The sequence below is a fragment of the Passer montanus genome, unplaced genomic scaffold (genome assembly GCF_014805655.1).
Source record: "Passer montanus isolate IOZ18808 unplaced genomic scaffold, ASM1480565v1 scaffold160, whole genome shotgun sequence".
NCBI lineage: Eukaryota > Metazoa > Chordata > Aves > Passeriformes > Passeridae > Passer > Passer montanus.
In genome coordinates this window covers 1-102564 of record NW_024363161.1, presented here as the reverse complement: position 1 = coordinate 102564, position 102564 = coordinate 1, and the positions used below count along the sequence as shown (strand labels likewise).

Here is a 102564-nt window from a genome sequence, read left to right as displayed (position 1 = left end):
GCCCGCGGCACCGCCCCGCCACCGCCCGGGCCCGCCGGCCGCGGCCGCGCACGGGAGTTCCGGGCACTGCGCGTTCCGGGGCGGCGGGAGAGGGGCCGGGGCTGAGGGGCGGCATCGGGGTGTCTGAGGCGGGGAGAGGCGGCACGGGGCAGCGTGGGGCTGTGAGCCCTGTGGGGCTGTGAGCCCTGTGTGGAACGAGGCTGTGAGCCCTGTGTGGGGCTGTGAGCTCTGTGCAGTGTGGGGCTGTGAGCCCTGTGGGTGCTCTGGGGCTGTGAGCCCAGTGTGGTGTGGGGTTGTACAGCTCTGTGTGCTCTATGGGGCTGTGAGCCCCGTGTAGGCTGAGGCTGTGAGCTCCGTGGGGCTGTGAGCCCTGTCTGGGATGTGGGGCTGTGAGCTGTGTGAGATGTGGGGCTGTGAGCCCTGTGTGGGGTGAAGCTGTGTGCTCTGTGCAGTGTGAGGCTGTGAGCTCCGTGGGGCTGTGAGCCCTGTGTGAGGTGGGGTTGGGTTGTGAGCCCTGTGAGCTCTGTGGGGCTGTGAGCCTGTGTGGGGTGTGAGGCTGTGAGCTCCATGAAGCTGTGAGCTCAATGGGGCTGTGAGCCTGTGTGGGGCTGTGATTCTGTGGGTCTGTGAGCCATGTGGGTGCTCTGGGACTGTGAGCCCTGTATGAGGTGGGGTTGGGTTGTGAACCCTGTGAGCTCCGTGGGGCTGTGAGCCCTGTGTGGGGCTGTGAGCTCCATGGGGCTGTGAGCCCTGTGTGAGATTGGGGTTGGGTTGTGAGCCTGGTGAGTTCTGAGGGGCTGTGAGCCTGTGTGGGGCTGTGAGCTCTGTGGGATGTGGGGCTGTGAGCTCTGTGGGGCTGTGAGCCCTGTGTGGTGTGGGGTTGAGTTGTGAGCCCGGTGAGTTCTGTGGGGCTGTGAGCTGAATGCTGTGGGGCTGAGATCAGGACCCCGGTGTGATCTGGGGGTCAGCCTGTGTCTCACATGATGTGGGGCTCAGTCCCTGTGTGACGTGGCCATCCCTGGCAGTCAGACCCTCCATGTGGGGTGGGCTGGGGCTGTTCCCCCCCTCTGGTTTGGGGCTGGGGATCAGGCCCTGCCGTGCCATCTGGTGTGAGGCTGCAGCTTCTGTTTCCCATGGAATGGAGTCCCTTTGGGAGCCAAGGCTGGGGGAAAATCACGCAGACACTGTGACATTTGTGAGGGAGCCACAGCTCTGTCTCTGGAACAGGGGTGAAAGTGAAAACAAGGCAGAAGAATGAGTCATGGAGGTCTAGAAGTGACAGGAGCTGCAGGAGTAATTTCCGTCCTGTCTCCTGCTGTAGGGCAGGAGCCAGCTTAGACCTGGTATCAAACCTGTTCTTTAAAGGTCCTGGAATAAAGAGGAGTAAAAGGGAAAGTAGAAATTAAACAAGTGTGGGAAGAGCCTGTGGGATTTCCTCACTGGGCTGCTCTTCCCTTCCTTGAGCCATGTTTGACAGAGCAGCTCTCAAGGACAGTCTGAATTTGTGTTTTTATGCCATGCAGCAGAACCAGTAAAATGGCTAAAACTGCAGGCATCAGCCACAAGTTCCCAAACCAAGGATTATTTCCCTGACTCAGTATTCCCCCTCCCCTTTAATGGAGACACTTCATTTGTTCCCACAGCCTAAAACTTCCAACTGAGCTGTTATTTCTTTCTGTGCTGAGAAATTTTATCCCAGGCAGGGCTGGACCCTTCACTGTTGCTCTCTTCACACCAACCGTGGTTTTTTCCTTAAAACTAAACCCCATCATTATCAAATATTGTCATCTGATACTTTTCCATCTAATTCAGTTTCCTGCTTGGAGGTGGTAGCCCCATGTCCCTCAGTCTGTGGGGATCCCTCTGCAGCCCCACACGTGAACTTTGGGGTCTGGCAGCTTTGTTTGTGGAGGTGACATCATGGCGTTTTCCCCATGGCAACAGGAGGATGCTGAACGCGAGGAGACTTTCAGTGGGAACAGAGCATGCAGCCAAAGGCAAGTCTGAAACGTTAATTAGTTAATTAGGGTAAAAATAAAGATGAATGTGGGAAATCCCAGAGGCTGACAGGCTCATGTTTCCAGTTTAATGTTTTCTTGCAGACACACCTCCCATGAACACATTTAATTTGGGTTAGTCCCATTTTAGAGAGGGGAAAACAGGTACTGAGAAGAAGACAACTGGCTTCTTATCAGGCAGCATTGGCTGGGGGCAGATCCTTCCAACACCTCCTTGCTGCTCCTTGACCTTGGCTGCAATCATTCCTTGGTATTTTCAGGGCTGTCAGTGAGCTGTGACTGTGGTGGGTGTTTCTCTGTTCTGTCCATGAGGAAGGACTTTTCTCCTCAGCCTCTCATCTCCTCTCAGGGCAGGGATGGGTTCCTGGAGGTGTGGGTTTCCTGTGGGTTCCATGCAGGGTTCTTGATTTTGCTGGAGACTCTGCTGCCATATAATTGCATATTTATTCATTTAAACATGAGATAAATATTCAAACTAGTTTAAAGAAATGCTTGTTTATTTAAACCAGCAGACTGTGGCTGTGCTGGAATGAGAGAGCTCACAATGGTGGAGGTTGGATGGTGGAATGAATGTCATTGAAATTACCTCTGGTCCTTACACCCCAAACAGATCAGAGTGTTCCTTGCCCACACACAAACCTGCTGCAAGGAGGAGGAAGAGGGAGAGGAAAACGAGGAAAAGCAGGAGGAGAAGGAGGAGGCAGTCCCTGTCCAGCCCTGTGTCATCACTTTTTATCCATCACAATCTCCCAACAGGGTGATTATTTCTTTCTTCAGAGCATTCCAGGCTGAGGAAAATGGCATTTACATACAGAGCACACATGGAGATCATGGGAAGTGCTCGTTGCTGTCCATCCACCAGGAGATTTGGGTTGTATTGCTTCTTTTCTGGTTTTTGGTTGTTTTTTTTTTCTGTTTTGAGCCCATCTGAGTCTCCCAGCACAAGAGCACCACACTTGCACATTTGAGTGAGCTGGGTAATGAGCCTGGAAAGCCTGTCCTGTGCTTGGCCAGTCCCAGAATCCACCCAGGCATGAACCAGGACTGGAAATATTCCTCTGTGGTGGTTAGAGGTGCTGCTGTTACCTGGCCCCAGGTGGGTAAAGCCACAAGCTTTGAGATGGCGCTTAGGTGACCTCAAATGCTACTTCTAGCTTGTCCCGTCCTCAGTTTTGCCTCACTTATACACATCCCACTCCCCAGTGCTGCTCCCTGGGAGGGGCTGGCCCTCATCGATGGTGGGGTGTCCTGGAGAAGATGAGGAGGAACAAACACCAGCTGCAGGCCCCTGTGAGCTGTTCTGGGAGCACTTTTGATCACTGTGGTGATGCAGCTTCAGCATCAGCACAAAATATTAATTCCCCCCCAAAACAACTGTGTCTTCCTGAGGTCTCACACTTGCCTCATCCATCATGTCAGATGCTGCTTTATCTTCTAAACAAATACCCTGCTGCTACCACATTTGTTGGTTTGAATCCCAGGATTTCTCCTGGCATATCTTATTTTCTTCCCAGAAGCCACAAGCTGTGGTAAACAAACATTTACAGGCACCAGGAACACGGGACCTGGGTTTTTCCATGGCTGACTTATTTGTCTGGCAAGAACCATAAATTCTCGAGGTTCAGGGCTGGAGTCAGCCCTGGGAGCTGGGCTTAGGAAAAAAATTCTTGAACAGGCATTTGTTTGTGGAGTTTTTTGCCATTTCCTCTGAAATACATTGTTCTTGTGGAGCAAGATGGGTCACTAGGGGTGCCACATGTCTGGTCATCCCAATCCTGCAGCATGGATGTGTCCTTGGAGGCCAGGGGGACAAAGAGGAGCTTCACCCTTGGTATGCTCTGACCCAGGCTCAGTGTCCAGCTCTGCTTTGGGACAATGCCCAAGTCTGTGTCCCCCCAGCTGCCTCAGTTTCCCCTTTCTACAAGTTGTTGTTCCTGGGTTTAAGTGTAAGTTGCTCAGGGCAGGGACTGTATCCCACCAGGGTCATCCCCCAGTGACAGCACTGCTCCTGTGGGGAGGGTCCCTCCAGTCCCCATGGGTGGGGGCTGTGGTTGAGGGGCTCGAGTGTTCCTGGAGGGGAGAGGGTGCAGGAGCTGAGATGGGAATGGGGGCAACAGCAAGGCTGGAAGAGAGATCCAGCCTAGGGCTGCAGAGGAGGCCAGTGAGCGCTGCTGCATCCTGATTTTAGGGGCTTTAGGGTGCTTTCCTTCCTTTGAAAGAGAAAGGGGATGACAAAGGTGAATGCGGTGGGTTCTTCCCCTCCCGGCAGCTGCTGCGGAAAATCCCGGGGAGACAAATGGTGAGGATGGGTAAGGGGAGTTTGCAGCCTCTTTTTTTCCACCAGCCTGTCCAGCTCGGGGGCATCTCCTCCGCCCGGATGGGCTTCGCCCCTCACCCGTTCCTCCCCTGCAGCCCCCGGGCTCAGGAGGGGAGCGAGGGGAGGGGGAACCGCCAGGGTGTTCGAGGGGATTGTCATGGTTACCTCCTGACAAAACAAATGGCTCCACTGGGTGATGATGATGGTGATGGTCACCCAGACAGCTCCGGACACTTTGAGTCAGGGATGGGGGGCGAGAGACCCACCCTGGGGATCCAGCAGCCCCCCATCCCAGGGGTGCCAGACACCCTCCCGGCTCCGGGCAGAGCCTCCCCGCCGGGGCACATGTTGCTGCAGCCGGTTCGGTAAGACCCTTCCTCGCCCCCCCGGGACCCCCGGACTCCCCGGCGTCCCCCAGCCCCGCTGCCCGGTGGGGAGGGTCCGGGGGTGAAGCCACCGGTTGCTGAGGTGGCTGGTGGTGCAGCGCTCCCCCACCCCAAGCCCCGGCGCTTGCTCCTCTCCCTCTCTCCCTCCCTTTCCCTCTCTCATCTCCCTCTCCCTGTCTTCCAGAGACAGCGCTCCGCCGCCGTGCCTGTCGCGTTCAGGATTCCTCCTGCCCCTCCTGCCCTCCCCAGCCCAGCCGCAGAGGGGCTGGAAGAGTGGGTGAAGTTCCTCCAACCCCCCCATCCCCTTCTTCCTTCTCCTCCTCCTCTCTCCCAGGAAAGGTAAGAAAAGCAGTGGCTACTCTCCAGTTGCTCCTGCACCTTTTTAGCTCCGCAGGGGTGGGTGTGAGGGGTGTGTGTGTGTGTCACTTCCCAAGGCTGTGCACGATCCCAGCACAAAGCCGCTCACTGAAGAGATCCCTGTCATAATATTTGTGCAGGCACAAGCCCACACTTTGCAAGCTGCTGCTTCCCAGCCTTGCTTTTTCCCAGCTGGATGGTGAGTCCCGGAACATCCAATGCCTTCCCAAAAATTGTACAGACATTAGTAGTGACTGTGTCCATCTCCATGCAGGCAGAGGACAGGGATGGACGGGGGGATGATGCTGGGGGTGATGGGCTGTTGCTGTCCTCGGCAGCCAAGTGGGATAACCCATCTGTGGACACACTGTTTGGGGAAGGAGGAGTGACCTTGGCAGGGTGAGGGGGGCTGATCCCCCTGGTAAGGGTCAAAACACTGAGACCTGGCTGGAATCCACCACACTGGCTGGGGCTGGGTGGGACAGGGGTGGAAGGAGAAGGGCAGTGCTGCTTCTGGGGGCCCTGTGTGTCTCCTTGGCTCTGGATGCACCCCAAGCAGGAAGCAGGCTGCCTGGTAGGTTTAGCCCACCTGAGGGGTGTCTGGGCCAACACCCCCTCTCTGGCTCAGCCCAGGGATCTTCCCCCCATCTGTGAGCCCAGCAAGGTGGGGGTTAACTAACCCCTGTGTCAGAAATATGTGATTAACAGCTCTAGGAAGGGGCTTGGGACAGGAATCCAGGTCTGTGACACCCAACTCTGAGGCCAGACTGGTGGTCTAAGACACTTGCCAGGGCTGTGACTGACAGTTCCCAAAGTCTGTCTCTGCCAGGGCTGTCAGTCATGTCCCAGCCTGGCACTCTGTCACCTTGGGAAGGGGGACCTGGCTGCTTCCACTGGGCTCTGGCAGGAGAAGTTGCTTCCCAGCCTTTCCCCAATTCCCATATCTGAGGCCTCAGGGTGTCCTTGGGGCCAGCAATCCTTGTCACTGCTGTGGCAGTGGGGGGCCCATGTTATCACCCTCTGGGGACCTGCAGGGGCTGTTTTCCTGGTTTTCCAGGAATGGGATATTCTGCTTGCAGTTTGGGGTAGGAGGAGGCTGGAGATGGGTGAACAGTTCCTGCAGCTTTTGCTGAGAGTATCTCACAGGTCTGCCATGGTGCATCCATGGCTCTTCCAGATAGGACCATGCTATGGGTGCTCTTTCAAACCCCATTTCCTCCTCTTCCTAGAGATATTTTGGGGGTTGATCCCAGTATCCTTGCCAGGTTTGAGCCTTGTGCTTTAAGAGAAAGCAGCTGGAGGGCTCCTACATGTCTCAGTCATGACCTGCAGTGATGTGGGTTGGGTTGGTGAAGTTAGGGGTCCCTCAGCAGCTCCCTGAGCCTTGCTGCCCCTGAAAACCAGGGAGAATTCCCAAGGGTGGCTCTACTCGAGAGCCCTGAAAGTTTGGGAAGTGCAAGGCTTCTCCAGTCTTGGATTTGCTAACAGGGGGAGTTTGTTACCCGTGGAGATTGCCCAGGAATGCTGATGGGAGGCTGTGGTGCAACAGGCATCCTTGGCCAGCTCTGTCCACCTGCACATCTCCACAGGGCGCTCCGGCTGTCGTCATCCCGGAGAGCCACTGGATGTCAGTGTTGATTGAGACAGACGACGTGGAAGGAATATTTTACCCAGCTGCAGAAAACCAGGCGTCCTCAGAGCAGTGGGGATGTGCCCCAGGTCTAGCTCGGACCAGGAGATCTCCAGGGCTTGTGCCTGTCAGGGGTTACAGCAGGGCGGGGCAGTGATTCAGCTGCTCAAAAATGCGTCTGGTGCAAGGTGTGACACCAGGGCTCGGCTTGACACGGCAGCCTTCCTGTCCTGCGGGGCAGAAGCAGCCGAGCTGCCCCTGATGTCTGCCCTTCAGGCAGCAGGGCTGGGTGGAGCTATGTCGGGTTTTATCCCAGCTGCTGCTTTGACTCTCCCTATCCTGTTGTCGGCTGTGGATGCCACAGATCCTGTGGTGTGGTACAGCTGGGACCCCAACCCACTCCTGGGAGTCGGGTCCTGCCAGGAGCCAGGCTGTGTGTTCACAGTTTTGCTCTATTTTCCTTTTCAGTGCATGAAAATACACCTCGGAGGAGCTTTACTCTGCCCCTGTCTTTACTCCATGTGCTCAAACAGATTTTTTGAGGGCACATCAGCGCTTAGTGACCCAGATGGACACCCAGGAAGCTCCAGGCAGTGCTTCAGGCACCACCCCCGTTTTTCAGGCACAGAAACACCTTTTCCCATCCCATAAATCCAGCCCCAGCCTCTCGGGAGTTAGGCTGTGAGGGGCAGGAGCCTGTGCTCGGGCTCGCAGCCCTGCGCTCCCCGCGCGTCACGGGGACGTTGCAGCAGCATCAGCGCCTTCCCCGTCCGTCGGGCCGAGGCATGATCACACGTCCGTGTCTCCCTGCCCTCCGTGGCCAGGAACAGCAGTGGATTGTCATGGAAAGGATGCTTACAAAGGAAGGGGGGAAAAAAAGATCGATCCAGTGTCAGACTGGTGTGCCATGTCCAGAGTGCAGCTGGCCAAGGGACAGTGTCTGTCCCCGGCCCTGAGGTGTTCCCTAGTTGGTGGGATTACAGGTGTATTTTGGGGGCTGAAGGTATTAACCCTCAGTGGTTTCCCTTTTTCCTGGAATGCCAGATGCAGTGTGAGGTCGGGAGGCACCTGGCCAGGTCTGTGGGGTGGCCCCACGCCTGCTGTGTGTGGGAGGCAGGACAGTTTGGTGGCAGTGAGGGGACACCCTGAGGGCTGGGTGTGTCTAGGGGTACCCTGTGCAGTGTTAAGCTGTTGGTAATTTTTTTGGGATACAGGGTCCTGCCAGGTGCCATCCTGAGAGTCCAGGCCCCATGGCCTGAACAGGGACTGAGCACACATCCCAGAGCAGCAAAGGCAGGATGGGGAGCAGGCAGGGGGCCGGTGCTGAGCTCCTGGGTGGCACAGGGGACAGATTCCAGCCTTCCCACTGCTCTCCCTCACTCCAGCCTTTCTGCTGCTCTCCCTTTCCCTGCTGCAGTCACTTGATGGCGTTGGTGACACAAGCTGTGTGGAGCAGCCCCATGGCTCTGCTGGCAGCATCCCCTGTCAAAGGGTTTTTGCGGGGAGGAGCCCTCTGAGCCCTCCCTGTCCTTGTGGGGCCGATTTTTTGGCTGGCACAGCAGTGGGAGCTGGTGCCAGGCTCCTCTGAACCACCTCGGAGTTGCAGGAGAGGTGCAGCTTTCCTGGATGAATTGAACAGGACATGGCACAGGGATCTGCATCTCACCAAGGGTCCCTTAGTGCTTGTACTGGCCCAGGTGATGCAGAAATCCCTGCTGGCAAGTGGTTCCCATGGGAGCTATGTCCCCAGTCTTCCATGGGTGCAGGAGATGTGAGGGGCTTGGATCTCACCCATGCCTCTGTACTAAGTCCCCAGTTCCAAGCTGAAATCACGCTCCTGGAGCCCAAATTCACCCCTCTGGCAATCCCATAATGAATTCCTGTTGTGCCAAGCTGTTAGAGAGCTTCTTCCCATTATTATTTCTTCCCTAAGGTAAAATCATTCCCCCTCCTTCCTCCCCCACCTGACATTTAATCACTTCCCGATGCCTTGATGGCTTCTGCACATATTGAAGTGAGGGGACCTTCCCTATCTCTCCCTGTGCAGGTGAACTCTTGCCAGCTCCGGACTTCCCAGGCCCTGTTGGCACAGATTGGAGCATCCAGGTGTGGGATGCCTCCCCTGGCTCAGGCAGGACTCCATCCATCTCCTGACTGTGGGGACTGCATCCCCATGGATGCATCCCCAACCTCCCTGGGCAGCTCCTGGCGTGAGCAACCTTTGTGCTAGAAGGAGGGGTGGATTAAATCAGGAATTTAAGGTTTTTGGCCGGGATTCAGGGGCATGCCTTGGGTTTACTGCCCTCCATCATCATTTTTGCTGCTGTTTCCTGTGCTCAGTTTCCCTGACTGCTCTTACCCATCCTGGACAGCCTTTCTTGCTCTCCCTGGCTCTCTCTTTGTCCTTTCTCAATGCTGTTTTCCTGCCTGAGCACTCATCGAGCTGGTGGCCTTGATGTCTTCTGTGGCATTTGCATATAAAGGTGGGTTTTAATAACGAAGGAATGAGAAACTGATGTATTTCAGTGCTGCTGGCTTCTCCTGGGCCTCGTAAATCACTGCATAAAGCATTGCAGAGCCAGCCAGGGAGAACTGCTGCCTAGCAACTTCTCCTGGTTCCCTGGGGGAGCAGGATGGGGCCCTAAAATCCACCTGAAAAGTCTCCTTTAAAGCCCTGAGGCCTGGAGGAGAGGAGCTGTAATGGAGGAAAACCTGCTTAGGGAAAATAGTTGGGATGTAATTGGCATAAGGAGTCACTTTGCATCTGAATGTGTCGGCTGAGCACAGGGAGGGATGAGTCAGCCTGTGCAGGAAGGATCTGGAGATGCAGGACAGCAGAGCAGTGGCACTTCCCTGTAATCAGCAAGGATGAGGATGGGCAAGGGCATGGGAGGGCAGGAGCATGTGTGGCTCTGCCTGCCTACTCTTCCTTCCTCAAGAGAAAGGAAAACTCTCATGATCATAGTCTTATCCTGGAGAAAGTTGTTGGTTTGGAGGATAATGAGGAGAAAGGGGGACAGAAAAAGATGTTAACCTGTTCTGCTCAGGCTCCAGCAGTGTGGGAGGTGGGGGCTATGACCTCCAGGGCTGCCTGTCCCCAGCCAGGGAGATTTCATCTGAGCTTCCTCCCTAGTGCCAATGGGGATTTGGGGCAAGGGTTTGCCTTGTGTCTTCCCATCTTGTCTTGCTCCATCCCCATCACTGCAGTCATCAAACCCAGGTCTCATCCTGTCCCAGGTCACTCACCTTTCTGTCCTCAGGGCTTCAGAGTGAGGTGGCAGAGCCATGCAAGCATTTTGGGCATTCAGGGCTCCACATCCATTCTCACCTTTCCCTCTCCAGCTCCCCACCGTCACGCAGAGACCCCCAGGAAGATGCCAGGGCTGATTAACTGGGCCACCCTCTCCCGGCTGCCCCTCATTGCGTCCGAGGTGACCTCCTGTGTCAGCGGCTATGCCTTTGGGATGACAGCCCTGCTCACCTACCACAACCCCGATCCCCAGGCTCTGGAAGGCAAGTTTTAAGGAGTGAAGCTTGGCATGGGAACTTTAAAGTCAGGATATGGCAGTGCTGGGTTTCTGTGCATGCCTTCAACCTTTAGATGCTTGTGGGAAACAGAACCAAATGTATCGTGTCCAAGTCTACAACTTTTTAGGTGTGAAAAATCCCACAAGTGGGATTTTTTTCCCACTTGGGAAGTGCCAAGAAGGACCTGGCTGGTGGGTCCAGGGAAGAGGTGGGTGTTGCTGACACTCTTCCTGGCTGGCAGGTCTCTTTGTGTACCCCTTGGACGAGGGCACAACTGTCGTGGGCTTCGAGGCAGCCGTGTCACGGCGCACTGTGACAGTGCAGATCAAAGACAAAGCCAAGATGGATGACACCTACTTCAACAGCTGCAGCCTCCCCCCTGGAAGAGCTGGTGATGGTGAGGGGGTTGAGGGTGTTTTAGGGAGAAAAGGAGGGGAAGGGGAGTGGGGAGGTGACAAGGGTGGCTGGCTGGTGTATGCTGCGGCACCCTCCTTTTAGGAGGCTGAGGGGTTGTGGTGCTTATGCCAGAAGAGTCAGTCTTATCCATCTTGGAAAGCACTGCTGCTTCTGGGCAGCCAAAGGAGTGATGCAGAAGCTGGGGCTCTTTAGAGGAGGCTGATGTGTGCAGTGGTGGCAGCTTTGGGTGTTTGATCCAGGGCTGGAGGTTGTGGGAGGCCTGGAAAGGAGCATTTTTCATGGTTGCAATACTTGGCATGGTCCAATCTCTGTGCAGGAAGGCTTATCATGGATGAGGACCTGGAGAGGATTGTTTTTGTGGCCAACCTGGGCATGATTCCTCCCCTGGAAAGTGTCTCCATCTTCATCAGCACCTCCTCTGAGCTGCAGACACTCCCCAGCGGGGTGGTGAGAGTCCTTCTGCCAGCTGTGTGTGTCCCCAGGGTCTCCCAGGCCAGCCTGGAGAATGCCAGCAGCTTTTCCAGCCACCAGCTCCAAACGTATGGAAAACCACAGGGTGGGCTCTGTCTGGGATTGATCTTGGGGAATGCAGGGCTGAATGAACAGGAGCTGCAGGAGGCTGCAGAGTGGCTGCAGGCTTTACCTCTGGCAGACCTGCAGTTCCTGGGGGGATGGAACATGTTGACAAGGTTTATTTGGATTTATCTCACTGGCAGGGACAAGCACCCCTGTGGATTGGGGAGCCCGGAGCAAGGGAGCAGGTTCTGCCTGACTCAGCTGCTGGACAGTGAGGCCACCAACCCCTTTGAGTATGAGTTCAGCTTCCAGCTGGAGATCCGGGGGCCGTGTTTGCTGGCAGGTAGGAGCACTGGGGCTGTCCTGCTGCACAAGGCTGATTTATCACCTCCCCAAGGCAATGTCCACACTCCTCCTCCTCAGTGTAAATCTGTGTTGGCAACTTAACTGTGCTGGGGTGGATTTACCAGTACAAGGTTGATGCTAATGTGGGTTCCTGTCCTCTACTGCCTTGTCATCCCTTCTCCCTGGTGTTCCCCCATCCTCAATCCCCACTGGCACCTTGATTTCCCTGGCAGGAGTTGAGAGCCCCACACACGAGATCCGAGCAGACGCCGACCCCTCAGCTCGCTCTGCCAAGAGCATCGTGATCACGCTGGCCAACAAACACACCTTCGACAGACCCGTGGAGATCCTGATCCACCCAAGTGGTAGGTGGGCTCTGCTTCCCCTCTGCTGCTCTTGCCCCTTCCTGGGATCTTCATCTGCAGCTCTGGAGACAGCTGGATTAGTGCTGGTTTAGCAAATATTGTCAAGGTTAGGCTTCCCAGGAGGTAATCCTTGTCCCTCTCAGGGTTTTCTGAGCTCTCCAAGCTCACAGGTACTGCTGTTTTCCCAGCCAAGGGTGCCTGCATCTCTGCCAGTCCCAAAGTGTAACCACAGCTGTTCTTCACGCAATTCTCTGCATTTACAGAGCCCCACGTGCCCCACATCTTAATGGAAGAGGGTGACATGACCCCTGCAGAGTATGAACGACACCTGAAGGGGAAGAACGATTTCATTAAAGGCACTAAGAAAGACCCCAGTGCCAAGAAAAAGGTGAGAAACACAAGCTGCAGGTGTTAGCTGAGGCTTTCCATGGACTAGAGCTGAGCTAGATGATTCCATGTTTCCAGCATCAGATATTACACTGTCCCAATGAGACCTGCAGCATCCTCCCTCAGAGAGGGCCTTGTGTGGAGGAAGAGGGGAAAATTCAGCAGTACTGCTGATAAACTGAGAGGGGAAGGAGCCCTGAGATGGTTATTGTGTGTATAATTAGTGCTAGTCTAGCATAGCATAATTAGAGAGGTGCATTGTGATAGCATTAAGGGTATTATAATTATTGCAATGACATAGAATAAAATATTCTTTTAATTGCTCGGTAAATGTTTACTGTTTCTGGGTAGCTGTCAGAGAGAAAGAAGCGATCTTCCTGGGAATAATGAGCTGAACTGAAGACAAGGTAGGAGAGACTTCTCTTTGTTCTGCTGAGCAGCAAAGAGAAAAATATCTGTGCTGGGATTTGTGCCTCGTCTGCCAGCAGTTCTGAAGGAATGAGTGACAGCCCAACTCTTTGGTGTGTCTGGGATCAGCAGAGAGGAGCAGACAGCTCAGAGCCCTCTGGATTTCCAGGGTGGGCGTCTTCCCCTAAGGGACAGGTTGTGCTCGTGTGGCCACAGCTGGGGCTGACAGTGTCAGCTCCTGTTTTACACAGCCAGGGCTCTCCTGTGTGCCCAGGGATGCTCATTTCCCCCTGAACTCCTTCTCCACGTGTCTGATCCTGCGTCCTTCTTGGCAGACATCCCAGACCTGCTGCAGGGGTGCCTCCCTGTGCTGCTAAGATTCCTCCTTTCACCAGAGACTTGTCAACCCTCCTCTCCTCCCTTCCCTTTGCCCCCCACTCTCTCTGGCAGGGCTGGGACTCCGCGGGCGTCTCCTCTAATTGTGTTCAGCGTGTGGCAGGTGGAACGAGATGGAACTCCCACGCTACGCCTCGGATGCCTCCCTAATTATTTCTGCACATTTAGCATGTCAAATTATCTAAGGGGGGATCATTCTGGAGACATTTTCCTGCAGGAAAGCCACCTGTGCCCCAGGAGGACTGGGAAACAACTGCAGGGAGCAGAGAAAATGCCTGGAATAATTGGGGTAGATGATGGGCTGGAATTGCTGCTGCTCAGAACAGGGCACTGGCCACTTCTTGGCTTAAATTAAATTAGCCCAGAAATTTCAGCAGTAAATAATAAGTAATTCTCCTCCCTGCATTTATTATGCAAAAGGCTTGGATGCTGTCAGCTGCAGGTTGGTGGGGATGGATGCACACTAGAATCAACTTTACTCAACAAAATCTGATTAGTTTACTGTAATTGGATAATGGGTGAAGGGGAACAGAAGGGAGGTGAGGAGGTGTTTTCTTTTCTGGCTGACCTGTAGCAGCTCCTCTGAAGCTGTTTACTGAAGATGTGCCTCTAAAATTCCCTCCAGTCAGTGAGAAACCCCCAAAAATGGGCTCATCCTGATCACACAGGAAATTTATGTCATGAGCATGCCAGGGAGTTCTGTGGATAGGTCCAGGGCCACAATTCAATATTTGTACAGAGGCAGCAAGGAACACTCTAGTCTGGAATGCAATAAACTGGAAAAGTTAAAGAAAATAATGTCATATGGCTGGAAGGAAATGGAAATGGAAAAAGGCCTTTGATTTCTCAGCAGCTGATTAGTTTATACCCCATAGCATAGAAGGCAAAGGCAGGAGGATGAGTGGGAGCTTGGCTTATTCCTTGAGTGGGACCTGTCTTTTCACTGGGTCAGAGAAGCTGCACTCTTCAGGCAGAGGAGCTGAAAGCAGAGCTTGTGTGTGTGTGTTGAGCCACAGGGAGTTAGTGAGTTTTAGAAAACAAAGGTTGGTCCTCAGCTCATAGACTGAGGAATGTGACTCATGGCTGGAGAAAACAAGCCCTGTTATCTGGGGTCTGTTTCACTCCCTGTGAAACCAACAGAGAAAAGCAGCCAGAAAGAGGAGAAAAGAGGCAAACAAAGCCCCTGAGGATCGAGCTGCTGTTGAGGAGCTGCTTCCACACTCAGACCCAGGGATGAAAGGCTGTGGTTGGGCTGATGTGGGGTCCTGAAGCTCCTTCCAAAGCAGCTGAGGCCTTGAACCTGTTATTGCTTGATACACGCATAACAGCACATTATACACCCATCACAAGAGGTTTTTGGCAGTTTTATTTTATCCCATTTGTAATGAATACTTGAAATAGAAGGAGAGAAAATGCGGAGAGCCATTGGAGCTGTGTGCAGTGCAGAGATCATGCAGGTTCCTATCGAGCCACGGCCGGAGCAAACGGTTCAGCTTTCCAAAGCCTTTCAATCCCTACAAAGAAAAGTGATAAAAGAAATGGGCAGAAAAAGCAGCAAACCAGAGGTGGCAGGAATGAATTGGAGTGCTGAATGCAGCAGATCAAGGGCTGCATCTCACACTTCATTAGTGAGTGACCATGGAGAAAACCTCTGGTGTGCCTCGGTGGGATGCTATGCTGTGCTAATGAACCAGGTTTTCAGGAAGGATCTAATGAAATGTTTGGAGAATCAGATTTGCAAGGTGCTGGGTAGGGCCAGGTCTTTCGATTTCTTCTCCAGGCTTTTATCTGAGTGTGCAGTTGCTCCCTATAATCCCAGAATGGTTTGGTGGAGAGGACCTTAAAGCTTATCTTGTTCCACCCCTCGCGTGGGCAGGGACACCTTTTGCTATCCCAGCTTGCTCCAAGCCCTGTCCAGCCTGGCCTTGGACACTTGCAGGGATGGTGAATACTGTGGGTGTGGACAGAACAGACCACCCGGATATTGGCCCACCCTGGTGTTGTCATCTCTGAACAAGCAGATTCTGACCCACAAAAGGCCATGCACTTGCATTTTGACCCCTGCTCTGATTCCCCTCAAATTAAAATGGGATGGAGAAATCAATCTCTCAAAATCGGCCTCTGGAGCTGTCTCCTGCTTTCTTTCAGACGGAAATCATCAGGAAGAGGCTGAACAAGGACATCCCCCACCACCCTGTCATCATGCTCAACTTCTGCCCTGACTTGAGGACGGTGCAGCCAGGCCTCCGGAAAGCCCAGGGAGAGTTCATCTTCCTGGTGGACCGCAGTAGGAGCATGAGTGGTGTGAACATCAGCCGTGCCAAGGTACCTGCCTGTCAGCAGGGACGAATGAGAGAGAGCAGTGGGGGTGCTGAGACCATAAGTGTTCATTATCAGGGCATGGGGGGTAATTATGGGCTGTATTTTGGTCATCTCAGCCATGGCGCTTGTTTGGTACCTTGCAACAAGGTACCTCTCCCCTGTTCTCTTCTGCTTCTTCCTATCAGCACATACAATGCAAAATTTTTTTCTTTCCCTCTCTTGCTGGCATGCTTTGTGCACCCCTTTTCCAGTTCTCCCTGTCTCCAGGAGGGCTTTGGGTGATGGCTGCCTAGGAGGAAGCCTCCAGGGAGCTCCAAGGGGAGCGAGGTGCTGACCGTGCATTAGGAGAGGTTTTGCTGATGGGCATCTCTGTGAACCCACAGAAATGATTTAAATATGAGACATCCCTTTTACAAACACAAATGAACACCAGCAGCCTGGTGGATAGTTATGGGAGTTGTGTCGAGAGCTCTGAATAAAAAATAGCACTGTCAGGATATTTTGTGGGTCTGAGGTTCCCCTGTCAGATGTGGCTCTTAGCCAGAGCCAGCCTTGGTGCCCTTGGTCTGTTGAACCTCGTGAGGTTCCCACAGACCCGCTCCTGAACTTGTCCATCTCCTATCACATCTCTTTTCCCATCTGTCTCCAGTTTCCATGGGAACTGCTGAGGAAGGACAGACACCTTCAGCAACAAGGACTGGGATGCTGGGGAGCCTGCAGATGGCTGCGACACATCGCCTGGGATAGGGAGGCTGTTCCCAAGGGGAGCAGGATATCTCTGGGCTTGTACCCCTTTCCCCAGCATCTTTAGAGTCTGAGAATCCACTCTTTTCCCAGAGTGGATTTTTGCATTTCAACTCCCAGCATGGCTGGGTTTGGGCACCACCGTCTCTGCAGCCTCTGTGGAGGCTGGATTGTCTCTTGGGGATGGGGACCTGCAGGGTCAGAGCCCTTCTCTGATTGGTCCTGAGATGGGAACCCCATCTCAGGGGGGCTGTAGAAACAAGAAAAATGCTGTTCCCCTTCAGGAAAAAATATTTTGAGGGAGATCTTGGAGGAGATACCTCAAGGGAGAAACCCACTGTTCCTATTTTGAGTGTCCTGTCCTTGTTTGTCACTCACAGACACCAGGGACCTCACAGCAGGAGCTGTTCTGAGAGGGTTTGGGTGGGTTTTGGTTGGTGGAACCTTCTGCATCATCCTCAACTGGCTGGATGCATGGCATGACAGGTCTTGGAGCTGTGCAGCCTCAGGATGCACTCAGGGATGGGCTGGAAGGGCCCGTGTGGAGCAGGAGGGCCCATGTCCAAAGCAGCTGGAGTGGAAAATTCAGGGATTTAAATTTCCTGCATCCAGTCCCTTTCCTACCCTGATGCAGCCAGGGAGAAGAGCCAGGTTGTGATGGTGCTCGCTGGCAAAACTGCACTAATAACTGGGAATTGACTTTTCTAGAAGCAAACATCCCTCCTTATTGAGTTGCCATATAGCTATGGAGTGCAACAGGATCAAGATCAATATTTACCATAAGAAGCAATAAATCTTTCTGCTTGCTGAAATAGCAAGCAGGCATCGGTTGCCCATTTTGGGAAGTGCTTTAAGAGAAATATTTGGAAATTTGTATTTTTTCCCTTGTAATGAGTTCCAAGATGGGATGTCAGCACTGAGATCTGGAAGAGCCAGCATCCCGGGAGCCATCTGGGAGCAGTGTATAAATATATCCTCGTAGGTTTGAGATAACAGCTTGGATTCAAGTACTCCAGAGCCTGTTAAAGGGCAGCCCTGTTCTTGTACATTATTCCACTGATTTTCAGTGCTCCAGCTCTGTGTTTTTGCTGAGTCTTACAGGCTTTGGGAGCCTGTAAGGAGGAGCTTTTGGGATCCCTGCTGGACCCGGGCAGGGAGTTTGTTGTGTCCCTCTGTGGTCACTTGGTCTTTGCCACTGGTAGGACAACTCAAGGAGGCTGTACTTGCTCGTTTGACCTTGGCAGCTCCTCCAGGGGCTGGCTAGAGGGTTTCTGCTGCCCTCGGCAGACTGGCAGGAGTCTGCCTTGATCAGCATTTAAATAGAACTGAGCTGCTCCTGAACACTTTGCTTTACATTTTGCTTTAAATAAACACTTTGCTTTAAATGGGCCTCCTCTCCTGCCACATAATTGCTCCTACAAGTTCAAGAGCTCCTTAAGCAGCTCTTGCCCAGTTGCTGTGATCACAAGCTCTGTCCTGGACTTGTCCACAATATCACTGTGACAATTCAAGTTGCTCTTGCCTTATGTAAAGCCCAGGAATAGGCACGTTAGATAACCACCTCTGGTAAAGAAAATAGCTTAAATCCGTTGTCTCCCAGTTATTTTAATTGAAGCCAGCTATGAATACAAGAGAATTGGGGATGGGGGAGGCTTTTCCTTTTGTGTAACTTTAAGCTGTTTGTTTATTTTCTGCAAGTTTAGGCATTGAGATGCATTGCGTGTCGCACTTCTCAATTTCACACTCTGCTTCTCACCCACCAGCTCTGTGCTGCAGCACTGTGTTGCCAGCACAAATTGAATCCCTTAAAAACAAACAGAAAAAATTGTTCAGTTCTTTGTTGTCTTTTTTTTCCAAAGACTCCCCATTTTCCTCACTGCTTCAGGTCCCAAATATCATCAAGGGACTTTGAAAAGAGCAGGGTCATATGGAGGCGTGGAAAGAAGCAGTTGGTGTGTTGTCAGGTGAAAGTGGGAATAAGATGGGATGGCTCTGGGCAGAGCTTTTACTGGTGAAGTTGGGGCAGCCAGGGAGGATCCAAGTGTCCTGATGTCTGTTTGCATTCCACCCCTCAGGATGCCCTGCTGGTCATTCTCAAGAGCCTGATGCCAGCATGTCTCTTCAATGTCATTGGGTTTGGATCCACCTTCAAGACCCTCTTTCCTGTCAGCCAGGCCTATTGTGAGGTGGGTGAACCCACAGGTCACAGATTCACAGACTGGTTTGTGTGGGCAGGGATCTTACATGCCATGGGCAAGGACACCTTCCACTGTCCCTGGGTGCTCCCAGCCCCACCAGCCTGGCCTTGGACACTTCCAGGGATCCAGGGGCAGCCACAACTCTGGGTAACCTGTGCCAGGGCCTCAGCACCCTTACAGTAAATACCAAAGCTAACCCTGCCCTTTTTCAGCTTAAAGCTATTCCCACTCGTCCTGTCACCTCAGGCCCTTGTCCAAAGTCCTTCTCCAGCTCTCTTGGAGCCCCTTTAGGCACTGGACGGGGCTTTAAGGTCTCTTCAAAACCTTCCCTTCACCAGGATGAGCAGCCTCAACTCCCTCAGCCTCTCCTATGGCTCTCCTTGGTGCTCAGAGGGTGCTGGTGCTGATGATTCCACTGTTCCTTTGGGCAGGAGAGCCTGCTCATTGCCTGCCAGAGCATCAGGAGGATCCGGGCTGATATGGGCAGCATCAACCTCCTGTCCCCCCTGAAGTGGCTCGTCCGCCAGCCCACCCACAGGGGCCACCCCCGGCTGCTCTTTCTGCTGACAGCCGGGGCCGTCAGCAACACCGGGAAGGTTCTGGAGCTGCTGCGGGACCACTCCTGCTCCACCAGGTACAGACTCACCCCCGCAGGGCCAGAAACCTGGCACAGGCTGGCGTGTGGCTCCCCTCGAGCACAGCTCCATCTCACAGGCGTCCCCACTTCAGAGACAGAGGCAGGAGAGATTGCTGCTATGAGCCATGGGAGAACCTCAAAGGCTTTGGAACGAATCCCAGAAGTTCAGATGCTTTTTAAACAATCAAAAGCAGGATAATTGAGCTGACAACTTCACAGCTCTCGGCTGATGCTTCCTGCTAGGAGAGATTGACACGCCAACAATCTTCCTTGCTTTTTTTGAATTTTTTTTTAAAGCACATCTGGGGCTGGCCCCAGCTGCTTCCAGGCTGGGGCTGTGCAGAATTGAATATGCTGAAAGGCAGCAATGTAAAAAGCAGCTAATTTGTGCACAAGCTCCCAGCCTGGCTCCAGAGCCCTGATCACAGGCTGTTCTGGTTTCTCCTCTGCCTCTTTAAGGGGCACAAAACATGGGGAAAATGTAAGAAATCCTGATTCCTCTTCCATCTCTCAGAGTTTGGAGTTATCAGGGGAGCTGCTCTGTGGGTTTGTAACTGCACAGAGTCTGATTGTTTCCCAGTGTAGAGGGCATCCCACCCTCCCAGCCCTCGCTCTTGCAGAGCTGGAGGGGAGGGTTAGGAGCAATCAGAGCTGGAGCGTGGTCTCGGGTGACCATGGAAGGGAAAGTCCTGGGCATGGCCCATCTTAAAAGAAGATCAGAACCTTATTTAGGAGGGGTGTGAGGCTGGCCTAGGATTTGCAGGCAGCTGAGGATTAAAACCCTCCAAGAGAAAAGCCCCCTGTGCAGATGCAGTTTGCTGCTGAAGGTGCTTTCTTTCTCAGCAATCCACTGCACTGCCCAAATGCCACATCCCACCCATTTTCATCCTCCTGGCTTCCTGGCACATCCTTCCCCATGTAGCACTGCCTTCCCTGCCTGGGCTCCAGCTCAACTTCCAGCCTTCAGCCCAAACCAAATCCGGATTCACAGACCTGGGAGTGGGTGGGGGAGCAGCCTCACCTGCCTTGATCATCCTTCCCTGAGAAAATGTTTATTTTCATTGCAAGCAGAGATAATTACTGGATATTTGGTGCTATTGACCACAGCCAGCAGGGAAAAGAGCTGAACTGAGAGCAAAGCAGCTTGTTTGTGTTTGCAGCAGAGGGGAAGGCTTGAGGTCCTGCTGGGAAGCCCTGAGTGTCACTGCTGAAGGCTGGTCTTTGGGGAAGGGTTTTGGGGTCTGCTGAGAGGAGGGGGCTGACAGTTTATTGAACCCCAGAATGGTTTGGATTGGAAGGGACCTTAAAGCCCATTTCATTCCACCCCCCTGCCACAGGCAGGGACCCCTTCCATAGCCCAGAGTGCTCCAAACCCCCTCCAGCCTGGCCTTGGACACTTCCAGGGATCCAGGGGCAGCCACAGCTTCCCTGGGCACCCTGTGCCAGGGCCACCCTCACAGGGAAGAATTTCTTCCCAATATCCAGTCTAACCCAGCCCTTTTTCAGCTTAAAGCTATTCTCCCTTGTCCTGTCACTCCATGACCATGTCCAGAGTCCTTCTCCAGCTCTCTTGGAGCCCCTTTAGGCACAGGGAGGTTCTCACCCTTCCTGCCACATACCTAAAAGAGGAGCTGTTTTATTCTGTTGGAAATAGCAGTGGGATAAAGCCAGAGGGAATTCTGCCTGAGGGAGTGTGTGAGCTACATGGGGCTGGTGGGTGGCTTTTCCTTTGGACCCTGATTTTCCCTGTCCCTTTGCAGGTGCTACAGCTTTGGTGTGGGGCCAAACGCCTGCAGGAGGCTGGTCCGGGGTCTGGCTGCTGTGTCCAGGGGCGTCTCCGAGTTCCTGGAGGAGGATGAGAGGCTGCAGCCCAAGGTACAGCCCCCACTCCCCCGTGGGGCTGTAAGGGTGCTCTGGTTCAGCGAGGGGGAGGCCACGGCTCCCGGGGGGTTCATTCCCCATCCTGGCCCTGCCTTCCAAACCCCTCTGGCAGCAGGTGGGTGAGCGGAGGGGATGAAAGAGCATCTCCGTGTCCAGCCACCCTCAGAGGGAGCAGAGGGTGTGTTTGCCTCTGCCTGGGCTGCGGGGCTGCAATGCTGCAGCTCTGCCTTCAAAGGCAGCTCTGCCTCAGCTTCGGCGAGGGCAGTGGGACCAGCATCAAAGCAGCCAATTAGTTTTGAAGTCGGGCTCAGCCCTGGCGTTGCTCAGGCGAGAAGGACTCGGGGCTGGAGCGAGAGGAATGCGTTGTGATGGCTTTGCTTATTAAGCTGACTTTAAAGCCTCTCCATTCCCTCTCTCCCCATGAAGAGTAACACTGTGTGCTTCTCCCAGCATGGCTGGGTTTGGGCACCACCGTCTCTGCAGCCTCTGTGGAGGCTGGATTGTCTCTTGGGGATGGGGACCTGCAGGGTCAGAGCCCTTCTCTGATTGGTCCTGAGATGGGAACCCCATCTCAGGGGGGCTGTAGAAACAAGAAAAATGCTGTTCCCCTTCAGGAAAAAATATTTTGAGGGAGATCTTGGAGGAGATACCTCAAGGGAGAAACCCACTGTTCCTATTTTGAGTGTCCTGTCCTTGTTTGTCACTCACAGACACCAGGGACCTCACAGCAGGAGCTGTTCTGAGAGGGTTTGGGTGGGTTTTGGTTGGTGGAACCTTCTGCATCATCCTCAACTGGCTGGATGCATGGCATGACAGGTCTTGGAGCTGTGCAGCCTCAGGATGCACTCAGGGATGGGCTGGAAGGGCCCGTGTGGAGCAGGAGGGCCCATGTCCAAAGCAGCTGGAGTGGAAAATTCAGGGATTTAAATTTCCTGCATCCAGTCCCTTTCCTACCCTGATGCAGCCAGGGAGAAGAGCCAGGTTGTGATGGTGCTCGCTGGCAAAACTGCACTAATAACTGGGAATTGACTTTTCTAGAAGCAAACATCCCTCCTTATTGAGTTGCCATATAGCTATGGAGTGCAACAGGATCAAGATCAATATTTACCATAAGAAGCAATAAATCTTTCTGCTTGCTGAAATAGCAAGCAGGCATCGGTTGCCCATTTTGGGAAGTGCTTTAAGAGAAATATTTGGAAATTTGTATTTTTTCCCTTGTAATGAGTTCCAAGATGGGATGTCAGCACTGAGATCTGGAAGAGCCAGCATCCCGGGAGCCATCTGGGAGCAGTGTATAAATATATCCTCGTAGGTTTGAGATAACAGCTTGCATTCAAGTACTCCAGAGCCTGTTAAAGGGCAGCCCTGTTCTTGTACATTATTCCACTGATTTTCAGTGCTCCAGCTCTGTGTTTTTGCTGAGTCTTACAGGCTTTGGGAGCCTGTAAGGAGGAGCTTTTGGGATCCCTGCTGGACCCGGGCAGGGAGTTTGTTGTGTCCCTCTGTGGTCACTTGGTCTTTGCCACTGGTAGGACAACTCAAGGAGGCTGTACTTGCTCGTTTGACCTTGGCAGCTCCTCCAGGGGCTGGCTAGAGGGTTTCTGCTGCCCTCGGCAGACTGGCAGGAGTCTGCCTTGATCAGCATTTAAATAGAACTGAGCTGCTCCTGAACACTTTGCTTTACATTTTGCTTTAAATAAACACTTTGCTTTAAATGGGCCTCCTCTCCTGCCACATAATTGCTCCTACAAGTTCAAGAGCTCCTTAAGCAGCTCTTGCCCAGTTGCTGTGATCACAAGCTCTGTCCTGGACTTGTCCACAATATCACTGTGACAATTCAAGTTGCTCTTGCCTTATGTAAAGCCCAGGAATAGGCACGTTAGATAACCACCTCTGGTAAAGAAAATAGCTTAAATCCGTTGTCTCCCAGTTATTTTAATTGAAGCCAGCTATGAATACAAGAGAATTGGGGATGGGGGAGGCTTTTCCTTTTGTGTAACTTTAAGCTGTTTGTTTATTTTCTGCAAGTTTAGGCATTGAGATGCATTGCGTGTCGCACTTCTCAATTTCACACTCTGCTTCTCACCCACCAGCTCTGTGCTGCAGCACTGTGTTGCCAGCACAAATTGAATCCCTTAAAAACAAACAGAAAAAATTGTTCAGTTCTTTGTTGTCTTTTTTTTCCAAAGACTCCCCATTTTCCTCACTGCTTCAGGTCCCAAATATCATCAAGGGACTTTGAAAAGAGCAGGGTCATATGGAGGCATGGAAAGAAGCAGTTGGTGTGTTGTCAGGTGAAAGTGGGAATAAGATGGGATGGCTCTGGGCAGAGCTTTTACTGGTGAAGTTGGGGCAGCCAGGGAGGATCCAAGTGTCCTGATGTCTGTTTGCATTCCACCCCTCAGGATGCCCTGCTGGTCATTCTCAAGAGCCTGATGCCAGCATGTCTCTTCAATGTCATTGGGTTTGGATCCACCTTCAAGACCCTCTTTCCTGTCAGCCAGGCCTATTGTGAGGTGGGTGAACCCACAGGTCACAGATTCACAGACTGGTTTGTGTGGGCAGGGATCTTACATGCCATGGGCAAGGACACCTTCCACTGTCCCTGGGTGCTCCCAGCCCCACCAGCCTGGCCTTGGACACTTCCAGGGATCCAGGGGCAGCCACAACTCTGGGTAACCTGTGCCAGGGCCTCAGCACCCTTACAGTAAATAATTTCCTTATAATACCAAATCTAACCCTGCCCTTTTTCAGCTTAAAGCTATTCCCACTCGTCCTGTCACCTCAGGCCCTTGTCCAAAGTCCTTCTCCAGCTCTCTTGGAGCCCCTTTAGGCACTGGACGGGGCTTTAAGGTCTCTTCAAAACCTTCCCTTCACCAGGATGAGCAGCCTCAACTCCCTCAGCCTCTCCTATGGCTCTCCTTGGTGCTCAGAGGGTGCTGGTGCTGATGATTCCACTGTTCCTTTGGGCAGGAGAGCCTGCTCATTGCCTGCCAGAGCATCAGGAGGATCCGGGCTGATATGGGCAGCATCAACCTCCTGTCCCCCCTGAAGTGGCTCGTCCGCCAGCCCACCCACAGGGGCCACCCCCGGCTGCTCTTTCTGCTGACAGCCGGGGCCGTCAGCAACACCGGGAAGGTTCTGGAGCTGCTGCGGGACCACTCCTGCTCCACCAGGTACAGACTCACCCCCGCAGGGCCAGAAACCTGGCACAGGCTGGCGTGTGGCTCCCCTCGAGCACAGCTCCATCTCACAGGCGTCCCCACTTCAGAGACAGAGGCAGGAGAGATTGCTGCTATGAGCCATGGGAGAACCTCAAAGGCTTTGGAACGAATCCCAGAAGTTCAGATGCTTTTTAAACAATCAAAAGCAGGATAATTGAGCTGACAACTTCACAGCTCTCGGCTGATGCTTCCTGCTAGGAGAGATTGACACGCCAACAATCTTCCTTGCTTTTTTTGAATTTTTTTTTAAAGCACATCTGGGGCTGGCCCCAGCTGCTTCCAGGCTGGGGCTGTGCAGAATTGAATATGCTGAAAGGCAGCAATGTAAAAAGCAGCTAATTTGTGCACAAGCTCCCAGCCTGGCTCCAGAGCCCTGATCACAGGCTGTTCTGGTTTCTCCTCTGCCTCTTTAAGGGGCACAAAACATGGGGAAAATGTAAGAAATCCTGATTCCTCTTCCATCTCTCAGAGTTTGGAGTTATCAGGGGAGCTGCTCTGTGGGTTTGTAACTGCACAGAGTCTGATTGTTTCCCAGTGTAGAGGGCATCCCACCCTCCCAGCCCTCGCTCTTGCAGAGCTGGAGGGGAGGGTTAGGAGCAATCAGAGCTGGAGCGTGGTCTCGGGTGACCGTGGAAGGGAGAGTCCTGGGCATGGCCCATCTTAAAAGAAGATCAGAACCTTATTTAGGAGGGGTGTGAGGCTGGCCTAGGATTTGCAGGCAGCTGAGGATTAAAACCCTCCAAGAGAAAAGCCCCCTGTGCAGATGCAGTTTGCTGCTGAAGGTGCTTTCTTTCTCAGCAATCCACTGCACTGCCCAAATGCCACATCCCACCCATTTTCATCCTCCTGGCTTCCTGGCACATCCTTCCCCATGTAGCACTGCCTTCCCTGCCTGGGCTCCAGCTCAACTTCCAGCCTTCAGCCCAAACCAAATCCGGATTCACAGACCTGGGAGTGGGTGGGGGAGCAGCCTCACCTGCCTTGATCATCCTTCCCTGAGAAAATGTTTATTTTCATTGCAAGCAGAGATAATTACTGGATATTTGGTGCTATTGACCACAGCCAGCAGGGAAAAGAGCTGAACTGAGAGCAAAGCAGCTTGTTTGTGTTTGCAGCAGAGGGGAAGGCTTGAGGTCCTGCTGGGAAGCCCTGAGTGTCACTGCTGAAGGCTGGTCTTTGGGGAAGGGTTTTGGGGTCTGCTGAGAGGAGGGGGCTGACAGTTTATTGAACCCCAGAATGGTTTGGATTGGAAGGGACCTTAAAGCCCATTTCATTCCACCCCCCTGCCACAGGCAGGGACCCCTTCCATAGCCCAGAGTGCTCCAAACCCCCTCCAGCCTGGCCTTGGACACTTCCAGGGATCCAGGGGCAGCCACAGCTTCCCTGGGCACCCTGTGCCAGGGCCACCCTCACAGGGAAGAATTTCTTCCCAATATCCAGTCTAACCCAGCCCTTTTTCAGCTTAAAGCTATTCTCCCTTGTCCTGTCACTCCATGACCATGTCCAGAGTCCTTCTCCAGCTCTCTTGGAGCCCCTTTAGGCACAGGGAGGTTCTCACCCTTCCTGCCACATACCTAAAAGAGGAGCTGTTTTATTCTGTTGGAAATAGCAGTGGGATAAAGCCAGAGGGAATTCTGCCTGAGGGAGTGTGTGAGCTACATGGGGCTGGTGGGTGGCTTTTCCTTTGGACCCTGATTTTCCCTGTCCCTTTGCAGGTGCTACAGCTTTGGTGTGGGGCCAAACGCCTGCAGGAGGCTGGTCCGGGGTCTGGCTGCCGTGTCCAGGGGCGTCTCCGAGTTCCTGGAGGAGGATGAGAGGCTGCAGCCCAAGGTACAGCCCCCACTCCCCCGTGGGGCTGTAAGGGTGCTCTGGTTCAGCGAGGGGGAGGCCACGGCTCCCGGGGGGTTCATTCCCCATCCTGGCCCTGCCTTCCAAACCCCTCTGGCAGCAGGTGGGTGAGCGGAGGGGATGAAAGAGCATCTCCGTGTCCAGCCACCCTCAGAGGGAGCAGAGGGTGTGTTTGCCTCTGCCTGGGCTGCGGGGCTGCAATGCTGCAGCTCTGCCTTCAAAGGCAGCTCTGCCTCAGCTTCGGCGAGGGCAGTGGGACCAGCATCAAAGCAGCCAATTAGTTTTGAAGTCGGGCTCAGCCCTGGCGTTGCTCAGGCGAGAAGGACTCGGGGCTGGAGCGAGAGGAATGCGTTGTGATGGCTTTGCTTATTAAGCTGACTTTAAAGCCTCTCCATTCCCTCTCTCCCCATGAAGAGTAACACTGTGTGCTTGAAATCTGGCATAGAGATGGCTCTGTCCCCTGGTGAATGCAGAGCCCAGCCTGTCACCTGCTGCTTGAATGAACCCAGGGAGAATTGGGTCTTTAGCTCCTGAACATCTCCAAAAAGCCAGCTCCTACCTTCTTGATCTCTCAAGGAAGAGTTCAGCAGCTCCACCCTCTGCAGGAGCCTGGAGCACACAAAAACCTCTCTAAGACAGAATAGCATCAACATTTCTGATGTAAATTAAAAGCAAAGACAGTGAAGAGAGAGGTGTTTAATAAGAGCTATTAATAAGAGCTTTGCAGGCTGTGCAGCTCGGTGCCTTCAGCAGTCTGAGGCGTCAATTAATGGTCTTATAAAACACAGCCTGGTGTGTCTTCCCAAGCCTGTGAAAAAGCAGGGAACAATAGGGAATATTTGCGCTGTTCTGTCTCTGAATCTGGTGTTCAGTTCCCTGGGTGTGCAGGGAAGCTTGTGTAGATGGCTCCATGGGAGATTTGTCCATGAGGTATTCACGAATATTGGTCTTCTCCACGCGTGTAACTGACAGATCTCTGGCAGCAGCTTGTGCCAGCAATGAGCTGGTCCAAAAATATCAGTGTGTGAGTGCTGGGCTCGGGACAAGGGCTGGGGCTGGGGCTCAGACCACTGAAGGCTGACAGCATTTCCTGGGTGCTAGAGGGGAGCAGGGAATGCTGCCTCGCATCAGAGAAAAATCCCTCAGGCCAATAGCTCCCTCCTTGCTCTGGGCTGGCAGCGTGTGTGAGATCAGCCCTGTGCTCCATCGCTATCTGCTCAGGGTAAAAAATCATGGAATCATGGAGTCATTTAGGTTGGAAAAGACCAACCATTAACCCAGCTCTGTCAGGTATAACTGTGCCAAGGAGATGGGGGTGCTGTGATGGACATCAGAGTAGACTAAGAGGAAGCAGACTGTCAGGAGAGGGTAGGAATCAGCTGATGGGATTGTTTGAGGGAATGTTCCCCTTCCCTGCAGCACATGGCATGTGTACCATGGCTCCCACTGCGTCCAGCTGGTGTTGAACCTCTCCCCCTGCCCTTTGCAGATGGTCAGGTCACTGAAGAAGGCGATGGCGCCGGTCCTGAGTGATGTGTCCGTGGAGTGGGTCTTTCCTGAGAGCACCGAGGTCTTGGTGTCCCCTGTCAGCAGCAGCTGCCTGTTCCCTGGTGACCGCCTGGTCAGCTACGGTGTCATCTGCGACACCTCCCCGTACCTCTCCAACCCCAGATCTGTGAGTCTGCGGGGCTGTCCCAGCAGCGGGGGCTGTTGGGGTGTACTCAAGAGTCTTGGCTCTGTGCATGGTCAGGGAGTGTCTCCTGCTTCCCAGCTGTGTCCTTAAGGGAGGTGATGGTGGGGCTTTGGGGGGCAGTAGTGGCTAAGGATGCTGGTGCAGCCTGTCTCAGCTGGGAGCCCGTGGACAGACATGGTGGTGGGATTGTTCCCTCTCTGTGCTTCCCCCCAGGACAAGAGGCGGCAGTACAGCACGATGCATTCCCAGGAGTCGGGCAGCTCTGTTTTCTTTCACTCCCAGGAGGAGGGAGCAAGCTTGGAGAGCTGGAACCACTCCAGAGACTCGGAGGGGTCCTGCCCCGCCGAGTGCTCCCCTGAGCACCTGGGCGTGGGCAGAGATCCCGGGGCAGAGTCGGACACGGACACGGGTCAGATTTTCCTCTGTACATGGTGGGGGGTGATGCCCCTGTCTCTCTAATCAAGCTCCTGTCGCTGCTCCCCCCATTTTTTTTGCCTGATTTACACATGTCTTCAGCTGCAAAGAGCTGGAGGAGTTTGCAGGAGAGATGACAGATCTCCTGAGGCTTGAGCAAGTCTGTTTGGTTTGGATGTTTCATCCAAACCTGTCAGGAAATCAAGGGAAGCCCTGGTGAGCTGGGTTCCCTGGAGATTTTCAAAGCAGCTTTAGTTTTGGCCACATAATTATTTACAAGCTTCCCAAGCGGTGTGAGGAGGAGTGGAGTGAGCAAATAGATAGCTCTGCTAGACCATCCCCGTACCTGCAAAGCAGCTTCCCAGTCAGGAGAGGGGGACAATGGATCCAAAGCCTTCTCCCCAGGGTGTCACTCCTCCCCACCACGGCCTGGCTGGGTGTTTGTTTCAGCAGCATGTGGCATAAAGCAGCTGGTTGCACCCTGGAGCTGGGGAAACCTCTGTTACTCATGGGATGTTCTTCCCTTTTATTCCAAGAGGATCTGTACTGTGCATCCCCTCAAACTTGTCAAAAGCAATGAGAAATCATGTCTTTCCAAGGCAAATTTGAGACTTGTTCTGACAGGAGCGTGTCTGCACTAATTAAATTTCATTAGTAAACCTTTTGTCTTCTCCAGGGAGGTTTGGGGAAATGCAGTCAGGCTTTTTTTGGCTGAAAACTCCTCAGACAAAACCTTCCCAACCTGCTCTCTTGACATCCCCAGGAATTTTCTGTTTCTGTTTCCTTCTGTGGTTTCGTTGCTTTGCTTAAAACTTTGCAGGGCTGAGTGTGGCCCCCTGAGCTTTGGCAGGACCTTGGCGAGGGCTCCCTGCCTCCACTGTGAGCCAGGGGGTGGTGCTGGCTGATCCCACTGTGGAGGGAGCTGATCCTCTCTCCCACCTCAGGAAAGGACGTGCAGGCTCTGTCCAGGCGGCGGGCGTACAGCACCACCCAAATCTCCGAGCACGAGCCTCGCAGGAAGGTGCCCACAGCCAGCGACCCTGGCACAGCCCTGGTGAAAAACCCCCTGAGGAAAACCCACCTGCAGGACCTGCAGCAGCTCAGCCCCGAGCCCTGCCAGGTGGATTTCCAGGTAGGTGATCCCCCAAGAGGCTTTGCCTTCAGGTGGGACCAGCAAGGAGAAGGAGGAAAATATCAGGTGGATAAGAGCCTGAAGGAAAGGGCCTGACTCACACTGGCCCTAAAATATTGTTACAGGTATAGATAGTAGATACAGCTCTGCAGCACATCCCAAACACTGGGGAAATGAGCCAAGCATGGAGCAGAGTGCCATCCTGATATCCCAGAGCAGTCCCTCCCCATGGGAACATGCTTTTCCCCTGCTCCCCTTCCCCTTAGCAGCCTGTGCTTCGCCTTGCTGCTGCTCTGGTCCTTCTTACCTCCCTACAATTTAGGATTCAAACCTGCCCATGGCTATGGCACTTCTGTGCCTGGCAGGGAAAAGGAATTCATGCCAAAGCGGATTCCCAGCTGGATCCATTGCCTTGCACAGCACTGGGATGAGATGTGAACCTGTGTGATGATACATCTGCTGAACAGGGTTTTGTCCCCTATCTGCAGCAGGTGGAATCTGGGCAGATTTTTCAGCTATCTTTGGGAAGGATAGGGATAGTTTTCTCTCATCCTTGGCATTGCTGGGATGCTCTGCTCTGCAATCAGCATCTGCAGGGCTGGGAGGACCAGCAGCACTTGTGTTCCCATGGAAACACCGAGTGGGATGTCGTGGACTTTCATTTCCCCTCGGCTGTGGGTTAGAGATCACTGGGTGAGGGCTGGGAGGGGAGATAGGGGGCAAAGGGGAAAGCAGGGCCAGGGCTCCAGAGGGAGGGATGAGACCTACTGCCCTCAGTAGTGAGGGTGGTGAACAGCATCAGTGACCAAGAACAAGCAGGTTTTAGGGGTACTGGCAACATTCCCTGTATTGGGAAGGGCCCCAGAGCATCTCCTGCCTTTGGTGTGCAAGCAGGGGTGGAACTGACTCCCTTCTGGGGGGCAGTAAATGGTTAACAGCATGCAGCCTGCTCTTAATTAAATGCAGCCTGGTTTTGCTATCCCTCCTGCTGCCAGGGCTCCCAGCAGCTCTCCCAGCTCCCAGTCCTGCTGCCAGGGCTTGACATTTTCAGGGGTGTGAAGCCGAGCCCTCAGCTCATCTCCACGCTTGCCATGCTGGGAAGGAAAGGTCAGCACCAGCCACGGGCAGCTTAAACCCCCAGCTCCATTCCCAGCTGGCTTCCTCTGGCTGGGAGGAGAGCCCGGGCAGGAGAAGGAGCAGGTTTGGAACAGAAAGGGTCTGGCAGGATGTGTCAATATTAGCTTGGTAAATCATGCCTGGAGCCACCTGGCTCCCAGTTTTGCTGGTGGTGTCATAGAACAACAAAATTTAGGTGGTGGTGGTGGAGGTCATATATGTCTGTCACTCAGAGGAAGTATCCTTCCATCCACCACTTTCTACCACCTCTGTTTCTTGCTGGTGATACCCTAGGAATATAGAGTCTGTCTGTTTTAGATGGATCTTCCCACAGCCCTGGGGAAAGGGATGAAACCCAGACCTTGCAGAGGGGAGCATCTCTGTGGAATGTGGCACCAGAGGTGCTGGAGTGGGGGATTCATGTCTCCTGAAAGTGGAGAAACAGTCTTAAAAAAAAAAAAGAAAAAAAAAGATAAAAAGATAAAAATTCCTTTCTCCCATCCCCTGCACCTCTCTCCTTTCGTTACTAAGCAACTGGTCCTTGATCTTTCTGTCTCTCTTCTTTTCTTTGGTTCCCAAGTGAAGTCATTAAAATGTCTGGAGGGATGAAACTCATATTTCACCTTCTGTATGTCTGGGGAAGGAGCCTGTGGGGCCAGGTCCCTTGGGGACACCCCAAGATCTGGTGGAGAGCTTTGTCTGGGCACAGATCTCAGCCAGGGATGGGCAGAGGGAGGGACCTGTATGATTGCATCCCTCCTAGGGGTCGGGCAGGGAGCAGATGGGATCAGAGGGGACAGAGCAGGTCTGTGCAGGGAGCAGACAGGAACAGAGGGCACAGAGCAGGTCTGTGCCATTGGCTGCAGCCGGCTCCAGCCCGAACATCTGCTCTGTTCGCAGCCCCTCCCGGCCATCCCGCATGCCTCTGCCGCCAGGATCCGTGGCACAGGCGCCCGGCGCCCTGCCCTGCTCCAGCACAGCTGTGTGTCCTTCTGCCAGGACACCGCCCCCCCGGCGCTGCCGGACGGGCTGCAGGAAGCCCCGGCAAGGGGCTCGGAAGCACTTGGGGCCATCAGGAGCCTGCACTCCTCATCGGACAGCCGGAGCCCCGGGGATCTGGGTGAGTGGGAGAGGGGAGGCATGGCCAGCCTCACCTGTCCGTGCCAGCTCTGGTGGCATTGCATCACGCCCCGTGCCACCGTGTGAAAATTGGGAAGGATTAATTACGGTTTTGTGGTGCCAGTGGGGAATTCAGCTCCCAGGAGGTGATTAATGATCCTCCTCTCCCCTCTCTGCAGAGTCTGCCCAGCATCCATCCCTCACTTTTGAGACAGAGACCTCCTCTGACTGGGAGCCCCAGGACCTGGATGTGGGCGCTGCCTGTGGCTCCCCACGCTCCCCCAGGACCCTCTGCAAGGCAGTGGTGAAGGGCCTGAGGAACAACGAGCCTGTGCAGTGGGAAGTCACGTTTGATATCCACCCTCTGTTCCGTGAGCGGGAGAGCCAGGAGGATGGTGACACTGACCTGTGGAGTGAGACCTTCCACCACCTGGCAGCCAAGTCACTCATCCAGGACTTGGAGCAGCTCGCCGACAGGGAGTGTGAAATCGAGCATGGTAATGCACAGCTGGCTGCAGGCAGACCCTGCCCGGCCTCAGGAGGGCTTTCCAGCAGTCTCAGCAGCCTCTGGAGTGAAAACAAAAGCTGCTGGTGGTGAAATATTAGGGAATGTCTCACACATCTCCCAAATAACAGCCCCCTTCAGCTGCCTTGTGCTCTTCTGCTTCTCCAGCCTTGCTGCACATGATCATTCCTGAGCTCATGCTCCTTCCCACTCCTCAGAAGCAGGGTTGGACTTGATGGTCCTTGAGGGTCCCTTCTAACTCAGTATGTTCCAAGATTCTGTGATCCCTCTGCTTCATGCATGAGGTGATTTTTAAGGAGTTAGTTACTTGGAGCTGGGAAGTGGCAGCAGCCACACATCACTGCCCTAGGCCACACATGTCCATGGGCCATGTCAACCCTGTCCTCCATGAAGCACATCTGGGCTTGTAAAATAAGAGCAGCAGTAGCAGTAGGCAGAGTTTAGAGAGATAAAGCGATACAGCCCCTGCTGGGCATGGATCCCCAGCATGGAGGTGGGTCTGGGAGCTGGGTGTGAGGGGTGGGGAGCCCCTGGGGCCGTGACTCTGAGCCCGCTGTCCCTCCCGCGGCAGGGTCGGGGCGGCGGTTCCAGCTCAGCGCTGTCCACACCAGCAAGGCCTGCAACATCATCAGCAAGTACACGGCCTTCGTGCCCGTGGACCTGAGCACCAGCTCCTACCTGCCCACCCTGGTGCAGTACACCCACACAGGTATGTGGGGCTGGCACAGGGGTGGAACCTTGTCTGGGCAGGGAAGGGGTCACTGGGGAACTTCTCTCAGGGCAAACCCTATGAACCTGCAGTGCAGTTTGGCACCAGATTCATACCCAAGGCCGTGGCCAAGCTCTTGGTGGCACAAACCTTTTCTGGTGGCCAGGGAAAAGGTCTTCTCTGAGGTCTGGATACTCAGAGATGACCAGAGAATCACATGATGTTTTGGGTTGCAAGAGACCTTAATGCTCATCCTATTCCACCCCCTGCCACCATCTCCACTATCCCAGGCTACTCCAAGCTCTGTCCATCCTGGCCTTGGACACTTCCATGGAGGGACCAGCCACAGCTTCTCTGGGCAACCTGTGCCAGGGCCTCACCACCCTCATATCAAAGAATTTCTTTCCAATAGCCCATCAAAGCCTATTCTCTTCCAGTTTGAAGGCATTACTCCTTGTCCTGTCACTCCAGTTCCTGACCAAGCTCATTCTGTGGTTTCATTGCCACTGTGTGTGTGCCAGTCCCTCTCTAACACTGGCCATTCTCTTCTCTCGTGCCAAGGGGCAACATCCAAGCAAGGCAACCAGAGGAAACAGAAGAGTTCAGGAAGCAGAAGGCATCGTGGCTGTTCCCCTGGACGTCCTCAGTCAGCATGTGGCCAGAATGGAGACTACAGATTTAACAGCAGGAGTAAGATTGCCTGGGCTTTTATCTCCTTCCTGGTGTTAGAGATCTCAGTGGCTTGGGACTCCTTCTCTGGTCTTTCTAAATTCTGCCTTCCCCTTTGCATACGGTGCTCATCAGACACGTGTCAGGCTGGGGCTCATCTCCTTGAATGGTGAGGAAGCTTTCCCCCAAAGCCCTGAAATGGCAGGTGGTGCTGCTGACAGCGCTCGGGAGTTAATTGGCAGCCATACCGTGGGTAACACGAAGGATGAAACGAGTGTAATTGGAGGCAGGGGGGGATGTGAGACACTCACTTGTCACCAAATCCTCCACTAATGAAGACGAGTTGGATTGGACCTTGTCTGGCACTGTCAGAGCCAGAGCTGAATTAACAGAGCCCCAAAGAGGCTCATTAACCCCATCGTGCCGTGGGAGGGAAGGTGCTGGTTTTGGCTGGGTGCTGTTGCTGATGTAGTTCCTCGGTTGCAGATGCTGAGGAGAGCAGCCCCTCGCCCTCCAGCACCCCGTCCTCGTCTGCCTGGGAGCGCTGCCGTGTCCCTGAAGGTAGGGAAAGAGCTGCTGCCACTTGGTGCAGCTCCATTCAGTCCGTGGTCTGGGCTTCTGCTGAGTTTTGGGGAATTTTATAAAAATTTATGACCTAAAACTAGGCTTGTGAGCACAGGGCCTGACTCATTCTGAGGTGCAAAGGATGGAACCTGATGTGGTTTTTGGTATAAATCTCCCTCAGGTTCATTTTTAAGAGGTATTGGAATTTTTATTATACATATAGGAAAATTGAGGCAAGGGGAGAAAGAAGAGTTTTGCCAAAGATTCAGCAGCCAAACAAGCCCATTTCCCAGGACCTTGACTCTGCTCTCTTTTGCTCCCCTGTAGCACCTTGTAACCCCAGCACTGTGTTTCTCCCCAGGGTCTCTCCACAGCCTGTCTGCTTCCTCTGCACAAGCCCAAAAATCCATTGAGAGGCTCTTTGCTGCCAGGTATGAGCCAGCTCAACCTTCTTCTGACCTCAGCAGGTGCCTTTCCCCTGTGTGGGTCTGATGTGAACACAAGCCAGGGGGAGAGGAGGGACCCCCAAGGATAGCAGCTGGAGCTGGGGCGAAGAGTGGTGCCAGTGTCTGGGGAGCAGAGATGATTTTGGAGGGGAGGGTGGGTGTCAGGATGAGCACAGAGGTCACAGACACCTTTTCATTGTTTCACAGGCTGACCCTCAATAAAACCATGCTGCTGGTTCGAGCTGCCAAAGGCTTCATGAGTAAATCTCCAAGCAGAGGGAGCAAAGCCAGCTCTGAGGGTGACAGTGAGAGCATGGACTACCTTCCCCTGGTGAGCAGCTCCTCCCTGGGTCTTGTTGGGGTTGTGTGGTCACTGCAGGGGAGCAGAGGAGGATCCCCCCAAATCTTCCTCCCGCTGTCTCTGACAACCACATCCAGTGACCTGCTCAGAGATGGACAGCTGTTTCATCCATGCTTGCCTTTTTCCTGAGGTACCCAAAAGTGGTTGGTGCCAGAGCTTCCCTTTGTGCCCGCCATCCCTTGCAGGTGTCCCTGCAGCTGGCCTGCGGTGCCTTCCTTCTGAACTCAGCCTTCTGCGACGCCGTCAACATCCCCATGGAGAAGCTGAAGCGGACGTCGCCCTTCGCCTGCCACCGCCTGTCCCTCAGCCCCTCGGGCTCGTACAGCACCCAGAGGAGCAGTCCCTCCTCGGAGCACCGGCTCCTGAGCCGCGCCCAGCCGCTGCCGGGCCCCAGCGGGCCGGGGCAGGGCCGGGCCGGGGCAGCGGTGCCGGAGGACACGGGCCGCCTGCGGCTCCTGTCGGGCAGCGCGGCCGAGAGCGCCTGCAGGGCCCTGCAGGCCGAGAGGGAGCCGCGGGCCCCGGCCATCACCATCCGCAGCTTCTCCTCCCCCGCCGGCAGCGGCCGGGGCTGGGACACCGCCGGCTCCGAGCTGCAGGCTGTGCTCTCGGCCGCGGAGCTGCAGCAGCAGACGGAGCCCGAGGGGATGCTGTGGGCCACGGCCGTGGCCCTGGCCTGGCTGGAGCACAGCTCGGCCTCCTACTTCATCGAGTGGGAGCTGGTGGCTGCCAAAGCCAGCCTGTGGCTGAGCGGGCAGGACTTCCCGGAGGGATCCAGCCTGGCCGCGGTGAGGGCTGCAGCCCAGCAGCTCTTTGTGCTGCTCCGTCACTGGGACGAGAACCTGGAGTTCAACCTGCTGTGCTACAACCCAGGCAGTGTGTAAGAGGAGGAGGAGGGAGGCTTGGGCAGATCAGTGAGGACACAGGCAGGGATCTATCCTTAAGGAAATGCCTCCAAGGAGCTCAACTCCTCTGCTGCAGGGATGTGTGTGTTTATTAGAGCAAACCCTGCAAACAGAGCAGCCTGGGCAAAGTCCTGCACTCAGCAGTCAGGATTTTGCCCTGGAAGGGAACCTACCACTGCCTGCTGTAGATGCTTTTTATTTTCAACTAGATCAGCACTTCCAGCTACAGCAGTTCCCTCTGATTCTGGTTTCTTCTGGTCCAAGCCCAGTTTCCAGGGCAGATCTTGTGGCCTGCTCCACTTTCCCTGTCCTTGCTTAGATGCCTTTTCCCAGCTCTGAATCACTGCCAAACCCCCACTTCAGCCCCGAATCCCTGCTTTCCTGGTGCTCCTACCTGGCTCCTGCCATCTCAGATGACTTTCAGAGAAGGCAAAGGTCTGACAACATGCTCATCTCATGGATAAAAGGGAATCTGGGCTGGGAATGAGCATGTGAAGAGCAGCCCCACTGTCACAGCTAGGATTGAGCCCAGCCACCCACAAACAAGCCAGGCTGGGACCAAACCCCATCACATCCACACAGTGCTGGGCTCCTCCAGGCTCTCTGCAATCCCGGCAGGAGTTTGTGAGATCCCTTGCAGCCAATGTGTGCCTTTGGAGCTCCACAGGCAGAGCCAGGGTGCCCGGGACTGAGGGATCAAGTGCCTACGGAGGGAGTTGTGTGCCACTGTCTCCAGAGTGGCTGCAATGCCCGTGGAGCCCATCTGGAACCCACTGCCTTTTGCTCCCTCCCTTGGCATGTAGCAGCCTTGCCTGTCCCAGCAGGCTTCTGTCTCGCGTCTGTGTGTCTGGGGGTGACACAGGAGGGAAAGCAGTGCTGGGGACCATGAGCATCCCTCTGGTCTCTGCTCTGGTGTCACCTCTCCAAGGTCCTCAGGACCATGAGCACCTGGCCGCGGTGAAGGCTGCAGCCCAGCAGCTCTTTGTGCTGCTCCGTCACTGGGACGAGAACCTGGAGTTCAACCTGCTGTGCTACAACCCAGGCAGTGTGTAAGAGGAGGAGGAGGGAGGCTTGGGCAGATCAGTGAGGACACAGGCAGGGATCTATCCTTAAGGAAATGCCTCCAAGGAGCTCAACTCCTCTGCTGCAGGGATGTGTGTGTTTATTAGAGCAAACCCTGCAAACAGAGCAGCCTGGGCAAAGTCCTGCACTCAGCAGTCAGGATTTTGCCCTGGAAGGGAACCTACCACTGCCTGCTGTAGATGCTTTTTATTTTCAACTAGATCAGCACTTCCAGCTACAGCAGTTCCCTCTGATTCTGGTTTCTTCTGGTCCAAGCCCAGTTTCCAGGGCAGATCTTGTGGCCTGCTCCACTTTCCCTGTCCTTGCTTAGATGCCTTTTCCCAGCTCTGAATCACTGCCAAACCCCCACTTCAGCCCCGAATCCCTGCTTTCCTGGTGCTCCTACCTGGCTCCTGCCATCTCAGATGACTTTCAGAGAAGGCAAAGGTCTGACAACATGCTCATCTCATGGATAAAAGGGAATCTGGGCTGGGAATGAGCATGTGAAGAGCAGCCCCACTGTCACAGCTAGGATTGAGCCCAGCCACCCACAAACAAGCCAGGCTGGGACCAAACCCCATCACATCCACACAGTGCTGGGCTCCTCCAGGCTCTCTGCAATCCCGGCAGGAGTTTGTGAGATCCCTTGCAGCCAATGTGTGCCTTTGGAGCTCCACAGGCAGAGCCAGGGTGCCCGGGACTGAGGGATCAAGTGCCTACGGAGGGAGTTGTGTGCCACTGTCTCCAGAGTGGCTGCAATGCCCGTGGAGCCCATCTGGAACCCACTGCCTTTTGCTCCCTCCCTTGGCATGTAGCAGCCTTGCCTGTCCCAGCAGGCTTCTGTCTCGCGTCTGTGTGTCTGGGGGTGACACAGGAGGGAAAGCAGTGCTGGGGACCATGAGCATCCCTCTGGTCTCTGCTCTGGCGTCACCTCTCCAAGGTCCTCAGGACCATGAGCACCCCTCTGGTCTCTGCTCTGGTGTCACCTCTCCAAGGTCCCCAGGACCATGAGCACCCCTCTGGTCTCTGCTCTCAGTGTGGCCTCTCTGGGATCCCCAGGATTATCCTTCTGGTCTCTGCTCTCAGTGTGGCCTCTCCAAGGTCCCCAGGACCATGAGCATCCCTCTGGTCTCTGCTCTGGTTTCACCTCTCTCAGGTCTCCAGGAGCTTCCCTCTGGTCTCTGCTCTCAGTGTCAGCTCTCTGGGCTCCCCAGAACCTCGAGCACCCCTCCAGTGTCTGCTTTGATGTCACCTCTCTGAGGTCCCCGTGTGGCAATGCTCAGTGGTGCTGCAGGTGTGCTGGCGGGTGCCTGGGCACAGTCGTGTTCTCTGTTGTTGCAGAAGTGTTGTTGTCCCAGTAAATCACAGCCTGCTCTACTTGCCAGTGTGAGTCCTTTGTTTTGGGGCTCTGGGTTCTTGGTGGGTTTCTCTGGGGCCACCCCAGTGGGTTGGAGCACTGTGTGGCTGTTCAGTAAAATACCCCCCAAAGAACCCCGTGATGATTTAGTGTGTGAGTTTAGGTCTGGGTTTCAGAGGGGATAAGGAGCTTCCTCCAGTTTTGGGGAGCTGTGTTTTGCAAACCCTGGATTGCGCAGCATTTGGTAAACTGATGCATCCAGGATTTTAAAACCCAGGGGAAATTAAGTTTGATTTTTCTCTGAGGCAGAGATGGAGCTGAGAAATTTGCTGTCTTTCTCTGCATAGTTTAACCTGTCACCTTGGTCAGTGCAAGGAAGCAGAAATCCTGCCTTCATCCCACACCATCTTTAATTAGTGTTGTGATTACAGGAATTGATAAAGCAGCCATTGTGTTTTCCAGTTCAAAGCAGGACATAGGAGCTCTGCCATCCCTTATTTTCCCCTTGGCAAGCACGGACCCCCTCGGATGTCCTCCTGCTTTTGGTGACCTCTGTATCTATACATATATCACAAAAAACAGGCACTTCTAGCCCAGTTTCCTCCCTCTGGACTCCATCTCCAGGGATGGAGCAGATCTCCCAAGAAGGGGGTTGGTGTCTCCAGCCCCAGCACCTCCAGAGGCCCCCCCAGAGCACCCTCTTGGCATCCAAGGGGATTTTCACCCCAGTATTTTCCTTAAAGAAGGGCTCTCCGGTGCTGTTGCCGGGGTGACCGTATGTGCCTTATTAAGAGAAATTAGTTTGAACACAGTTGTCAGCTGTGGCTTAATAAATAACCCCTTGATGCTGTGTAAATAAATATTTGCATGCAGCATCTGCACGGGGAGGGAGAGACGTCCCATCCCGGGCAGCCTGGTGCCGAGGGGCGTTTTGGGGAGAGACCTGGCCAGGCTGGGGTTATGGCGAGACCCCGCAGGGACCCCTGCGTGCCCCCTGCCCTCACCCCGCGGTGGGGAGGTTTCGCTGCCGAGCCCCGCGGCTCCTCCTCCGCAGGGGCTCATTAGCCGCGAACCGGAGGAGCCTCTTCGTGCTTTGGAAGGGTTATGAAATCTGAGGGAGAGGGGGAGGACGGGAGAGCTTAAAAAAGAGCCGTCGTGTCCCCCCCCGCCCCGCAAGGCAGCCGTCGCCTGCCGGAGGAAAAGGGCTGGCAGCCGCTCCGGCACAGATTGCGCCTCTGCCCCGGCCCCCGCCAGCCCGCGCCGGCGGGCGGTGCCGCGGGCTGCAGGACTGCGCTGCAAAGCGACATTTTACACAGAACTGGCCATGTTTGGTGTGCGTGTGTTCCAGTGCTGTGAGGGGAGCGGGGGGCAGAGGCCAGGCTGCCATCCAGGGGCTGCACCAGGTGCCTTCAGCTCCCGATCTCTCCAAATTGCTGCGGTGCTGGGGAGGGGTGTGAGCCCACCAAACCAGCCCTCACCCCCAAAAACCTGAACGGGGAGCAGCGTGGGGCTGTCTTGTGCTAACTACAAAATGGTTTTGCTTCGGGCATGTCTTTGGCTTTGATTCTCCCCATCCCAGGACCCCGGGCATGCCGGCGGGGGATGCAGCCAGTTGGTGCCGTGGGCTCCATCGCTCCTGAAATAGAGCCCAGGGGCAGCTTTTGGGTGTCGGAGGCATCTGAGTGAAGTCATGTGGATGTTATGCAAGACTTGATGATAGGTTGTAAACAGCTATTAAAGTGATTGACAGGCCCAGGACGAAGTTTTGAGGGGGGGAAGAAAGGGGAAAGATGAGTAATAATGATTAAAATAATTATCAAATCGAGACGTTCCTTGAATTAGGGGAAAGTTTTGCGAGGAGGGAGGAAGAAGAAGAAATCACATTTGAGCACTTCCCTGAGCTGGGGGTTGGGAGGATGGGACATATACTGAGCACATAAAGTTTGGAAAGGAAGGTTTTGCATCTTTAAAACCAGCTAAAAAAGCACTTTCAGCAGAAATTTGGTGCATTTGGGTTCAGTGAGTGCCACTGGGTGCTGGCACCCCCAAAACCCAAGGGCTGAGCAACCCAAGGAGAGCAGCCCTGAGTTAATTAGGAGAAACAAGCAGATTATGGGGAAGACAGCTTCTATTTATATATAAATACTCCAGTAATCAGCAGTGAAGGGCAAGGGAAATCCAATAGAAATATGTGACTGTTTAAGAAGCTTTCTGAGCAAAACGTTACACAATCAGTTGCATTTGCCTGGGTCTTGCTCCTAGTCCCAAGAAATTAAGGGAAAAAAAGAGTGACCCTGAGCAGAAGGAAGGAGAAGGGATTTGCAGAAGCTTCTGCCCATCAGATAAGGGGGAATCTCGGGAGCCTAAATGCAGATGTCAAGGGTGCCAGCAGCTCGCTTCGACCCCAAGCCCCCCAGCTTTGCCCCCAGAACCAGCGAGCTCCACACCTCACAGTGCCGGGGGTTAACGGGGAAGCACAGCCATGCACAGGTGAATTTCACTCGATCAAAAGAAGCCTGGAGCTTCGCTGTGTTCGCAGGGTGGTGCTGTCAGTGGGTGCTGACACGGAGCAGAAATAGCTGCGGCCGCCCCACGATTTCACACATCGCCCTGGCTGCCTCCGCAGCCCAGCACAACAGGGACTGGGGGGGGCTTCGGGGGTGCCACGCGTGTCCTCTGCTGAGAATCACTTTAACAATGGTTTCCAGAGGCAATCAGAGGTTGGATGCTCGCCTTGGGGCTTGGAGCTCTCTAAGATCTGGGGTTTGTGTCCTTTTGTGCTGTTTCACCTCCCAGGGCAGCTGCAGCGAGATTTTGGGATTTGTTATCCTGAAGGCAGTAAAAGGTCTGAGGCTGAGTTTGGGGGTGTCTCAGAGGAGGGATGGGTGCATGGTTGGGGTATCTGACCCTGCCAGTGAGCTGGCTGTCCCAGAGTTGTGCCTTTGGGCTGGCTGCTGTCCCCATAGAGTCATTCCCTATACAAAGAAGGAGGAGGGAAATTTTTCCCCTTGCCTGCAGGGAAGCGGCACCCAAGGGTCACTGGTGAGTGTTTGCTTCAGCTCTGGGTGTGCCTGTGGCTTTGCAGTGTGGGTTTGGAGGGTTGTATTTAAATCAGGAGAATCAGCCCCTCTTGTGCAATGACCTTTTCTGGGTTTCTCTTTCTGTGCCACCTGTGAAGTTACCTTTGCCATGGGAAGTTTGTGCTGGGCTGGGATGCACATGAGTCCTGCAGGTGCTTGTGCCCTCCATGTGCAGCCTCTTGGGGAGGTCCCTTTTAATTGTTAAAATAATTAAATCTCCTCAAGACACAGATATGGTATTGCTCATACTTTAAAAGCCAAGCTAGAGGTCTGGGGGCTTCTCTGCTCATTAAATTAGAGGATTTCTTAGCTTTTTGTTGTGGTTTTTAATCCTTTCTTTGCACTAGGCAGGAAAACAAGGGTTGTGGGTTGTGGGTGGGAAGGAATTGGGGCCAAAACATCAGCCCCACTGCAGCCGGCACAGCACCAAGGAAGCCTGTAAAGGGTGTAAATCCCTTGGGAATGGTGACTTGGTTGGCATTGTAGGTTCTTAAAACCCTCTCTGGCCACACACTCATTGACAGCTGTGCAACTGAGCCAGATCCAAAGCACTATGGTGGGCAGAAACAACGTGTTTTAGGGTATGAACAACGCCTTTTAGGGCATGAACAACGTGTTTTAGGGCAGGAACAAAGTGTTTTAGGGCATGAACATGTTTTAGGGTGAGCTGCCCTGTGCTACCAGGGGTTGGCCAAAGTCACCCTGGCAGCTGATGGGTGCTGGTTTGAAGGCAGTGCTCATCCTCCCCAGAGCAGGACTGGGAGCTGAGGGGTGATGCTGACCCATGGGTGTCCTGCTCCACAGAGGCTCCCTGGGAGCCCAAGCACTACAAGGTGCTTCCCCAGCACCTGCTTCATTAAAAGGCTTAAAAAATTATTTTCCCCTGGAACTAACCCCATTTCCAGGCCTGGAAGTGGCAGCAGGCGAGTATTGGATGCCAAAGGGCTGGTGTGCAGGCTGCTCGCTGGCTTTGGGGGATCTGGCAGCCTTTATACTGCTGTTAAGGGTTGAATTCCTACCGGTTTTGGTTTATCCACGAGGATGGTGAAGGGATGGGGCCAGTCCTGCTGCAGGGGGCTGTGTCACCTCTTTTAGGATGCAGGATGCCCTGCTCCACGGGGCTCGCTGTGGGATACGGGCTCTGGCCACGGATCCCATCCCAAGGCGTGCCTTCGGGCCCTGGTTCCTGCTCACTCCTCTCTCCTTGAGGCTGCACAGGCTGCTGCCGCTTATGCAAGAGCCCGAGCCTTGTGTAACCGCGGGGTGGGGGCGAGGGGCCCGCGGGCACCGCCCGGAGCAGCGGTCCGGGCTGTCCCTCCGCATCCTGCCCCAGGTGTGCGTTTGCCCCGCTCCAGGACGGGAGGATGGGTGCTCTGGGGTCTCGTGGCTGTTTGCTCCTGGCTAGAGCCGGGGAAGGGCGTAGCAGAGCCCAGCTGGAATGAAACCGGGAATGCTGATGCATCTGGAAGGGGATGAGAGGATCCGTGCCGAGCAGGGGTGTGGGGTGGGGGCAGCTCCCCAGTGTCCCTGGAAGGGCTGTCCTGGAGGGTTTGTGTTGGGCCACAGCTCAGCTTCAGCCTCCCCTCGCTCCCGAGGTGCTGAGTTGCAAAGTGATTTTCTGTACCAAACCCTATTTTTTGCTGCTCATGGGGTCCCCCCGAGCTCCCTCCTCATTGCTGCTTCCCAGCACCTGCTGCCGATCTGGGGCTGAACCTGTTGCTATGGAAACTGGTTATGGATGCTGAGGATGCTGCCAGGGTCTCATCCTGATCCTGCCTTTGCCTTTCCTTACCCTGCAGCACAGGGAAGGTGCTCTAACCTGGGATGGGATCAACCAGGAGGTCAACCAGGGTCTCATCCTGATCCTGCCTTTGCCTTTCCTTACCCTGCAGCACAGGGAAGGTGCTCTAACCTGGGATGGGATCAACCCGGAGAACCCCGGGAGGTCAAACACCATGGGGGGTTAAACCAGCTGTAAATAACACAGGGGTGTTCCACCCCCGTGCATTTGTCCAGATCCAGTGGGAATAACCCAAGAGCAGCTTTCCTCAGGCACCTCCCCCAGACCCAGCCATCCCTTGTGGTTTCCCACCCCTCTGGGGATGCTGTAGGACGCTGTGGCTCAGAAAGGGCTGGCACTGGACTGCACCCAGGTGGGAGCTGGGGCTCATCCCAGCTCCACCAGCACCCTCTGCCCTCCCATGTGGTGTCCCAGAGCAAGGCTTCAGCCCACCCTGGGCAGGCTCTGCTCTCTGTTGGCTTCCCTTGTCTGTGACTGATGGGAATTGGTGCTTCATGTTTAAAACTATGATAAGCTGAGAAAATACTAATTAATTAGAGCTAGTTGGAAAATCCCCAATGCTTCCTTGACGTGGCATCAGCAAGAACCTCCTGTGTGTGTGTGTTTCCCCCTCCAAAAATACATATTTAAAAAAACACTTTAAATACTTCAATGGTCCCCAGGCCTGCCTTTTGTGGGATACTGTTGTGTCCAGCCCTTGTGGAACCGCCAGGAATCAGGAGGGCTTGAAGGGGCTGCTGCGGGCTGAGCCCCACCACGTGTCTCTTAGTCACAGAGTATTTATTTATATTTGAGCAGGTTTGGAGCAAAACTGGGAAACAGGAGTTGTGGGGGGGACACAAACAGGCTGCACCGGCTGCCCGGGCTGAGTCAGAGCTGGATCAGCCCCATCTCCACACCCGTGACTCACGCCGGGTATTTCGGAGTCTTGTGTCACATGGCCTGTTTGGGGATTTATTTCTGTGGTTTGGTTATTTTCCTTTATTTTCTTTTATTCCCCCCACCGTGAGAAGGGGCTGATGCTTTGAGTTGCGTGCTCACAAAACTCCAGGGACTCTGAGATGTTCCCACTTTGCTCCTCTTTGCCCACGGGAAAGGGGCGAAGGAAAGGGCTTGTGCAGGTGTCACATTCATCTCTGCAAAAATTATATATATACACCATTGTATGTATTATATAATACCATATATATTACATAATATTATATAGTATTATATAATGGAATACTATATATATTAATAATTGAGGTGTTGCAGCATGGAGGGGAGCCCAAATTCCTCTGGTTTCCTTCATATTCCTTCACGTTCATGGTGTTGCATTACCAACACGAATTTAACAGGGCAATTGCAATCACAGGCACATCCTGCCAAAACTCAGGGGAGGAATTGTCTTGGAAAAATCTGTGGCAGGGAATCTTCCAAAGCCGGTGAGACTGGGAACAGAGGCAGCCCTGAGAAGGCAGTGGCCATTCTCACCTGCTCACCGAGGGTCTGAAAATACCCAAATGTGAGACAGCACAGACATCCCAAGCTCCCAAAAAATACAATCCCCTCCCAAACACCGACTGTTTATCTGGGAAGCCTTTGGCCAGGTTGCAGAGCCTGGTGCTGTTCTCAGGTTTGGGTTTTATCTGAGCATCTGCTGCTGCATTTGGCTGCAGCTGGAAATTCTGTCGTTTTTTGGGTGAGGTGTCTCCCACTTGTTATTGTCATGCAACAGTTTGACACCTGGAGCGGTGTGTAAATGAAGACGTCTGATGTTTCCCTCCTAAGTGGGAACGGCTGTTTAGAATATCCTAGAAAATTTTGACTCCAGGCAAAATGAAAATGAGGAGCCTGGGGAGGCAGGCAGCTCCACTCCCAGGCTCCCCGAGGCAGCAGCAGCAGGGATCTAGGGATTTTCTTGCAGAATATTCCCAAGGTAAGGAATGCCACATCATGGGAGTGTCTTCTTGACCCCTCATAAAATTCCTGGTGAGCCCAGGAAGGATGCTGCGTGTGTGGCAGCATTTCCCTGTCCTCTGGAGATGTTTAGCATGGGATAGGACACACAAAATTCCCACCAGCGCTCATCACAAGTCTGGGCAGCTGAGTGGCCTGGCCAGATTTGGGAAAAGTGCCCCTGTTCCCCGTGGGGTCCCGGCGTGGGAGACACCAGCAGAGCTCCGGGACAGCTCTTCCCTGCCCTGCCCGTCCCCAGCTTGGCTGCTCTGGGCATTTGCCCGTTTTAGACTTTTGGGTGCCAATGCGTGTCCAAATGTCCTGCCTGAGTAAATCAGCCGGGAGCACAGAGCCTCAGTGGCCTCTAGTGGCTGTGGGACAAAGATCCCAGGAAAGGGGGCCCGCAGCCCCCCAGGCCCCCCAGACAGGCAGCACTGGGGGTCCATCCCACCAGGAGCCACACTTCCCATGGGGAGACACAAAGGCAAAGCCCCCCAAAAGCTCCAAGGCCATGACTGATGGGGGAGCACCCAGCAGGATGGCGCTGCAACCCAAATCCCTCTTGGGGATCCCATTCCCTGGCAGGGATGGAGGGAGAGATTTCGGGCAGCCACTGGGTTTTTCTCATTCTTGTGTTACACAGCAAGAAAAAACCCCAAGTCTTTATAGAAGGTAAAATTTCTTTCACATCTTTTTCCATTTTTCATTTTTCTAAACTGTATTTTCCGTCTGATGCCACAGTACAAAACATGAACCCCAGCAGTGAAAACAGCTGAGCAAACAGATCAAGAAGGGTTTGATACCGTTAAAATGATCGGTTTTGTGTCTTCTCCACCAAAGGTCACTAAAGCTGCTTCCTTCTGAGTAATTGTGATTTTTCAACAAGGGAAGAAGGAAGAATTGACCCATTTCATTCCCCAAACCCGCGGCACTTGGGGCAGGATGGAGCATCCCCTTCTGCAGCCCATGCTGTCCCTCCTCTCTCCCCCCCCATGATAAATAAATTACTTTAGGAGTGCTGGCCTAGTTTAACATGCCCTAGTTTTGATGGAGGAGGGGAAGGAAAAAAAAAAAGAGAGAGAATATTTATTTTGGGCAGTTGCTTCATGGGCGTCCTTTTGGGAAGAGCTTTGGGGGACTCACCCACTCCCCCTGCTCTGCTTTGCCCCGGCTGCAACACACTGCCCTCAATTTTGTTTTTTTGGTTTGTTTTTTTTTTTTTTTTTTTGTTTTTTTTTTTTTTTTTTTGTTTTTTTTTTTTTTTTTTTGTTTTTTTTTTTTTTTTTTTGTTTTTTTTTTTTTTTTTTTGTTTTTTTTTTTTTTTTTTTGTTTTTTTTTTTTTTTTTTTGTTTTTTTTTTTTTTTTTTTGTTTTTTTTTTTTTTTTTTTGTTTTTTTTTTTTTTTTTCTGAGTTACTGCCTAGGTGATGTGGGAAATGAGTGGTGGGGACACTGATCCAGCCCCAAAATTGTCATCCACTGCTCTGAGCCCCCCAGGACTGGTGTCATTCCAGGAGGCTTCCCGGGGCTGATGCCTCAAAGCCTGGGGAGCAGCTTTAGAGGTGAATGGAGACACACCTGGTTCTGGGTGTAAGCGGTCAGGGCTGGCTTTGCTGCAGAAGCAACTGTGTTAGCACCTTCCCCCAACACAAAAATCCCTGGGAAAATGGGATTAAACTGTGTTTGGGCATGGGAGTGGGATTTCACAAGTGCTCTGGGTGTCGCTGGGACCTTTGCACCTCGCTCGCCCCTCCTGCACCCTGCTCTTCCGAAGGTGCCAAGTTTCCTCCAGTAAGTAAACCTGCAAATGGCTCTTTTCTATACATTTTATTTTTTCCTCCTTTTTTTTCCCACCCCTGCCAAAACAAGCAGCCCATATGGGCAGGGTTGGGTGGGGATTTTTGCAGTTTCCATGGGGATTTGGCTCTGGAGCTGCTGGGTGCTGGCTTCTGGGGTTTGGTTCAGTTTTTTTTTTTTTTTTTTCCCTCTGATCCCTGTAACCGGAGCGTGGTGATGGCACCAGGCTCCCTTCCCGGCTCCGGCATCTCCCAGCCAAGGTCACCGGGGAGACCGTAGGCAGCCGCCGCCTGCGTTGGGCCATCTGTTAAATAATGTATGCAATAAACTCCTGCCCCGGGGCCAGCTTAATCCTTAAATCCTCCTTCAGAACACCATCTCCCGGCCGTGCGGGATGCCCGGCTCGGTCTCTTGGGCGCATCTTTCCCCGCCATCCCTGGTGAATCGCTCTCTCCTCGCCCCTCCATCCCGCATCCTCCCGTACGCGATCTCGCCGGGCTCTCCTGCTCCATTATTTATGTGCCGTGCATGAAAGATGCATATAAAAGAGCGGTTCATAATTTAGCAGAATCTCCTCTTCTTTCAGCCTCCCTTCCCCCTCTGGCTTCAGGCTTTCTCTGGATCATCACCGGCCTTTCCCGGGCATCCAGGTGTGTCTGGGGGGATCCCGGGCTGTGCCTGCGCCCCATCCTTGGAGCACCCATAGACGGGTCTGGGCTTCAGCGTGGTTTATGTGCTCAGAGGTCTTTTGATGTACGGAATAAAGTAGGAAATTTGGTTTGGCAGACCCATAGATCAGGTTTTTACAAAAAAAGGGGGATTTTTGGTGAACTCAATTAGCCCAGTGCTGCATCCAGCCCCTGGTTTTGTGTCCAGCAAGCTCCCAAGCGCTGCATCCTTGGCACACGTGGGATGCTCTGCTCTCCCAGAGCCCTGGGCTCACCCACAGATGCTGACTAGGGCAAAAACCCATTAGTCTGGGGAAAAAACCCCTCCCTTCTGGGGGCCATGTCGTGGTTTAGAGGTGCAGCAGGTCCCCCAGCACAGAAAATCCAAACTGTGCTGCTGTGTCCAACCCACACAGCCACGACCTCGGAGCTGAACTCGCTGGGGAAAAATTGAAATAATTGGGGATTTTTCAAGGGAGCAATTTAACAAAAGTCCTCATCATATCCTGGATGTGGGAGAGTGTGTGGGGGTTAAAAATGGAGCAATAAATAGCAAAGGTGGCAGGGACAGGAGCATTGTGCAGCCTTCACACCCCAGCTCCCTGTGCCAGCCCAAATTAATCCATCTCCCCCTAGGTCATCCTGTACAAATCCCAGCTCAGCAACATCCTGCTTTTATTGCAATGTATGGTTTTCTTTGCAATAAAATCCCACCCCTGGACCTGTTTCCCACCCGTGATTATATTCTTGTTCCTCGGGCACAAAGGTTGCCTCGCGCCCTCGGTGGCGTGGGCAGAAGGGACAATGGCCTTTTTTAACACCAGGATTTGGGGTTTGGGGGGAAAGGAGGCAATACTGGAAGGAAAATGCCCATTTCCCACAGCTCTTCCCACCAGTGAAGGGGAAGCCACCTTTTATTCCCATCTCCAACAGCCACTCTCAGAACCCAACGTTGAATTTTTCCATTAAATCTGTGCCCCTGAAGTGTTTTCCCATCAAACAAAAAAATCCCACAAATAAATATTAATTGCAAGTAGTTATTCACGAACCGGGGTCTGTGCTAGACAGTGGGGAGGTTTTCCTTAGTTATTTTGGGATTATTTGGGGGGACAGGGACAGATGCTCCTTGGCCCTGGCAGCCCACGGGAAAACACGGCAGATCCGCATTTATAATTTTTTTTCCATTTTGTTTCATTTTCCTTTTTATTCGGACATTGCAGAAATAGCCCTGTGTAGTGGATAAAAGTGCAACATACACAATATTTAAGAAAAGGAGGAAAGAAAAACCTGCCTTGAGGTCTGTCAGTCAATCGCAAACAGAAACAAGAACCAAGCCCGGGCACCAGAGGCGCTTTTTGTCCCCCCCACCCCTTTTTTTTTCCCTTTTGTTTTTTATGCACGTCATGCAAAATAGTTAAAAAGAAAGATTAGAAAAGAGAAGTCAGAGAAAACCCCACGAGAGATCGACCGAGCCCTGGAAAGAGCAGAAAGCTCCGAGTGCTGCTCATCTCGGGGAGGGAATCGCTGCCCTCCAGCATCTCCAAGTGTTTGGCACTCTTGTGATTACATTAAATAATTTCTTTTATATATATGTTTAATACAGTCTATTAAAGAGAGGAAACTGCCACAATATAAGGAAAAAAAAAGAAAAAACCAACCAAGATCACCCACACTACAGACTGCATGGTAGTTAGAAAAGCTGAGCGACCCCCCCGCCCCCCCATACATATAAAATCTGTCCCTTTGCTCACAGCAACCAAGAAGTACAAGCTTTAAAAAATAAACCAGCAATTCTTCCTTCAGGCCTTTCCTTTATAAAAGTTTTGGTTTTCCCCCCTCGAGAACCTTAAAACGTGACTAAAATTAAATATATATATATATATCTATTTTATATAATTTCCCAACATCCAAAGACATCAACATAAAAAAAAAAAAAAGAAATTCATACAGAAGGGGATAGCGTGGTACATCCAAGTGCACGGATTCATTTTTGCAAGATTAAATCATGTAAACAAGGTGCCCGCTGGGAACAACCCTGGCCGGAGGGAGACTCCAGGGGCTGTTCCCCCCGCTCCCCCATCTCCCGCCGCCCCCTTTCCTCTTACCCCCCGATCTAGCGCGGCACAAGGTTCATCAGCCCGAGAAAAGCGATCCCGAGGAATTCACAGCCGCGGCGTGACTCCTCCGTCCATCCCTCGGGGTGGGGGGCTTGAAGCAGGTGACTATTTTCCCGATTACACAGACATATTTTAATTTATTATCGTGTTTGAATTCACGGCTGGGCTGGGGCTCGCTCGCCGCCCGCCCCCCCGCGCTCTCCGGAGGGCAGCACGGGCGGGCGGCGCTGCGGGCGCTCGGCGGTCGCTGCGGGGCTGGGGGTTATTCTCTGCCGATCACCTGTGCCATTGTAAACCGACCCCTCCCCGGGCCTCAGCCCAGCGTCCCCAGGGAGCCTTTAAACACCGGGAGGGGCCTTTTCCGAGAGGTTTTGCAGCACATCGTCGATTCTATCATCTTCAATAACCACTAGAAAGCAGAAAGAAACAGAAGCGCGATGAATTTCCTGCCGCCGTGCTCCCCCAGCCCAAGGTCACCCTGGGGGGGCTGGAGGGGTCCCACATCCCTGGTGCGGCTGCTGGCAAAGCTCCGCGGCCCCGACCCGCCGCAGGGTACCCGGCACCGTGCCCCGTCCCCAGGGAGCGTCCCCAGGATCGCACGCCTCGGCACTGGCGCCCTGTCTCTGGGGGCCCTTGGCAAAGGACATGTCCCTAGGGAAGGTCCCCCCACCTTTGTGCCCTGCGGATGGTCCCCTGCCCCCGAGGAAGGTCCCTGACGCCCTATACCCGATGAAGTGCCCAGGGCACAACGTCCCGTCCCCAGGGAAGGTCCCGGCTGCCCAACACCCCGGTGACAGTCCTTGGGACGTGATGCCTGACATCCTGCAGGGAGTCTGCTGCATCGTGCCCCATCCCCGGGGACGCTCACGGTGCCCTGCATGCCCGAAAGGTGCTCGATGTCCCATCCCTGGGGAGGATCCACGGAACACGATGCCCAGCACCGCTCAGGGAGCCCGGTGCACCATACCCTGTCCCTGGGGACGGTCCCCAGCGCCCTGCATCCCTGGAAAACGCGATTCTCGGGATCGCGCTCGCTCGGGACGCGATGCCCGACACCCTCAGGGAGCCCGGTCATCACGCCCCGTCCCCCAGGACGGTCCCCGGTGTCCCGCACCCCCGGGGAAGGTCCCCGGCACACGATGCCCAAGGTCCCGCGGGACACCCGCTGCATCCCGCCGCATCCCTGGGGCCGTGTCCCGCATCCCTGGGGCCGTGTCCCGCATCCCCGGGGCCGTGTCCCGCATCCCGGGCAGCTCCCGCCGCGCCCCGCTCCCCCGGCACCCACCTCTCTTGCTGCGGCCGATCTGCCCCAGCTTGGGCGGCCGCTTGCCCTGCCCGCCGGCCAGCAGCCCGTCGCCGCCGCGGAGGCGAACGGGGAAGGGCAGCTGCCCCACGGCCGCGTCCCCCGCCAGCTGCCCCTCGCCGTAGGGCGGCCCCTTGTGGGCCCCCAGGACCTGTCCCTGCATGAGCCTTTCCTGGGGCACTGCAGGAGGACTTCTCAGGCACTGAGAGCTTTCCATGGGGTTTTCTGTGCAGAGTCACCACAACAGCGTGGGTCATTTGGGTTACTGCCTGGCAAAGCGAGCGATGGGAAGGTTGGGGATAACATTTTGGGAGAGCCCACAGCTATGTTGGGGTGTTCAGGCATCTGTGGTGCATCTCCACAAGTGCAGTGGAGCAGGAGGACAGTAGCAACAGCAGCAAAGGACCTGTTTGTGCAAGGCTGAGTTACAGGATTTCTCTGGAATCGGGAGCCTGGCTCGTTTTGGGGCTGAGCAGAATGGAAGGACAGGGTGCCTGGTGGTGCCAGGGCTGGGGTGGAGCAGCCCCCTATCCCGGGGCTGCTCCCATCTCCAAAGCCCTCGTTTGTGAAATCCTCACCCCCAGAGCTGCACAAGCCCCTCTCCCCGGCACTCCCGCCCGCCCCCGAGCTGTCAGCTCCTTACATAAGGTTGCGGCTACGCCCGAGATATCACAGGCAAAGCTTGGAAACAGGAGGCGAGGGGTAATGGGGAAGCACAGTCCCCCAAGGTGTATTTTTAGGCTTTGCCTGATGCTCCATTCCCGGGCAAAGCACCGAGGCTCGAGGCCATGTCCTGCACTGGTCAGAGGGGGACTGACCTCCCTGCTGTCCCCAGTGAGGGGATGAGGCTTTCTGGGGTGGTTGTTCCCCTGGAGAGGAGGGACACCTCTTCCAGCAGATGGGATTCTGCCGTTTCATTCTGCCTTCTGGGTTTTGGGGCTGCAGTGTGGCTTTTTGAGCTGCGTTCCGGCTGTTCCCGCTGGGATTCTGTTCCGCGGGCTGCCTCGCCCTGCAGGCAGCCACCGCCATCTACAGCTGGTGGGACACAGCCCTTTCCCGGCACTGGAGTAACCGGGGACCTGCTCCTCCTCAAAATCCAGCCGTGGATTTGTGCCTCACAGCCAGAATGGCTTTCGGACACTGCCCAGCTGCAGTCATTTCACTGTAAATTCAGGGGGTTTTAAATGCCAGTCGATGGGAAGGTTTCTTTTTGAATGTGCCTGGGGGATGCGGATGGCTCTGCCTGGAGCAGGGCTGCCCAGGGGCTGCCTCAGTCCTGGGCTCTCAACTGCTCCTACCTGAGGCTCCCTCATTCCCTAGGAATTGTCCTCCCTAGCAAATGTTAACTGCAGCAGCACTTTGGGTCCATTAACCCTGCTGGGTGCATATGGGATTTATGGCAAAATAGGAGTGTCAGGGAAGGGAATTTTCCTTTTTTGTGTCAGTTTGGGGGGTTTGGCACCACCTGTGTCATGGGGGGACAGCAGTGAGTGTCATGTCCAGTGCAGGGGGGACAGGTTTGCCCCCTCAGCCAACCTCCATCATAGCTCGGGATGATCCAGGCTCACTGTGTCCACCTCAGGGAGGACAAACCTCACCACTCCCCTGGAATAATCTGACACAGACACTTTTCATCCTATTTTATTACTTCACACCTCGATTGCTATCCCAAGCCAAGCCAAGCCAAGCCAAGCACAGCCATCAGCCACATCCCCATCCTCACACCCTGGTGTGACAAAGCCATTTTGGGGGATCACAGAATGACCTGTGTTCACACCCCCTGGCACAAGCTCTCCGACAGCCCCTCCTGCTCCATGAGGCCTTGCAGCCCTCTGGCCACCTCCCAGGCATTCTGCAGCCTCCCAGAACCCTTAATACATTTAATTTTTGTTTTCCCCATGTTTTTATCAGATGGGTAAGGGGCTGCAGGCTCTGTAACCATGACACAAACCCTGCGAGTTCGAACCTTAACAGAAGAGCTTCAAGCTCCATCTTCCCCTGAGCACCTCACCCTTTGCAAAGAATAATCTGTCTCACAAACACCTCCGGAGCACAGCGTGAGCCCTGATCAGCTGCAGAGTCACCTTTTCAGACTCTGCTCTGCCCCACAGTGAAGCACCCGCTCCCTCAAGCTCCCTCCCCTTCCCCAAAACCCACCACCCAAGCAGCGAGGCGACAAAACCCCTTCGCCAGTGGCAGCTTTAAATCCAAAGTCTCCCCCCCAAGAACCACAAAAAATTAACTGTTGTACAAGGGAACCACCCTGCTGATGCCCTGCCTGCAAATCGGGCACTTTTTGGGGCTGGGAAGAGCCTGGTAGCACTCGTGGCAGGAGCAGACGTGGCCACACTCGAGGAAAACGCAGGACTTGGTGCTGCTCAAGCAGACCACGCAGGCGTTTTTGAGAGCCTCCCCGCCCTCGGCGCTGGTCAGGCGCTCCTGGGCCTGCCGGAACTCCTCCTGCATCTGCCGCAGGTGCTGCCTCTCCCGGTGCTGCCGGTACTGCTTCCGCAGGAGGAAGAACAGCACGGCGCACGTGGCACAGCCGAAAACCACCGTCAGGATTTTCCAGAACCGCACGCTGGACTCTTGTTTCTGCAGCAAGGACTCGAAATCCAGCGAGCTCAGGTAGTAGGGCATGCCCTGCTTCGGGGGCTGCAGCTTGATGGTGGCGTTGTCCAGGACCAGCTCTCCCACCCCGGTCAGGGCCGTGCCCACCTTCAGCATCTGCTCCGTCTCCTGGATGCCCTTGGGACGCTCCCCGCTGATGTAGTGGCCGATGACGTCGGTGAAGGACTGCACAGAGGGGTGGAATTTCTCATACACCGTCTCCAGGCTGAGCTCAGCAGCGTCCAGAGGCTTCATCACCCGCACGGTGACGCCGGCACCGTCCTCGGCAGGGACCAGGTCAAAGGGGGTGGTGTTGGTTCTCTGGTGGATGATCTTCTCGTAGTCGTTCCTGGGGGGGGAGAAGAACAAGGCACTTGGTCACTCTGGCCACGCCTGAGGCCATTTCAAGGTGTGAGACCCGCCATGGGCACCACAGGGAAGTGATCTGACTGCCCCTGATGGGAAGCACAGCCTGGGATGGCCTGCTGGCTTTGGGAATGACAGATGGGACACGCCCTGAGTGGAGCTCCCTGGAGAACACCTTTCCCTGATGGCACTGTCCAGGGGTGCACGAGGCCACTCCACCCTCAGCTCAGTGCTCCCCCATCCCCACCTACTTCCTCCTCACCTGCCTGTGGCATTCCCAGCTGTCACAAACCATGCCATGAGGAGAGGCACCACGTGTCACACATCCCAGTTTCCCAAGTGTTACCAATTGCTTATCAAACAGCACCACTGGGCTCTGTTTCAGCAGTTCTGGGACCCTCCTCGGGTGACCTGGGTGTGGGGATCACCCAAATCCAATTAATTTCTGTTCTGCAAGTGGGGTTTTTTTTGGAAAGGCCATTCTCTGGTGGGGTAACAAGGTGGGGCTGATCAGTGTTCAGCCTGTATCAGGTTACTCGATGTGCTCTTCTCCTCCAGCCCCTCTGTGAAACCCTAAAATCAGCCAAACCCCCCCGTTATGGCAGCTGTCACTGTGGGGGCTGCTTTGGGACCCAGCTGAGGCACTTGGTCGCTCTGGCCATGCCTGAGGCCATTTCAAGGTGTCAGACCCCCCAGGGGCACCACAGGGGTTTGGGGGTAGCAGGCACATACCAGAGGTGGGTGGTTCTGTTCCACACCATCTTGTGCTCCTGCAGGGTCAGCCTCTGCACCACCCCCTTGCAGTTCTCCACAAACTGGCTGCTCAGCGTGTCCTTCACCGAGCGCACCACACCTGCAACGGGAACCCAGGGCCAGCTGAGGCCTCAGCAACAACCCTGTGGACAGACAGAAAAACTTTGTAGATAAGGAACAATAAACTCAACTGAAGACCAAAAGCAACAGTTCAGCTCCTTCTTTGAGAGCACGGCCTGCCCAGAACCACCTTTTCCCGTGCTGGGGCAGAGACCACTGGCAGCCGACCCTGACACCTGGCCAGGGGCTGGCACTGACAGCACCCGGGGAATGGCTTCAGTGCGCTGCTGGGAACAAATCCTTTCCTCCCTGGGAGGGTGGAGCCCTGGCACAGGTGCCCAGAGCAGCTGTGGCTGCCCCTGGATCCCTGGCAGTGCCCAAGCCAGGCTGGACAGGGCTGGAGCAGCCTGGGACAGTGGGAGCTGTCCCTGCCATGGCAGGGGGGCACTGGATGGGCTTTAAGGTCTCTTTCAACCAAAACCATTCTAGAATTCTAAAATGGGGGCAAAAGGGCTACGAGCCTGTGTTTTCTGCTGTCAGGAGTCTGTGGCTGCTTGGTGGGGGGGAAATGACCTGATGGGCACAGGAGGAGGAGCTGGGGATGAAATCTCCAGGTGAGGAGCAGCTGTGGGGCAGGATGTGCCCCCCAGCCCCATTTCAGGCATCACTTTGGGGCCTGTTTGAAAGAAATGAGGGATTTGTCTTTACAAACAAACTGTGGGTCTGCTGGTAGATAAAATACATACTGAGAGATAAAAGAAACAACGGCAAGAGCCATAAATTCCACAGGAATTCCACTGACTGACACAAGGAAAAGGAAAGGGGGGTGAGGTTGTACATTAGAAGGGGTTCTTAGGTATCAGGTGTTTCAGGAAGTCTGCACCTCTCAAGCGCCTCAGCCAACAGGGAAAGAGAGAGGGAAATGCGGCCAGGAAGTGAGAATAAAAAGGAGGTTGCGTCTTCTAGTAATTTGAGAGACCCCACGGGAAATGCCCATGACCTCTCCCTTGATTCAAATAAAGTTATAGGACTCCTCTGTCTCCTTTTTGGACATAAAACTCTGGTGTTTGGACACGACCCTACCTTCTATGACCGCATAGGGCACGCAGCGTCCGGGCGCCTCCAGCAGCACGGCCCGCAGGTCCCCGTCCAGCCGGACCTTCCTGGCGCCCTGCGGGAGCAAACACAGGCCGCGGCTCAGCCGGCGCGACCAGGCCGCGGCTCGGGGGCCGGGCACATGCACTCCCCCGGCGCACCCCTGACACCCACCTCGAGCCCGCGGGCCACGCGAGCCTTCTGCCGGTAGATGGAGTAGAGCAGGGCGGTGATGGCGGAGCTGGCGGCCAAGAGCACGGCCTGTGCGGCCGAGGGCCGCCCGCCACCCTCCATGGCCGCCAGGCCCGCCGTTACCACGGCAACCGCCCGGCGCCCGGCGATGACGTCACGAGCGGCGCTCTGGCCGCCGCCATGGAGGCGCGGGGTCCGCCAGGGCCGGGCGGGGCGGGGGCTCCGGACAGCCCCGCTGGGGTGCGGGGGTAACGCACACTCTGTGCGGGCCAGATCCCGGCCCCACGGAGCTTTAGGGGCATAAACCCCGTCTTTGGGAGTTTGGGGGGGCGGGACAGCTGGCAGCCGCCCCACCCCTTTACCCCCGCCTCCACCCTGGGGTCTTGGCCGGGACATCAAACCCCAGCCTCACCAGCATCTGAGGGGGATTATCCCAATCCAAGCCATCCTTTAGGATCCTGGCAGCTGGCCCCAAATTCTAATGCCTCTGGGTGTGTGGGGGAGCATCCCCGTACCTGCCCACCACCCAAATCTCACCTGCTGCTAAGTTCGGGGGGCAGTGGTCAGACCAAAGCCTGTTCCCCCGTGCCTGGGAGGGGATATCTCTCCAAATCCCTGCAGCATCTCGGGGAAGGGCTCACACCCCCTCGCCGGGCTGTGGGGCAGCAGCACCCCGAGGCCCCTCTGGGGGGCTCAGGCTCAGGACGCAGCCCCCAGCCCCACTGTGCAGAGTCCTGCCCCACAAAGGGCCATGCAGGGTGGCAGGTCCCTGCTGGGGGGCATAAACCTCCTCCACCCCCCATCTCCTTACCATCACTTATTCTGGGAAAGCAGCAAAAGGGGAAGAAAAAAATAGCAGTTTTTCATAAATTATTGATCTTCAGGCCCTTGGTGTTAATTTGAATTGGGGTTGGGGGGTTGGTGCAGGCAAGTTCTGCTCCCCAGTGGGGTCCAAGGGGCCAAACCCCCATCACTGCTCCCCCGACGTGGGCGGCACAGCCGCCCCCCAGCTCTATATTTAAAAAATCAAGTTGCCATGGCTACGCAGAGCAGCTCTCCCCCGCCCTCGGTGCCGCAGCAAAGCACCGTGGGCCCCGCAGGCACCCCTCCTTGGCCTGCCTTTTGAGGGACAAAAGCAATACAAACCCCTCAAACTGCCTCAGAGCCGAGCTTAACTCTGTCATCCACCAAGGCCCGGGCGAGACACAGGCGCCGTCACACCGCAGAAAACACACATTCATTTTATTATTATGGCCGCTGAGGAGGAGGCACGAGAGCAGGTTCATGTGCAGGGCCGGGGGCTTCCCTGGGGTGCAAACCCACCCCCGCCACGGGTCTTCCTGCAAACGGAGCCGCTGTCTTGTCCAGACCGATCCCGAGCAGGGTCCAGCGCCGGCTCGGGGCGCAGGGAGGGCACCCCGTGCCCGCGGCCGCTCAGCACGCGGCGGCGCGGGGCCCGCGCAGGCTGCACCCCCTCATGTCGCTGGCCAGCCGCAGCACGGCCGCCCGCCCGGGGTCCCCCAAGGGCGTCGCGGCGCCGAAGGCCTCCTCCTCCTCCTCCTCCAGGATGGAGCTGAGGCGGGGGGCGCAGCGGGCCCGCTCGGCCGGCGGGCGGTAGGGACACTTGGCGTTGAGCAGCCGGCGCAGCGGCACCAGGGGCACGATGGCGTCGCCCAGGAGCTGCTGCTGCACGTGGCGGAAATCGCTCTGTCTCTTGAGGCGCTTGAACTCGTTGAAGGCGGAGGCCGAGGTCTGGTAGAGCAGCAGGGCCATGGCGCGCGCCTTGTCGGCCTTGGAGACCAGCACGGCGTGGCAGCGCAGCACCACGGCCTTGTTCTTCACCTGGTGCCGGTACACCCAGGCGAACACCTTGGGGTGCCGGCGGTCGGCGGCGCAGTAGGTGATGCGGTGCAGCAGGTACGCGTGGCCCGGCCGGCGGGCCCCCTTCTCGCAGGGCGTCATGCGGATGCCGTGCGGGCCCAGCGTCAGCGTCATCTTGGCCCCGCCGGCGCCCGCCTCGCTCTTGGCCCAGATCTTGCCCACCGCCTCCTCGGTGCAGCCCTCGCCCTTGGCGTGCAGGGTGACGGCGTTGCCCAGGTACCTCACCGTGTACGTCGGGTCCTCCTTGTTCAGCTCCACTTTCTGGCGCTTCCCGCGGAAGACGCTGCCCAGGCGCTCCAGCGGGCACTCGGGCAGCAGGTCCGGGCAGGAGCGGAGGAAGCCGGCCAGCAGCGCCGCGTAGCTCAGCCCCGGCCCCAGGCTCTTGCCTTTGCACTTACGTTCATTTTCCACCAGCACGAACTTGCTCCGGCGCCAGGGCAGCATCTCGGCTCCGCTCCGCTAACGCCGGCCTCGCTGGCAAGCAGCGGGACCACCCCCCAGCCCGAAGCCGCTTCGGGGGGTGTCCCCGCACCCCCGCGCAGGGGGTGTCGTCCCCTCGCCCGGCAGCGGGACGCGGCCCCGGGGCCGATCCGGCTGCCCACGGAGGATGCGGAGCCGAGGAGCCGCCGCGTTCCGGGTGCCGCCTGCGCCTGATGCTGCGGGAGCGGCGGCGGCTGCGGGGACGCGGCTCTCCGTGGGCTGCTCCACCTCCCCGAGCACGCGGAGAGCCGCCGGTGAGCGGCCCCCGCCGGCGAACGGCCCCCGCCGGTGCCCCGCGGGGACAGCGAGCCGGGGGAATCGAGCCCCCCGTGCCCCTGCAGCAGCCAGACCCCCTGCGCCGAAACCCACCGGCGGCTGGGGAGATTCCCTCATTTCCCACCCGGCTGGAGGGGTGATTTTGGGAGGATCAGATGATGGCTTCTGGCACCGGAGCGACAAAAAGGTGGGGGGGTTTTCCCCCCCAAATCAGTACGTTGCACAAGGGTGTGTGCCAGGATTTGCAGATCCTGCAGGTTTGCTGGCATTTTTTCCGCCAAACCTCCCATTTGCTCCTGTTATTTCCAAGCCAGTCAGACCTCCTTGCTGCTTCTTTCCTTTTGGGCTGAGCTGGCTTTTAACCTGTTGCTTTTATCTCTGGCCAAGGCCCTAGGACAGCTTCCCTCCAGGAGAAATGGAATGTTATGTCCCCATGGTGCAGCTCGGGGGGAATTTTTGGGGAGCACTGCAAGGTTTCAGCCCTGCAGTGGAGTCTGAGGCTGCTCAGGATTCAGTGCCTTTGGCTCAAACCCTGATTTCCACTTTTTTTTTTTTTTTACCATCTGGACATAAAGCAAGGAGACCTCTGGGCTTGGAGATGCTCTGTTTGCCTTGGGATTAAAAAAAAGGGGTAAAATAACACCATGTTCCCCCACTTCTAGTCTGCTTGGGGAAGAAAATAAGAGTGGGGTGTCGCAGGGAACGGGAAGCCATTTCCCAGCAGCTTCCCAGATTTTCTGCAGTTTGAGTGAAGCAAATACAACCTTAAAATAGCAGCTTCACAGGCAGACAGCACCAGCCCCACTCTCTCACTGCCGCGGCCTCGACAGCCTTGTAGGATTTTGCAGCCAAAATAATAAAAAATGCATGAATTTGTCTGTTTTTCAGCTTTTCTGATGCAAACATGGGATGTATGGTTTGCTCCCAGTGCAAGGATGGTTTTGGGGAGATCGCAATTAGGGAATTAGTGCTGATGAGGGAGATTCCTATCCATGCTAGCCTCATCTTTCATAATTCCTATTCTTGCCCTCATTGACTCGAGGCAAGGACTGTGTTTACTTGCTTGGTGTTTACATTGAGAGGGCAGGTGTGAACCCACCCTGAAAGCTTCTTTATTTACAAATCCCACATTATTGGGGTCAGGGGGGGCTGTGGTGTCCCTCTACACTGGTTTGATCCCACAAGTTGCCCTAGGACTGGTTTTCCTTTTTCTCCCAGATTTTGGGAGGCAAGGGAGACTCTGCACCACATTGTATATAGGGGAAAACAGCCTGGATTTACACTTGAAAGCTGAGAGAAAGAGTTGTGGGCTGGTTCAGGCTGCCAATGCCTCCTCTCACTCACTGCCCTGGCAAGTAGGGAACTGTCATCACTGGGTGCAGAGGGAACAAGCACCCTGAGGTGTGTGGGAGGTGGGTTTCCTGGTTATCCCTTGGACAATACCGATCTCAGCATCCCAGATTTGGTTTCTTGGGGTACCTGTGCTGGTCTCACTGCCCCATACTCTGTTTCAGCTCCCAGAGTTTCAGCCCCATCAGAAGCCACTCCCAATTTGGATGCTGCTTCCCAGCCTGTTGTGGCTTCTCAGCAGTGACCCAGCAGCAAGATTTGATGGCAAAACCAGCAGGTAAGGTCAAAATCCTCCCAAAATCCAACAAACTGGACAAAAACCCCAGTGATAAATCTCTTGGGGCTGTGACAACCGTCCTTGCAGCTAGAAAATGGGGCAGGAAGCTCCTTGGGCAAGGGGAAAAGTAGAGAAATCTTTAATTAAAAAGCAATTTGATGGTCACCCGGGAGCCCTTTACCTTGTGTGGACTGATTCCCATGGAAGCACCAGCCAGACTGAATTTGGGCTCCAGCATGAGGGCATCTGAAATTGGGCTTTTGACCACCTGTGTCTTCAGCCACTTTCCTCTGCTGCCTGTAGTTAGAAGACCTGGGAAAATATTATTTTTTATTATTTCTTTTAATGCTTTCAATCTTTTTTATTTATTTCTTTTGATCTCACTGATCGGGAGCTGTTGTTCCTTCCCCCCAGGAACGATTTAAGGACATTTTCCCGTGGAGCCACAGAACCAGTTTTGAACTGAGGAGGAAAAATCCTCCGGGATGGTGGCGGAAAACTGTTCTGCCAGGACAGAGAAAGGAGGAAGTAAGCAATGAAAACAGGAGAAACTGGACAAAATGAGGCAGCAGGCAGGGAGAGGATGTGGGAATCCCTGTGCTTTGGGGCCAGGACTGCCCCTGAGGATGCTTCCCAGAGTTCAGCTGCGTGCCGGGGCGTTATCCCGGCGTCCCGGCCAGCCTATTTTCCAGGCGAGGAAATATTTAACCGCGGCGTCAGCGGGCAGGGCAGGCAGCTGCAGGAATGGAGAGAAGCGGGCAGCGCTCGTTCCCTGCTGTCCCCCCGGGCCAGCCTCAGGGTGACCATCTGCAGCTCCTGCTGCGCCGCAGCCAGGAGGCCAAAAGCTGCGCCTATTGCCCCTACAGCCGGTTCCCGGTGGGAGCTGCCCTGCTCACTGCCGGCGGGGAGATCTTCTCGGGTAAGATGGGGCTCTGAGACCCCCCCGGGGGTTTTGGGGAGCCCCCAGCAAGCCTTGGGTCATGTGTGAGGGTGTATTGGGGTCATCCCGGGGTGCTGGTGTTGTGTGTCCTCCCCCGCTGTCTCTTGGCAGCTGCCATCCCGGACCGAGCCAAAGATCACAGCGGATGGCAAAATAAATAGGGGAAGCAGAGAAAATGGCTTTTCTGTGTCAATTCCCGGAGAAGAAAGGAGCTGGTGGGGTTTGGGGTGGCTGATGCCGGGGTTGTCCCTGCAGGGTGCAACGTGGAGAACGCCTGCTACAGCCTGGGGATGTGCGCCGAGCGCGGTGTCATCCAAAAAGCCATCTCCGAGGGGCACACCAGCTTCAAGGCCATGGCCATCGCCAGGTGAGGGTGCTCCGAGAGCTGGAGTGGTGGGGAACCAGCAGGAGAACCCCCGCTGCTCCTCAGGGACAGCTTCTTTTGCAGCAGCCCCATTGTTTGGGGAGGGAAATAAAGTTTTTGCATGCTGTTTTTGGAGGAATTGGGGGAGCAAATCTGTTGTGGGTCTGTATTTATCGGGGCATGAAGGTCTTCTGCAGGTGTTCTCCCCTCCTCTGACCTCAGGACTGAACTCTGTGCCCTTCTCCTTTGGCAGTGACATGAGGGACCAGTTCATCACACCCTGTGGCGCCTGCAGACAAGTGATGAGAGAGGTGACAGCTTGTGTGGGGCTCCGTGGCTCATTCCCTGGTCCCAGACACCATCCCCTGACCCCAGGCATCTCCCCCTAAGACACCTGGACGTACCAAGGAGGGTGCAACCCCCCATGCTCAGCCCCAGGGCTGTCTCCAGGCTCCTCAGATTTCATTATCCCCTGGCAAAGGGGTATTCCAGCCCTGGGTGGGTGTTCAGTGGGAATTCATTAGCTCGCCTTCCAGGTGCAGGGATTTGCCCTTGAGTCCTTCCTCTGGCAAGGCTGAAAATGAGGGTTTTCCTGCAAAAGCTGAGCTTCCCAAGCTCCTGTCCAGCTCTTCTCTATGGGAATCCCAGCACCCCCACCCTGTTTTGGGGTTGTTAATATTTAATGGGTTGTGGGGCTCTGCTCAAGGGTCAGATTCAGCAGGTTCAGAGGCACTGGGGCTCATGCTGGTGGGGTAAAAACACAGGATCTGAGCCCAAAATACCCTCTGAGGGAGGTAATGCTGATAAGCCAACCCAAAATACATGTAATAGAGGGGGATGCTCCCTGTGAACCTGAAAAAAATGGGTATATGATTAATTTGGGGAAGAAATGCAGGTTCTTCCATTCTTCTCCCTCATCAGGCTCTTCTTTCTCCTCCTCCAGTTTGGCACAGACTGGTATGTCTACCTGACCAAAGCAGATGGCACCTACATTGTCAAGAGGCTGGAGGAGCTGCTGCCACTCTCCTTTGGCCCTGAGGACCTGAATAAGGTCTGAGCAGCGTGGCCACCATCAGCATTTGCTCTTAGGCACAGGGGATAATGATTTTCCCTGATTTTCTCAGCCTGTAAGCAACTTTTTGGGAGCAACACAGTGGGAAATTTGTTTATACTGTTAAGTTGCCCGTTCCTCTGTCTCATCTTCTAATTCAGTGTTGATTTGCAGACTCCAGCTCCACCTTGCCCCAAGGAAATGGCAAAATCAAATCATAGAAATTCCCTGTTATTAGTAAAAAAAGCGTCCAGACATCCCTGTAGGCAAGGGAGGACATGGGTTTGATGCAGAACTCAAACAGGCTTTGGTACAGAAACCACTCCTGAATAATGCAAAATCATTGCTTGGGAAAGTGCTGGATCCTTCAGCTCTAAAAAGAAGTGAAAGCAAGAGGGAAAAGGTCCATCAGCCCCAGAAGCAGTTAGTGAGCCAATCCAGATTAGGTGAATTGCTGGAACAGGGTGGTTATTGCACTGACCGTGTCCTTTGCTCCTTTCTTCCCAGCTTGTTTTCCTAGCTTTTATTCTGTTTGGGGTGAAGAAGAGGACAAGGAGTTTTTGGGGTGTTCTGGAGGGGTTTGTGCCTCTGGGGTAATGCCATTTGTTGATTGTATATTGATTTATAATGCAATGACAAATGAATTCATTACATTTTCCAACCTGCACTGGGTTGAGCATTTCTGCCATGCCTAAGTGAAATAAAAACAGTTCTGTTTTATCTCCTGCAGTTGTAGCAAGTGATGAAACACAGGGAATGGGGTGTCAGGGCTGTCCTGCAGCCCAGGCAGGGCTGGATGTGCCCTGGGAACCTCATGAGGTTCAGCAAAGCCGAGTGCAGGGTGCTGCCCCTCAGTGTCCGTACTGGCTGGGGGATGGAGAACACTCCTGTGGGAAGGGCTTGGAGATGCTGGGGATGAGAGGCTGGATGTGCCTCGGCTGTGGGGCTGATCTCACAGCACAGGCAGCAGGGCAGGGATGCTGGCACAGGGTGCTCAGAGCAGCTGTGGCTGCCCCTGCATCCCTGGAAGTGTCCAAGGCCAGGCTGGATGGGGCTGGAGCAAGCTGGGATAGTGGAAGGTGTCCCTGCCCATGGCAAGGGTGGGACTGGATCGGCTTTGAGGTCCCCTCCAGCCCAAATCAGTCTGTGACTCTGTGACTTGACGATTCCACACACGGGGTTGTGCCCTGGCTGTTTCCAGGTCAGTGCCGTGCTCCAAGCCAAGCCACTCCCAGCTGTGGCTTCCATGCCCTGCATTGCACAAGGCTTTACCTTGGCTGCACCCTGCTCTGTGCCCTGTGCCCTGCTCCATGACCCATTCCATGCCCGGCCTGATGCCCCCCTCCATCTCCCCTTCCATATCCTGCTTCATGCCTTCTACATGTCCCCTCACATGCCCTGTTCAGTACCCCACTCCACACCTGCTCCACATCTTGCTCTGTGCCCCATTCCATGTTCCACTCCCATGCCCTGCTCCCTGCCTGTCTCCATGCCCATTCCCTGCCCCACTCCATACCCCATTCCCTGCCCCACTCCATGCCCACTCCAGGCCCATTCCCTGCCCCACTCCATGCCCACTCCATGCCCATTCCCTGTCCCACTCCATGCCCATTCCCTGTCCCACTCCATGCCCATTCCCTGCCCATTCCATGCCCATTCCCTGCCCCACTCCATGCCCATTCCATGCCCTCTCCCTGCCCACTCCAGGCCCATTCCATGCCCCATTCCCTGTCCCACTCCCTGCCCCACTCCATGCCCATTTCCTGCCCCATTCCATGCCCTCTCCCTGCCCACTCCATGCCTATTCCCCGCCCATTCCATGCCCTCTCCCTGTCCCTCTCCCCCCCGTTCCCCGCCGTCCCCGTCCCGTGCCGGGGGCGTGGCTTGGCGCCCCGTGGGCGTGGTTCCGGGCGCGGCCTGCCGCCATTGGCCCGCTCTGGGCGCCGCCCCTGGCCCCGGCGCGTCGGCCATGGCGGTGCGGCTGCTGCTGGCGCTCCATGCCCATTCCATGCCCATTCCCTGTCCCACTCCATGCCCATTCCATGCCCATTCCCTGCCCCATTCCATGCCCATTCCATGCCCTCTCCCTGCCCACTCCAGGCCCATTCCATGCCCCATTCCATACCCATTCCCTGTCCCACTCCATGCCCATTCCATGCCCATTCCATGCCTATTCCATGCCTATTCCTCGCCCATTCCATGCCCTCTCACTGTCCCTCTCCCCCCCGTTCCCCGCCACTCCAGGCCCATTCCCTGCCCCACTCCATGCCCATTCCCTGTCCCTCTCCCTGCCCACTCCAGGCCTATTCCCTGCCCCATTCCCTGTCTGACTCCATGTCCATTCCCTGCCCCACTCCATGCCCATTCCCTGGCGGCCGCTGCGCGGCGCGGCCGCGGCGGCGGCGTCTGCCTGGCGCTGGCCATGGCGCTGGGCCTGGTGGAGCCGCGCCTGGAGGAGCAGCGCCGGGCTGAGGCGGCGTGTCGCCACATCCAGGTGGGAAGCGGCCCGGGGATCCCGCGGGGCAGCGCCTCCGTGAGGGGCAGGGGGCCGTGCCGCGGGGAGGCCTTCAGCCACCTCCAAGAAGGGCACGGGAGGCCGTAGCCCTCCAGGCATCCTTCTGGAAAGAGAGGGTGGTCCTTGATGTGTGGAGCCCCCTGAACGCCCCCATGAACAGTGTCAGAGCTGTGGGGAGCCGCTTAGACACTCCCCCTATGAAGGGTAGGGGGGTCCTTGCTTTGGGGAGTCCCTCAGACACCCCCACTAAGGGCAGTGCTCATTGCTCCCATAAAGGGGAGGGGGATTCTTGTGAAGAACCCCTCAGATGCCCCTGTCAAGGGAAGGGGGGTCACTGCTGTGGGGAGCCCCCCTGACAGCCCCTGTGATGGGCACAGTGGGGAGCCCCCCGACAGCTCCCCATCTCTCCCCAAGGAAGGTGGGGGGTGCTGCAATGAGCAGCCCTCGGGTACCTCCCCAAAGGAGGGGTGCTGGGAGCAGCCCCAAAGGCACCTCTTTCTCCCCAAAATAGGGTCATGGGAAAGTCTCAGTCAGCAGCCCCTCATCACCCCAAAGCAGGTGCCTTCAAAAGCAAGCGACCCTCACTGCCTGTCCCTCCACAGAGGGAGGGGTCGGGGTCCTGGTGGGGGTTTCATGTCCCAGGACACTGATGTTGATGCCCATGGGGACCCTGTGGTGCTGGGCCAGGCTGTGCTGGCAGGGCACGGGGGACGGAGGGTACTGAACTTATTTCCTGGGTAAAAATAGACCTCTGGTGCTGAGAGCCAGCTGTCACCTGCTCCGCCGACCAGCAGACACATTCCCTGAGGTTTCTCCTGAAGAGGATGCTTTCTCTGCTCTGTCCCTGCTGGGTTGCTCCATTTGCTGTCCCTGGTCTGTGTCCGATGACACATCCCTAGGGTGTCACCGCTGCTTTGGGGCTGCAGCTCACAGAGAAGGCCACTTGTTTGTATCAGTATGGTGGCAGCTGGGGCAGCACCAGACCTGTGCAATCATGAACTGTGATGAAACTCCAAAACAGCCTCCTGTGTGTTGTTTTTCCAGATATCTCGATTTCCTCCCCAGCTCCATCCCATCACAGATTCACTCTCCCTCAAACTAACCAGCCCTCACAGTTGACTGCCACAAAAAGGCCATTGTTTTTCCTGTTTCTGCTTTTAATTGGATTTTCTTTTAAATGCTGTTTGCCTGATTTGTTTATGGAGAGGGAGAAAAGTATAATAATGCATCTATTTTCAGAAGTGTTCAGTTAAACTTTTCTTTATGCAGCCACAGAATCATGAAATGGTTTGGGATGGGAGGGACTTTAAGGCCCATCTCTTTCCACCCCTGCCATGGGCAGGGACACCTTCCACTATCCCAGCTTGCTCCAAGCCCTGTCCAACCTGGCCTTGGACTCTTCCAGGGATGGAGCAGCGACAGCTTCTCTGGGAAAATATATTTATATTCTAGATTGGCAAATGACTCCCCCTCCTGGTTCCTCTTCTTCCCTCGAAAAGGGCACCTTTAGAAAAGACTGGTTTAGGGGTAACTTGTATCACACAACAATATATGGCCTGCAGATGATCTGTCATGTGGTTACAGTGAGTTGAGGCCAATGGTTAGAGTCTGACTGAGACTTCCAGGTTGGACCATCCCACCAGGATGTGTAATACCCCTGACACACCAAGTTCTCCTTCTCTGGGAAGTCTGGGATAACTGAGTGGGTTTTTCTGTTCGTGTTCCTTTCAGACCATGTTTGTTGGGAAGAACAAGCCACAGAAAGATCCCCTGAGCTCCTTCCGCTGGCAGGGCTTCAAGCTGGAGGAGTATCTCATCGGCCAGCCCATCGGGAAGGGCTGCAGTGCTGCTGTGTACGAGGCAGCTATTCCCTTCTGCCCCGCTCCTGGGGGTCCTGCCCAGAGCAGCCCTCTCCCAGCCCTGCAGCAGCACCGTGCCTCAGCTTCCCAGGGGGCTGAAGAGGAGCCTGTGGTGAAGCACCAACCCAAAGGGGCTTTTCCCTTAGCCATCAAAATGATGTGGAACATTTCGGTAAGGAGTCAGCGCTGAATCCCCTGTGTCTGTTGCTGGGGAATTCTGGCTGGAATGTTTAATGCTGAAGTGTTGAAAGTGCTAATTATGGAGTGCAGGATGAGCGTGTCACAACAAAGCTGTTGGTAGGTGACACTGGAGACACTGGGTGTTAGTGAGTCCCAGAGCGAGGTAATCAGCATTCATCATCCTCTGGAGTCAGCACTGAGAGCTGCTGCTGCAGCTGTTGGGTGTGGAGGTGATGTTTTGGGAAGAAGAGGTTTTCTGAGGCTGGCTCTACTGGAAAGGTCTAAGAAGGGGAAAGCCACTGCTGCCAGTGATTTAGGAATTGGTGTCCTGTCAGTGTCAGGGCAGAGGTGGGTTTTCTTCCTGAGGAGTCAGTGGTCTCGGGGTGCACAGTAACCTGCCTGCTGTGTCCTCTTGCTGTGAGTGACTGTCCAAGATCTGCTCTAGTGTTTCCCAGCCTGGGTGACTGAGATCCAGTTCCACAGTGTGGCTCTTCCATGTTTAAAAAAATTCATGTGGCTTTCCCCATTGATGCGACAAGTGAATATTTCAAGAGAATCTTCCAAAATGCCAACATCTGGAGTTCCTTGGTCTCCAGATGTACCCTGGCATTTAGCTGTGGGCTCTTCTACTTGGGTTTGGAAGTTGAAAGTGAGTGCTAAGGTGTAGTTTGGATTGCTGACAATCAAGGGTGCATTTGAAGTGACAAATAGATTTCTTTCTGCAAATAAAGGCCTTGTGGCCTCCCTTAGTGAACTCTTTAAGTAGTTAATTGTCTTCCTTGATTTTCAAGGGAGGGAGGTCCTGGAATCTGGTCTCAGTCACCCATCTCCAGACGCGGTGCCAGAATCAGGATTATCTGCTCTCAGCTTGCCTTGGGGCCGGGTGATTTTGGAGCTGAAACCAACGTGGGGTGTGGCTGTTGTTGCAGGCTGGTTCCTCGAGTGAAGCCATCCTGGATGCCATGGGCCGAGAGCTCGTCCCAGCCACAGGCCGTGCCCTGTCCGGGGAGTACGGAGCTGTCTCTGGCCGCAGGTAGGGAGGTGGCAGGGTGCTGATTTTATCCCTTGGTCAATTTTGCAGCAAACTGTACTGTTAGGAAGGTGAACAGGGCTTTCTAGAATAGCTGCTGAAAGCAGGTAAACCTGGGGATTGTTAAGTTTGTTGGCATGCAGGGAATTGCATCATTAAAGTATGTGGTCCAGAGGGGATTGGAAGGGTGCACCAAGAATTTGGGAGCATTTGGGGTCTCACCAGGGTCTAGTGGGTGGCTATGGCTGTGTCTTAGCTTCTCTGTGTTGAAATGTGTTGGCATTTGCTGAGGTAAAGGCTGAAGGAGCCACTGGTTGAACACCATTTAAATTTGTATTGTGATGCTTTTTAATTGCACCACTACAATTGGTAACAGTTTGAGTGTATTAAACATCAGATCATTTCACTGTAATACAATTTGACTGTGAGGTTTGAGAACTGGTTTGGTGTAAAATGGGTGCTGGACAGGGAGGTTCAAACTGTTTTAGTGCAGGAAAACGGGTGAAGAGGAAAATGGGAATGACTTAGTTTGTACTGTTTGACCTGAGTGGGAAGTGAGCAAACAGCATGAAGGTGGAAAATCTCATGGAAACTTCTAAATTACCTCAAGTTAGCTGTATTTTTGTTCAGAAATGCATCTTTTTTTTCCATTTGAAACAATGATCGAGTCCACAGCCCAGATTGTCTGATTTAAATTTCAAATCCATCCCGGCTGCCAATACAAATGAATAATGAATGCTGTGCCCGTGGCTGGCTGGGAATGCAGTGGAGCAGCCAAAGGGATATTTGACATTCAGGGGATGAGAGATCTGTGTTGCAGACAAATAGGTAACCTGCTTTTCAGGGTAGGGAGAGCTTCCTGCCTGTGCCATAAAATAGAGGGTCTAAATTGATACTCCCAGTGTGAAGTTGACCTTTATTATGTCTAACAAAGTAATTGCATTTGGGTGTTATTCTCTAGAGCTGCTGTAGCTCTTTTTTGAATGGAGAAGCAGCCTGTGCCTCGTTCTGCCTTTGTTAGCAGCATAGAAGGGTTAGTGGGGCTTGAGTAAAATGAAGGCTGCATGTTATGTGTGAGGGTTTTTATCAAAGCTCTGTTTGTAGTGCAGGTAAAGCACCTTATTTCCTGTTTGGCCATTGTGAATAGGGGAATCCAGTTACAGAAGAGCCCCTGTGACACCTTGGTTGGCTCAGTTTGCTCTGGGAGGCACCAGGGTGGATTCTGGAGCTCTGGAGAAGGTGCTGCGAGATGTCCATTGCTGCAGTGGGTCAGTACGGGCTGTGGGTGTTCTGCATCCACCTGGGAAGTGCTGGCCTGAGATGCTGGTTGGGAAATGGGCCATGAAACTGCTGCCCATGCTCTTGCTCAGTGAATGGATTCCAGGATGTGAGTGTCTGACTGTTTGCTTAATGTGCAGTCCTGTAATCCACCCTATGCAGCTTTAATCTCCCTCTGATGAGGCTTCCAGTGCTGAAAAAACGTGTTTGCTCTCTGCTGGGGAACCCTTTGGTGTGTAGGACAGTTCATAATAATGAGAAGTAGCTCCAGCAATAACAGCAATGTGCCTGGGACCCATCAGAGCCAGCTGAGGGGTTGGTGCAATCTCTGGGGTCTTTCCTCTGCACAGAAAACCTGTCCTTGGGAGGAAGAAGCTGCAACCTCATCCGAATATAATCCAGGTGATCCGAGCGTTCACGTCCTCTGTCCCTTTGCTGCCTGGAGCCTTTGCTGACTATCCTGACGTCCTTCCATTGAGCCTGAACCCCAGAGGGATCGGTCACAGCCGCACGCTCTTCTTGGTGATGAAGAAGTAGGTGGAGAGAAGCTGGTTAACGTGACTTGGGCGCTCTGTCCCTGCGAAGCTTGGGTCTGGGCTGCTGCCAAAGAGCAGAGTATGCTCTTGGAAACGCCTCCCAGGACCTGTTCCAAGTCCTTGAGGTTCTGACTGTGCTTCCACAATGAAGACAAACCGTTCTTTTTAATAATTACCCCAAATTAAAGTGAGAAATCTGGAGTTTGTCCCTATTTGTCTGCCCTTCTAAGCCTGAACTTCACCTCTAGTCTCAGCACACTGTTAGAGATGGAGTAGAATCAGTAATGAGATGAGCCAACACTGAGGTTGAGCTGCCAGTGATAAGCCTGCAGGATGCTAATTCCCTTTTTTCCCCTTGTTCTGCCTAGCTACCCGTTCACGCTGCGCCAGTATCTGCAGGAGAACACTCCGGATGTTCGCCTCTCCACTGTGATGATTCTGCAGCTCTTGGAAGGTGTGGACCACCTTGTTCGACATGGAATAGCACACAGAGACCTCAAGTCTGACAACATCCTGGTTGAATTTGATTCTGGTACGTAGATCCCTGAGGATAAATGCCAGTTCATTCCCAGAAGTGATTCGGTCACACTGGTGTTCAGGGAAGTCTCACCCAGCTGTGTGTCTGGGGAAAGAAGCACAGGTTTTGTTTTTAGCTTAGTATTTGCTATGAGTGCAGCAAGTCATTGATCCTGTCTGTGCCTGAGGTTTTGGATCATTAACATGGACATAGTGTACTGTGAGCTGATGGATTGCATGAGCACAGCCAGCATTGACTGGAGCATCCGGGAACACCACATTTGGGATGCAGCAGGAGCCTTTGCTTCAGGCTCTTGGTTCTGTCATCTTTCCCAAGCTAAAGAGTACAGGGAGCCTCTTAAAATCCCACCCCTTGGCCAGGTTAATGGTGCTGCACCCTGGGATGATGAAACATGGGTTGGGAGGGAAGGGATGCAGCATTTTCATCAGCGTGTTCTCCTGTCAGCCTCTAACAGCAGTTTTAATTACCTGAGCTCTTTTTTGATGTGATTGAGTTTCAAATTGACAGGAGCAATAGGAGGCAGGCAGGTCAGTGTGATTAGGAGGGGAAGAATTTGATTGAACAGGATCTGGGAGAGAGACAGAGACCACTGGAATCCACCCTACCTCTGGGAGACTGGCCCAAGAGGTGACAGAGGATTCTCTGTTCCCCGGGGCTCAGGGTTTAGAATCATAACATCAAAATCAAAATTTTTAGATTTGATTTTGATTTTTAGAATCAAAAATGGCCTGGGTTGGAAGGGACCTTAAAGCTCTTCTCATTCCAACTCCCTGCCATGGACAGGGACACCTCCCACCAGACCAGGTTACTCTGCTGAATGTCTTTGCCCACAATCTTGATGAGGGGATGGAATGCCCCCTCAGTCAGTTTGCAGAGGGCACCAGGCTGGGTGTTGATGTGATGTGGTGCTTGGTGCTGCCAGGTCCTCCCAAACTGAACCCTAACTGGCAGCTCTGTGTTGTTCACAGCTGGCTGCCCCTGGCTGGTCATCACTGACTTCGGCTGCTGTTTGGCAGATGAAAGCATCGGCCTGAGGCTGCCCTTCACCAGCTCCTATGTGGATCGGGGTGGCAATGGCTGCCTTATGGCACCTGAGGTAAATCCCTCTGTGGCAGTGCTTTGTGGTGCTGGTTTTCTGCTTGTCCTGCTGTTGGGGCTAAAAGTTTTGTTGGCATAGAAGGTTTGTGTTCTGCATTGAGTTCGGCTTGGTGAATATCTGTGCTGAACTATGTCAGATAGACACCTTGAGCTTTAACAGGTGGAACGTAATCAGTTGGTGTTAAGAGAATCAGCCTCCCCTCCCCCAAATTTACACTTTAATCTTTATTCAGGCCCCTTTCCATGTAACTATTACAAATTTTATGCAGCAGTCCTTGTGTTGCAACAGTAGCTTTTGGCTGAAGTTCAAGACGGTTGTGAAATTATTTACAGTTCCTTTTTATTTCTTTGATGATAAGAAATAATAAAAGCCAAGACACCCTTAACTGTCTGCTGGACCTGGAGCACCTTGCCATGGTGTTGATTGTTCATCTGCAGGTCTCCTGTCTCCATAATTCCAGCAGGAGATCACCCTTGGATCTCTGGGAATGCTGGTCAGGGGCAATGGCTAAAGCCTCAGTGCAATGTTCAGACTCCTCCCAGCATCCCAGTGGGCTGAGCAGTGCCAGAGGCTTAGAGCATGCCAATAGGGAATATTTACAGCACAGATTCAGATGCAGCCCACCTTTGGGTTCAGTGTCTAAGTTCATTACAGGTAAATGCAGGTTTGAGCATTAAAACTTGAATTTCAGCACAGAGGCTGCACTCGAGCTGTTGAGTAGCTCCCTCTCTGTGGCAGGTGATCACAGCATCACCTGGTCCAGGCATGGTGATCAACTACAGTAAAGCTGATGCTTGGGCTGTTGGAGCAATTGCCTACGAAATCCTGGGCCTGGCCAATCCTTTCTATGGCCACGGGGACTCCACTCTGGAAAGCAGAAGTTACCTGGAGGACCAGCTGCCAAGCCTGCCCAACCACGTCCCCCTTGAGGTGAAGCAGGTGATAAAGATGCTGCTTCAGAGAGATCCCAACAAGGTAAGAAGCTGTTGCCCTCAAGATATCCTCTTTGGGAGTACCTGTGGTGGATCATTTTGCCTTGGAGGGCTGTGGGTGCAGGGGTTAGTCCAGATCTGACTGCAGGATCAAAGGACAAGATAAGGATCAAAGCCAAAAATGTCTTTGCTGAGTGGTGCTGAACTGTTTCAGAAGTTTGTGTCAGGACCTGACCTCACACTGGAGGGTTCCACACAACACTATATATATACAGTAGTAGTGTCAAAGAGCTTTCTGATTCACAGGGTGTTGCCTTGGGGGGGGCCCCAGAGAGTTTTGGAGGTGCCAATGCTCCGTGCTGGGGATGTGGCCGAGTGCAGCAGGATCAGCTAATCTCCCTCCCCTTCCCTCCCTTTGCCCTTGCAGAGGTTGTCTGCGAGAGTGGCTGCGAACGTGCTGCACCTGAGCCTCTGGGGTGACAGTGTTGTGGCATCCAGGACCCTGAAACCTGACCAGATGATCGCCTGGCTGCTCTGCCAGTCTGCAGCCACCCTGCTCACCAGCAGGCTGGCAGAGAAGAGCCAGGTAGAAACCAAAATGAAGATGTGCTTCTTGGCAAACCTCGAGTTTGAAGACCTCTGGGCAGCAATATTCCTGTTGCTGGCGTGGAGAAGCCACTCTGGGTGAAGGAACCACCTGGAACACAAGCATCCCACATAAATGGCACTTTCTAAAGGCACATAGGAACCTGTCCTTTCTGTCTGTTTGGAGTCCTGTAGTGCTTTAGGGAACAAGCTGCAGGCCTGTGTTAGGAGCTTGAGTTCTCTCTAGCAAGAGTTAACCATGCTGCTTTTCTGCCCCTGCTAGAGGAGATGCCCTTGCTTCCTTACCCTCTGGTGGGGTGGGAGTGTGGACCTTGCAGGTGTCCAGAGGTACGTGGTTGGTTTTGCTCCCATTTGGGAATTAATTGATTTTGTGTGTTGAGTGAAGCAGATTCCTTTCAGAGGGGTGACTGGGAGGAGGCACTGTCTGGCTGCATTTTACAGAGAAACAATTTAAACAACACACAGAAATCCAAGCTGACAAAGGGAGCTGCAGTCTCTGTTCTTGGGGTAACCAGGGTGGTTTGAAACTCATTTTCTTCTGAGCTGTGAAATGACAGCCTGAACACTTCCTGATGAGGTGCTGCCTGGTAACGTGAGCGTCAGCAGCACTAAAAACCTCGCAGTTGTACGAGGATAGTGGAAGCACATCATCCTCAAATCCCGCTTATCGTTGTTCTTAGCTGTTGTAGCTCTGTGGTGGTGGCTGCCCTGGGGTCCAAGGCTGAGTCAGACTCTCCACTTAGGGATAATGCTCCAAACAAAGTGAGGTTGGGCAGTAGCCCCTGCTTAAAGAGCTTAGTGTAATGCTCTGCTCTTTTACCTGCCTGTGTTTCCTTCAATGAAATAATATCCTTTGATGGGGAAGACGGAGACATCAATCTTTAAATAACAACAGCCATGTTTATGAAACAGCATTCAATTTCATGGCTATAATTGTGTTGGGAGGAACTTGGGGAGAAAGTTATTTATGCTTGTTGCACAATAAATTAAAGATTTAATGTGGCTGTGTGGGTTCTCTCAATCCAATTTGGGCTGTGGAGCATTGGTTCCGGGGTGTCTTAGGTGCAAATTCAGCTCTTTCCAGTGCTAACTGTGGAACATGGTGTTCTACTCCAAGGGGAATGTCCCAAAGAGGAACAGACCGTGCTGTGGGGATGTGTTTTGTACTCTGCTGCATGGTAAATCACTGTCTGCTCCTGCAGTTTCCAGGTGGATGACAGTAGCTGATACCCCTAATCACCACAGGGTAACCTGCACTCAGGGTTCTACACATTGTTCCAGTGCAGCAAAGAGTGCAGAGCCTGGGGAGTTGGGGAAATGAGCTCTTGGGGGTGAAAGCTGCAAAAAAAGACCTTTATAACATTGATCTGACCCAAGCAAAGTTTCTGGTGCTGTTTCTTACACTACTGAGCTCTTGCAGTATGTTTCTGCTGCCTTTGCTTTGTGTGTGCCTGGGTCTGGCAGTGAATCCCATGTTCAGGACACTGTGGAGCTTTTGAGGAGTAAATGCTGTTGCTTTGTGTGGATCTCTACCCTAAGCCCTCTTTCTGCCATGAACATCATTCCCTTGCCTTTCCCTCCCTCTCCTAGGTCCAGTCTCTGTACAAGTAGGGAGCAGAATTACGGGCTGGAGCCATCCAGTATCGAGGGTGTTTGTATTTGCCCAGCCAGGGTTTTATCTGCACTGATGAACTCCACTTCATTGGAAACTTGCTTTCCCTGGAAACAGTTTCAATTCTGTCCTCAAAAATGGCCTAAAATGCTTGTCTTGCAGCTTGTCCCCCAGGTCCTTAAATCCCTGTTAATGCTTCCCCTGTTGCTTGCATTTTGTCCCCCTCTATGGTTCTGCTGAGGTCAGACTTCCCTTTTGTTTTCTTTCCCTTCTGCCTTCCACTAACGAGACATTTTTATGATTTTTCAGCATTCTGGGTGCTTTTGTGGAGTGCAGGTTAAAAGTACAGGCTGTTAATGTAACAAATGCTACTGTGCTGTCTGTAAATGCCCAAAGGGAGCAAACTGGAACATCTCCCAGCATGTCCCTCCCACCCTGTCCCACTAATCCCTGCACAGGCTCTTGCCCCTCACTGCTGTGTTTGTTCCCAGTGTTTGCCAGGACTATGCCATTGGGAAAGGGGGTGGCTGAGAGGGTGAATGTGGAGGCTGGGCTGGATTTCTGCTCTTCCCTGGGCAGTGGAGTGTCCGGTGCACTTTGATCCCCGGAGGGAGGCTTGGCAGAGGCAGCTGGCACTCTGCCCAAGCTGGGAACGGGCTCCACAGCACGCCTCGCTGCGTTCCCAGTGGAGAGAGGGTGGGAGTGTGAGTCAGGATGAGGCCTCTGCTCTGGGCTGCCTGCAGCCAGCTGCTGCCCCGGGGAGCTGGGCTCTGCGCTCCCAAGCCAGCTGTGACCACTGTGGTGGCCGCATCACACCACAGCCTCTGGCCTCCGGCTCTCCTGGCCACCTCCAGCTCCCCAGCCAGTGTGTCTGCAGGGCTCCTCCAGCCCCTGGCCCCAGGGAGCAGAGCCCCCAGCTGCTGGAGCTCGCAGTTCAACGTGCCCCCCAGTGCCCTGCTCGTGGCCCGGCCTGCGGGGGTCTGCTCCATGATGAGGCTTCCCATGCAGGCGTCCGCGGAGGGACTGGACGTAGCGTTTGTCGGTGTCCCGCTGGACATAGGCACGTCCAACCGCCCGGGAGCCAGGTAAGGGCCAGCCAGGGGAGCTCATGCTTCCCTCTGGCCATCGGGCGTGGCTCTCCTGTGGTGAGAGGGGTGCTGGGAGCAATGCCTGGTGGCGTTTCCCAGCAGCGTGATCGTCCAGGTTCGGCCCGCGTCAGATCCGCGCCGAGTCGGCCATGGTGAGGAGGTACAACGGCAGCACCGGCGCGGCGCCCTTCGACTCCCTGCGGGTGGCCGACATCGGGGACGTGAACGTGAACCTCTACAACCTGCCCGACAGCTGCCGCCTCATCCGGGAGGCCTACCAGCAGATCGTGGCCTCCAGCTGCGTGCCCCTCACCATGGGTAAGGAGCCTGTGCCTCCCTGTCCTGCCACTGCGTCCTGGCTCCGTCAAACTCCCTCTGCTTCTCCTGTCATTCAGTCCAGGCTTGGCAGAAGGCAAGCGATGAATCTGTTCCCTGCCTGGGCTGTTGTGCTGTATCAAGGGCAAAAACACAGGCTCGCCACTGAACAGAATGTTCTTTGATGCCTCTTCCTTTGGGTCAAAAATGAGGAGGATGAGTCTGTCGGCAAATAAAACCAGTGACGTGTTTTTGGTGTCCTGTTGAGCAGGTTTTGGTGTCCTGCAAGAGCAGGTTTTGTCCCTTGTGTCCCTCCAGCTGAGTGAGCACCAGGCTTTGCACGAGGCCTGATTTGGGTGCATGTTCAAGTTTGCAGCTGTTAGTGCTTGGCATCGCTGAAGGCAGCAAGTGTGTGGAGTAACGAGGGGCCAGTCACCAGTTACAGCGTGCTCAGAAGCTGATCAAATGTCTATTTATATGCCCAATCAAGGGTTCTGCGCCACAGGCTGTCCCTGCTGGTAGCCCTGCGTATCTGGTCCTCCCTAGAAGGAAGACCAGGAGAAGAGAGGACCCAGGAGAGGAATCAACCTGCACATGGAAGTGTTTTCCTTTGGCAATGAAGCCCTGCATAAATAACTGCAGGATAAATGCAAAGAGGGAAAAAATTACTTGGGAACAAAAGTAATGAGTGCTGAGCAGCTCGTATAGTGTACTCCCCCTCTTCCCTGTGTCTTCTTGCAGGTGGAGATCACACCATAACATACCCAATCCTGCAGGCCCTGGCGGCAAAGTAAGTTTCTAATCTGGAGATGGAGAGACAGGACCTGGGAAAGAGCCTCAGGTTCGCTGTCCCTGCTGTTGGCAGGGCCACCATGCGCGGGACAGGACTAGCGCGGCCACCCTGTCTCGACCAGGCACGGTCCCGTGGGACTGGTGCACGTGGATGCCCACACCGACACCGGGGACACGGCTCTGGGCGAGAGGCTCTACCACGGGAGCCCGTTCCGGCGCGGTGTGGAGGAAGGGCTGCTGGACTGCGGCCGCGTGGTGCAGATCGGCATCCGAGGCTCCTCCTATGATCCCGATCCCCACAAGTACTGCCGGGAACAGGTAAACCGATCCGCACACATAGCTGTGTGCTCCCCCTGCCATGAATACCACGTCAGTAACATTTACTCAGCTTCGGAAGGGGAATAAATGCATTTTTTGCCTCTTTTTCCATGCCAGCGGCTTGTCTGCAGGACAAGCACTCCCGGCTCACTGCGTGTCAGCTGAGTGGAGGGTTAGAAAGTGTGTGTGAGGAGTGGAAGGTGTTTCCAGGTGCACTTTGCCTTGGGATGTTCCCGGTAGATATTCCCCAGCAGGGCAGGGGATGCTCCTCGCCTCCCTCCTTTCCCTAAGCAGGTGCCTGTGTGTCTGTGCTCCCGCAGGGTTTCCGCCTGGTCCCAGCTGAGGAGTGCTGGATGAAGTCCCTGGAGCCGCTGATGAGGGAGGTGAGGGCGCAGATGGGGGACAAGCCAGTGTACATCAGCTTCGATATCGATGCGCTGGACCCCGCCTACGCCCCGGGCACCGGCACGCCGGAGATCGCCGGGCTCACACCTGCGCAGGTGAGGGCACACGCTGCCCTGCCCGGGGGAAACGGCTCTTCTGCTCCCTTCAAAGGAGGTCGTTTCACCAGCACAGCAAAGTGGAAGTTTAGGGAGCCAGGAAGTGTTTCCTCATGGTCATGAGGAAGGAAAATGTGGAACTGATACGATTTGGTCTGTAGAGGTTGGGTTTCCCCACTGGAATATCGGGAAAGCAGAGCCCGGACCAGTCCGCTAGGTCAGATGTGTTTCTTGATCCCAAATCCATTTTCTCCCCTAGGCTTTGGAGATTATTCGTGGCTGCAAAGGCCTGAACATAGTGGGGTGTGATCTTGTGGAAGTCGCACCAATATACGATGTCTCTGGTGAGTCTGAAGGTGCCTGAGGGCAAGACAAGTGCCTGACACAGATGGCTGTGGGTGAAAGCTGTTGGATATACACAGATTTCCTTTATTTTTCTTGTGTTTTTAGGCAATACAGCTCTCCTGGGGGCAAACCTACTGTTTGAGATGCTGTGTGTCCTCCCAGGAGTGAAGACACTGTGAGGGCAGTTCCCACCTGCCCTGGGGCAATGCTTCTCCGTGTCCTCAGCCAGGCTTTCCATGTCCCCTTCCCTTCAGGCAGCTGCAGCCAGCATGGGCTTTGCAGCATGAAATAAATGCCATTAACCACTAGAAAAGGTACTTTTTAGCTGGGAAACTGCAGGGAACAGGCTAGACACCCCATTTAGCTGGGGTCTGGAGCTTTGGAGCTGGCCTGGGAAAGGCATAGATGAGGCTAATGCCATTTTGCCTCTGGATTGATTCACCCAGCTCACAGGGCTCCTGGAAAAGCTGTCACTGGTAAAGGGTTTGTCCCATTAGGATGTTGCAGAAGGACAATGAATGTAGAAGAAGGGAGAACGTGAAGGGGGCCTGAGACTTGCTGAGAGTGGGGAAATATTTGACTAGATTGCCTGCTGGTGGAATAACCAGGAGTTTCCTATGGCAGGAGCAGTTTAACTCTCCTGAAATTTCTGAGAGGACAGGGAGGTGAGGTTAGTTTGTACACGGAGACACGGAGCCACCGCATCACACATTAAAATAGTTTATTTTGTAATTGTCTTAAAACAAAATGACATCAGTGCCTGTTCACAAATACAAAAACAAAACAAAACCCCCCAAAAATAAAAAAGACAAGTTTGCCAAATAAGTTAATTCCCCCCCTCCCAGTATCAAAAGTGCAAAATAGGTACCTAGTTCTCAGTCCTACTTGTCAGGCTGCGCTCGTGTCCTGGCTCCTGGTTGCTGTGGGTGAAGGGCAGAGACAGGGACAGGGAGGAGTTTGGGAACAATCTCCACTCTGGGGCCTGTATCCCTTTGCCTCAGCTCTGAGCACTGTGCCATCGCTCAGATCTCACTAGGAAAGTGCACTAAGACCCAATCTCCTCAATCTTTGGATTACAAATCACCGTGTGTGGAACAGAACCACAAGTGTTCAGAAAATGATGGGGTGATGGCTCCTGCTGCTGGGAGAGGGCAGATCCCGGGGTAAGCAGCTCTGACTGTGGTCTCAGGACAGCAAACACCTGGAGTGCCATGCTGGCACTGCAGCCAACTAAATCAGGGACAGAGCAGCTTGGCTTTTGCTTCAAATCAGGCAAAAGCTTCCATAAAAATCCAGGAGCTGTGCCCCTGTCCAGCCCCAGCCAGCACAGGTGGACTGATGCAAGCACTCCCTCAGCTGAACCCTGGCTGAAAGGGGACATTACCTGTGCTAAAAAGAAAATAAACCCAAGGATTCTGGCAGCGTGCACCACACACAATGGATGTGAAGGTCATAAAGCCTTCTCCTCTTCCTCAGGGTTGGGCTGAATTCCCTCGCTGTAGCATAACTAGGCACTTTTTAATGAGTTGAGAGTTTTCTCCTTGTTTCTGATCAGCTGAAGAAACAGCAGAGAGCCAGAGAGCATTCTTCTGCTACTGCAAATGTTTAAGATGTTATGTGGAGCCTTCTGCTGGGCTGAAAACTATTCCAACCACATCCTGCATGGCAAGCTGTGGGAAAAGTGCAGGAGTGCTGCAGTGATTGCTTCAGCCAGATGGAAATGAAGTCTAGAAGCATCAGGCTGGTATTTCACTCCCTCTCTGCTCTCTGTCAGTGCTGCCTGTACACCTTCACAGGAGCTTCACAGCAGTTCCTGGGCAGGGAGAAGACCTCACCTTCCTTCCTTCCCTCTACTTTAGTGCCTCATTCCGTGGCCCAGAGTGCACTGGGCTGGAATTAACTAATCTCACATGGGGATCATTTGTAGCATTGCAGCCTTTATTTGAAGCACGTTGTACAGGGGATCTGAGGTACCTGTGGGGGTTGCAGCATGCCAGTCTGCTCCCGGGATGGGGAAATGCAATGAGGCAAGGCCTTGGGAGCAATTAGGGCATGTGGGGAGTGCAATGACTGGAGCATTCCTGGGTTCTGTGCAGGACCAGCAGCTAGCTCAGGGGTTGGCAGTTATTCCTACTAACTGGCTGCTCTGCTAAGATGGTAACTAAGGTGGCAAGGGCTGAGTCTGGAATTAACACCATGTGTTTACTGAGTGCTCTGTGTTCCAAGCCCTGTGGCAAAGGCCACTGGCCCCCATCCCTGTCCTTTGGCAGTGCTGGAGCCCAGTGGTGCCACAGGGCTCCAGATCCTTGGAAGGAGGAGGCCTGCGTGCCAGTGTCAACCCCCGGAGCAGTGAAAAGGAAAAGCAAACCTCACAGGATTTCAGTCCTTGCCACAAAGAGAAGCCCTGCTGCCTCACTTGGTCACTCAAAGAGTGCTAAGCAGCCACAAGGCTGCTGCTTGTCTTCCCTCTGCCTTACCCAGGGGCACCCTTTCCCTGTGATGCTGGAAGCAGCTGTTGGGGCACTGCTACAACAAAGCACTGTCCAAACCCAGGGCTGTGCAGCTGCTCTAACCACACACACCCCCAATGCTTCCATAAGATGAAAGAAATACCCAAGCAAACAAACACAAAGCCACGGGAGCAGCCTGAATGTGCAGAAATGGAGGTTTGGGGTAAGAAGGAAATGGGTGAGAGGCTGAAACCCAACATTTCAACCCCCAACTAAACCAAAGGAGCTTCACACACACGCAACAGTCTGATGATACAGCACTTCTGGGGCAACATTTCAAGAATACAATCGTTGAAGGATGAGGTTCCTTGATACAAAGGAAGGTTGGTTTTGTACTACAGCTGGAAAGGTGTTTGCAAGGAGCTCGAGTGACTCCCTGGCAGCTACGTAGAGTTTTTTACACATCTACTGGCTCATAGCAGCTCACGCCTACAATCTGAGGACGCAGGTAAAGTTATGGCTCTAGGATACATCGTCTAAAATCGACAGAAGCAGAAAAGGCATCTGAAAAATCAACGTGACATTTAAATGACTCAACACTTTGAAAGTATTTTACGGCCGTGCCCTTTCCCTCCCTGTTATGGTTCAGCCAGTGAAGCTGCAGGTGGAACCATGACACGAGGAGCATGAAACATGCAGATTGCCCACGAGCCCGCACCACGGGGGGGGGTCCCAGCTAAGGTTTGCTACAAGGGAGATGCTCCTAACCAGATTCTGCATCACTTACCATGGGGAAAGCCGAAAGAGAACCACTGCCTGGTGGGAGGAGGCCTTTCAGAAGGGCAGGGCCTGGAGGGTCTGCAGGGTCTTGCCAGAGTTACACCATGCACCATGGGCTAAGCACACGGGGACGGGGAGGGAGTACCGCGAGCCGGCCTGCGTCACTGGCCGCAGCTGGTCCGGACCCGGGAAATCGGGGATTTCTTCAACCAAGGTAAAACAAGAGGTGGGATGGGGCGACTTGGGAAGCAGATGTGGCAGGACGAGAAGGGCAGAACAGACTTCTTGGCTCTTCGGTTGTAGAGCGTCCAAACGCACGGCGGGGCGGTGGAGGGCACGCGGGTGCGCCTGGCTGCGCTCCCGGGCTCCGGACACGCGAGGGGTGTTCTCGTTGCCGGCCCCAGGAAAGTTCACCTAAAACCTAAGGTCCATTCATCAAGCTTGTTTGAGTATTCCTGGAAAGAGCTGTCCCTTGTCATCTTCATAAAAAGTTTGTCCCCTTAGAATCTCTGTAAAATTCCTCAGTCTAGTGCAGGCCATGAGGGGATATAGAACCTCTGTAAGGAACCCTCTAGAAGGCGTTCCATCCAAAAGGACAATTTGTGTAATTTGTTTTTAATGGATCTGGATCCCGGACTGCAGGAGGATTTCCCTCTGGCTTCCGCATGTTGTAAAGCATCGTAATCCTCGCATGATCCCAGGGTTCCCCCCTCGTCCCCTGATCTGTGAGGCTTAAAGAGGCAGAAGTATTTCTTGTGGCCGTTCAGAGCCAGGACATAGCCTGTGTAGTCACGCTCAAGGAAGTGCTTGTCGTACTGGTTTGGGATGGGGGCTGCATCCTGCGCAAACTCCAGCAGGTACTCCAGCCACTCCCGGTGCTTGTCCAGGCTGAGGAAGGAGAAGTGAAGAGAGCTGCTCCTGGGGGAAGAGCAAAGATACTGGGATTAGCACATGTCCTGGGTGTGGCTGGATTCCTACTGGACAGGTAAGGAATCATCAACAAGGGCAGGGCAGTGCTCTGTTGCTGCAGCTCCTTTTTCAGCTCAGTGTATGCAGCACTGTCATGCTTTCTATTTGTCAAAACACGGTACAGTCAAAGCAGCACCAGCATCTGACCCCTCTAGCTACCACCGTCAAGTCCAGCTGGGAACAGCCTCTTGATTTTTGGTGGCTCATTGCCACTGCTGAGGGCAGAGGCCACTACAATCACCAGAAGCATTCACTCCTGGCAATGGAGCCACCCATGCTCCTCACGTATTATCAGAACAGCATCACATAAAGTGGTTAATGCAGCAACAGAAGCCTGGGAGAGGGCCCAGCCTACCCTGTGAACATGTAGACTTCCAGGGCGAACTTCTGGAGCAGGGGGGTTTTGGTGGAGTTGGACAGGATCAGGACGACGTTCATGTGCCCTGGCCTCAGGCGCACCAAGTTACTGGTGTAGTTGATGTCCGTTAGCTCAGTCACCTCCACAAAGCTCTTTTTGGGGATCCTGCTGCAACAAAAGAGCGAGTGAAAGGGGGGCAAAGGACTGGGAGCAACTGAGGATGGAGAAACTGTGAGTGCATTTGCCAGCCTGTTATGCTGAGCCATGCCTGTGCCCTGTAGCAAAAGCCACTGTAACTGGTGTAATAGCTTGGTTTGCACCTCTCTGAATGAGTGGGTCAGACCTTTACCTATTCCCTGAGGACACTGTCTTGGGCAAACTTGGTGGGAATTGTTTAATAAGCAGATAAGTGTCCCCCTGTCCTTGTTGGCTGGGTCCTGGCTGCACACTGGTCCTCCTTCCTTGCTGTGCCTGTACTGCCCTGCACAACAACTGCACTATGTGCAACTTCAGCACTTCTCTGCTCTTCACTTAACCCTCCCTTCACTTAACTTTCTCCCTGAGCAATGCTTCTGCAGAAAACATTCTGGAAAAGGTAGACAGGGAACCTGTTGCTCTCTTTGCTGAAGCTTGCATCGTTCTTCTCCATCTTTGTGGCAGTTTCTTCTTTCCCAGAGGGTGGAGTGTCCCTTGTGTCACTTGAATCACTGCAGAGGAAAGTGAATTTTGTGATTAAGGCCTTGGGGTTGGACTGAAGAGCTATCCCTGAGGGCATTTTGGTGCACACTCACCTGAAAGCCTGAACAATAACAGTGCCAAAGAGAATGAAGAGTGCAGAGAAGAGCAAGGAGAGGAGTGGCATCATTTCTCGCCTGAGGGAAGATGTGCAAGCAGCAGTCAGGTCTGTGAGTTCACATTTTCTATCTCAATTTCAGTTCCTGCCTATGTCAGGTAACACTGTGTGCCTTCCCCAGAAACTCAGCTTGTTTCTTGGGTCTTAAAGGCCATCGTGTTTTTGAGTGCTGTCCTGCTCCCACCCAAAAGGATGCTAAAATTGGATCTGTTTTAAAATAAGGTGACAAGGAAGCAGTGAATACCAACAATGGATGCCCAGTCCATACCAGTTACTGTGAAACAAACTGTCCCACCAGTCTGAGATGTAGTCCACTGTGGAGTAGAACCATCGGATAAGGAACATCTGTTTGAAAAGAATGAAAAGCAAAAAACAAAATGACAAAACTGCTATAAAGAGCCCCAACAGGTTCACAGAATGTCATGAGATTCCTTCTGCAAGCAAGAAATCTTCTAAGAGTTTTTCCTTGTTATTTTAAAATATAAATAATGCCTCTGAACAACCCGAAAGGGACTGTCCACAAAGGTAACACGGATGTCAGGCATCTGGAAAGGCTGTGCACTTACAGGAGCAAGCTCATCATTCAGGTCTGCCACAACGGTCTCTGATGACAGAAGGCCGGGGTCTGTCCTCAGCTGGTCCAGGAGATCCAGGAGGATGAAGTTGTCCTCTTTGCTGCCTTGCCAGGCCTCCTCCAAGGCTTTATAGGCGATCTTCCCTGCATTATTGCGTCTCTCCAGAATGACCACCTGGATGAGCCAAGAGCATGGCACACATCAGAGAGGAAGGGGCTTTTGTTTTCTTCTAGACAGATGATTCATTTCAAACCACTGCCCAGAATCAGGTGTCAGATCAAGGTACAGCATCAATTAAATAACAGGCTAAGAGAAGAAGGGATTAAAAAAAATAAAAGGAAACCCTCACAGCTGATCTTCCATGATACTTCTCCTCATCCATCAACAAGGCGTCTGCAAATTCCGGCTGCCGATCCCTGTAGATGTGCACAAACCTCAGTGTGTCTTTTGTGTTGGCCACAGCAAAAGTCAAAAATGCCTCATAGGCCTCGGCAAACTTCTCTCCTTCCTCAGTAATCAAGACCACGCAGTGCCTGGGTGACACAATGAGATGTGGGATTAGGAGCCAGTCTGGAGGTGAGAGGGAATGACCAACCCCTTTCCTCTTGGCAGAACAATCCTCATAAGCCCCAAACCTCTCTGACAGTTTGGGTATTGAGCAGGATCCAATGCAGTTATTGCTCGTTTCCCGCAGAATCAAACCAAAAGTGACTCTAGGAGCAGCCCCAGAGCCTTGGGAAACAAAATGGGAACACCTCACTCACTTCCGCTGACGGTGAGACTTCTTCACAGGACACAGCTCCTGGAATAGCCTCTGGCTGGTGAGTCTGGCCACCATGAGGAACTTATTCTGGGAAAGGAAGTCGTCAATGAGCTGCTTCTTCATTTCTCGTGCCTGGCAAGAACCAAGAAGGCAGAAGTCAGAAATTAGCAGGAAGAGGAGGGGAAAGCTGTTGGATGCTCCTGGAGAAGGCTGCCAGCCCTTGTGGTCATCCCTGCAATCACCCAAGATGTTTTGAGGCCCCAAGACTGGGAAGTCACATGTGTCCCTGCTCCCCAACAGGCTGGAGTGCCGCAAGCTTTCCTTGTCCTAACTCTCTCCTCCTCCAAAGCCTGATTTTAAGCTGAGAACAAACACTCTTCCTCCAAACTGCACCACTGACCACGCCCTCATCCCCCAGCTCGGTCAGAAAAGCTCCATGCCCATTTTCCCTAAGCTCTTGGAGAGAGCTCTGAGTGATACCTGCACAACATCAGCGGGCCTGTCGATGTGCTCCTTGAAGATCATCATGGTGGGAGTGTAGACGTTGATGTTGTACTGGCTGGACAACTCCTCGGTGCCTCGCAGTCCGACGTACACGTAGCCAAAGGACAGGTAATCTCGGTAGGCAAAGGCCGTCAGCTGGCGGGAGGAAATCCCCAGCACGTGTTTGTGTTACAGACTGAGCATTTTCCCCCCCAAGTGACTGTGGTAACTTTGCTTCAAGAACACATCCCACTGTTTGAATGCCATCAGATGTGCTGTGAGAGGTACAAGCCCTTCCTCTCCTTCACTGAACCAAATTTTGCATCCTCTTAGTCATTGTGCCAGGAGCCTCCATGGATCCACACCCTACCCTAGGGTGGCAGGGGCTTCTTAGGAAATGGGATTTTCAGCAACCTAAATTAGAAATGCCACAAACTTCTCTCATTCTCAACAAAGGTTGTGCACCTGTGTTGCTGCTACCTCTGAAACATACCTGCTTTACCCATGAAGGGTAACTGTGTCAGGATGAAGAAACAGACTCCTTACAAAGCTGGTCACCTGGCCACATCATTTACAACCTGCACAAATGACCCTGCTCTCCTCGAACCACTCAGTGGTGTCTGGAGGCATCTGTCCACCTCTGCTCACAGCAGTGGCATGTTGTAATTTGGAACATCTGGATTTATAAGCAAGTCAGCAATGCAGTGTAATGACATTACCTTGTATAACAATGGCACAACTGGCATGTGATCGAAGAGCAGCACATGGGGCTTGTTGTCTTTCCTCCAGTGGGACAGAAAGTGAATGTAGTTTTTATCTGTAATCTTTAGACAGAAGCAGAATGTCAGTTTAACCTCTGAGCTGTCAGACACCAGCAACGCTCTGCAAGGAGGGCTGAGCCTGAAAAGGCTGTCCTGGTGTTGCAGGAAGCAGATGGTGGGTTGATCTTTCCAACATATATTCCTGATTAATGAGTGAATTAAAACCATCACTCTTGACCTCCCTCAGCCATCTTAGTTATTGCATGCCATTCCAAGTCAATGCCTACATCACTGTTATTCTCCTGTTTGTTGGGACCATATTCTTTAAAAATGGGAACCCAAGGGTTAAAAGACACCTGAGAGCTCCACTGAATCTGCTCTGTTTGAGGTGTGCTACCTCTCATAAAGGACATAAATGGCTGCAGTTACTGTAGAAGGGGAAATGATCCCTATTTTTGGGGCGAGAAGTCCAATAACTCCAATACCCAGAAGACAAGTGAAGTCCATTGGGAAAGGTGACCCCTGGTAAAGATGCCAAGGGAAAATGAGGTGAGGTGAACAAGGCCACAAGCAGAGGCCAGGCAGGTAGAGTGCTGTGGGGGCTGACTCAACCACATCACAGGCACAGTGGGCATTTTAGGACTCTGTCAAAAATCACCAGAAGGCTGAAACACAACAATATTTTATCAGGTAGGAGATTTTACTTGTGACTTTGAAAGGGCTCATGCTGCCAGCTCGTTTCAAAGGTCTGACAGAAAACTGGACAAAACAAATGGGATTCCATGTCAGTGAGTTTTAGCAGAAGTGACCTATGAGGTAGCAAGTGGTCCCTAATTTGCTGGATGAAATGCCAAGAAAGCAGGAGAGAAGTGAAATTCAGCAGGTTCCTGTCCCAGGGATAGTTTGGGTAGAGCCTTGGCAGCTGTGGGGTGTCACAGCTGGGGTCAGCTGCCACTAGAATCACTGGTGTGATCATGTGGTAGCAGGATCCTCTTTTCAAGGACTAGTGTTACAAAACTATGGGGTGGGAATGCTTGACAGCTCCAGGGTTTGGAGCTTTTGCCATAGGTCAGCCTGAATTAAACAGATTAACCACCAAAACAGCCAAGGAGAGAGGGATCTCCAGGCAGAGAGGAGCAGCAGCATCTGACACCCCTGCTAGAACCTACCTTTTCAACAAGATTCCCTGGCAGAAGGTTCTCCACGAACTGCCGCAGGTTTTCCCGAACGACAGCGTTGTGGAAGAAGGTTATTTTTCCATTAATGAGCCCCAGCAGGGTTGGAGTGCTGTGGGCACCCAGATGATGGGCGAGGCGCCGTTCGTATCCCGCGTGAACGACACCGATTCCTGCTCCTGGAAAAGGAGAGCACCGGGTTCACCTGTAAGATCCCCCACAACCCAAATGCCCAGTGCAAAACTGATGAACTGCTCCTTTGCCCAGCACCCTGCTTTGGAGTTAGGAATGTTTGGGAGAGCATTAGGATAAAACCCCGAGGGAATCCACAGGGTCTAAACTGGGTCACACAAACCTGAAGGCAAACCACTGCAGCCTTACCAGGCGAGGGACACACACCCAACCCCAACAACCTCATCCTCACCCAGAGCCTCCAATTCCTGAGCAACTTCCTTCCACACGGGCTCGATGTGGATGCAGCTGAAGCACCAGTCTGAGGTGATTTTAATGAGGTAAGGTTTCTTGAAGCTATCTGGCACAATTTCATTGATGTAGTGGGAAAAGTGGAGCAAATACTTCTCGTCGGAGGTGTCGCGCCTCTCGGAATTGAAAGGGAAATGGAAGAAGGACTCATCAAAATAGAAGCCATCGTGGAAGCGGTGGAACTGGCGATGCTGCTGCTGAGAGAAGCCCTGGCTTTCCCCAGCATCTCCATAGCGATCAAAGTTTGCCCTTTTTTCCTCGTTGGAGAGAATCTGGAAAGCAAATGATGGAAAAATGATTGCCTGAAACCATGAGGGGGAACTGCCCTGACTGTAATCCCTCAGTAAATAATGTAAGGAATGTGCAGCCTTTGCTGCACATCAGACAGACAAGTATTTTGGATAAAGGTAGCATCACATGCTTCTCGGCTCATTGTGGCAAACAGGAGTAAAAAACCCTTAAAGCCCAAAGAACAGGAGCCCCTAAATCCAGACTGCTGTTCCCACTTCTGTCACCAACAGCTCCTTGAGTCTGAACATCCTGTGTTATGAGTACAAACACTCTTTTCTTGAGTGGCTTTTGCTGGTGTCTCTTTGAATCTGGAGGGTTCAGAAAGTGCCAAAAGTTTCACTGAGCAGCCAGAAACCCTGCAGAGAAACTGCATTTTTTGGCAGGGAAATAAGGATTTATTTTGATTTCCATGGGCTTGGCTGCCACATACTGGAGTGACCAATTTCAAGAACGTGCAAATAACCACTGCTAAGAATAATTTGAGGTGACTAAATCCCTGTGATGATGAACGTTGCTTACATGACCCCAAAATGCTTTTATGTATGTGTGACACAGACAAGACGCTGCTCAGCCAGGCAGGGCTTGGGGAATACCCACTCCTTCCTTCTTTGAGGCTTTTTAGGCACAGCAGGGCAGACTTGTAGCAAAGTATTTACAGCAGAAACCATGCTGGTGACCCCAGTGGCTCTGTCAACAAAGCTGAGTAAATTTTTTGTGTGGGTAATGTCCACCTCCACCGAGTCAAGCACCTTTCCCACACAGAAATACACTAGAAAACCACAAAGCCATGTATGGGAAACTAAGGTCACTTAATGATAGCAGGAGTTCACAGGAAGCATGTGTTACCTCATAGGCCTTGCTAATCTGGATGAATTTGTCCTCTGCTCCCGGGTCCTTGTTTTTGTCAGGGTGCCTGTGGGGCAGAACCAGAGGAAAAGGGGTCAGTGGGAGCTGTTGGCATCTGTTTGGAGGTGAGGAGGACAGGGGCAGTGAGGGTGTGCACCGGCATCCCTGAGGCTGAGATCAGATTTATACCCAGCATGTGCTGTCCCTGCCCAAACCCCATACCAAAATGCCCTGGGATGTGGGCCGTGTGCCTGTGGACCTGTCCCTCTGTCTGCTCCATCCCCAGCAGCCTGAGCCCAGGACACGGAGTGTGTCTCCTCCCTAGCAATGCCTCCCTTGGCTGCTGCCCTACATAACTACCGGGCTGTTCCTTGAATCACCTCCTGCCATGGCCTCGGGGATGTCTCACACAGAACAACATGGGCTCTAAAAGCTGCAGGTAAGCCTGCTTTATTAATTTTATTTCCATGCCGTAAGCCTGCCCCTCACCACACACCACCTGTATGAGGGGTGTGACGTCTGCACATCCAACACATTTCCACAGCACAGGGACTGAACGGCCCTTGGACATCCAGCTATCAAGCTGAGACTTCACCCCTCATGTATTAGAAGTTCCCAGGGAGAAATTTTTCTCCCCACAGCCAGACTCAAAGACAACTTTTTCCCCCATCACTTGACTCTGGAGAACTTTTTCCCCCCGTAGCCAGACTCCAGGAGAACTTTTCCCCCCACAGCCAGATTCTGGGAGAATTTTCTCCCTGTAGCCTGATTCTGGGAGAACTTTTTCCCTTTGTAACCAGACTCTGGAAGAACTTCGTTACTTTAGCCAGACTTTGCGACAATTTTCCCACCACAGCCACACTCCAGAAGAACTTTTCCCTCCATAGCCAGATTCCAGAGAACGTTCCCCCACCCGCAGCCAGACTCCGGGAGAATTTTCCCACCCTAGCCAGACTCTGGGAGAACTTTCCCCCCTGTAGCCTGATTCGGGGAGAACTTTTCCCCCTCGTAGGCAGGCTCTGAGCGGACTCCTCCCGCCGCAGCGGGGCTCGGAGGGTTTTACAGCAGCTCCGCTGGCATGGAGCATCTCCGTGTGCCAGGCAGGCCTGCGAGGGCGCGGGGCGCGCAGCCGGCCCAGGCGCCTCATGCCCCCGCGGGGCCTGGCGCCGCCACCGAGCCTCGGCCGGACCCGCTCCCGCGGCCGGGCGGAGGGGACACAAGGGCAGCACGTACCATTCCCGGGCGAGCCGCTTGTAGGCCTTCTTGATGTCGGCCTGGCTGGAGCTCCGGCCGACCCCCAGCACGCGGTACGGGTCGAACTCGCCCGGCGCGGCCGCTGCCAGCGCCGGCAGCAGCAGGAGGAGCAGGAGGCACCCGGCGCGGCCCGGCTCCATGGTCCGGCGCGGCCGCGGGCGGAGGGAGCGGACGGGCCGCCCTCCCGAGCCAGCGCCGCCGCTTCCGGCGCGCCCGCCCGCCGTCCCCATGGAGACCGAGCTCTTCCGGGAAAGCGGGCCGCCGGCCGCCCGGGGGAGGCCCTGCCGAGAGGCCCTGCCGGCCCAGAGGCTGGGGCAGTGCCGTGGGGGGGTTCGGAATGGGCATGGTGGAGCCGGGAGCGCCAGCCGTGTCCCGGCGGCATCGGGCCGGGGACGGGATTGTCCCGCTCTGCTCTGCGCCGGCCGGCCTCACTGGGATGCTGGGGAAGGTGTGGGCACCGCAATATAAGAAAGATACTAAAGTGTTAGAAAGCGTCCAGAGGAGGGCAGTGAAGTTGGTGAAGGGCCTTGAGGGGAGGGGGAGCAGCTGGGGGCGCTTGGTCTGTTCAGCCGGAGGAGACTGAGGGGAAACTCATCGCAGTTAGAGCTTCCCCTGAGGGGAGGAGGAGAGACAGACCTGATCTCTGCTCTGGTGGCAGTGACAGGACCGAGGGAATGGCTGGAGCTGTGTCAGGGCAGGGTTAGGTTGGATATCAGGGAAAGGTTCTTCCCGCAGAGGGTGGTCGAGCACTGAACAGGCTCCCCAGGGAACGGGCACAGCACGGAGCCTGAGCTCAAGGAGCTCCAGGGGACATGATGTGAATCTTGGGGTGTCCTCTGTGGGACTCGATGATCCATGTGGGATCCTTCCAACGCAGCATGTTCTGTGATTCTATTTTGGTTTTTTGCTAAGTTGTGTTTATCCAAAGTCAAAGACTTCTTTCTTGTCTCGTGCTCTGGCAGTGAGGAGGAAACTGGGAGGGAACACAGATGGGACAGATGACCTGAACTGGCCAAAGGGATATTCCACACCACAGAATGCCCAGTGTATCAGCTGGGGGCAGTGACTGAGAAGGAGCTGATCTGGGTTCAGGAAGGGGATCTGACATCAGTCAGTGAGTGGTGAGCAACTGCATTGTGCATCACTTGTTTTCCTCTCTATTATTGTTATTTTATTGTTGTTTTTTATTGTTATAATTTGCCATTACTACTGTATTTTACTTTATTTTCAATTATTAAACTGTTATTTTCTCAACATACAAGTTTTACTTTGATTCTCCTTCCCATTCCAGGGGAATGGGAAGGTGGGAGAGAAGAGAAGGGGGAGTTGAGCAAATAGCTGCATGGTGCCTAATTTTCAGCTCTGCTTAACCCACAACAGTTTGCTTAGGGAATGTGGGTTGGCTGAATGGGTGGTGAGGTGGATCAAGGGCTGTCTGAGTGGCAGAGCTCAGAGGGCATCATCCACTTGGAAGTCTACAGTCAGTGGCTTCCCCAAAGATGTATACTGGGTCCAGTGGTCCAGTCTTAATCAACTTGTTTATCAACAATCTGGACAGAGTGATGGAATGTACCCTCAGCAGGTTTGGTGATGATATGGAACTGGGGAAGTGGCTCATCCACCTGAAGGCTGTGCCCCCATTCAGCAGGACTTTGGGAGGCTGGAGAATCAGACACAGAGAAACTTAATGATGTTCAACAAGGGCAGTGCAGGTCCTGCCCCCGGGGAGGAGCAGCCCCAAGTACCAGCACAGGTGGGGGTGACCTGCTGGAGCATCTCTGCAGGATGACCTGGGTGTGCCATGGTCAGTGAGCTGTCCCAGAGCCAGCAGAGTGTCCTGGGGCCAAGAGGCCCTGGGGAGCACTGGAGCAGGTCAGAGAGTGACCCTGCCCTCAGGAGGCACACCTGAGTGCTGTGTCCAGCCCTGGGGCAGGGCCAGGGAAAGCAAGGAAGGGCCTGGAGCATCTCCCTTGCAGAGAAAAGGCTGAGGGAGCAAGGGCTGTTCAGCCTCGAGAGGAGACACAGCTGAGAGGGGCCCTCATCCCTGTCCCTGTCTGTCGCTGTCTGCAGGGAGAGCTCAGCCTCTGCTGCGGGGGGGCAGAAATGGCACAAGAGCAACGGGCAGGAACAGATGCACAGGAAGCTCTCTCTGAACATGAGGAAGAACTTTGCTGAGCGGGTGACACAGTCCCTAGAGAGGGCGTGGCGTCTTCATCCCTGGAGACATTTAAAAAAACCCCAACAAAACACAGACGGAATCCTGTTCCGTTTGCTCTGGGATGGCCCTTCTGGACCACAGCAGGGCTCTTCCAGCCTGACTCCGTGCATGATTCTGGGACTCCGGGGCGGTGGCGCTTCCGGGCAGCGAGCTGCGGTTCCGGGGCAGAGCTGCGGTCCCGGGCACTGAGCGGCGGCGCCGGGGCTTGTGCCGCAGTTCCGGGGTTTGAACGGCGGTCCCGGGGCTCAGCGGCGGTCCCGGGCAGAGCGGCGGTCCCGGGCACTGAGCGGCGGTCCCAGGCACTGAGCGGCGGTCCCGGGCACTGAGCGCGGTCCCGGGCACTGAGCGGCGGTCCCGGGCACTGAGCGGCGGCGCCGGGGCTTGTGCCGCAGTTCCGGGGTTTGAACGGCGGTTCCGGGGCTCAGCGGCGGTCCCGGGCAGAGCGGCGGTCCCGGGCACTGAGCGGCGGTCCCGGCAGAGCCCGGCTCCGGCAGCCCCGGCTCCGGGGCCATGGAGGAGCAGCAGCGGCGGGCGCTGCGGCGCGGGCGGGCCCGGCTGGTGGCGGCGCTGCGGGTGGAGCCGCTCTGGGACCCGCTGGAGCAGCGCGGGCTCTTCACCCGGCCAATGCTGGAGGAGCTGCAGGTGCCAGGGAGCGGGACACTGAGCGCCGGGGGGGCCCGGGGAGGGTCCGTGTTTCCTGAGAGCCGGGGACGGGCATGGCAGGGTGGCTCCTGCATCCCCTGAGCCCCGGTGACAGGACTGAAGGGTGGCCCCCTTGTCTCCTAACCCTGGTGACAGCTGTGAGAGGGGTGGCTCCGTGTTCTCTTGAGCCCAAAGAGGGAACCCATGTCCCCTGAGCCCGTTGACAGGTCAGGGGGATGGCCCTCAGTCCCCTCAGTCTAGTGACAGATGTGGGAGGGATTGTCCCGTGTCCTCTCAATCCAAGGGAGACTCCAGGTCCCCTCACTCTGGTGACAAGCTCATAGGGGAACTCCATGTCCCTTTAGTCCTGGTGACAGGCCCAGAGGGATGGCCCTGTGTCCCCTCACTCTGATGACAAGGCCTGGGCTTGGTCCTTGTGCAGATAAGATATTTGAGAACCGCCCCCCCCCGACTTGTCCCTTCTTGTCCCCAGCCCTGGCCAGTGCCAGGTGTAGGGGTTTCTCTTTGTGACCCCATCCCAATCTGATGACACCCTTAAGGTGTTATTGTTTCCCCCCCTTGGTTACAGGTTACAGGTGACAGGCCTGGGGGTATTTTTACCCCATCTCACACACTGGTGAGCCCAGGGGTGCCTGTTTGTTCCTAGGGGCCAGACTTGGGGTGCTTCCTCTCCCCCTTTCCCTCTAGACCCCTCATCGGGCTGGGTGTCCATTGCTGGAGGGAGGTCAGGGCTAGGGGTCTGGTGGGGGTCTCTGGCTATTTCCACTCATTTTGTTGTTGTTTACCCCGTGTTCATGTCCTGAGTGCTCATAGAAGTCGGAAGGGCTGCCCAAGGCACTGTACAAACCCCTGTTCTGGGTTTTTCTCCTCTGCAGAGCGCTGGCAGCCGAGGAGAGCAAGCCCGGCAGCTGATCATTGACCTGGAGACTCGAGGGAAGCAGGCTTTCCCTGCCTTCCTCTCCATCCTGCAGGACACCGGGCAGGGCGACCTTGCCCAGATGCTGATCCAGGAGTGCGAACCCCATCCGGTGCCAGCGCAACTGCCCGAGCTGCGGCCCGTGGAGCTGGAGCTGCAGGAGGAGAAGCAGCGTAAAAGTCAGTGCTGAGGAGGCTGTGGTGTGTTTTTGGCAAACAGCAGCATGGGGAGTGGCAGCTGGGATCCCGCCCACTGTGGACAAGAGTCTGGGAAGTCATGATTTTATTATCCTGGTAGAGGTGACTGTTGGAAGGATCATAGAATCCCAGAATGTTTGGGTTGGAAGGGACCTTAATGCTTATCTCATTCCATCCCCTGCTATGGGCAGGGACACCTTCCACTATTCCAGGTTGCTCCAAGTCCATCTTGGTCTTGAACACTGCAGGGATGGGGCCTCCACAGCAGCCTCTTTGGGCAGCCTGTGTGTCCTGCTTTTCAGCAGTGGAACCTTTTGAGCTCGGACTCATCCTCTGTATTTTTGACCCATGCCATTACAGGTGTGACCCCTCATGAACGTTTGTCTATCCCAGTCCAAGCTGAGAGTGAAAGACCTCGAATGCCTCCTGTGCCAGCCCGGGGTAAGCCTCATTCCACTCCTAGAGCCACAGCATGCCAAAGGCTCCTTTCCAGTGTGGTGGGAAGGGGAAATTCATATGTATTGGGAAAGACATGAACTCTAGGAGCATGGTCTTGTTGTGAAGTGTGGTGAACTGAATCCTGTATCTGTTTTGTGTTGTAGGTTCAGCTGTTGACAAGAGGAGCCGTGACCAGGTTAGTATTTGAGAAGGCTGAAAGTGTTCCCTACTAGGCAAAAGCTCTATGTCTCAAGAGTGACTCCAGAAAATATTTCTGGAGGAGCTGGTTCTCACTTTGCCTTACCTGAGCAATTGCTCCAAGGCTGTAACAGGGCCAATGGTCTCAGAGTGGATCAGTCATTAGCCAGATCCTCCTTAAGATTACCACAGTGATAACACAAATTCTTGGCTCCTTTTGGTGAGGTTTGATGATGATGCCTAAAAGAATTTCCCAGAAATTTCAACTTGCTCTTGGACATGCTACAGATAAAGCAGCAGCTGGTTTTCCACAAAGGCTTTCCCCAGTTTAGTGGGTTGTTTCTTGTTCCCAGCTGCTGATGGAAGATGTGTATGGAGAAGGGGTGCTCCTACCCATCCCTAGGACTAAAGAAATAAAAAAGCTGTGAAATGAGCTACTTTAAGTACTCCCATTCCTCACTGACATTGTATCCTGCTGGATTAGCCAGCAAGCACTTGGAATAAGAGGGAGTTTAATTGTGATGTGTCCCTGCCAGGATTATGAGATGAAAGCAGATCCCTGCGGACACTGCCTGATCCTCAATAACGTCAATTTCTCCAGAGACTCGGGTCTGTCCACCCGAGAAGGCTCTGACATTGACTGTGAGAAGCTGGAGAGGCGCTTCAAGGCCTTGCGCTTCACCGTCCTGACCCGGAGGGATCTGAAAGCTCAGGTGAGGCTGGGTGTGTCCTGCTGACACTGGGGATGAGAGGTGAGCCCCTGGAAGCAATGGAAGTGCTTTAGGAGATGTGTCTTGTGTTGTCAGCACACTAGAAACCTCCCACAAAGAAACAATGAACCACTTGCATCCTGTTACTCTATTGTTACACTGCAACTGCAGAAGGGGAGAGGACCTTGTACATTTTCATTCTTCTGCATGAATGTTGAATCCCCATTGAGATTTGTAGGGATTTCGTGAGGCTGTGTTTTTGGGATAGCTCGGACAGCTGTGTCATGTCTGTCTGTGCCATCCTTGGCTGTTACTGGAAGTGTCAGGGGGAATTTGATAATCTGAACATAAAACATGGTTCTCTGCTCACCCACCAGCTCCTGGTCAGAACCAGTGGATTTCATCAAATAAATAATGTGGAAATGTGCTTTGGTTTGTGATGCTGTGTTGTAAAGTGTGTAGAGAGGTGAGAAATCTGTGTCATTAAAGCAGCCAGTGTTAAATAAGGGCAGAGATGCAGAAATACTCACTCTCTGCCAATGGCTTTTGCCAGCTGTACTCGGAGCTCATGTTATCCTGTGGCAGAGGTTGACAGGATCCATGGCAGTGCAGTTGGAACAGGGCCTGGCAGTAACCTGTGGCTGAGATATGGTTCAAAAGACTCTCATTGTGATGTTTTCTACACAGGAAATGGTGTTGGAGCTGCTGAAGCTGTCACGGCAGGACCACAGTGCTTTGGACTGCTGCATTGTGGTCATCCTTTCCCATGGCTGTCAGGTGGGTTTGTCCCATCTCTCCCTTTGTTCCTTAGGTGTGGGAAAGGGTTAATTCCCTGTCCTGTGGTCTTACACACGGTGAGAGGGAAGTGCTCTGTCAAAACCTTGTTCTGCCTTTGTAGTACATTTCAAAGAGTTACACCCTTATTCGGGGTTAAAGAAAACAGGAGCTTCTCTGGTGTGGTCTGATCCAGTGGTGCCAGTGGACAAGGGTTTTCCATTTTAGAAGGTGGGGCTAATAATTTAGAACTGCATGGAGGTCCCACTCAGCCTCATGCTGTGGTGATTCAGTCTTCCCATTCTCCAGCTCTGACTGGGAGATGCTATTAGCAATAATGCGTGTTTATTCCAAGTCAGTTCTTAAAGGATGAGGAGAGGCATTCTTAGGAAAGTGGTGTATGGTATGTACTCATTGTACCAGAGGATGAAGAATTCCTTTGCTGGAGGATGTGGGATATGAGTTGGATATCAGAAGTTACAGGTTTTAGTGCACTTCAAATGTCTCCTGGATGTCCCCTCACCCTGACTTGGCCACAGGGATTCCCACAAACACCAGAATTTGTTCTGGTACCTCATGCCATGAAGCACCTGATGGGAAATGGGCTCCCTTGGAACTGGCCTTGCCTTCCCTGTCACTAGCTCCTCCATTTTCCTCTTGCAGACGAGCCATATTCAGTTTCCTGGAGGCGTTTACGGAACGGATGGAAAACCCATTCCCATAGAAAAGATTGTGAACTATTTCAATGGGTCCAATTGCCCGAGTTTGAGAGGAAAACCCAAACTGTTCTTCATCCAGGCCTGTGGTGGAGGTGAATCTTTGTGTTGGCTCCGGTAGCGTTGGGCTGCGGAGATGTGGTCAGGCTGTGACTTTGGCTCCCTTTTGTTCATTGACTGCCCCTCTCTCCAGCTGTCTTCTCACACCAGCTGCCTCTTCCCTTATTGTGTGCTGAGAGGCCGCTCCAGCTCTTCACACACAGTGAGGAATTTTGCACAAACTACCAATGACTTTGACTCAACCAGTGCCACCGAACAGCCAAAAAGCCTTACTTTGTTTTAGGGCCTTTTCCCTTTTCTTTCCCCATCTTTTCTTAACGTCAGGTGTACAACTCTGAATCTCTTGGGTGGGATGAAGGTCAGGAGCTGTCTTGTTGCTGTTTTTTTCAGAACAAAGGGATCAAGGCTTTGTAGTGGATTGTGATTCGCCTGAAGAGGAAGCTCCTGGGGGTTCCTTGGAATCGGACGCGACCCCATTTCGGGTTTCATCGGATAACGTGGATGAGCCTGATGCCATTGCCAGTTTGCCCACACCTAGTGACATCTTGGTTTCCTACTCAACTTTTCCAGGTGAAGCAGACTGTGCAAATCCTTTTCTGAGCATGGGGGAATTAGCAAAACAGTCGGAAATTCATGGCCAAAGATAGGGGCAGTTCAGGACAACTGAACTGGGCTCTGTTGGAGTGGCAGGAACTTGTTGGGATGAGAACAGCAGATGGGTTTTGGCATAACATTCTCCTTCTTTCTCTGAAGGCTTTGTCTCTTGGAGGGAGAAGTTAAGTGGCTCATGGTATGTGGAAACGCTGGACAGTGTGCTGGAGCAATACGCCCATTTGGAAGACCTGCTCAGCATGTTAGTGAGGGTAAATGTCCTTTTTTTTCTGCTTTTTGTTGATGAAGGAAGTAGTCAGGGGTGTGATCAGTTGGGGCATGTAGGCCTACACTCAAAAAATAAGTGAGGATATTGAGTGTTGAGTTTAGGGATGGGCTCATTGGAGGTACTGCAGAGAGGTGTAATTACAAAGAAAGTGTCTGGCCTCAATCTGCCAAAATGCACTGGAGGTTTCTCCAGTGAGAAGTAATCTTGGCAATACAGGCTTTAATCCTTCTGAAAAAATTGCTAAAAAATGTCATGGCTTGTCCTATCCAAGCTGATGAGATTTGGCTGCTCCTGTAAGCTTGTCCTGGGGGTGGAGGAGCACAATGCACAGGGATATGGAATGAGTGTGGCTGATCAACATCTTCCTTTGTGTGCCTTGTTGACTCAATATTGCCAAAGTTGTGTACAAGTGTAGATGCCCCAGATACTTTTTCTGTTCTCCATGGGTAGGAGAAAAGTCCAGTGTGGAGGGAGAGAGGACTTACAGAATCCTCTTGTTGTTTTCTGGTTGTTGTGGTGCTTCTTTGGTCACCTTGGCATGGCAGCCATTGATTCCCAGGGATGGGGAGGGCATCCCATTCCTCATCCTCTCTTCTGTTCCCAGGTGGCACGTGCTGTCTCTGCCAAGGGGAGGTACAAGCAGATCCCGGGATGTTTCAATTTCCTCCGTAAAAAATTCTTCTTCATGTGCCACTGACACGTGGACTCTGAGCTCCCTGCCGAGCCCTGGAGATTCTTCCTGTGCCTGAATGAAATCTGTGCCCACCATGACTTGGTGTCAGTGCTCCCTGTGGATTTTGTCTGCGTGTCCAGATGTTTGTCTGGAGAAATGTGATCCGTGAGCGCTGGCTTTGCCATGGAGTGGAGATGAGATGGAGATTGTGCTGTGCCGATGGGAAATGTTGTGGATGGAGCAGGAAGTCCATTTACTGGAGAACAGAGCCAGAGGAGAGCACTTCTGGCTCATGCTGACACAACCACACTTGACCTCAGAGTGTTTTTCTTTGCTGATCATGATATTTGTGTCCTGTGCTGTCCAGGTAACTGATTGAGGGGACCAGGGTCTGATGTTCAAGTGAAATGGGATGAGTTTTGCAGTCAGTGTTTCTAATAAATGCAATTAAAAAGCAAATCTTTAGCTGTATTCCCTTGTCTGTCCCATATCCCCATTGCCATTTCAGCACCTCCTGAAGGCTCCTCTGAAGTGGGAAGAGTAGGAACCTTCACTCATGTCTGTGCTGCTCTGTCTGGTCATTTACAATGTGGCTGTGCCAGCCTATGGTGCATCCTGCTCCTTTTGAGGAGTCAGTTGGGAGTTACAGCAGGAGACTGATGAGGATTCATTGAAACACCAGTGCTGAGGTAAAGTTCTTAAGGAGCTGCTAACATGATGGCCTTGGGTCAGAAATCCTGCATCTGAGTTGGATTTTGAGGGGGGAAAGCATCCTTGGAGCCACCCTTGTGTGGTACAGAGGCCTATGGGTAGGTCTGTGCTGAGGGGTGCTTGGGGATTCCCAGGGAACCTGGCAATATCCAATCTGCTTTTTCAGTCACTGAGTATTTCCATGCTCCTTTGGGAGCATTTCAGGTGTTTGGAGAGTGCTGCAGGAAGAAGCCAGGGCTGCCCTGAGCACCCCAAGGAGGGTCCAGCTGGAGCTGGATGTGGCTGTGATGGCCTTGCCTGTGCTCAGATGTTTGTGAGAGCTCATGGTTGTCTTCTCTATTCCCCTTCTCCATCCCCCAGGGGAGTGGGGCTCTGGGCTGCCCTGTCCCATGTTGTCCAGTTTTGTACAGAGCATCTGGGTGTGCAGGTGATCCCAGGGCTGATCCCATCTCCCCTGGACCTGTTCAGGAAAAGTGACCCTGCACTCTTCCCCTTGTTTATTTCCCCACTTCCCTCACTAAGGAAGCGTTGGGAGTGCGGTAGGGGTGATTTTGGGTAGAGATGGCTCAGCCTTGTCCCTCTCCTTTCCATGGCATGGATTGCAGTGGCTGCTCCTTCCCCAGGGCATCCCTGACAGAGGTGAAAACAGAGTGGGAGCACTCCAGCAGCACAGATTGTGGAGGGAATGTGGTGGGGCTGCAGAATGACCCCCAGGACCAACCCAATTACCTCAACACCCCATTATAAATCATCTGCCATCAAGTAGCCCAGTTACCAGTAAGACTCCCTGAAACATCCCAGCGCCAGCCAAGACACCTAAAACCTCCTTGGGCCAGCTAGGGGCCCTATAACCCCTCCCCAAGTTCCCTAGAGCCTCCCAGGACCACCAGGCTGGATTCCAGCCACTCTCCCATCAAACCACCAGCCAAGCCTTGAACCTTTGGTTTGGCTAGGGCCATGGCTCTACTCCTAGCTGGGAGTACCTTGTGGGATCTCTGCCCACCTTAGGTTCCCAGGAGCCTGCCCAGCCTCACTGCCCAATGTGGGGGCTCTCCCCAGCACACAGGCAGAAGCCCAGCACCACAAGGTACACCCCCCGGTTCTGCTCCACTATGTCCCCTCAAAAGAACCACACGAGACCAGCTTAGCACTATTGCCTTTATCACACTCGGTGCTTGTGCTCCATGCTGTGTCCTCAGTTCTCGCTCATTTTCTGCCAAAGAAAGACACGGGGAGGCTCATGGTGAGACCACTGGCGGGGCAGGGGCAGTGTGGCCAACCTGCATGGCGGCAGAGGAAGGGGCACCCACCTCGTTGATCCAGTCGATGTAGGCAGACACCCGGGTGAAGACTGTTGGCTTCTTTTTCATGTTGCATTTCAGGCCGGAGCCGAAGCTGACGATGCCCTCGACCTCCCAGATCCCATCGTCGCGCTGGCAGTTCAGGGGGCCTCCAGAATCGCCCTGTACGGAGAGACAGTGTGGGCCATTGCTCCGGGGCACCCTGCTGGCACACCCCACATCCAACACAGCACTGATGTACACAGGTAGAAGAATTATAAAAGAAAGGCCTTATGAAATCAGGCCTCACTCTGCTAAAACTGCCAAAGCTGACCTGTCATTTCTTCTACATGCAGCTAACAAGTGATTTGCAAGTTCCCATGTGAAGCTATTTTGGGAATGAGAGGTTTGTTTAACCCAACGATCTATTCTGAGGGTGAAAAACAAATGCACCTCTGTAAACAATAAGATTTGTCCCATGAGAACCCACAAAGGAAAAATGGAAACATATCTAGAGAGAGAAAATTGGTAGACATATCCAATAGCGCTTAGCCAGTGAACTGAGTTTCACTGTATTGCTGACCAATTAGGTTTAACACAGTGCCTTCTGATATTTCTTATAAATATAAGCTTTGTGAATAAGAATTGTCTTTCTGCATGAAGGAAATGGAGTCTTGGCTGATTTATTCCAACATGCCACTGCAGCTCCATCCCCTTCCCTCCTGTGCTTCCCATGGAACCCATTGCCCTGCACTGCTTCAGCACCACTGTCAGTCCTGCTCTGGGCTGGGGGCAGGTGGCACCCAGCAGTGCCCACACTCACGTTGCATCCAGAGACGACGCCGTCACCGCCAGCACACACCATGGTTGTGCGCACGAGGCTGCCCCACCAGTCCCACTTGGAGCAGGTCTCATAATCCACCACGGGCAGCAGGGCCTGCTGCAGGGCATCGGCCAGGGGCCCGTTGGCTGCAAGGACAGTCACACCTCACACTCTGCACATCCCCTTCCCAGGGACCCCTGGGAACCCTCCCAGGGACGCCCCACTTACTCCTGACACGTCCCCAGCCGGTGACATAGCAGGGGTAGTCGTTGGGCAGGACCTTGTCAGCAGCTGGCAGGCAGGAAGCACGGATGGTGTCAGTCTCCTGCACCTCCTCTGCCAGCTTGACCAGGGCAATGTCGTTGCTAGAGGGGAACATGAACCATGAAGAAGTGGTCCCTAGCTTTGTTGCCCCCCACCCACTCATGGATATTTTCCATCCCTACATGACAAGGATAGAGTTCCATTTCTCGTGGACAATCGTCTTCTCCACACCGACGGCCACAGAACCAGGCTCATCATCCACTGACAGGTCCTGCTTGCCCAGCACCACACGGTAGGTCAGGGAAGAGCTGCCAGGAAGAGAGGGAGTGTCAGTTCCCACAGACATCTTACCTCCATGGCACAAATGCCCCGCAGCACCCCAACACCCACCTGATGCAGTGGGCAGCTGTCAGCACCCACTGGGGGGCAATGAGGGTTCCACCACAAGTGTGGTACCAGGACCCAGAGCGGCTGTACTGCAGCGAGATCTGTGAGGGCAGAGGCACAGGGTCAGAGCAGAACGTCCCCATCCCTGTCCCCATGCCCGTGCCCATGCCTGTCGCTGTGCCCCCTCACCTGCCATGGCCAGCTGTGGGCTACAGCATCTTCACCGCCCACCACGCGGGAGCTCAGCTGTGGTGGCACGGCCGGCTGACCGCATCCGTAGGCTGTGGGGCACCAGCAAAGGGACATCAGAGGCTGCCTGTCCCCCCTGCCCTGACCCTTCCCCATGCCCTGCACCTACCGTAGCCCAGCAGCACGACGAGACAGACGGCTCCCAGCATGGTTGTGCTGAGCAAAGGTGCCGTAATGGGGCTGCTCACCCCTCTTATAGTGTCTGGACTGCTGGGGACCTTGGAGTGGCCCTGCCTGCTGCTGACACGTGGGGACTGTCCCAAGCTGTGGGCACAGGGACTCCTCAGCCCCATCACCCGCTCTTATCGCACTCACCGTCCCACCTGGGAATGGCCACATCTGCCTGTCATGCGCTGGCACCATGCTGGGCCATGGTGGGGACAGCTGGCCCTGCTCTGGGAAGGGGCAGGCTGCCTCCTGGGGCACAGGGTC

General features: G+C 54.0%; 10 protein-coding genes across 15 annotated transcripts; 5 read left to right on the top strand and 5 right to left on the bottom strand.

Annotated features, from left to right (window-relative positions):
- Positions 1 to 10082: 10082 nt before the first annotated feature.
- VWA5B1 (von Willebrand factor A domain containing 5B1) lies at positions 10083 to 35554 on the top strand. The gene is made up of 21 exons (XM_039703156.1): positions 10083 to 10221; positions 10478 to 10633; positions 10970 to 11192; positions 11343 to 11512; positions 11748 to 11879; positions 12143 to 12267; positions 15219 to 15395; positions 18212 to 18322; positions 18766 to 18968; positions 20732 to 20846; positions 27414 to 27599; positions 27831 to 28026; positions 28976 to 29163; positions 31180 to 31399; positions 31578 to 31895; positions 32496 to 32633; positions 33195 to 33323; positions 33789 to 33863; positions 34228 to 34297; positions 34520 to 34643; positions 34859 to 35554. The coding sequence occupies exons 1-21, from the start codon at positions 10083 to 10085 to the stop codon at positions 35552 to 35554; spliced, it is 3891 nt and encodes a 1296-aa protein (XP_039559090.1).
- A 12888-nt stretch (positions 35555 to 48442) lies between these two features.
- CAMK2N1 (calcium/calmodulin dependent protein kinase II inhibitor 1) lies at positions 48443 to 50859 on the bottom strand. Its single transcript, XM_039703155.1, has 2 exons — positions 50679 to 50859; positions 48443 to 49802 (listed from the first exon to the last, which is right to left on the bottom strand). Exons 1-2 carry the CDS (start codon positions 50857 to 50859, stop codon positions 49732 to 49734), a joined length of 252 nt encoding a protein of 83 aa, XP_039559089.1. The 3' UTR covers positions 48443 to 49731.
- Positions 50860 to 52321: 1462 nt separating this feature from the next.
- On the bottom strand, positions 52322 to 55915 carry MUL1 (mitochondrial E3 ubiquitin protein ligase 1). Its single transcript, XM_039703162.1, has 4 exons — positions 55755 to 55915; positions 55569 to 55656; positions 54405 to 54525; positions 52322 to 53655 (listed from the first exon to the last, which is right to left on the bottom strand). Exons 1-4 carry the CDS (start codon positions 55872 to 55874, stop codon positions 52935 to 52937), a joined length of 1050 nt encoding a protein of 349 aa, XP_039559096.1. The 5' UTR covers positions 55875 to 55915; the 3' UTR covers positions 52322 to 52934.
- Positions 55916 to 56999: 1084 nt separating this feature from the next.
- FAM43B (family with sequence similarity 43 member B) lies at positions 57000 to 58334 on the bottom strand. Its single transcript, XM_039703163.1, has one exon. It carries the CDS (start codon positions 58095 to 58097, stop codon positions 57207 to 57209), a length of 891 nt encoding a protein of 296 aa, XP_039559097.1. The 5' UTR covers positions 58098 to 58334; the 3' UTR covers positions 57000 to 57206.
- Positions 58335 to 60734: 2400 nt separating this feature from the next.
- CDA (cytidine deaminase) lies at positions 60735 to 63111 on the top strand. The gene is made up of 4 exons (XM_039703148.1): positions 60735 to 60955; positions 61232 to 61343; positions 61594 to 61651; positions 62284 to 63111. Exons 1-4 carry the CDS (start codon positions 60781 to 60783, stop codon positions 62395 to 62397), a joined length of 459 nt encoding a protein of 152 aa, XP_039559082.1. The 5' UTR covers positions 60735 to 60780; the 3' UTR covers positions 62398 to 63111.
- Positions 63112 to 64761: 1650 nt separating this feature from the next.
- On the top strand, positions 64762 to 73966 carry PINK1 (PTEN induced kinase 1). Its single transcript, XM_039703119.1, has 8 exons — positions 64762 to 64885; positions 66638 to 66937; positions 67875 to 67978; positions 69604 to 69786; positions 70158 to 70321; positions 71296 to 71423; positions 72165 to 72401; positions 72786 to 73966. Exons 1-8 carry the CDS (start codon positions 64814 to 64816, stop codon positions 73044 to 73046), a joined length of 1449 nt encoding a protein of 482 aa, XP_039559053.1. The 5' UTR covers positions 64762 to 64813; the 3' UTR covers positions 73047 to 73966.
- Positions 73967 to 75101: 1135 nt separating this feature from the next.
- AGMAT (agmatinase) lies at positions 75102 to 78221 on the top strand. Its single transcript, XM_039703120.1, has 7 exons — positions 75102 to 75661; positions 75780 to 75982; positions 76721 to 76769; positions 76894 to 77089; positions 77410 to 77589; positions 77849 to 77933; positions 78040 to 78221. Exons 1-7 carry the CDS (start codon positions 75291 to 75293, stop codon positions 78111 to 78113), a joined length of 1158 nt encoding a protein of 385 aa, XP_039559054.1. The 5' UTR covers positions 75102 to 75290; the 3' UTR covers positions 78114 to 78221.
- A 417-nt stretch (positions 78222 to 78638) lies between these two features.
- DNAJC16 (DnaJ heat shock protein family (Hsp40) member C16) lies at positions 78639 to 91130 on the bottom strand. 3 transcript variants are annotated; one of them, XR_005626869.1, is made up of 15 exons: positions 89955 to 91130; positions 88722 to 88788; positions 87526 to 87856; positions 87096 to 87280; positions 85885 to 85989; positions 85163 to 85321; positions 84684 to 84814; positions 84269 to 84452; positions 83911 to 84093; positions 83613 to 83689; positions 83283 to 83363; positions 83100 to 83198; positions 82489 to 82659; positions 81172 to 82082; positions 78639 to 80948 (listed from the first exon to the last, which is right to left on the bottom strand). XR_005626869.1 is itself a non-coding variant. In XM_039703115.1 (14 exons), exons 1-14 carry the CDS (start codon positions 90203 to 90205, stop codon positions 81686 to 81688), a joined length of 2421 nt encoding a protein of 806 aa, XP_039559049.1. In that variant the 5' UTR covers positions 90206 to 91130; the 3' UTR covers positions 78639 to 81685. The 3 variants fall into 3 exon arrangements, 2 of the variants coding, with proteins under 2 accessions (XP_039559049.1, XP_039559050.1); XM_039703115.1 differs by having other exon boundaries at positions 78639 to 82082; XM_039703116.1 differs by having other exon boundaries at positions 78639 to 82082; positions 82489 to 82656; positions 89955 to 91128.
- A 566-nt stretch (positions 91131 to 91696) lies between these two features.
- On the top strand, positions 91697 to 101022 carry CASP9 (caspase 9). Of its 3 annotated transcripts, XR_005626873.1 has the most exons (12): positions 91703 to 92835; positions 93732 to 93951; positions 94330 to 94410; positions 94572 to 94603; positions 95142 to 95318; positions 96003 to 96092; positions 96753 to 96900; positions 97256 to 97435; positions 97619 to 97728; positions 98350 to 98785; positions 98927 to 99107; positions 100512 to 101022. XR_005626873.1 is itself a non-coding variant. In XM_039703166.1 (10 exons), exons 1-10 carry the CDS (start codon positions 92704 to 92706, stop codon positions 98440 to 98442), a joined length of 1263 nt encoding a protein of 420 aa, XP_039559100.1. In that variant the 5' UTR covers positions 91703 to 92703; the 3' UTR covers positions 98443 to 98877. The 3 variants fall into 3 exon arrangements, 2 of the variants coding, with proteins under 2 accessions (XP_039559101.1, XP_039559100.1); XM_039703166.1 differs by lacking the exons at positions 98927 to 99107; positions 100512 to 101022 and having other exon boundaries at positions 98350 to 98877; XM_039703167.1 differs by lacking the exons at positions 97619 to 97728; positions 98927 to 99107; positions 100512 to 101022 and having other exon boundaries at positions 91697 to 92835; positions 98350 to 98871.
- LOC120499435 (chymotrypsin-C-like) lies at positions 99590 to 102558 on the bottom strand. Of its 2 annotated transcripts, XM_039703169.1 has the most exons (8): positions 102242 to 102558; positions 102073 to 102164; positions 101887 to 101984; positions 101679 to 101804; positions 101461 to 101597; positions 101233 to 101378; positions 100440 to 100592; positions 99590 to 100342 (listed from the first exon to the last, which is right to left on the bottom strand). In XM_039703169.1, exons 1-8 carry the CDS (start codon positions 102423 to 102425, stop codon positions 100325 to 100327), a joined length of 954 nt encoding a protein of 317 aa, XP_039559103.1. In that variant the 5' UTR covers positions 102426 to 102558; the 3' UTR covers positions 99590 to 100324. The 2 variants fall into 2 exon arrangements, with proteins under 2 accessions (XP_039559103.1, XP_039559102.1); XM_039703168.1 differs by having other exon boundaries at positions 99590 to 100592.
- Between the last annotated feature and the right edge of the window lie 6 nt (positions 102559 to 102564).

Excerpts from the sequence above, each read along its gene's own strand:
- CAMK2N1 (XM_039703155.1), bottom strand. The coding sequence starts at position 50,859 with ATGCAGGGACAGGTCCTGGGGGCCCACAAGGGGCCGCCCTACGGCGAG. Across the intron at positions 49,803-50,678 it reads GATCGGCCGCAGCAAGAGAG|TGGTTATTGAAGATGATAGA; the intron begins GTGGGTGCCGGG and ends TCTGCTTTCTAG.
- LOC120499435 (XM_039703168.1), bottom strand. The coding sequence starts at position 102,425 with ATGGGGCTGAGGAGTCCCTGTGCCCACAGCTTGGGACAGTCCCCACGT. Across the intron at positions 102,165-102,241 it reads CGTCGTGCTGCTGGGCTACG|CCTACGGATGCGGTCAGCCG; the intron begins GTAGGTGCAGGG and ends GGTGCCCCACAG. Across the intron at positions 101,985-102,072 it reads CCCACAGCTGGCCATGGCAG|ATCTCGCTGCAGTACAGCCG; the intron begins GTGAGGGGGCAC and ends CTGCCCTCACAG.
- VWA5B1 (XM_039703156.1), top strand. The coding sequence starts at position 10,083 with ATGCCAGGGCTGATTAACTGGGCCACCCTCTCCCGGCTGCCCCTCATT. Across the intron at positions 11,880-12,142 it reads GATCCTGATCCACCCAAGTG|AGCCCCACGTGCCCCACATC; the intron begins GTAGGTGGGCTC and ends CTGCATTTACAG. Across the intron at positions 32,634-33,194 it reads GGTGCAGTACACCCACACAG|GGGCAACATCCAAGCAAGGC; the intron begins GTATGTGGGGCT and ends TCTCGTGCCAAG.
- CDA (XM_039703148.1), top strand. The coding sequence starts at position 60,781 with ATGGAGAGAAGCGGGCAGCGCTCGTTCCCTGCTGTCCCCCCGGGCCAG. Across the intron at positions 60,956-61,231 it reads CGGCGGGGAGATCTTCTCGG|GGTGCAACGTGGAGAACGCC; the intron begins GTAAGATGGGGC and ends TTGTCCCTGCAG. Across the intron at positions 61,344-61,593 it reads AAGGCCATGGCCATCGCCAG|TGACATGAGGGACCAGTTCA; the intron begins GTGAGGGTGCTC and ends CTCCTTTGGCAG.
- CASP9 (XM_039703166.1), top strand. The coding sequence starts at position 92,704 with ATGGAGGAGCAGCAGCGGCGGGCGCTGCGGCGCGGGCGGGCCCGGCTG. Across the intron at positions 92,836-93,731 it reads CAATGCTGGAGGAGCTGCAG|AGCGCTGGCAGCCGAGGAGA; the intron begins GTGCCAGGGAGC and ends TCTCCTCTGCAG. Across the intron at positions 95,319-96,002 it reads GGAGGGATCTGAAAGCTCAG|GAAATGGTGTTGGAGCTGCT; the intron begins GTGAGGCTGGGT and ends TTTTCTACACAG.
- MUL1 (XM_039703162.1), bottom strand. The coding sequence starts at position 55,874 with ATGGAGGGTGGCGGGCGGCCCTCGGCCGCACAGGCCGTGCTCTTGGCC. Across the intron at positions 54,526-55,568 it reads GCCCTATGCGGTCATAGAAG|GTGTGGTGCGCTCGGTGAAG; the intron begins GTAGGGTCGTGT and ends TTCCCGTTGCAG. Across the intron at positions 53,656-54,404 it reads AACAGAACCACCCACCTCTG|GAACGACTACGAGAAGATCA; the intron begins GTATGTGCCTGC and ends CTCCCCCCCCAG.
- DNAJC16 (XM_039703115.1), bottom strand. The coding sequence starts at position 90,205 with ATGGGGACGGCGGGCGGGCGCGCCGGAAGCGGCGGCGCTGGCTCGGGA. Across the intron at positions 84,453-84,683 it reads AAGTCTCACCGTCAGCGGAA|GCACTGCGTGGTCTTGATTA; the intron begins GTGAGTGAGGTG and ends TGTGTCACCCAG. Across the intron at positions 84,094-84,268 it reads AGTATCATGGAAGATCAGCT|GTGGTCATTCTGGAGAGACG; the intron begins GTGAGGGTTTCC and ends TGGCTCATCCAG.
- PINK1 (XM_039703119.1), top strand. The coding sequence starts at position 64,814 with ATGGCGCTGGGCCTGGTGGAGCCGCGCCTGGAGGAGCAGCGCCGGGCT. Across the intron at positions 67,979-69,603 it reads GGAGCTGTCTCTGGCCGCAG|AAAACCTGTCCTTGGGAGGA; the intron begins GTAGGGAGGTGG and ends TCCTCTGCACAG. Across the intron at positions 69,787-70,157 it reads CTCTTCTTGGTGATGAAGAA|CTACCCGTTCACGCTGCGCC; the intron begins GTAGGTGGAGAG and ends TGTTCTGCCTAG.
- AGMAT (XM_039703120.1), top strand. The coding sequence starts at position 75,291 with ATGAGGCCTCTGCTCTGGGCTGCCTGCAGCCAGCTGCTGCCCCGGGGA. Across the intron at positions 76,770-76,893 it reads CTGCAGGCCCTGGCGGCAAA|GCACGGTCCCGTGGGACTGG; the intron begins GTAAGTTTCTAA and ends TGTCTCGACCAG. Across the intron at positions 77,934-78,039 it reads ACCAATATACGATGTCTCTG|GCAATACAGCTCTCCTGGGG; the intron begins GTGAGTCTGAAG and ends TTGTGTTTTTAG.
- FAM43B (XM_039703163.1), bottom strand. The coding sequence starts at position 58,097 with ATGCTGCCCTGGCGCCGGAGCAAGTTCGTGCTGGTGGAAAATGAACGT.